Source organism: Malania oleifera, chromosome 4 (assembly GCF_029873635.1).
Source record: "Malania oleifera isolate guangnan ecotype guangnan chromosome 4, ASM2987363v1, whole genome shotgun sequence".
Classification (NCBI taxonomy): Eukaryota; Viridiplantae; Streptophyta; class Magnoliopsida; order Santalales; family Ximeniaceae; genus Malania; species Malania oleifera.
In genome coordinates, this window is record NC_080420.1 from 83,518,951 (window position 1) to 83,663,129 (window position 144,179).

The following is a 144,179-nucleotide window of genomic DNA, read 5'->3' on the forward strand; positions in this document are numbered from 1 at the left end:
ACTAGAAAAAATATTGCATATTCTACAATGTATATAAACTTCATTGTGTGTGAATTATATTGCTAAATTCTAATTGATGCATTATCTTAGGGGGAGTCTTGTTAGGTGTGACCCATTTTTTGCTCGTGTATTTGTCATCATAAAAAAAAAAAAAAAAGGAGAATATTGACTCTTTGAGTCCAATCCTGTTTTGATAATGACAAATCACTTGGTATTTGACCTGTGCAATTGAGTTTTTGAACAGGATCATGATTTAGAATGCACGAATGGTAAGCATGATATGAAAGTCATGAGGAACCTAAAGTACATATCACTTGGCTCAATCCATGGAACTAGAAAAGTAAAAGGATGAAGAAGCAAACTTCAAGTTCAAGATCTTCAATTGGAATAAGTATTTAAAATTGAATGTATTTACATATGTCATATAATATTGTTTGAAGCTCAAATATACCCAGGACTGACCTTAGGACTCATGCATTTTATGAAAGATTCATTTACATTAGTTCTAGGTTTAATGAATTTTTTTTAGAGGCAAATTTTAGAGGCCTCGTTGACGAACTCATAAGGTCGCTCGGCGACAAATGAAGTGTTCTCATCGACGAGAAAATACCGAGAGCCGAAAAATTTTAGACAGGTCTCTCGTCGATGAACTTAGGTTCTCGTCAACGAACGAGTGTTGTACACTTATTGATGAATGCGTGCTCTCGTCGATGAATGTCACGACATAGAACAGTGTCATAGCGCAGACACGGATGAAATTCTTTAATTCTAAATGATCCAACGGCCATAATTTGATCAACTACCGAGAATACATATAAACCTAATCTCTAAACCCTAAAGCATAACTTTTTGCCCACATTCTGAGAGCTTTGAACATATTACACACTTCTTGCTTGCGTTCCAAAGCATTCACATCCAATTTGGACATTTGTTACGTTGATCAAAAGGCATTCACACATATATTTTTCAATCGTCGTTGGTATTGAGGTTTGAGTATTTTGACCATTCAAATCCTTTTTTTTTTTTTCCTATATTCATTATATTTAATATTTTTCTTGGTAGCAAAAATCATTGTTGTGTATTTTATATTCATTGATTGAATAAAATACTTGAGAAAAGTTTTCTAAAGCTAAAATATTTGAGATATTCAAAGTTACATTTTTTATTCAAAAAGAGTTATTTGATTGGTGCAAAAGGTTCTTGAAAAATATTGTTTAAATCTTTGCAATATTCAAAGTCATATATTTATTCAAAGATTTAATTTTACAAATTATTTGATAGCAAGAACATAGATCTGCACATTATTCAAAATTATTTTTAAAAAAATCTTATTTTCTATTCTTGCATAAAGTGATTTGACATCAAACCCTAAGATCTCCAAAGCATTTATTTTTAAGAAATTATTTTGGGAAAATTTGATTAAAGGATAAATTTGTGAAACATCTCATTATTCATATAACGATCTTATCATTACATATGGATTGAGCTTCATATTTTATCATATGATTATGTACTAGGAATTTTATTGTACTCACTAGCTTTGTTAGAAGCATTTTGAGTTTTGCAAAAATTGTTATCTTTATATTGTATTCACGGTTTGGGTTGTGAACTAGAGTTAAGGAGGAAGCTATACCTCTTGTAAGCAATAGACAATAAGGGAAGCTTCGTCCCAGTTAAAGGAGCAGGTTTTTTAGCGGAATCCTTAAGTGGGCTGCTCAAGGCGAGGACATAGGCTAGGGTAGGCCGAACCTCGTAAAAATCAAAATTGCATCTCTATTACCCTTAAATCTATTTGATTTCCACATAAACTTATTGATATGAATATTGTGAATGTTTTAAATACATAGTAGGCCTACAAAGTATTTGGGTAAAATTGATTGATTGACAAAAACACACATTAACTTGATTAATTGTAAAACGTTGAGCTAGTTGTAAAGTAGATTGCAAGTTTGTAATTGAAAGTTTTCAAAATTAGAACTTGAATGACATAATTTTTTAAAATACCCAATTCACCCCCCCCCCTCTCGTGATAACACCGGAATTAACAACAAGAGCACCTATTATTTACGGATTGTATGTTTGATTAAAAATTCAGAATTGCAAAAGTTTTTGAATCTTTGAATAAAAATGTTGCAGTAAAAGAGCCAATATTTATTCATACTACTGTAGTATATATGCTAAGATAAACCAACTTCCATTACTGAATTTGTTTTTGAAAATATAATTGATTCTAGCTGAAATTCAGATTCTGAAATATTGATGAACTGAATTCATTAAAGATTGGTTTTGTATCGTAAGTTCAGATTTTATATTGATCTTTATATCTAGGACTCTCGATTGGTATTGTACGGTCGTTGCATAGAAACATTGTTCGTGTAATTGTTAAAGATTAAAATAATCAAGGGTTAAAGTAATAGGAATTCTGTAAATAAATTTTCAGTAATCCAATTCACCCCCTCTTGGGAATACATCCTAATTTCATTTTATAACACTTTGAAATCACAATTTCATGACCCTTCTCATGGTACATTGGAACATCCACCTTTTTGTGCTAAAGCAACCCTATCCCCATCATTTAGAATTTGTTAAAGGTTGCCAAACCACCATAGCTCATTCCTTTGCTCATTATCAAGGGTTAACATTCATCATCATTGCTATAAACACCTATAATACATGCCATCAAACCTCTTCAAATAATTATGGCCATTATCATCCTTCTCTGACCCACCATCACCACCATCATCATCATAATCATTCTCTTCCATCTCCATCACTATCATAATCTTTACCATCCATTAATGCCATGTTCCTCACTGACTATCATCACCACCACCATAATTATCCTTCTTTGATCCATCATTACCACCATATTGTAAGACCATCGTCATCATTGACACTATCATATCCATTTTTTATCATCATCATCATCGCCCCACCACCATTATCATCACAATCCAATCATGATCATCATCATCATCTCCTCCTCCTCCTCCTCCATATTTTTCTTCTATATTGTTCTGGTCCTTGATTAGGATGTCAATTTGACCAATTAGTGTACTTTGAGATGGAAATCCGAAGGGGGGAGGGAGAGAATTAAGTTTGTAGGTGTTGTTTGATGAACTAGCCAAATTCCCAATGAGTTTAGGTGGTGTTTAGTGATAGCCAACGGGACTACAGTGGGGTAGGTTGTAGTAGAAAGCAATAGCTTGTTGAATTTTTTTTTTTTTTATTCTTTGCATGAGGGCTTTAAAGAGGGGAAGAATGCAAGTGGGGCTTTTTTTTTTTTTTTTTTGGAAAGAGCCAGAAGCCACCCACATAGAGGCTCTATCCCAAATTTATTAATAACCCTCACTTATGATGGAGGAATAACATGGAAACAAAAGGACACTTAGGGCTTACATAATAACCAATAAAACACCTCATGCATACCAAACAAAAGAAGAAAACAAACCTATACCAATACCAAAAGGAAACCAACTAAACATACTTCATATAAGTCGTACCCATCTTATCCAATCCATACAAATCTTTGATAACTCTAGGAAGTTGACTACTATTTGTAAATAAACTATTCTTCCCCATGACACCTTATCGAGCCAAAACATCTGCCACTTTATTCCCTTCTCTATACAAATGATTTATGGAAAAATCTACCATCTCCAATAAACCAATAAGCTGCTCCCAAAAATATCACAAATACCATAAAGAGTATTTATTGGGTCTTATCCAATTTACTGCAATATTTGAATCACATTCAATGTCAATAATGGTATGACCCAATTATTTGTAAAGCTTTATTCCTTCTATCACTGCTCTCAATTCAGCTTAATTATTAGAACAAGAACCAAAATATTTTGAAAAACCAAAAATAAAAGAACATGTACAGTCTCTAAGGATACCACCACCACTCGTTGGCCCTGGGTTCCCTAAGCTGCTCCCATCCAAATTTAGTTTCAACCTCCTTTGCCTTGGTTTTAGCCATCTCACACCTTGCTTAACTTTATTCTTTTTATTTGCAATCTGCACTTCTAGATTCTACAATATCCGAATATCAGCATCATTTAAATGAGCCATAACTATCATGTTCTTACTCAAAACCCTCACCTAATTCTTAATGAACAGTCACACATCTGTATTACTCTCTAATTTTCCTTCCATTCTAACTACATATCTCTTTCTTCACAACCTCCAAACTACTAAATAAAGAATCAAACCCATCAATGTTCCCAATTAAGAGTATCGGGAAGCCTTATTAAACCACTTTTGGACTCTTTCTTTCCATCTTTGGTACCTAAGGAAAGGTACACCTACCTCTACCAAAACCTTCCTCCATACATCTGCAGCAAGATCTCTCTTATTCAAAACAATCTCCACATCTTCTGATTGCCTCATCTCACAACAATCACATGCCAAAACAAGTGAAACCCCCACCGTTCTCACCTTTTCATCAACGCTTAAGCACTCAAAAGCAGCCTTCCATATACATATAGAAATTTTCTTCGGTAACCATTTGTTCCAAACCTACTTTGCCCAATCAAACTTTGGAGCTCTAACTCTGATAGCATCCCATGTCGACTTTGTATTAAAGCAACCATTCTTTTTCGGGAGTCATAGTAGGATGTCTGAAGAGTTTCTAAGTTTTCCAACTCTTTTCGTCACTTCTTCCACTTTATTAAAACCCAAAATACTTTGCAAATTTTCCACATCCCACACATTATTAATAACCAAATCTTTTAATCTGATATGTGAATGTGCACAATCTAGAAATTCTGTAAAAAAAAAAAAAAAAAAAAAAAAAAAAAGGTACCGAATCCAGAAACTTATCATACCACAATTTTACATCTCCTTCTCTAACCTTCCACTTAGATTTACTTAATAGCTCAGACATACACTGTAGAATTTTCCTCCAAAAAGAAGAATCTGATCCATATGGCCTGCAAAGAGCAATATGTCCTCCTTTAACATATTTAGATTTAAAAAATCTAGCCCATAAAGAATTTTGTGTTAATAACTGCCAACCTAACTTCATAAACAACGACTATTGCACTTCTGAAATGTCTCTTACTCCTATGCCCCTCTCCTCCACAGGAATACACAATTTCTTCCAAACCCTCTATTTCATTTTTTCTTTCCTATCCTTAAATCTATATAAAAAAAAAAAAAGAAAGGCAAACATACCTTGAATGTTTTTTATCACCAGCTTCAGGGCATTTAGAATAGCTAACAGATGCAATGACATGCTCGAAAGCACATGTCTCAAAAAAACTAGACGACCTCCTTGAGACAACTGTTATGACCTAAAAAATAAAACTATTAAAATAATTAGGAAGTATAATAAATGAAATGAATTAACGGATAATAAGAAAAAAGGAAAGATTTTAGAGGAAGGAATAGTAGGCCTCATCGACGAATGTCCTGTCTTCGCCGACGAGTGTCCTTCTAGAGATCGTGGACGAACTCCTGTTCCTCGTCGACGAAGGAATCCCGAGAGAGTAATTTCAAACTCTGAATTTCATCGACGAATGTATCTTCTCGTTAAGGAAGTCTCTTCTGTAGTTCGTTGACGAACCCACGTGTCTCGTCGACGAAGCCCTGTCTATAAATAGAGTTTCTTTCATTTTTAGCGAGAAACTTCAGGATTTCTCTCTCTCTCTCTCTCTAAAAAACGGATCTCCAATCTTCTCTCTTCGATTTTGGGTTAGATTTGACCCAGTTTGACAATCTGAAACCACCACAAGGTTCGTAGGATCATTCTCTACAAGGCTACAAGAGCTGATTGTTGGTTTGAGAGGTTTGGGAAACATCCCAAAATCAAAGTAAGCAAGTTATTTTGAGAATTTTCTTAACAAATATTGTTAGTTGGAGCCTAGGAAGTATTAAATAAGTATTTTTCTTAAGATTTGTGTCAGTTGGGGTTTATTCAATTAAACTAGGGTTTTTGATTTAGGGTCCAAGTGAATGCCGTGGGTATTGGTTCGGGGATCCTGCCGGCATAGTTCAGAAGTCAAGTAAAGGGAAATTGTGTAACACCTCGAACCCATAAACCCGGGGCCGGTGCATTATACCTAATAATAACCTGATAAATCATAAATCCTTACATACATTGGCAACGGAAAACATAACCATAATCTCTATAAATTATATACCATTATACCAACATTCCATAATACCAGAGTTTGCTATATCCTAACTAGAATCCATAAAATTTATCCATCAACTGCATTTTCCATAGATATATACATCTCCAAAACATTAAATATTTTCACAACCATTCCATTCTCAATAAACTTAAAACGTAAAAACATAAAACATGAACATTTTCATTCCCAAAATATTATTAACATATATCATGTTTCTATAGTCCTCAAAAACGCTAATAATACCCTCGAGCTCCTTAAGCCCGATCTCGAGGATGTTCTGAAAAAGAAACATTCATATTCAGGTGAGACACATTTTAGTAAGGGAAGAAACATACAAATTAAAACAGTGTGTGGCCAATATAAGGTAAATAGATATCATTTTAATTACATTTTCAAATCATTAACATAACTCCGAAATCATTTTCTGAATCTAAATAATCACATGCAAAGGTTTAACTCACGAGATTACTCAAGAATAGGGGTGATTACCCGCCCAACAAGTAGCACCCCTCTGCTCTGATACATAGGTAACCCTAAGGTCACAACTAAAGCATACGAGGGCACTTACCTTACTCAGTAAGCTCTCAAGTGTTGGATTAATCTCGTACTCACGCATTCAACAATAGTTTATCGGCAAAGGCTCCAAGGATAGGGAAATTTATCCGCCCATATAAATAGGTTCCTTCTGCCCTAGTACGTTATGCAACTACTACCACATCTGAAGCTACTAGTGCACTCGCCTTCCTAAGCAAGCCCTTAGGCAAGGAGTACGCCTTGCCCAATCGTAACATGTTCTACATACATACATACTTCTAATATCGTAATACATGATTTTTTTCTGTCATTATACATTCATACACATTCATTCATATTCATAACTTGGCTTTGCATTTCATTTTAAGTGACTCTTTCCCATTCGTATCGTTCACATTTCACATTTCATTTCATTGCATTGTCATTTCATTGCATACCATTTCATTTTATTACTTCGTAGTACAGCTGGTCTTTAGTCATCATCAGTTAGTTTCCACATAGAAATGCGCTAGAATATACTACAGTTAGTCCACATAGAAATGCGCTAGAATCTGCTAACATGGTTGTCTTTCAGTTGTCTTACATTTACATGGTTGCATTTAACATACACAAGCAACATTGTCCATATCATATTTTATTCATAAGCTTTATTTACTTAACCTGCATCTCATATATCTAACATATATTTGCACCAAATCTCATGCCACACAGTTTTAACAGTAAATTTTCATATACATTTCTTACAAAATAAGCCAACCCATAATTAACATTGATATACTGAAAATACATTTCATTCCTTACTTACTTCCTTAGAAAAATACCTTTTTCACTTTCATTCATTTATTTTCACATATACATAACTATATAAATAATCCTAGACTCAGAAAACATAAATTTCATGGCTGGCATTTTAAACCCACATATAAACATATATACATAAATAACACACAATCCATTTTAATTCATGAAAAATCTAATTTAATATATAAATTTCCCCCTAACTTGACTTCCAAACTACACTGGCAAGATCCCTAAACCGATACCCGCAGCGTTCACTTGGACCCTGAATCCAAAAATCCTAACTTAATTAACATAAATTCTAATTAACTTAAATCTTAAGAAAAATACTTATGTACTACTTCCTAGGCTCCATACAACAATATTTCTTAAGAAAATTCTAAAATAACTAACTTACCCTGATTTTGGAATGCTTCCCAAACCTCACAACCCAACGATCAGCTGCTACAGCCTTGAAGAGAATGATCCCACAAACCTTATGGCGGTTCCGGATCGTCAAACCAGGTCAAATCCGGCCCGAAATCGAAGAGAGAAAGCTGGGATATCATTTTTAGAGAGAGAGAGAGAGAGAGAGAGAGAGAGGGAGAGAGAGGAGAATTTACCGAGTTTTCACTCTGAAAAATGAAAGAATTTCAATTTATAGGTAGGGCTTCATCGACGAGACATGTCGATTCGTCGACAAGGTGCTATAGAAACTTCGTTGACAAGAAGATACCTTCGTCGACGAAATTTAGTGTTTCAAATATACTCTCCTGGGATTCCTTCGTCGACGAGAAGAAGACATCATTGACGAGCTTAGAAGGATACTCGTCGACGAATACAGGACATTCGTTGACGAGGCTTGTTATTTTCTTCTAATTTCTTTCCTTTTTCCTTCATTATCCATTAATCAATTTCATTTATCATATTTTCTAATTATTTAAATTCCCTGGTCATTACAAATTGTATATTAAATCAAGTTTTCATGAATTAAAATGAATTATGTTTTATTTAAGTATATATGTTTCCATGTGGGTATAGAATTTCAACTATGTAAATTATGTTTTCTAAGCTTTGGATTGCTTATCTAGCTATGTATATGTGAAAATGGACTGATGAAAGTAAAAGGTATTTTCTGGGAAATTATGTAAGAAATGGTAAATATATTTTCAATATTTAAATGCTAAATGTGGGTCGGCTTATTTTACAAGAAATATGTATGAATTTTATTACTAAATTGTGTGGCATGAGTAAATGTAAGTTATGTGCAAATATACGTTATATGTATGAGATGTAGGCTACGTAAGTAATGCATTGAGAATAAAATATTAAATGAACTATGCTGCTTGTGTATGTTAATGCAGCCATGTAAATGTATTACAGCTGAAATCTGTGTTAGAAGATTTTAGCGCATTTCTATGTGGACTAACTAATGACAACAAAAAGGAGTTGTGTTAGTAGATTCTAGTGCATTTCTATGTGAACTAACTGATGACGGCTAAAGAGCGGCTGTTGTACGAATGAATGAAATGAAAGTGGAATGAAATAGGAATGAAATGACAATGGAATGAAATATGAAATGTGAACGATGTAAATGGGAAAGAGTCACTTAAAGTGAAATGCATTGAAATGTTTAAGCTAAGAACATGAACTGATGTGAATGGTTGAATAAAGACAGAAATAATAATGTATTATGATATTAGAAATATTTATGCTAATAGAACAAGTTACGATTGGGCGAGGCGTACTCTTCACACGAGGGCTTGCTGAGAAAGGTGAGTGCGCTAGTAACTTCAGATGTGGCAGTAGCTACTTAACGTACTAGGACAGAGGGAACCTACTTGTATGAGCGGGTAGATTTCCTTATCCTTAGGGCCTACACTGGTAAACCTCTATTTGAACTTTGTAAATACGAGATCAATTTAATACTTAAGGGTTTACTGAGTAAGGTGAGTGCCCTGGTATGCTTCAGTAGCAACCCTTGGGTTGTCAAATGTATCAAAGCAAAGGGGTGCTACTTGTATGGGCGGGTAATCACCCCTATCCTTAGGTAATCTTATGGGGTTAAATATTTTGCATGTGTTTAATTAGGCTCAAAGAATTATTTCAATGTTTATGATAACATTTTACAAATGTTATTAAAATGATATTTATAATCTCATGTTAGTCACGCGCTGTTTTTAATATATTGTTCCTTCCCTTACTGAGATATGTCTCACCCAAATATAACTATTTCTTTTTCAAGACATCCTCGAGGTCAGGCTTAGAGAGCTCAAGGGTTTATAGAATTTTTTAGGATTATAAAGAGAAAGGGTATATTTTTTATAATACTACTGGGTTGTATAAAACTTATGTTTTATGCTATTATGTTTTAAGTTTACTGAGAAAGGAATGATTGTGAATACTGAAATGTTTTGTGAGATATGTGTGTATATGGAAATATAGGTGGATGAATGGATAATATGGATTATGGATAGAACTAGGAAACTCTTTTATTATTTGTATGATGGAGGATCATAGTTATATTTTTTTGCTATGTATATATTGATTTATAGATTATTAGGGTTTTATTAGGTATAACGCACCAGACCTGGGTTTAAGGGTTTGGGGCATTACACAACAGTCTACTTTTTTAGCTCTCAATTTTTCTTACTCATTTTTTGAATTAAAGGGTCAAAATGAAAGCCCTTCAATTTTCCATCTACGATCGGCACTCCCAAATACGTAAAAGGAAATTTACCTTCAATAAAACTAGTTTCTTGTAGAATTTTTCCCTTCCTCTGAGCACCCAACTTCTTTGAAAAAAAAAATAGCTGATTTTTCTTTATTCACCCTTTGGCTAATCCAGCCTTGATCACCTCCATTTAACTGTCTAACAGATTTTTTACTAGCATTAGCAAATATAACAACATCATCCGCGTACATTAAATGCGATATAATAGATGCACCACTCAAATGCACAAACGGTAAAATATGCTTCTCAGACATCTTTTTTAAAATTAATCTAGAAAGAACTTCTTCCATGATGATGAAAATATATGGGGACAACGGATCCCTCTACCTTAAACCCCTTTTTAACTTGAAGAAACCACTATAAGTGTTATGCATCATAACAGAAAGTCATGAAGTAGAAATACAATTCTGAATCAACTTAAAAAAATAATCTAGAAAACCAAGAGCATGGAAAATCTGATCTACCACCTGTCGCTCCACTAGATCATACGCTTTGCTCATATCAAGTTTTAGTATCATATTACCTCCTCTCACCCGCCTATGTACTAATTTTTTCACTTGAGCAAGCGTTATATTTTCAAAACTACTCCTCCCTTTCATAAAAGCACATTGCTCAAGAGATATTAAATCACCCATCACCGATGATAGCTAGCGAACAAGGATTTTGGAGAAAATTTTATAGATTACGTAACAATGACTTATCGGGCAAAATTTATTAAAAGACTGTGGATCCTTTACTTTTGTAATAAAAACTATATAAAAGGAACAAAAATACTGAGGCAACATATCACCTTTGAAGAATGTCCTTACCGCTTTCATCACATCATTTTTAATAATCTTCCAGCAGGAAAAATAGAAAGAAGACCCAAAACCATCCAGTCTCGGGCTATTGTCCTCAGAAATAGAAGAAATAACTGTATATACCTCCTCCTCAGTCTGTTCTTCCTTTAGTTGTCTTATAGAATTCTCAGAAACCACTGATTGGATAACACTATCTAGATTTAGCCTTTGCATTGAACTTTTCTACCCTAAGAATTGCTCAAAATAATTCACAACCTCATCATGAACCATCTGCATATTTTCCAACATCGAATCATCAGGAAGCACCATTGAATTCACACAAGAGTTACACCTTCCTTGCACAATCAACGCATGGAAAAACTTTGAATTTTGGTTACCATCCGTTAACCATTTCTTCTTTGCTTGCTGCGCCAGCCTTGTCTCTTCCCTTCTATACCATACCTTCAATTCAGCCTTAGAAACAAGGAACTCTTCTTCAACTGACTCTGAGTACTCTATCTACAGTAAATTCTCATGTATTTCCACCCTCTCCTCCAACTCTTGTATGATACCACCAACATGACCAAAGGTATGTTTATTCCACACCCTAAGCCTTTGTTTTAGCCTTTTCAATTTACTTGCCAATTTACAAAACCCTAAATCCACCACTATATGTTCTCTCCAAGATGTTTCAACCATTTTCAAAAAATCTCCATGCGATGTCCACATGTTCTAAAATCTAAAAGGCGTCGGCCCATACCTCTCCATACTCACACCCAGCTGTAATATGATAGGAAAATGATCTGAAGTATTTCTTTTCAACAATGATGTCTTAGCTTCACCGTATTTTACAGAAAAAGCATTATTAATCAGCACCCTGTCAAGCTTCACCCAACTTCTCGTCAATCCTTGATGACCATTACACCAGGAAAATTAACTTCCTTCGAATCTAAGATCCAATAATCCACATCTATTAATACAACCATTGAATTTAACCATAGACGAACCCAAGCGAGGTCGATCTCCCACCCTTTCCTCATATGACCGAATTACATTAAAATCTCTCATAACAACCCAAGCCAAATCAAAACTCGAAATCCCCTGAAGCTGTTCCCATAATTATCTTCTCTCAATATGATAACATTTAGCATATACAAAGGTAAAAAGCAGAGAGCCTCTATCCTCTATTAACAAAACTATCAAACATTGATTTGAAGCACCCACCCAATCAACCTAAACATCATCTTTCCAAAATAGTCAAATCTTCCCACCTTCCTCTACATTAGAACAAAAATTAGTAAATTAAAAATACACCACCCACCTTCATATCTTTTCCACATCTTGAAAAGGTTTAGAAACAACCAAAATTGAAACTTTATGATCTTTCCCAATTTTTTTTAATCTTCTCTTTGATGTGTTCAACCCTCTTATATTCCTAAACATAACTTTGTCAATCATAAGTTCAATTTTTGAGGCACTACCTTAGCCCTCTTAGACTTTCTCACTTGCACATCTTCTTAATTTCTTCCTTTCGATACACCCACTGGCACATTACCTGGATCAGAGCAATATTCTTTTTGAGTATCAATGCAAACCTTCATATCTCCCTTAGATAACACATCATAATTATCCATACACACCACACCCTCTTCTTCCCCCTCTCTCCCATCCACCTCCTCCACAAGAAACTCCTCCCTATCCTTATCATTTTCAACTTCTCTCCCCCCCCCCCCTTCATTAAAAACTCTAATTTCCTGGGCAGTCCTAGAACAACCACCTAGTTCTACTTGCACCCCTAACACCGCTGACTTATGATCTTGAAAAAATTTGGCTTTCTCTCCACTATTCTTCTCTACCAAGTTCACTTCATCCACTTTATGTGTACCCACATTACTAACCTCATTCAAAACTTCTTTATTTTTCTCATTCACATTCAAAGGAGCACTTACCTCTTCACTCTTTTTCTCCTCCACCCTCTGATCCTGAATCCGTAAAATAGGGCCTTCCTCTTCTACCATCACATTTTCTTTTCTACCAACTTCTTTCCAAACCATATCATCTCACTCCTTCCTCATACCTACATTCCTTTTATCCTTAGGCTTTACGCCAAACCGGCAAACCACATCAGTGTGACCTTGCCTACAACATTTATTATAATAGAAAACCCTCTTCTCATATATTACCCTTTTTCCAACTCTGCTTTTGTCCTACCACCAATGAAAAACCGTCCACATGATCCTTCTGCAAATCCTCTTCAATACACAATCTTGCTCAAGTGGATTGTGTTCTATATAATGGGGTATTATTCGTACCTAAAAATCTACCAAATCTAGTGGCAAAACTCTGTAAATAGTCCAGTCTATATAAATGTAAAGGAAAACCTAGTAAGAAAATCCATTGTGGTGCGATCAATTGCTCCTTGTTGATGTCAAAATTCACGGGCCGCTAAACAGCAGAAATTGGCACCCTGCCACCCATCTTCCTTCTCCTGCCCATGCATGAATGTAGTCCTTTTCATGTACCAAATGCAACAAAACATGATAGTTGTCCATAAAACTTATCATTGGAACTTTATAAAGACCACAAGATTGGATAATATGCCTCTGAAAAACATCGATAGACAGCCTTAGAGAAATAAATTTAAGCACTAACGCAAAATTCAGATCCTCAATAGCCCTTTCCATCTCCACATCCGAGAAAACAAAACCTGATTCTCCATTAATCAGTTTCGGCTTCCTCAAAGGGATTTTGAATTTTGACGATGGAATCGGCCTCTTAAATGCTTCCGCAAACGATTTTCCACCAGCACAAACTTCCTCCTTTCCAACCATATCATCCCCCGAACCACTCCCTGCAACCCGTGAACCACCGTCGGCACCTCCCCTCAACCCTCCGGTAATAGCTATTGGAGGCAGCGCGACCATGGCTAGCAGCTACCTTTTTTCCATATTGACAACCTAAAAATAAAAAAAAACCAACCTTTTGTGGAGATATTTTGGCGTGCAGTATCCCCCAAGATTCTAATCTCTTCCCAGCGGTTCATAGTAACGAAGTCGTCGTCGCAGCTACTAAGGTGCTTCGTCATTGAAGCGCTTCGTACGTTGTCGCCATCACTGTGAAACTACGTCGTCATCGCAGGTTCTCCATCACAGCTTCATCATCGTCGTCACCCTTTGTACGTTGTCACCATCACCGTGAAACTACGTCGCTGTTGTAGGTTTTTCGTTGTCGTCGTCGCAAGTCTACGACGCCGGCGGAAAGGGCTTCACAACAGCAGATTCTTGAAGAGCTTCAAAGCAACAAGGGAGCAAGGTCTCGCGCAATAGGATTTTTGGGCTTCTTGGATTCATGGTGGTAGATTCAGCTCACAAACAACAGGGCGCAAGGCTTCACAACAACAAATTGGGGCTTCTGCACAATGGGTTTTCTCTGGGGCATTTTTGTTTTCTTGTTTTTCTTTAAGGTGATGCAACATTTTTTAACAAGGGTGGTTGCAAGTGCAATGGCGATGGCCCACTGTACGCGCAGATGGGCAACAGTGTTACTATAATCAACTAGGGTCACAAGGAACCCTTGTTGGGTGTATGGAAGATGAAGATTTTTTTTTTTGGGGGGGGGGGGGGTGGGGTAAAAAGTTTCGTATGCTTCGATCATGGCATTTAAATTAGCTTAACTAAGTTGAACTATCTAAGTTGATGACCCCACTTAGCCTAGTTGACTCGACATGGTTCAACTTTTTCCCCCTTTTTTTTTTAGTTTATCTATTTAATTATTATAAATTAATTAACAACAATTCAAAAAATCTATTTTTTTAATAAAAAAATTTGGGAAATATTTCTTAATTTGGGCTATTTATTGTCTATTTTTGTTATTGTTATTAGATTTACATAAACATAAAAAAAAATGAAAAAAATAGAAATTGTTTTTTTATATCTTATTTAAAGGTCTATGTAGTAAATATTTTAATAGGTTTATTTATTTTTTATTATTTTCAATTTTATAAAAACCAAAATAAGAACTTTTTTAAAACAATATAAGAATGTATTGATAATTAGGACCCCTTTTTCTATGCATTTAACTCATGTTCCCTCTATTTACACGCTTATTGTGATTATATGCCTTTTGTTTATTTCCTATTTCATATGTGTGTTCTTATTTTTTATTTATCTTGCTTTGTTTCTATCTAACTTGCTTTTGATTTTATTTTATTTTTCCCTTAGCAAGTAAATAAAATCAATTTGAAGACGAACCTCAAGGCTATGTTTGTGCACGTTTTTAAGAATTTTAGGGTAAGGATTATTTCTACCTTGTGTAAGGTCACTTAGTATTTAATGGTGGAGTAATTTTAAATTCAAAATGTAAACACCTAAATAAAATTAGTCTTGAGAGTTGTGTTTGTGCATACCCTTATAAATCATGATTGAGGACAATTTCTGTAAAACATGTGACAAATAAATAGTATGAAAGAGCTAAAGTCTTTATTGATTAAACAAGTTAATCAAGTATCATTATGCATAAGAGGTGTTAGTGCTTTCCTCTTCCATAATCGTGCTCTGAACCCGTTGTAGTATGCAGACCGTCATTATTGGTTCCTTGACCCTAGGTATAGCTAGTAGGCTAATTACTTTATATTAATTATTAGATGGATTAACCACACATAGGACCAAGTAAGTTAGTGGTGACTCCATTAATTTATACTTTGATCCATGTGCCACCTCATAGAACTTATTGTCTTTGTTAAAAATATATGCCAGACTATGCTAGTCAAATAAAGAGATCTTGATATTCTTGAAAAGACAACTACAACCTGTAGTAATCGGAAAAAAAATATATTATTAATCAATTTATTAATTAAATATTATTAAATTAATAAATTAAATAAATAAATAAAAATGAATAGTATGAAAGAAAAAAATTGGAATAAAGATATATATATATATATATATATATATATATTAGTAAAGTTTCTTCAGTAAGCTTTCAATTCTTCATAACTGCAGCACCTCTCTTCAGCTTCCCTCTATGTCTCGTTGTCTCTCTCCATCCTCCTCCTCTCTATCCTCATTTCCTCGGCAGATATTCGGTTGATCGAAAAATGGGAGATACTGCTGGGTTCCTATCTCTGCCACCGACATTCTTATCGGAGTGGATTTGTCATAAAAACGATGTGGGCACCACTCTTAGGGAAAAGTATACTCCCCATCTTTCCTTAATTTCTCTTTAGGTCCTCAGCTAAATCAACAATCGAGCTCCACCATGGGGTCCTAGTCTCGATCATCGTTATTTTGGCTAGAGCAAATTTCCAATTTGGGGGTCTTAGGCACCACTCTAAAGCAAGAGTGTGATTTAGGGAATTAAGAAAATTGGTTATTTTTGGTAGTTTAATTATTTATTTAGAATTTATGGGCCTAGGAAATGTTAAAATAGTATTTTATTTAGGGTCGATTTGATTAAATTAGAGTTATTGATTCAGGGTTTAGGTGAGCGCCGCAGGCATCGTTTTGGGTCCCTACTGGCGTAGTTTTAGGAAATCACGTTAGGGGAATAGATTAAACCAGCATTTTTGTGAATTTTTCCAGTTAAAATGGAAAACATATATGTATATGAATATCATTATCATGCAAATTTTGAAAAAGCCAATCGTTTGAACTATGATGTTTTTGAACCTAGGGTTGTGATATTAACTATTATTTGGGAAAAATGAACAATGAAAGTAATGGATTTTCTGGATAATTGTGGAGATAACTAAATTGTATTTTTAGTAAGTGAATGATGAATGTGGGTTGACTTATTTTTAGTAAATGTATTAATATGTGTATTATTCTAATTCGTGTGGCGTGAGTAAAATAAATATATTGTGTCGAATTATGATATATTTATGAGATGCAGGAAATACAGGAAATGCATTGAGAATTAAAATGTGATATGACTATATACAGCATGTGATTGAGAATGTTAAATTACAATGTAGGGTTTGAGAACTCCAGTGGATTGTGATTTTTGTGATATGCATAGTACTGTTGCGTGTGTTTGGCAAAGCTAGTGCACCCACTCGTCTCATGGAGAGTGTGGAGACAAGATGGTTGATTATGCTGAGTAGGGTAGAGTTCCCCCTAGAGTTTGGACTAGTGTGGGAAAGTCAATCTAACTAATAGACTGTAGAATATGGTGTTGATTTAGCTCTAGTAGATCGACTAGGGTTAAATCCAGCTTTCGGGCTGCACAACTCGTTGTGGGGGGGAAACATGAAAGTGATTATCCATCTAACAGTAAGTTCTAAATGCATAATTGTTTAATTTAACCAAATGTATAACATAAGAACAGTGAATGGGAAATGAATTTATGTGATGTGTAACATTGAGAAAGGTATCCGGGGACGGCGATATGTAACACCCCGATGATGATGATGATGATGTGTACGTTTAGATTGGGAGACATCGATACGTAACGCCTCAATCTCAGCAAATGTGAACTTGAAAAGATGAATTTTACAGAGATAACAGATTTAGAGTAAAGTATAAATGTATTATGTATTGTAGTATTAAATTTATTTGGGGCGAAGTATACACCCCGCTTGAGGGCTTGTTGAGATAGGCAAGTGCCCTGATTAATATCAGATGTAGTCACACTAGGCTGCATAACTTATTAGGACAAAGGGAAGCTACTTGTATGGGCGGGTAATCTTCCCTATTCTTGGAGGCTTCTTCTAGTAAACATTTGTGTGAATGTGTGTGTGAGTATGAGATAAACTAACCACCTGAGGGTTTACTGAGTGTGGTAAGTGCCCTGATATGCTTTAGTTGTAGTCGTAGGTTGCATAAGGTATCAAAGCAGAGGGGTGCTACTTGTATGGGCAAGTAATCACCCAATCCTTGGGAACTCTTGTTAGTAAAATATTTTGCACATATGTGAGTAAGGATAGAGAATGTTTTATAATTGTGATAAATTTTATAAATGATGATTATATATTTGTACACAAACCTCATGATAGCCACACATGGGTGCTAATTTATTCCAACTTACTGAGATGTGTCTCACTCGATATGGAATTTTATCTTTTTAAGGACCTTCGTGTGATCGAGCTGAATGAGCTTAGGGCTGGTGTAGCATTTTTGAGAGAGAGAGAGAGGATAGACTGTTGATCATATATATATTGGGTTTGTTTATGTTTTCAGAGATGTATATATAAATGTTTGTGAATACTAGATGTTGGAAATTAACTTTTGAGATTATATAGATATAGAAACTCTGGTTTCTTACTGAGGAATTGTTATTATTTCCATTGTGTAATTGATGTTAGAATATCAGCTCCAGATAAATGGAACACGTGGAACCTAGGCCCCACTTGGTGAGTTTGAGGCATCACAAGGTGGTATCAGAGATATAATTTAAATAACACTCTCGACCTTAGTTTCGGGTTCAGGGCATTACAATTTTGGTATCAGAGCATTAGATTTTAGGTTCTGCAAACTTAGGGATGATTAATACCAGAGTATAGGAACAGATGAGAATGAGGATAGGAAATGGGTAGGTTAGGTGTTGAGAGTTATAGGATTTTGCCTTGTAGCCTGGAGGTGGAAGTACGTCAACGACTTCCTGTGATTTTTTGAAGCAGTCGACGGTTTTAGAAAAACCACGACAAACCTTAGATGATTTTGTTTCTAAGCTGTGGGACTTGTCCTTAACTTAGAGATTTGGACGTATATTGGATTTTAGTTTAACGATTATGTTGAGTAGGTTATGATAATGGAATTCTTAACTCCTTTCTATCCTATTTTTAGGATGAATCCTAGAGGGAAGAATGTAGAGGCTAAAGGAGGTTATGATTTGGAGGCTTCTAGTGAGGAGGACTTTGACACCTCCACGATGCTACGGGGTATAGCCCGTCAGTCAGGGTAGAAATGAGGAAGGATCCTAGAGAGCATAACTGCCCATCTGTAGACTAGGGCTATAGCATCAAGGCGTTCATGAGGTTGAACCCTCAAATTTTGAGGGGGGACCTAATCCAGTGACTGCAGAGAACTGGATTTAGGAAATTGAGGAGATAATGGAAGTACTCGGCTACACGGACGAGCAGAAGGTCTGTTATACCGCATTTAAGATGATTGGAGATGTGAAACGTTGGTGGCTTTCTAAGAAGCTGCTAGAAGGACAGAGGTTAGTGAAAGTGGCACTAACCTGGGAACGATTCAAGGAGCTATTCTTTGATATGTACTTTCCCTCGTCCACTAGAGCAGAAAAGATTGAGGAGTTCACCAACCTAACACTGGGGAGTATGACTGTCCAGGAATATGAGGCTAAGTTCGTTGAACTGTCGCATTTTGCTCCGTTCCTGATTTCAAATGAGGTGAGGAAGGTCAGTAAGTTTGAAAAATGTCTGAAACGAAAGATCTATGAACTTGTGGTGGGGTTTCAGGTTCATAACTTCTCGAACTTGGTGGATAAGGGCTCGGCACTAGCGAAGAGCTTGCAAGATAGTACAGAGCCGTCAGAGCAGAGAAAGAGGCCTACACCTCCCAGTTTTCAAGCTGAGGCTAGTCAAGGTTCAGGGAAAAGAGAGAGGAATGTGGGTCCAAGACAGGATACAAGAGATCAGGGTTATCCTGGCTATTAAGATGATCCGTCTTACCCTGTATGCCAGAGATGTAACAAGAGGCATGGGGGTGACTGTCGAATTGGGACTATTGGCTGCTACTGGTGTGGTAAGTCGAGACACATTGCTAAGAACTGTCGTACACCGTTGCCTATTGCATATACACTGAATCAAATCCAGGAAAACCAGCAAGTACTCCGAGGTCGAGGTGGTCCAGCACGTGTGTACACCAGGATCCCGATCGAGGCAAATATGCCAAGGGCGTAGGTACGAGTTTATATTTGAGATAAATAATGATTTTATTTAATTGTAGATAACGTAAAAGCTTATATGGTGATATATACTGGATTGTGTGAAATATAGTTAGTTAATAAATTTTGGAAATGTGAAAAATGAAAGGGTAGCGAATTTTGAGGACGAAATTCTTTTTAAGGAGGGGAGAATGTAGTAATCGGAAAAAACAATTATTATTAATCAATTTATTAATTAAACATTATTAAATTAATTAATTAAATAAACAATTAGAAAGGAATAGTATGAAAGAAAAAAAAAATTGAATAAAGATATATATATATATATATATATATTCTTTAGGAAGCATTCAATTCTTCAGAACTACAGTGCCTCTCTTCAGCCTCCCTCTGCATCTCGTTGTCTCTCTCTGTCTCCTCCTCTCTCTCCTTATTTTCTCGGCAAATATTCGGTCGATCAAAAAATAGGAGATACCGCTGGGTTCCTATCTCTGCCACTGACATTCCTACTAAAGTGGATTTGTCGTAGGAGCGACGTAGGCACCACTCTTGGGGAAAGGTATACTCCCTCCCTTCCCTTAATTTATCCTTAAATCTTTAGCTAAATCGACAATTGGGCACCACCATGGGGTCCTAGCCTCGATCGTCATTATTTTGGTCGGAGTAAATTTTCAATTTGGGGGTCTTAGGCACCACTCCAAAGCAAGAGTGAAATTTAGAGAATTAAGAAAATTGGTTATTTTTTGTAGTTTAATTATTTATTTGAAATTTATGACTTTAGGAAATGTTAAAATAGTATTTTATTTAGGGTCGATTTGATTAAATTAGAATTATTGATTTAGGATTCGGGTGAGCGCCGCATGCATCGTTTTGGGGTCCCTACTGGCGTAGTTTCAGGAAACCAGGTAAGGGGAATAAATTAAGCCGGTATTTTTGTGAATTTTACCAGTTAAAATGGAAAACATATATGTATATGAATATAATTATCATGTGAATTTTGAAAAAGCCAACCATTTGAACTGTGATGTTTTTGAACTTAGGATTGTGATATTAGCCATTATTTGTGAAAATGGAATGATGAAAGTAATAGATTTTTTGGATAATTATGGAGATAACTAAATTGTATTTTCAGTAAGTGAATGATGAATGTGGGTTAGCTTATTTTTAGGAAATGTATAAATATGTGTATTATTCTAAATTGTGTGACATGAGTAAAATAAATATACTGTGTTGAATTATGATATATTTATGAGATGAAAGAAATACTAGAAATGTGTTGAGAATTAAAATGTGATATGATTATATACTGCATGTGATTGAGAATGTTAAATTACTATGTATGATTTGAGAACTCTAGTGGATTTTGATTTTTGTGATATGCACAATACTGTTGCTTGTGTTTCTGGCAAAGCTAGTGCACCCACACGTCTTGTGGAGAGTGCTCTAGTAGGCCGACTAGGATTAAGTCGAGCCTTCGAATCGCACAACCAGTCATAGGGGAAAGCGTGACATTAATTATCCATCTAGCAGTGAGTTCTAAATGCATAATTGTTTAGTTTAACCAAATGTATAATATTATAACAGAGAATAGGAAAGGAATTTATGTGATGTGTAATATTGAGAAAGGTCTTGGGGGATGGCAATACGTAACACTCTGATGACGATGATGTGTATGATTGGATTAGGGGACAACAATACGTAATGCCTTAATCTCAGCAAATGTGAACTTGAAAAGATGACTTTTACAGAGATAACATATTTAGAGTAAAGTATAAATGTATTATATATTGTAGTATTAAATTTATTTGGGGCGAAGTATACACTTTGCTCAAGGGCTTATTGAGAAGGGGAGTTCCTGATTAATATCAGATGTAGCCATACTGGGCTGTATAATGTATTAGGACAGAAGAAAACTACTTGTATGGGCGGGTAATCTTCCCTATTCTTGGGAACTTCAGCTAGTAAACATTTGTGTGAATGTGTGTGTGAGTACGAGATAAACTAACCACCTGAAGGCTTATTGAGTAAGGTAAATACCTTGATATGCTTCAATGTTAGCCATAGGTTGCATAAGATATCAGAGCAGAGGGGTGTTACTTGTGTGGGCGGGGTAATCACCCCAATCCTTGGGAACTCTCGTTGGTATTTTGCATGTATATAAGTAAGGACAGAGAATGTTTTATATATGTGATTAATTTTTATAAATGATGATTATATATTTGTACAAAAACCTCATGATAGCCACATACTGGTTCTAATCCATTCCGACTTACTGAGATGTGTCTCACCCGATATGAAATTTTATCTTTTTCAAGACCTTCGCATGATCGACCTTAGTGAGCTCGGGGCTGGTGTAGCAATTTTGAGAGAGAGAGAGAGAGAGAGAGAGAGAGAGAGAGAGAGAGAGAGAGAGGGTCTAGATTGTTGAACACACACACACACAAATATATATATATTGGCTTTGTTTATGTTTTGAGAGATGTATATATAAATGTTTGTGAATACTGGCTGTTGGAAATTACTTTTTGAGATTATATAGATGTAGAAACTCTTATATATTACTGAGGAATTGTTATTATTTTCGTTGCGTAATTGATGTTAGAATATCAACTGCAGATAAATGGAACACATGACACCCAGGCCCCATTTGGCGGGTTTGGGGAGTCACAAGGTGGTATCAGAGATATATTTTAAATAACACTCTGGATCCTAGTTTTGGGTTCGGGGCGTTACACAACCTAAGTATGCTGGTTTTCTTAAATGTTAAATTTAATAAGTTATTGTGTAACAATTTTTTTTAAATGTACATTATAAAAATGATTATTAAGTACATGAGACATCAATGTGTGCATCACAAAAAAAAAAACACGGTGATTGAGTGGAACCGTGGTTGTGGTTTACTCTCAACTACATTAACAATAACTTCAAATTTAGTGGGAATTCAACTAAATAGATTTTTACCCACACAAAATGTTAGTCATCTCATTTTCAATACAAATATATGAATTGAGTTTTACGTTACCTTTTTAAAATTGAGTTTTACGTTACCTTTTTTAAATTATTTTATTGATTTTCACAAGTATCGCAATTCTACATTTTTGTACGTGTCTAACTCATTTAGCATAGATATTACCTTCTAGCACAGTGCTTGCATAACTTGTGAAAGAAAGATTAATAATGATAACAATTGTGCAATTTGTCATGTGTAATAAAAGTAGCCAAGGTAAAATATTTTTATTATTTTTTAATAAAATTAAATTATATTAAATTCTTTTATATTTGAAATACATGTTTATAGGTTGATTTCAACGGTAAGAACAGGTGCATGGTTAAGGATACTTTGTAAGTCTAGTGGAAGGAAATGATTTATTGTGTTTGATAAAGTAGTAGAATTTATATTGAAATGCCTAGCATCAAACTCAATGAATTAGTTTCAAAAATATGTGTTAAAATTGGAGAAGAATAATTCTCTCTATTGATTCGCTCTGATGGCAAGGATTACAAGGGTATATATATACATGAGATAGTTGAAAAAATGAAAAGTTTATATTTGTCTAAGATGAAAACTATATTTCTCTAATACTTGATTACGCGCCGAAACTGCGTAATTGGACACTTAACCCGGGCTTTACCGTTTATATTTTTAATTAAATGTCCAAATTTATTCAATATTTTAATAAAGTGTCAAAATCATCATTCTTGAATTTTATTGCACTATTTATGAGAATTTGGTAATTTTTTGTCGCAGGAAAATTCCCGGGAATCAAAACCGACACCTGTTCGTATTGTGTACATAACTTTTCCATATGAGCTCCGATTGAGACAATTCAAATTTCTAGAGAAAAAGGAAAGGATTATCTACAACTTTTGTGTTTTGAGTTTTGTGAGATACGGGTTCCAGAAGAGCAGAATTTGCAATGAACAGGGAATGAAAAAAATGAAAAAATATAGCAATTCGGGTTTCCTATTCGGGTATAGGGCTTTCCCCCCTATCCTATTTAACCCTTCTCTTTCTCTTCCTGCAGAGGTAGCCCCCATGGCTCCCCATTCTACTCTTTTCCTTCTTCTTCTTCTTCTTCTTCTTCTTCTTCTTTAGTTTGTTTTTTTTGTTCTTTTCAATTCTGCTTCTCTCCCCTTGTCTCTCTTCCTTCCCTTTGTCTTTCCTCCCTCACTCTCCCCCTTTCCTCTGTTTCTCTTGGCCTCCTCTGCCCTCTTACAGTACGGCCAGCCTCCTCCACCATCTTCAGCAGTCCCCAAGCACAGCTGAACACTAGCCGACTCCATAGCCGGACCACCAAAGCGCAGCAGCAACTTCACGGCTCCGTGGATTTGTTTCTCTCTCTTTCTTTTCCTTTCTTTCTTTCTTTTATTTACTTTTCTTTGAATCTTGGAATATTGAAGAAATTTTAGTTTTTTTTTTTTAATGTTATTGGAGTTTTCTTTCTTTTTGTTTAAGTTGAGTAATGTTAAGTATTTCATTATTGTTAAATTAATCTCTTTGTTTATCTAATTGATAGTTATTTTAATTTAGCATTCTTAATTAAATTCAGATATTTTTTTTATCGAAACTTGTTTTAGTTTAGGGTCAAGTCATATTAAAGCTTCCATGTTTATTGTGTTCAGTCTAGTTTAGGTTGTTAGGGATAATTTCTGTCTGAGTTCTTGGTTCCCCTTGAAGTTTGGTTTTGATTCAATTTCTTAATTTTGTTAAAGGTTTGATTTTTATTGTTTGTGAGTGTGTTTTATTTTGATTGCATCTCTATTGCGTATGTAATTCCTTATTTGTAGTTTCCATTTTTAATTAGTGTGTGTGTCGATGTTTCCTTACGTAGATTAGAGTTTCTATTCTAGCGTGTTTTAATTCCTTATTTGTAGTTTCTATTTTTAATTAGTGCGTGTCCCAATGTTTCTTTAAGTAAACTAGGATTTCTATTCTTGTTTATTTTATTTAGTACATGTTAGTTTTAGGGTTTTTAAATTACGTGTCATCTAATTCGGCAAAAGTGAAATTGAACCATCTTGAAAAACCTGAATCTGAACTGAGTTCAGTGCATTTTTAATTTTGATTGGAAGAACGTAAAATCTGAGATTAAACGCATTCCCTGAGGAGACGATCTAGCCCTTGGGCTTAATATTACACGACAGAACTCCTATACTTGGGATAGCTTCCGAGCTGCTCATTTTTCGAGTGAGTCAAGTTTTTGGCGCCGTTGCCGGGGAATGTCGGTCTTATTCTCAAATTTGCGTTTTTCCCGTCATTTTTGTCAGTTTTATGAAAAATAAAAAAAATATAGAAAACAAAAACAGGAAAAAAAAAATTTTGAGTTTTGAAAAATGGCTGCACCTGCACCGCGCACGATAATGGATTTTTTGCAGCTTGAATATGCCACTGCATCCTCTTCCATTGTTTTGCCTTATGACGAGCTTAATTTCATGATGCAGCGCGGGCGGACGTCATTGTTACCCGAGTTTTACGGGATGGAATCTGAGTGCCCTTATCAGCACCTAGCAGAGTTTGAGTTAACCTGCAACATGTTTTTCTCTCATGCTAGAGCTAACGAATCTACTAGACTAAATTTATTTCTTGCTACTTTGCAGGATAGGGCACTGATTTGATTTCATTCTATGAGACCTTATTCTATCACTAATTGGACTGATATGGAGCGTGAATTTCTACATGCATTTTGTCCCTCACAGAAAACTCAATTTTTGTAGGAACAGATTCTTAATTTTGTGCAGCAGGATGACGAGACATTTAGAGCTTGTTGGGAGCGATTCAAGGATCTACTAAGTACTTGCCCACATCACAGGTTTGACTCATGGAGGTTAGCTGATTATTTTTATACTGCTCTTACCCCTGATTGCAAGTGTTTTGTCCAGACTATGTCTAATGGAGAGCCCGTCAGCGAGGATCCAGATCAAGTATTATCATTCTTTGATTACTTAGCTGACAATGTCTCACAGTACAACACACGATACACTCAGGCACCCATGACTGCACACCCTATCAGCACAATTAGTGGTGGTGATGCATATGAACCGCCAAACTGCCCGGGTATTCCTCCCCCTCAATATCAGCCACAACAGATCCCTCCGAGCTGTACGTCGTCAGACCTTTTTGAGGATAGCATAACACAGATGGCGAACATGCTCCAACAATTCATGCAAACTCAAGTCGATCATAATAATGAATTGCGGGACACCATTAATGCGATAGGCACGCAGTTGGATATCTTAAAAAACGAAGAATTGCTTGCAGAACCTCAGCCTAGTCCTCAAGAGTACCAGCAACCACAACAACAAATGCACGATGATCTCTTTGAGGCAACAGAGGTCGCCATCACTTTAAGAAGCGAAAAAGAATTTTCCCAACCTGAGATGCTCATCGTCAAACAACCAGTTGTCCCAGCACTAGAAGTCATGGCTAAACCAGAAGAGGTCAAAGAAAAATCAGAGAAAAAACGGGGCTAGAAGCGGAGCAGTTAGTTGATGAGGAGATTGATACTCATACGGAGTACCAACCTGTAGTACCTAATACTCCGAACTCAAAAATCATGAAACCGTCACTCCCACCTGAATTAGATGTTAAAGAGTCTAATGTGGAGGCAGACTCTTGTAGTGGTATGATGATATGTACACCCGATAAAGAGGGTGACCAGTCTGGTGAGCATATAATTTTCAAAGAACCAGGTAAAACCTTTAATGTTAATGCTTCTGAAGAACTGCAGGTAATTATTCCGATCACTTTCTCTCAACCGTTAGTTCGTAAAGAAGCACATTTCTTGGACACAATGTTGAATAAAGACCCATTCTTGTCAACACAAGAGGGTCGACCTGCACACAAATTGTTTGGTATTTTGATATGCATTAATTCATTTGAGGTTGATTTTCGTGCAGGTATGATGACTGATCGATTGTGGCGGCTTAAATTTGGAGAACCACCGGTGCACTTTATAGACCTGCGGCCACTAGACGAAATTCCTCCAGAGCCTCAGCCAAGACAATTGTGATGTTTTTCTTTCCCTTATTTTCCTTTTATTTTATCTTATTTTATTTTTAGTTAGTTTTCAGGTCTATTTTCTCGTAGTTCGATCTTTGTTTTCCATTATTTCACCACTCAGGTACGCCTTACTTTTCCCGTACACAGTATTTTCTATTTTCCCTATGCTTTCACATTGAGGACAATGTTCCACTTTTGTTGGGGGGGATGAGCATTCGCATGTGACATTGTGCACGTACACATACCGGATTTTTTTTTAAAAATAAAAAAATAAAAAAATAAAAAAAAATCAAAAAGAAAGAGAGAAAGAAAAGAGGAGTAATGAAGGATTACATTGCATTATGCCATGCTTAACACTGACTCATACCTTTCGCATACTTGCATATAACTTATGAATGACACACTTAAGTCAATCATGCATAGTTTTCTCTTTATATGATCTTATGACTCCATGAAGAATCGATTGGTAGTACATTTATGTTAATTTGACTATATAATTTCCTGTATTTATACGGCATCTCATGAGGCTGAATAAACACATTCACGTGATTCATTGCACTTAGGGTTTCCTGTGAGCATTGAGAGAGCACCCGTGGCGACTATGACACCTTTGTGAGATATTCTTGAGCTATTTATCGTCCTTTTGAGCGTTAATATCAAATCAGAGTTCATAGAACTCAATTCTCTTTTTCTGGATGATTCCTTGTACACTAGTCTTTATTTTTGATTTGCTAGCCTAGAGGTGACACCTAGTGGGGAGATAGAAACCTAGGTCTTGTAGCCTACTCAAAATGTGAAGGCTGAGCCACCCCTAGAGATAAACTTAATTCATGGACCCCTATTCGAGCTCAATTCCCATTGATGGTATGAAGATTACAAAAGAAGTGTTATAATGTCCTTATTGATCAAGAAAAGATAGAAAATGAAGAATGAGCAGAAAAAAAAGAATAAGCAACACATATGTGCGTGAAATGAAATGTCAATGCCGGCCCAAATACATATCACAAAAAGTCAAGGACGACACATATTTTCCACGTATGAAGATTCTTCAACCGGTTAATGCCTCAGATGTATTCACGACAAATTTGTGAATGAGTTGATCTAGGGTGGTCTCAGTTGGATATGACGAGTAGGTGAGAAGATGCTAGGGTGAAGGACCCGACACCTCATAGATAGGCTAGATCCTTTTAAGATTAGTTCACTCCATATACCTAGCGTTTGTTTCTTTTTAATATGTGGGATGTTTGATCGCGACATTCTTCCTCACATATGATAAGTGAACCCATTTTCTTTGAGTGTTCTTGAGTGTATACCAGTTAGGCTGAGTCAAAGTGACCGTTCTGTAGGTGTCCACTGGCATCCTAGGTGTACTCAGTCACACATATCACACACACCTCGAGAGTTTACCTGTTTATACTCGAACTTATATGATTACATTAACTCTGAATGTGCCACTGATTAACTTCATGTGAGTATACTGCTCTCAAATCACATATAAACGATGAAACTTGCATGGGTGACGTGTTTTGGAGTCGTGTGCATTGAATATGAACGAGCTTGTGTGAAATTCAGTTACGTTCTTGTATGTGAAGTGGTATAGTTATGTTACATATGCATTGATTTCATGATCACCGGAGTTTATAGTTGTAGATACCACCCTGGGATTCATTCACGTCATTTGCTAGAAACTAGCAAAACGTTAGTTGGGGGGTGTGATTACGCGCCGAAACTGCGTAATTGGATGCTTAACCCGGGCTTTACCGTTTATATTTTTAATTAAATGTTCAAATTTATTTAATATTTTAATAAAGTGTCAAAATCATCATTCTTGAATTTTATTGCACTATTTATGAGAATTTGGTAATTTTTTGTCGCAGGAAAATTCTTGGGAATCAAAACCGACACCTGTTCATATTGTGTACATAACTTTTCCATCCGAGCTCCGATTGAGACAATTCAAATTTCTAAAGAAAAAGGAAAGGATTATCTACAACTTTTGTGTTTTGAGTTTTGTGAGATACGGGCTCCAGAAGAGCAGAATTTGCAATGAACAGAGAATGAAAAAAATGAAAAAATATAGCAATTCGGGTTTCCTATTCGGGTCTAGGGCTTTCCCCCCTATCCTATTTAACCTTTCTCTTTCTCTTCCTGCAGAGGTAGCTCCCATGGCTCCCCATTCTACTTTTTTCCTTCTTCTTCTTCTTCTTCTTCTTCTTCTTCTTTAGTTTGTTTTTTTTGTTCTTTTCAATTCTGCTTCTCTCCCCTTGTCTCTTTTCCTTCCCTTTATCTTTCCTCCCTCACTCTCCCCCTTTCCTCTGTTTCTCTTGGCCTCCTCTGCCCTCTTACAGTACGGCCAGCCTCCTCCACCATCTTCAGCAGTCCCCAAGCACAGCTGAACACTAGCCGACTCCATAGCCGGACCACCAAAGCACAGCAGCAACTTCACGGCTCCGTGGATTTGTTTCTCTCTCTCTCTTTTCCTTTCTTTCTTTCTTTTATTTACTTTTCTTTGAATCTTGGAATATTGAAGAAATTTTAGTTTTTTTTTTTCAATGTTATTGGAGTTTTCTTTCTCTTTGTTTAAGTTGAGTAATGTTGAGTATTTCATTATTGTTAAATTAATCTCTTTGTTTATCTAATTGATAGTTATTTTAATTTAACATTCTTAATTAAATTCAGATATTTTTTTTGTCGAAACTTGTTTTAGTTTAGGGTCAAGTCATATTAAAGCTTCCATCTTTATTGTGTTCAGTCTAGTTTAGGTTGTTAGGGATAATTTCTGTCTGAGTTCTTGATTCCCCTTGAAGTTTGGTTTTGATTCAATTTCTTAATTTTGTTAAAGGTTTGATTTCTACTGTTTGTGAGTGTGTTTTATTTTGATTGCATCTCTATTGCGTATGTAATTCCTTATTTGTAGTTTCCATTTTTAATTAGTGTGTGTGTCGATGTTTCCTTAGGTGGATTAGAGTTTCTATTCTAGCGTGTTTTAATTCCTTATTTGTAGTTTCTATTTTTAATTAGTGCGTGTCCCAATGTTTCTTTAAGTAAACTAGAATTTCTATTCTTGTTTATTTTATTTAGTACATGTTAGTTTTAGGGTTTTTAAATTACGTGTCATCTAATTCGGCAAAAGTGAAATTGAACCATCTTGAAAAACCTGAATCTGAACTGAGTTCAGTGCATTTTTAATTTTGATTGGAAGAACGTAAAATCTGAGATTAAACGCATTCCCTAAGGAGACGATCTAGCCCTTGGGCTTAATATTACACGACAGAACTCCTATACTTGGGATAGCTTCCGAGCTGCTCATTTTTCGAGTGAGTCAATACTCCCCCTCAAGTTAGAGCATGAAGATCCATAATGCCCAACTTGTGTGATAAGATTTGGAAATGTTCACGACCCAAAGATTTGGTGAATATATCGGCAAGTTAACTGTGGGTAGGAATATGCTTAGTGAAGAAGAGGTCAGCCCGTAACTTCTCATGAACAATATGATAATCAATTTCTTTATGTTTTGTACATTCGTAGAAAACTGGATTCTGGGCAATGTGAAGAGTCGGTTGGTTGTCACAATATAAGAGCATAGGCTGGGAATGCGGTACTCCAAGATCATGTAAAAGAGTTTTGAGTCATGTAAGTTCGCACGTAGTGGAAGCAAGTGCACAATACTTAACTTTTGCGGAGAAGCGAGACACGGTAGTTTGTTTCTTAGTGCGCCATGAAATTGAACTAGTGCCCAACTGAATGAAAAAACCAGTGGTGGATTGTCTTAATGTATCGAAGACCACGTACAACATGTCAGTACGAGTGATGGTGAGATATATCAAACGTCCAAATAGTCACCAAAACGAGCTTGGATCAAAGAGAAGGTCACCATCAGTATTGAGCTTGAGATTTTGTTCCATGGGAAAGTGGGCAAGATGAGCACCAAGATGACCGCTATCAGTGAGGATGTCAAAAGCATATTTACTTTGATTAAGAAATATGCTAGTGGGAGAGCGAACAACTTCGAGGCCAAGGAAATATTTCAATTTGCCAAGATCCTTTAGGTTGAATTTCTGAGCAAGCATGACTTTGAAAGTGCTAATATTAGAGAGATCATTACCTTCCATGAGAATGTCATCAACATAAACAAGTATGAGAGTAAACGACTGACCCTAAGAATGGGTAAAAAGAGAATGGTCGGCCTGAGATTGGGTGAAACCCGCAGCAAGTAAAACAGAAGATAATTTAGAGAACCAATTATGAGAGCCTTGCTTAAGACCATAAAGGGATTTCTGAAGATGACAAACACGAGTCTCCCCCTGTTTATAATAACCCGGTGGAGGGAGCATATAGACCTCATCATTGAGGTCACCATAGAGAAAAGCATTGTTGACGTCCAATTGAAGGAGATGTCAATTTCAAGTTGTAGCCACTACAAGAACACACCTAACAATAACAAGTTTAGAAGTAGGAACAAAAGTTTCATGATAATCCAAACCTTCTACCTAAGTGTAGCCCGTGGCCACCAAGCAAGCTTTGTGTCGCTCTATGGATCCATCGGACCGAAGTTTTGTTTTGAACACCCATTTACAGCTAATTGGTTTTTTGGTTGGAGGAATGTGTTGAAGAATCCAAGTATTATTGGTTTCTAAGGCTTGGATTTTAGAAGTCATGGCATCACGCCAATGTGGGTATAGCACAACCTGAGAATATAAGGTAGGTTTGGGATGTTGGGACATGACAAAAAGAAAAGTCAAATGTGGGTTAGGGAAACGATGATAAGATAAAAAAGAGAAGAGACAATGAACCGCACCTGAGGAACATTTTAAAACTTGTGAAGTCATGGAGGACTTTGGTAAAGTAGGGCAGATATAATCAGCCAAGTAACAGGGATGTGTGACAGCCCATTTGGGCGATGAAGAGGTGGGTGGAGGGAGTGGTGGAGGGGGTGAGGGTGGAGGTGTCGGGGAGGAGACCAAGGGAGAAGGAGGGAAAGATGGGGGGTTAGGATTAGGTGTGGATGGTGGAGAAGCTAAAGTGTAGGAATGATGTATATTAGGAATATGAAGAGAAGGGACTAGAGAAGATGTAGGAGTGGGAGAGATGAGAGGATAGGGAAAAATATTTTCTTCAAAAGTGACATCATGAGAGATGAAATTTTTTTTGTTTTCAAGATCGTAGACACGATAAGCCTTATGATGCGCAGGATAACCTAAGAAAACACATAGAAGAGATGAGCAGGATAACCTAAGAAAACACATCGAAGAGCATAGGGAGAGAATTTATTGCGGTGTTGACGAGCAGTTTGGGTATAGCACAAGCACCCAAACACTCGCAAGTGTGTATAGATCAGTGGTTTCTGAAAAAGAAGTTTATAAGGGGACGTATGATTGACGCTGAGTGAAGGAGTGCAGTTAATTAAATAAGTGGCTGTGAGAATGCATTCACCCCAAAAAGAGATGGGAAAATTAGCTTGAAAATGTAAACATTGAGCCACATTAAGAAGATAGCGATGTTTACGCTCAGTAAGACCATTCTGTTAAGGTGTATCCACACATGTGCGCTTATGAAAAATACCTTGATCATGGAAAAAAGTTTGGAGGGAAGTGGATAGAAATTATCTACCATTATCAGTGTGCACGCGCTTAAAAGTGCAATTGAATTGATTTTTAATCATGGCGCGAAAATTCGTAAGGCAAGAGAAAGTATCAGATTTCATGCGCATAAGATAGACCTATGTAGCATGTGAGTAGTCATCCACGATTGTTAAACAAAAATGTCCAGAAAGTGAAACTGTAAGATAACTACTCCATATATCATAATAAAGCCAATTAAAACAAAATGTGGTCTTAGTTGTTGTTAAAGAAAAAGGTAAACGAGTGTGCTTTGCTCTAGCACAAACATCACAAGGCAGATGAGAAGAAGAAATATTTAAGGCTTTTAGAATACATAAGATAGAAGGGTGACCAAGACATTGATGCCAAAGAGTAGTTTCAGAAACACGTTAAGAGTGGAAAACTGAGGCGGAGGGAGGTTTATAGTGGTAAAGTTCATCCCGTACTTCACACGTTCCAATCAGCCTCCTCGTTGATAGGTCCTGAATGACACAAAAGGTGGGCAAAAATATAGCAACACAATTAAGATCCTTGGTAAGTTTGCAGACGGATAATATATTAAATTTAAATTAAGGCACATAAAGAACATTAGAAAGAAACAAAGTAGGAGAAAGCCGCATAGTGCCGGTATGAGTTACAGAAACAATGTCACCATTTGGAAGCTTAATAGGGCATGACTAATAAAGAAATTGAATATTATCAAGAGAAGACAAATTGGAAGTCATGTGATCGAAGGCACTTGAATCAACAATCCATTCAGTATTAGAAAAAGAAGCAAATTGACAAGAGGGGAGGTTACCAGAAAAATTGGCAGAGTTGGTGTTTAAGGACAATAAAAGATCCAAAAGTTGACAGTATTGTTCACTGGTAAGACCAGGGATAGCAACCTCGAAAGAGGCTAAAGAACCTGTGAAAGTATTTGCAGCCATTAAAGAACCATATGCTTCCATAATGGCAGATCAGTTCAGATGAATCAAACCACCGAAGCAGGTCAAATATGATATTTGCGATAACCAAAAGATAAACCTTCAATTTGAAAAACTCGCTATAAGAACTTGTAACTGAAACATAAGTGAGAGCTAGAGGTCGGAGATCTGCTGCTTCACCAGACTGAGAGAGTCAACTGAGACGAGACTTCACCGGATTGAGATAATGCCGGAGATGATGACGCCAGAGAACTGAACTGATATGAGATCGTCGGAGAAGACGACTAGAGTAGCTGGTTGCAGAGGATGAAGACAGCGCCGGGAATTGAGAACAACCGAAAGACTGAGTGATGATGAACCAACGAATACCGGAGATGCTGTTAACTTAGAAGTCGAAGATGATTGGTTTAGCGTGTCTGAGAGACGGTAACACCGAACAAAATTAAATAGGAGACGACGTCTACTGCTTGCATGCGAGGTACCAGAAAAGATGGAGAGGCTGAGACAGCTGCTGCCAATAAATCAAGAAGGCCGCCGGAGAATCAACTGGAGATGTACTGGCCGAAAGCACTGAGCACGACATAGAGCTGCTGGAACACCAGAGAGTTGAGAGGGCAGAGATCGTCGGAGAGAGAGAAAAGGAACTAGAAGCCGGGACTGCAAGACGGCTGAAAAAAAAAAAAAAAAAAAAAACAAACCAGAGAGAGACAGTCGAAAAACAGAGATGCGGCCGAGGACTTCGTGTATGCGAGTGTGGAAGGTGGAGAACTGCTGGAATAAACTGAGAGCAGTCGGACAATCGCCGAAGATGCACCGGAGAAGAAGAACGCCACTAATGCCGGAATCGAGATAGCTGAAGACGACTAACGCAGGAGAGGATGAGCTGAGCGACGCCGGGGAATATGGAAAACTGAGTGGGAGAATGGCATCGAAGAGCTCGTCGGGGTTGGAAAGGGAGGACAGCTGTTGCTGCTCTTCGTTGGAGAAGACGACCAGAAGGCAAGAGCTCGCAGATCGGCTGCTGGCAATGGAGTTCCGGGTGGCGACAGTTGTCGCTGCAGTCTGCTGTTGCCGGAAACAGATAGACGGAGGGCTTGAGCGGCGGCGGCAGCAAAGAAAAGGAAAAATAGGTTAACGCTAAAATGGAGAAGAATAATTTTCTCTATTGATTGGCTCTAATGACAAGGATTACAGGGCTATATATATATATATATGAGATAGTTAAAAAAATGGAAAGTTTATATTTGTATAAGATGGAAACTATATTTCTCTAATAATGTGATTCTTTTAAAATTATTTATTACCCATGTTTATTATGTTATATTATAATAATATATATTTTTAAGAGACTAAATTATCTCATGAACATTTGATATCCTATGCAAAAATGAATTTATTTTCAGTATTGTTAATTTGATCAATACTACTAAGATCATACATTATTCAAGTAGATTGAGAAAAAAAAAATACTTAATTTGTTTAAGAAAATTATAAATAGAAAGGCAAGCGTCTAATAGCCGTATAATAGCACAAATATTAATTTTGAATAGTACACTTATCATAATACTAATTTTTTTTTAAATATTCTTTTATGAGTTAAAAATGTGCAGAAGTGTTGGAGCTTGCAATACTCCAAAAAAATATTTTCAATTTTAATATTATATACTTAGAACTGAATTTACTTTCATAACTCAAATATTTAGTTCATTTTAAAATTGAAGTGTCCAAATCAGACATGAGGTCAAAATTGAGTAGGATTAATTTTCAATTTCAATATTAAATACATAGAATCAAATTAAGTGGGATCAATTCCAAAATTTTTGTGAGGTTGAAAAAGCCAAGTTCCTAGTACCCAAAAACACCTTCTAGTTTCAACTAGAGACTTAGAAAGCCAAATTTATTTTCATATTTAAGACATTTAGTTCATTTAGAAACTTAAATATCCAAGCTAGACATATGAGGTCAAAATTGAGTAGAATCAATTCTGAACATCCATGGATTTGAAGTGAAATTGTTGGAGCTTGCAATATTCCAAAAATCTTTTCAATTTCAATGTTAGACACTTAAAACCCAATTTGTTTTCATAGTTCAATGCATAGTCCATTTTGGAACTCAAGTATCCAAATTGGACATATGCAGTCAAAATCGATTGAGATCAATTCCAAGACAAATGTGGGGTTGAAATGGAAGTGTTGGAGCTTGTAGTACACCAAATTTCTTGCACTGCTAAATTATTTGGACGCTTACACCAAAATTATTTTTATAGTTCATGTATTTAAATCATTTTGGAATTCAAGTGTCCAAATTGGGCATATAACATTTAAATCAAATGGTATCAACTCCCAAACATCCATGAGGTCAAAATGAAAGTGTCAAGGTTTCTGGTAACCCACAACTCTTTCCAATTTCAAAGTTGGATACTTAGAACTTAATTAGTACTTACTAATAGTTTCTTATATGTTGAATAGTTTTTCTTATATTGTTTTGAATTTTTTTTTTTATATTATTTGTTAAATTACATACTAAATTATTTTAAATTATTGTTTTGTAGAATCTTGGGGGTGTTCTTTTGATGATGATAAGATGATGGTGATTGTGCAAGGTTTTTTTTTTTTTTTTTTTTTTTCTTTTCCCCTTAGTTGGATTAGGTCATAATGATTGTGATCTTATATAATGTACGTTTAAAACATTTAAATATATTATTGTAAAATAACATTGACCAACTCGTTTTTAAGGATTTTTTAATTTTCTAAATGATAAAATGAATCAAGAATAATGACTTAAGGGTGTGTCATTAATAGTATTTATTTATAAGATTTTACGGGAATGCCAAATTCCTTAAAAAAAATATTCAATTTTTTAGATTTTTAATGATCCATCAAGAATTGTCACTATTATAGACTAACTAGTGATAATTTCATATTGATCACTATTACTTTTTTTACCATCTAAATTATTAGTGACTGCTCAACTTGTGTCACTAATATTCATGTATTAGTGATGAAAAACAACTGTCACCATTATTTGACTTTTAGTGATAGAGCACAAACTGTCACTAATAATTGATGATAAATCGTTGCTAATAATCCACTATTGGCAACGAATAACTTTTTAACAAATTATTCACTATTAGAGGCAGTATAATTTTTTTTAGTGATAAAGGAAAATCATAATTATTAACCAATAATAGTGGCTATGTCAAAATTTTGCGACTATAATTAGTTGAGACGATCAATACAGTGATCAATTTTGAATCGTTCAATATGATTAATACAATGATCAATTTTAAATCGTCAATTAATTGTCACGAGTAATTGATTGTTCATTATTAATAATGATTGGGTCAATCACAAATAGTTAGCTTTTTTGTAGTGTCAATATAATGACAGAATTTTTCTGAATTTTAAAAATTTTCATTTTGACAGTTGCAACTCAATTTCTCTATTTGTTTAGGTTTTGAATATTTTATAAAACTTTAACTAGTCATTGATGCTACGCTCTTACTTTACAATTAATTTATAATGTATAGTCAATTAAAATTAAATTTTTTTTAAACTTGTCTTTTGGACAATGATTACTAATGATTTTATGGTAGCTGAAGCTTTAGATCGAAGTAAAATATACGCTCGTAATTTGGCATACAAGATCAATTCATTTTTAAAATACCTAATTTAATTAAGAATGAATACATTTTGTTTTCTATACTCATCATTAAAATTAGCCATGGTCACATCATTAATATAATTAAGGCGATTACTTTGTCTCATATAATCTATTTTTGAGACTTTATAATTTCTAAATAATTGGATAATCTTTCTAACTACGATAATTTCTGACCTATTAGTTTATGCTCTGTGGCTTATAAAAATTTTTCCAAGATTCTTGTTTTTAGACTAACTAAGATTGTTGATAAGTTGGTCTCGCATGAACAATGCACTTTTATTCCTAGGCGAAGTATTTTTGAAAATATTACACTGACTCAAGAAATTATTCAATCTTTACACAAAAAAATAGCTGGCGGCAATGTAATGATAAAACTAGATATGGCTAAGGCTTACGACAAAGTGAATTGGAATTTTCTTCTGGAGGTACTTAAGGCTTTTGGTTTCTCTAAGAGGGTTTGTAAGCTCATAAAAAATTGTGTGTAGTCTCCATGGTTTTCTGTTTTGATGAAGGGAACCTTTAAGGGGTTTTTTCAATCTACGAGAGGCTTGCGGCAAGGGGATCCACTATCTCCTTATTTATTCATCATAATGGAGGAGGTTTTGATAAGGTTGCTTAGGAAAAGCTATGAGACTAGTCCGATAGGTAAATTTAATCATCCGATTGAGACCCCATTGGTTTCGCATTTGTTATATACAGATGATATTCTTATTTTTGCGAATGGTAGAAAGAGGTCTATGGGAAATTTAGTTTACGCTCTGGAAAGGTATGAGAAGTGATCGGGTCAAAAAATCAGCAAGACTAAGTTAGCGTTATTCCTCTCAAAATATATCACTCCTGCTAAGAAGCGTGGTTTATTGAGAATCACGGGTTTCATGGAAGATAAATTCCCTAATTCATATTTGGGTGCGCCTTTGGTGTCTGGAAAATTGTCTTCTAGGACATTGGAGCTTCTTGTGGAGAAGATTAGAAAGAAAATTGCAGGGTGAAAATCTAAATTGCTATCGCAAGGTGGAAGATTGATTTTATTAAGACATGTGTTGTCTAACATGCCTATTCATTTGATGTCTGTTATTAAGGCTTTGCAGGTCACATATTCTCGCATTAACTCTCTTATTTCTAATTTTTTATGGGGAGAGGTGAAAGATAAAAGGAAGATTCATTCGCGCTCTTAGGGGAAAATTTGTAAACCTACCTCAGAAGGGGGTCTATGTCTGAGAGATCTTAAGGAAGTTTAGAAATCTCTCCTCATGAAATTTGCCTTCAGATTACTCATTTCTAACAATCTGTGGGCAGGTTTTTTCAGAGCTAAATATTGTAGAAATGATCATTTATTAATAAGGAATGGGAGACCAAATGACTCGGTTTTGAAAATCAATTATGGTCACCATTTCAGAAGTTATAGATAATGTTAAAATTTTGGTGAGAGGTGGGAACTCTTCTTTTTGGTTCGACAGGTGGCTGTCATCAGGCCCGTTATCTGTGAGCACTGAAGATATTTTGAACAAGAAACTGTGTATTAAGGATTGCTGGTTAAATAATAATTTGAACTCTGATTTAGTACGGGAATTGGTTGGTGCTGATAAAACAAAGGAAATTTTGCATCAGGTGCCGGCAGGTAAAAGTGGGCAGGATATTTTTGTCTAGAAGCCTGCCCCGGAAGGTAATTTTTCTACAAAAACGGCTTGGGAGGCATGAGGAGCAGAAGTGTTAATTTTTTGTGGAATGACTGATTTTAACATTCTTTATTACCCAGAAGAATCTTAATGTGTTTATGGAGAACCTGGTTTAGATGCCTTTCTGTAGATGATAGAATTCAGACCAAAGGAATATCGATGGATTCGGCTTGTGATTGCTGCGTTCAGAGAAGTCGGGAAAACATTGATCATATTCTTTCTTTAGGAGAGGTGGCTTCAGAGGTTTGACGTCGGGCTAGTGTGGCTTTGGGGATTTCTTTCCAACGATCTCTTCCTTGAAAAAATAAAATGGCAAATTGGTTCCACTATGCTAAAAATCGTCTATTAAAGGTATTTTAATCGGGTTGATTCCATGTTTGACTACGTGGTGCCTCTGGAATCGAAGATGTAAAGCGAGAATGGAAGGAGTTTATCAAAGTGCAGATGTGAAGAAGTGTTCGATTCTGGGTTAGTTTTATTACTGAGAGCACCATTTCTTTTCAAAAATTGAAGAAGTCAGACATTAAGATTTTGAATGAGTTTCAAATTAAGCATCAAGGAGTTTGCGATAGGCCTGAAAAAATTATTTCATGGATTAAACCTCCAGTAGGGTGGATAAAACTTAATTGTGATGGGAGCACAATCAGGAAAGGAATTCGTTTGTGTAAATATTTGCATTATGTTAATGTGATTATTGAAAGTGACTCGCGAATTGTAGTTGATTGGCTTCGGAAAGGTAGATGTACTTTGTGGTATCTTTGGAAATTTTGGTAAGAGCTCGTGGCAGAGTTAGAAGGAGTGAATGTCATGGTGATGCATCAATATAGGGAAGGTAATAGTGCGACTAATTTTCTTGCTAAAGAAGGAAAAATAGGAAACAATGTAATTTACGAAGAACAACACCTTCTACCATGTTATCTGAAAGGTATCCTTCGGATGGATATGTGGGGTCTTGTTTCCGTTCGTCGTTAGTTCATCTTTAGAGTTTCGTTTGGTGTATTTCATTTTGCTTTTGATTATTTTTTTATTTTTATCTCCTTTGTTAGTTATGTTTAATTTTGCTTGTCCTAATTTAATTGGTTGGTTTTAACTTGTAACCACGGTATTCCTCCGCCAAAAGTGAGGGTTTATTAATAAATAAATGGAGGTGTCGCCGTCTTTTAGCCAAAAAAAAAAAAAACAAAAAGAAACATCTTTGGTAGTTTAAATTGAATTTAACACAATTAAATAATTTAAGCGAAAGTAATGGAAATGTCTTTACTCTCTTAACATCTTTTCCAATGCATAGCATGATTATTTGTGCGTGTGTGTGTATGTGTGCGCGCGTATTTTGTGGCTATTACTAAAGTAAAATGTAAAAATCTACATATCATATATATATATATATATATATATATATATATATGTATGTATGTATGTATTGATGATTCGGGAATTTCAGTCATCATCACGTCACTTTACAAATTATGGTGCGACACCAAATCCGAAGGAGGGGGGATAAAAGCCGCCCACCCATTGATGCATGCTTCACCAGGATAAACTCTTAAGGGGGAATCAAACACATGACCTTAGAATCACTAAAATTACAAGTCACCCTTATCATTTGAGAATATCATATGTTATGCTAGAAGCTAGAAGTATGGATTTCAGGAATGCATTTAAATGAAATTCAACACCATTTGTATTTTATTGAGCTCTAGTTTTGAATTACAAGCTTTCTACATATAGTTAAAGTTTTGCATACTTCTTTAACACTTCAGCAACGTTTTGTGCTTCCTTAGGCACACGCATGTTGGAAAGAAGCGTAACCCTAGATGATGATATCAAGGTTTGATGGTTTGAGTTTGAAACATCAATCTTCCAAAGTCGCACCTCCCATACCTATTCAGAATGCAACATTCACTTAGTAGTTAATCAACGTTCAATAATTAAGGTATTCGTAAATTTATAATGTCAAATAAAAGAAGCAAACAAAGTAAAGGGGAATTGTTGAATTTTACCTTATTCTTTATATGAAAGTATGTTAAATGTTAGTTCATATATGTAAATGCATATGAATGCATGTGAATAATATTATATAAAAATATTTTCTAAAATTTAATGAAGTTTATATAAATTTAAAATAGTATTAATATATTGGCATAATTTAGTTTGTAAATATAAAATTCAAAATTTTCATTTGAGGACCTCAGAATCCATTGAAGCAACATGTTGTTTCATGGATAGAAAGAATAGGTTACTTTATCAAAATGTTGCAACTGAATCCCGTATAAGATTTTACGAGACTCTAATCAAAGAAGTATGGTTAGAAAAATATTTTAAACTACCTTCTTATAGAATCAACTTCGAGTCAGATCCTATAGTAATAGACCTAAAGAGAGTTAAAGCAGGATTAGAAAATCGCCTGAAAGAGATTGAAGAACAGATAAGTCACTGTCAATCTAGAATTAGGCAGTGCGAGTGGTAGCTAAAAAAGCTCCATAGAACTTTAAGTAAAGAATTTGACGATCGAGATCTTATTTATCTATAAAGATAAGTGATATATAGTATGTCATAGACAAGATAAAAGAGATCGCAAAGAGTTATGATGGTAAAATAAGAAAACTTAGTAGGATAGAAGATCCACAAGCATCTCAAGTCCGTAGCAGCATATCAGGAAGGTATACTGCTAAAGACTATGAAAAGGTGTAGAGTGCCCTTAAAGACATAGACGAAAAAAAGATTTTATCAAGCATAACAGAGGATATTCAGAGATCTTAGAAAGAGCTGAATAAACTCTTATTAAAAGAAAATTGGACAGAAGATGATGTAGCCAAGATACAAAAGAAGATCAATGAAAGACTAAATGAGGTAGAACACCTTAATGCCAAAAAAATTGGCCTAAGCCGAAGCTATTATAGCAGAATCCAAAAGGAGATCTGCTCCAAGAGAATTCTTAGGTGCAGGACCCTTCAAACCAAGAAGGTTAGTAGATCTTCCAAAAATCTCTTCTTAGGATGCAAAGCCAGTGTGGCAGCCCCTAAGACTAGAGCCTAAACCATGGGAGCTAAAGAAGTTATCTTTCAAAGAAATGCTCCAAACGACAAGAAAACCAAAAACAGTTCTTGACTATCCAAGAAGAATTCAGGAAGAATTTAGACTTAAGAAAAGTATTCCAGAAGGAGTACCCTAGAACGGGACAATTTTAAGGCTTGATTACGATAAAAATCCAGAAATAGCCACTGATGATTGGACAATGGAGATTAGATTCAATATCTTGAGCCATGGCGTAGAAACTTGGTCGGTTGAGTGAGCTTATAAGTTCGTAGTTTCCACCTTAAGGAAGAATGCATGAAATTTTTGGAAAATATTGCAGAGAAACTCATATGTGAGTGCAATTATCCTAAACATGATTCTCACCCCAGATGAGGTCATAGCTATTATCGTAGATTTCCTAAAACAAGAGTTTGTGTTATGTGTTATTTCAAAGAATACCTTTGTGAGTTTCAACATTGGTATTATCAACTCGGACCTCAGGACCAAGCATATGCCAAAGAAGTTTTTGTATAGAAACTACCCGACAGTTGGCTTGGATTGGTAGTTTAGACTATAAAATAGAAATTTATCATAAGAAAATAGAAGAACAAATTCAAAACCCAGAGGTTAAATTTCAAATTGATTTATTTAAAAAAAACTTGAAAAAGAAGTTTGTTCAAATTTACCAAATGTCTTTTGGAATAGAAAGAAACATACTATTAAATTACCTTATATAAAAGATTTTACAGAAGACAAAATACCAACAAAAGTAAGGCCTATTCAAATGAACAAGAAATTACTTGAATATTGCAAAAAAGAAATACAAGAATTACTTAATAAAAAATTAATTCGAAAAAATAAATCCCCTTGGAGTTGTATAGCTTTCTATGTTCAAAATCAAGCTAAAATAGAAATAGGGAAACCAAGACTTGTCATTGACTACAAACCATTAAATAAAGCATTACAATGGATTAGATATCCAATACCTAATAAAAAAGATTTACTCAATAGATTAAATACAGCTTCAATATACTCAAAATTTGACATGAAATCAAGATTCTGGCAAATTCAAATTATAGAATAAGACAAGAGTAAGACAGCATTTACAGTGCCACTCGAACACTACGAATGGAATGGAATGCCCTTTGACTTAAAAAATGCACCTTCAGAATTCCAAAACATTATGAATGAAATTTTCAATGCCTATAGAAAATTCACTATTGTATACATTGATGACGTTCTTTTATACTCCGAATCAAAAAGTCAACACTTCAAACATCTCAATATTTTTTATAATATTGTCAAAAGAAATGGATTGGTTGTTTCTCAACCAAAAATCAAATTATTTCAAACTAATGTTAGATTTTTAGGTCATCAGATTTACCAAAATAAGATCACTCCAATACAAAGATCATTAGAAATTTGCAAACAAAATTCTTAATAAAATCAGAGACAAAAATCAATTGCAAAGGTTTTTAGGGTGTCTTAATTATGTTGTAGATTTCATCCCAAATATCAGGATTTTAATCAAACCTTTATTCAAAAGACTCAAGAAAAATCCTCCTACATGGTCAGACCAATGTACTCAAATTGTTATCAAGGTTAAGGCTTTAGTTAAAAGTCTTTCCTGTCTTAGTCTTCCAGATTGTTGACCTTATTGGTCACGCCCGGTTTTGATTATAACAAATACTCATTGTATCTAATGAGTAGTTGAGTTTTTGTGCAAGAATCAAGAATGATAAAATCAAAATGTGCACAAAGCAAGAAAGGCTTGAAGACAATTTCATAAACTCTTAATTATAATATTTTCCAGTGAAATTGTCTGTAATAGTAATTAGGGTTTTTCGGTTTGTAATAAGCTCACACACATCACATGAATGATTTACTTTGTAAGCTCAAACCGAACACCGGACTTTTTCGGTGTCTTCAAAATTGGACCCCAAGTGACCTTAGGACACTCAACTTTGCACTTGTATGTAATAGGCACTTGAATAGGGTTTGAATGTTGCACACTTGGTGCACTTTCGGTCGACCGGCCAACTCAGTTCAATTTGGCCCGGTCGACCGAAACCGGTCCGGGTCAACTGTTTGACCCAGGCCCGGTCGACCGAGCACTTATAGGTCATTTGACCTCGGTCGACCGAACCTCCTTGGGGTCAACAGTTTGACCTCCCGGTCGACCGACCATTTTTGTTCGTCAACAACTTGGTCGACCGAAGGGTCTCGGGAAAATTCCCAGCGGTCCGGTCGACCAAGCCATGTAGTTCAAAAAGTGTCCGGTTGACCGAACCTCGGAATATTGAAAAATCGCCCTGCCCGGTCGACCGACCCCTTAGTTCAAAATTCCCCCGGTCGACCGAGCTACTTGAGTCCCGGTCGACCGAACCACTTTTGGTCGACCGGACCTCTCGGGTTGTTCCCATTTTTACCGTGGTTAATATTTTTCTAAACAGGGTTAAAATGCATTACACTCCATTAAACTTTTCTAATAATACCCTATAGGTCCCCAACGGTCATATTTTCTCCCTTGCCTATATATATGCCTTCATTTGCAAAGATTAAGGGGTGATTAGCCACTTTGATTAGGGAAAATTCTTTGAAAATCCTAAACCCTATAATACTCATTCTTAAGCCTCCTACACTCATACTTACCTTCTCATACAAATTAAATCCTTTGTAAGTTGATTGAGTGCTAGTCTAAGTAGGTTTGCTCTCCCATTCATATTTGATTGTTTTATTATCCTTGAGAGCTAAACCTTGAGTATTCTTAGGGGACTTTATTAATAAGTCTATCCTAAGAAAACTTTGATAGATCTTCTAAGATTTGCACCTCCATTGCAACATCTTAAGAAGATAGTATTTGTATTTTGGTTGCAAAACATTTTCAAATATCTACTGTGTTATTAATCTTGAAAATATTTGATGAGATATTTGATAGTGTGATAAAATCTTTGTTGCAATACTCGTTAACTCATATATCTTTTGCTGAATACAAAGATTGAATATCCTTTTGCAAACCAAACTTATACGTTGCTAGATCTTCATATACATATGTGTATTGAGAAAACTTGTTGATTGAAATATATGAAGTCTGGATGATATCTTTGTTTGAGCACTTAGATTAAATATCTTGTGATACAAAGATCATTTAGGTTTGCACTCTCACGCACTCATTACAACGATAGTAAATCTATTTGAGAGTTGACATCTTAGATCACACTGAGCTTACAAATTATTTCATATTTGTGGTGTATATTATTGCGCGAATTTGGGTACATATCTACTTTACTTGAAAGCATAATCACTGTACCATTTCAGTATAATACACTTTGGTTGTATTTCCAGGCACGGGCCTGAAGAGGGAGACTAGCCCTGGAATAGTCCCGGATTGGCTTAGACCCGGTTAGGAAAGCTAGGTGCGTCGTCCTGTTAAGGCGTGTAGGTTGAGGTCAGCCCCGCTAATTGACCTGGTTAAGGTTGAGGTCAGCCCTGTGTTAATTTGACCTGGTTGTAAACGGTGCCGCTCCACCCTTAAGTGAGCTCTTAGTGGAAACCTCTAGCTTGCGAGCTTGAGGCGGGGACGTAGGCACGGTTGGCCGAACCCCGATAACATATCGTGTGTTCATTTATATTTCCGCACTTTATATTAGCCGCACATGTATGTTATGGGTGAATGATGCGTATGACTTAAATTTCACATTATACTTATCTACGCATTTGGAAATTAAATAGGCAGACCCTAGGTTGTTTATATACTGCTGTTTATCCGGCTTAACCTAGGTGATAAATTTTAAAATTCCAATTCACCCCCCCTCTTGGGAATACACCAATTCTAACACAGATCTTAAAGTTTTTATGATAGTTGAAACTAATGCCTCTGATGCTGGATTCAGGGGTATTCTTAAACAAAGAATTGATTCAAATGAAACTCAAGTAAGATTTCATTCAGGAGCATGGTCAAGACCTCAAGTCAATTATTCAACTATCAAGAAATAAATTTTATCCATAGTTTTATGCATTCAAAACTTTCAAGATGATTTATTCAATAAATAATTTTTTCTTAGAATTGATTGTGCAAATGCTAAGAGTATTATTGAAAAAGATGTTACAAATTTGATTTCAAAACAAATGTTTGCAAGATGGCAAGCAATTTTAACCGTATTTGATTTTAAAATTTAATTTATCAAAGGAACTTCAAATTCAATTCCAGACTTCCTTACAAGAGATTTCTTGACAGGACAACATGCCAAGAATTACAGCTAAAGACCTCTATTCAAAACTACAATCTTCAAAAGCCCAACAAGCCCAACCCTCAAAAGAAATTCCTATTCATAATAGGTTCAACCCCATTTTAAGGCCTCAAACTACTCAAGTTCCTTCTTTCAAAGAAGTTATGGAAAGTCAAGCTCAGACCGCTTTGGCCCAAGTTTAAAAGGTATTACAAAAGGATATTTTTCAAAATACTTTGAGGATCTCATTCCTATTGAATCCGAATGGGATGATTCCACTCCTTCCGAAGTTATCAAAAACTATTTTTTCACTGGATGCCATTTTGACACTCCAAACCCATTGACGAATAGAAAATTTTACGAGTTAATTCTTGTAGAAACCAACTTAGTCATAATCGATTATAATTACGATCTTCAGGATTCTACAAAAATTAACTTTTCAAAATTCAAGATTTTCAAAATTATTTCTCCCCCAGAATAGTTAACTCATCTAAGAAATTGAAAACAATTTAAAGGAGATTTTATTCCACAATCCTATGATTACAAAGATTACATTGACGCTTGATCAAATGTTCTCTTCCTACGTAATTATTCTCATTCTTGGTTTATGCATTTTGATCTAAAAATTTGCAAATCTTTCCCAGGCTGGTTTCTCAAATGGTTTAAAAGTTTTGGTCCTAAAAAAGAAATTTTCCCAGAAACAATTTAAGATGATCATGATTTGTTTCAAAAGAATTCTATCTTCCCTTAGGATCAATCTAACCCTTCTTTCAAGTTCCTGCAATTTTGTTCAAATTTTGGAATCACCTGGATTTTCTACTGGGATTACATCTTTGTTTCTCCAGAAGAGAGCACCTTGTGTTTTTCAAAAACAGTAAGAATAATTTTCAAAGTTCGTTGGTGGGAAAAATTTACCCTACCAAAAGGACAAGTTCGTTCATGGCTTATTCAGCAAATTAATCAACTTTCAAATTCTCAAGGTCCATTATTAAAATCAAAGGAGAGATTAAAGGTCTTTGATGATGATGACACTATTTCATTCTCTTCCTCAAGAAAATCAAAATCCTCAAAGTCAGGAAAAATGAAGGCTCAATTAGTCAAGATGATCAAACATTTGGAAAAATCGGATGACTCAGATTCTGTCGACAGTCAAGATTCAAACGAAACCGTTGATCTTGATCTCGGTTTAGACTTTTATCAATTACTCCAAGAAGATCCAAGAACCATCTCATCAAAGGGAAAGACAAAGAAAAAGAATTAAATTCTTTGCTCTCAAATCAAAAACTATGGCTACCATTTCAAAGGCTTCAGCCACCCTTCAAGACTTGTCAGGCCATCCTGACAATTATTCAAAAGTCCCTATCATTGCTTCAAGAATTTTATAGCTAGTTACCACTTGACCCAGCTTGTAAATTTATCGAGTGATTGTAAGTTGAGTGTTTTACACCTGTCCACCTTTCGGCCAGGGTTGTATTTTAAATTACTATTTTATTTAAAGGTGGTGGGTTCCCACACAAATGCAGCCGTCCATGTGCTGTCACCTTTAAGTAAAGTACTTTATTTTGTTGCGTCAGCTCGTTAGTCCTGTAAAATCCTGTGTTGAATTTTGTGGTCGATGGGACCCATTGTGTACCCGCTCTAATTCATCCCCAGATTCCAATTCATTTGAAGTCCGAGCCATTGAGTCTATAAATAAGAGTCTTTGTTTAAGTTTGAACTAGCACCAATTCAGGGGTTTCTCCTAGAGCAACCTAAGATGCCTTGAGCTCCACCTGAATTCTCTCTTCTCCCTCCTTTTTGTCTTAGGAATTATGTCAAATGTAACCAAGTAAGCTTTCAATAAAATTTATGTGTTGTTTAAAATTCTTTGTATGATTTAAGTATGCTCTGTACTTGCAGTCTATGACTGATCCTGTATATCAGAAATATGTTTTGATTGTTTGATACTTATTCATTAAAAGATAACTTTACAACGGACCTACAAAAGTTATTCAAGACAAAAGTGGAAATGTTAAGATCAATTTTCAATCATTATTAACAAGAAGCAGAAGCATCGGTCAATCTTCAAAACAATCAATTGACTTAGGAAGAAAGAGTATCTCAAGTCTTTGTACATATACGGAACCAAACAGAAATCTCAAATTAAAAGCAATTGATTTTGGTCCCGAAATACCCCAAGGATATTATCAAGAAACATCTGAATCAACCTCCTTAACAGAATCTCAAATCTTGACAGAAGATCAAAGAGAAATTCTAAAAGAAGAATATCAAAGGAAGAATATTATGACTATAAATAAAACTTTTGAAACAAATAAGGAAATACTTAGAACAGATTACAAACATAAGCTTAATGAAAATAATAGAGATAAATTTTTTGAAAAATACAATAAAGAAGAAAGAGAAAAAATAAAAGTTGAAGGGTTTGAAGAAATGCAAAAGGTCAAAAGAAATATTCCATTTTTCAAATTTTTCAAGGAAAGACAATCAATTAATATTATTCATAATTGCAAGAAAAACTGGAAATTAATTGACAATAATTTAGTCATATCAAATCATCCTCAGAAAACTCTTTTAAATTTAATTATAAAGAAACAGAAATAATTGCTTCACCATACAAAGAAGTAAAAAAGGGAAACACAAAAGCCGATCAAATAATTAGTCAAAATAATTATACGAATCAAATGCTTCAAACGATGGCTAATCAATCTACAAGAATTGAAAATCATTTGAAACATCTTTTAGAAATCAAGCTTAATAGTATTTATGAAAAAGGAGAATCTAGTAAAACAAAACCTAAATTAGAAGAACCAATACCAATCAATACTTTAGATTAAAGATTAAAGGACTTTAAGTTCGAAAAGAAAAACGAATTACTTACTCAAAAAATTGATGAACTTATCAATAAAACCATGAATCTAAAGATTAATATGTTATCAAAAGAAGAAGCTATAAATACCTTAGAATCAAACTTTAAAAATGAATAAGACTGAAATTAATAAAATAAAAAATTGGAGAAGTCAAAGCCAAAGAACTTATTACAAAAAACCAACACCTCCAAGTCTTTTATTTGAAGAAACAAATGAAATGTTACCTCAAAAGATTTTTCAAGGCAATGAAATTCATGAATGGAGAATTGATGGTTTAACAAAACAAAAAATACATGCTTTACTTCATCAAATGTCTGTTGCGGCAACAGCTTTTAAGCTTCATTCACCAATAGTAAGTGAAGGGCAAACTGTTGCTCTTCTTACACATGGATTTGTAGGAACACTTAAAGAATGGTGGGATCATTATCTTACCTCTCAAAGGCTAGGTTACAGGTATTCGTTGTAAAGTTATCTTTTAACAAATAAGTATCAAACAATCAAAACATATTTCTGATGTACATGATCAGTCATAGACTACAAGTACAGAGCATACTTAAATCATACAAAAAATTTTAAACAACACATAAATTTTAGTGAAAGCTTACTTGGTTACATTTGACAGAATTCCTAAGACAGAAAGGAGGGAGAAGAGAGAATTCAAGTGGAGCTCAAGGTGTCTTAGGTTGCTCTAGGAGAAACCCCTAAATTGGTGCGAGTTCAAACTTAAACAAAGACTCTTATTTATAGACACAATGACTCGGACTTCAAATGAATTGGAATTTGGGGATGAATAAGTGCAGGTACACAATGGACCCCATCGAATACTAAACTCAACATAGGATTTTACAGGACTAATGAGCCGACGCAACAAGACAAAGTATTTTACTTAAAGGTGACAGTACATGAACAACTGCATTTGTGTGGGAACCCACCACCTTTAAATAAAATAGTAATTTAAAATAAAACTCTGACCGAAAGGTGGATATGTGTAAAACACTCAACTTACAATCACTTGATAAAATTACAAGCTGGGCCAAGTGGTAACCAGCTACAAAATTCTTGGAAGTAATGATAGGGACTTTTGAATAATTGTCAGGATGGCCTAGCAAGTCTTGAAGGGTGGCCGAAGCCTTTGAAGCGGTAACCGCAGTTTTTGACTTGAGAGCAAATAATTTATTTCGTTTTCTTTGTCTTTCCCTTTGATGAGATGGTTCTTGGATCTTCTTGGAGTAATTGATAAAATTCTGAATCGAGATCAAGATCAACGTTTCTATTTGAATCTTGACTATTGACAGAATCTAAGTCATCTGATTCTTCCAACTGTTCAATCATCTTGACTAATTGAACCTTAAGGATTTTGATTTTCTTAAGGAAGAGATTGAAATAGAGTCATCATCATCAAGGACCTTTAATCTCTCCTTTGATTTTAATAATGAACCTTGAGAATTTGAAAACTGATTAATTTGCTGAATAAGCCATGAACGAACTTGTCCTTCTGGTAGGGTAAATTTCTCCCACAAATGAACTTTGAAAATTCTTCTTACTATTTTTGAAAAACACAAGGTGCTTTCTTCTGGAGAAACAAAGATGTAATCCCAGCAGAAAATCCAGGTGATTCTAAAATTTGAACAAAATTGTAGGAGCTTGAAAGAAGGGTCAGGAGCTTGAAACAAATCATGATCATCTTGAATTGTTTCTAGGAAAATATCTTTTTCAGGACCAAAATTTTTAAACCATTTGTTGACCTTATAGGTCGCACCCGATTTTGATAATGACAAATACTTGATATTTAATGATTGTCAAGTGCTTGTGTAAGTTCAAATTAATATCCCAAGGAATGACACTTGAAGAAATAAGAAGAAGACTGTTAAGACTTGTAATTTGTAATTGTAATTCATATCGGTCTGTAATAATTTATATGGGTATGTAATAGTAACTTAGGTTGTGGTTATATGTTTATCACCTACACATCATGCATGCAGGATATAGCGTAAGCTCAATTAGACTATAGCAAGACCCTAGGCTCCAACACTCACACACACAACATAAAATATATGAGGGTGTTATAATTGTGCTCAAAAATTGAACAAAACTAAACAAGTTAAGAGAGCTCTGGCGACCGAACCCCTGGAGTTCAAAACTCCTCGAGCGCCCAAACTGTTGATAAGTCAATAGTTGACTTAGGCTCTCGAGCGTCCAAACCTTTTTGTGCATACCTTCCCCCGGCGCCCGAACCCTTTAAAGGGAACTTTTCACCAACCCAGGCGACTGATGTTTTTTTGTTCAAAAAGACCCCTAGGCAACCGAACTCATGTGTTTGGGCCACCGTATATTGGACCAGGCACCCAAAAGTACATAGCTTGGCTACTAACTTTGATTTGGGCTACTGAAACTCTATTCGGGCGAATGAACGTATTTAAAAAACTTTCTTGGATGTGTCTTGTCGGGCGACCGAACCTAGGTTCAGCCAACCAAACCCCAACCGGTTAAAATTAAATTAACCACGGTAAAACTAGGTTAAATGGGGCTAATTGGATTTTAATCATTTGAGACTTTTTTAATAATACACATTCTGTCTCGAACGGTTATAATTTTTCACTTGCCTATATATATGGTTTCATTTGCATAATTAGAGAGAGATTAGCAAAAAGTGATTAAGCCAAAAATTCTCTCTACTGAAAAATCACAATTTGCCCAAATACTTTCAAGTTTACATCCACTTGATAAAATCTAAGTTTGTAAGAGCTTCTCTTGTGTTTATGTGATTATTGTTCCTTGCTAATACTCCCATTTGTGTGTATGTTTGAGATTATTTCTTTGGGAGCTTAGCTTAGGTTTATCTCACGGATTTCTTTATTATAAATCTAGTGTGGGATTAAACCAAGAAAGCTTAGGATATTTGCATTCCATTGGAAGTGTCTAATAGCTTTGTTTTGGTGTGCTAAGAATCTTTCAAACAAGTAAGAAATTTTTCGAACTAGTATTGGGCTTATTTGATTGAGGAAAATCATTTTGGAACTAGTTTGATTATTTGTTTAGTATATTTGGAATATTGATGTGTTACTGAAATATCCTGTTTAGATTCTAAGACTTTGCTTGTCTTGAATATGATTGTGTATCATATTGATTATACTGTGTAGAGGATTAATTGAACAAATCTTGCATCACTGAGCTTACACTATATTCATGCTATTGATGTGCATGTGATTGTGCGAAATTGGGTACAAATTTGTTTTACGTGAAAGCACTGCTTCTGTACCATTTGATAGTAAAATTTGAGTGTTTCCAGGCGTAGCCTGAGAGGGCGGTAATCCAACCCGGTAAGGATTGTTGTAAAGGTTGAGAGCAGCCTTGTGCCAATTGACCTGGTTTGTATAGGTGTCACTCCACTTGTTTAAGTGAGCAAATGATAGTGGTAATTCTTGTGCTTGTTAGCCAAGGTGAGAACGTAGGCAATTGGCCGAACCTTGATAACATCTCTGTGTGTCAACTTTACTTTACTGCTTTTTGGTGCATATGTGTTTGATTAAGTTGGTTTATTAACTTTCTTGTATACATTTACATTCTTGCACTAGATTGACCCCAGGGTTGTGAATATACTAGTGTTAGGAGATTAACCTAGGGCTTAAACTTTAAAAATACCAATTCACCCCCCTCTTGAGATCATGGTAAAGGCAACACCATTTGAGAAACCAAGGTGCGAAAAATTTGCAAATTTTTGGATCAAAATGCACAAACCAAGAATGAGAATAATTACGTAGGAAGAAAACATTTAACCAAGCGTCAATGTAATCTTTGTAATTATAGGATTGTGGAATAAAATCTCCTTTAAATTGTCTTGAATCTCTTGGATGAGTTCCCCATTCTAAGGGAGAAATAATTTTGAAAATCTTGAATTTTGTAAAGTTAATTTTTGTAGAATCCTGAGATCGTAATTATGATCGATTACGACCGAGTTGGTTTCTACAAGAATTAACTCGTAAAATTTTCTATTCTTCAATGGGTTTGGAGTGTCAAAATGGCATCCAGTGAAGAAATAGTTTTTGATAACTTTGAAAGGAGTGGAATCATCCCATTCGGGTTCAATAGGAATGAGATTCTCGAAGTATTTTGAAAAATATCCTTTTTGTAACAGGTACCTTTTGAGCTTGGGCCAAAACGATCTGAGCTTGACTTTCCATAACTTCTTTGAAAGAAGGAACTTGAGTAGTTTGAGGCCTTAAAGGGGGTTGAACCTATTATGAATAGGAATTTCTTTTAAGGATTGGGCTTGTTGGGCTTTTGAAGATTATGGTTTTAAATAGACGTATTTAGCTGTAATTCTTAGGATGTTGTCCTATCAGGAAATCTCTTGTAAGAAAGTTTGGAATTGAATTTGAAGTTGCTTTGATAAATTCAATTTTAAAATCAAATACAGATAAAATTGCTTGCCATCCTACAAATATTTGTTTTGAAACCAAAATTTTAACATCATTTTCAATAATACTCTTAGCACTTGCACAATCAATTCTAAAAAAAAATTATTGAACAAATCATCTTGAAATTTTTGAATGCATAAAACTATGGATAAAATTTCTTTCTTGATAATTGAATAATTGACTTGAGACTGACCATGCTCCTAAATGAAATCTTATTAGAGTTTCATTTGACTCAATTATTTGTTTAAGAATACCCCTGAATCCAACATCAGAGGCATCAATTTCCACTATCATAAAAGCTTTAGGATCTAAAAGACTAAGACAGGGAAAGGTTTTAACTAAAGCCTTAACTTTGATAACAATTTGAGTACATTCGTCTGACCATGTAGGAAGATTTTTCTTGAGTCTTTTGAATAAATGTTTTATTAAAATCCTGATATTTGAAATGAAATCTGCAACATAATTAAGACACCCTAAAAACCTTTGTAATTGATTTTTGTCTCTAATTTCATTAGAAAATTTGTCTGCAAATTCTAATGATTTTTGTATTGGAGTGATCTTATTTTGGTAAATCTGATGACCTAAATCTAACATTAGTTTGAAATAATTTAATTTTTGGTTGAGAAACATCCAATCCATTTCTTTTGACAATATTATAAAAAATATTGAGATGTTTGAAGTGTTGACTTATTGATTCGGAGTATAAAAGAACGTCATCAATGTATACAATAGTAAATTTTCTATAAGCATTGAAAATTTCATTCATAATGTTTTGGAATTATGAAGGTGCATTTTTTAAGCCAAAGGGCATTACGTTCTATTCGTAGTGTCCGAATGGCACTGTAAATGTTGTCTTATACTTGTCTTCTTCTATAATTTGAATTTGCCAGAATCCTGATTTCATGTCAAATTTTGAGTATATTGTAGTCATATTTAATCTATTGAGTAAATCTTTTTTGTTTGGTATTGGATACCTAATCCATTATAATGATTTATTTAATGGTTTGTAGTTAATGACAAGTCTTGGTGTCACTCTTTCTATTTCAACTTGATTTTGAACACAAAAATCTGCATAATTCCAAGGGGATTTACTTTTTTGAATTAATTTTTTATTAAGTAATTCTTGTATTTCTTTTTTGCAATATTCAAGTAATTCCTAGTTCATTTGAATAGGCCTTACTTTTGTGGGTATTTTGTCTTCTGTAAAATCTTTTGTATAAGGTAATTTAACAGTATGATTCTTTCTATTTCAAAAAGCATTTGGTAAATTTGAACAAACTTCTTTTTCAAGTTTTTCTTTAAATAAATCAATTTGAGATTTAACCTCTGGGTTTTGAATTTGTTCTTCTATTTTCTTATGATAAATTTCTCTTGACAAAGATTTTATGTGCTTTCTTTTATTTTGAATACGATGAATTCTACTTATAGCCAGATTTTTTTAATGTGTTGACTTCTTTTTCTTGCATTTTATCTGTGAATTCAAATGAAATATTTTGACCACCGATTAAAGTATGGATTTTAACTTCATCTACCTTGAATGGGTAGATCATTGTGAAGAATGGCATTCCAGGAATGATTTCTTGTTGCATATTTTTGACAAGTACAAATGTTGTTTTGAGGCAGATTTCTTGATTACAAATATGAATATCTGAAATTTTATGTTGAATTTTTAAGGTTGAATTTGTTGCACTATATAATTGCATTTTTGTCTTTTCATAATAATGGGTAGGTATAAGTCCTTCTTGAATGCAGTTCATATCGGCTCCGAGAAATATTTCTTTTTCTTGATTAACTTGGTATTGAAAATCTTCTTCGTCATCTGAATTAATAATTTCTTCAACTTTTGATTTTCCTTTTGTATCTATCTTATCTATTCTTAGTTGCAGTTGGATTATATTTTGCTTAAATTTTTCGTTTTGTTCTTTGATTATTTTAACTTCTTCTTTAGTCTGATTTATTTCTTTTTGTAAATCTTGAATACTTAGTTCTTTTCTTGATTTGGATTCTTTATTTTTGTATCTATCAATGATTTCGTTAATATCATATCCTTTGTTGATTTTTGGAGTTCTATCCATTTCCAAATTTCTTTTTAATTGAAGTAAATATTTATTTTTTATTTCAGGATCATTAATATATTCGATCATTTCAAAAATAACTTCATTTTATTTTGAAATTACATTAATTGTTTTTGAGCATTTATCACACATGCAGAGTTCAATGTCTTCTTGACATGATTTTTCAGAAAACACATCACTTTTTGAAGTTTTGGAGCTTGTTTGAATTTCATTAATAAACTCGTTTTCTGATTCTAAAAATGAAGTAGATTCAGAGACGTCTGATCCATTATTGATGATTAGATTTAGCATTTGTCTCTTGAATTCTTTTTAAGTATTCATTTCTTTGATTTCTTGTTTTACCCTACAAAATCTTGCATAATGACCCTTTTTCCCACATTTGAAACAAGTTTTCTGATTTTTGTCTTTAGTTGGAGGTCTTGAAGTTTTTGCATAATTTTTCTTTTTCTTTCTATAATAATTTTTATCATACTTTTTATAATAATCTTTCGATGGTTTATGTCTTTTGTATAGCTGTTTTTTCTTATGTTTTTTAGAAGGTGCTTTGATTCTTTCGTACCCATATTGAGCACAGAAATTACCTAGTTCTCCTTTATTTTTTTTGAACTCATTTTTCATTTGAAATTGGTTTTTTAACTCGTTACAAAGTTTTAATCCCTCATGATTTATTACATAAACAATTTGACCATAAGTAATTGATTCGTAATTTAATCATAAAGTTTCTTTAACTCGATATCTAACTCTTTGAGCAAATAATTTTGGTAATCCACTTATAAATTTTTCTTTCCAGAATCCAAATCTCCCATATGATCTGCTCATTATTTTTGCAGTAAAGATATTTCTCTACCATTGAAAATCTGATAATTTTGGACATGTAAGATTTAAAAGTATAATACTAGTTTTTTCATGTTGACTACTTGCATCTCCAATAAATTGCCTAAAAATTGCCCAAATAAGTGTTGCGACAACATCACTTTCTTGAGTTTGTACTCCATTTTCTTATTTAATTTTTTTAGCTTTCATGATTCGATCCTTTTCATGAGAGGTAAGATAATGATCCCACCATTCTTTAAGTGTTCCTACAAATCCATGTGTAAGAAGAGCAACAGTTTGTCCTTCACTTACTGTTGTGAATGAAGCTTAAAGGTTGTTGCCACAACGAACATTTGATGAAGTAAAGCATGTATTTGGTGTTCTGTTAAACCATCAATTCTCCATTCATGAATTTCATTACCTTGAAAAATCTTGTGAGGTAACATTTCATTTGTTTCTTCAAATAAACGACTTGGAGGTCTTGGTTTTTTGTAATAAGTTCTTTGGCTTTGACTTCTCCAATTTTTGATTTTATTAATTTCAAAGTCTTCTTCATTTCTAAAGTTTGATTCTAAGGTATTTATAACTTCTTTTGATAACATATTAATCTTTAGATTTGTGGTTTTATTGATAAGTTCATCAATTTTTTGAGTAAGTAATTCGTTTTGCTTTTCGAACTTAAAGTCCTTTAATCTTTTATCTAAAGTATTGATTGGTATTGGTTCTTCTAATTTAGGTTTTGTTATACTAGATTCTCCTTTTTCGTAAATACTATTAAGCTTGATTTCTGAAAAGATGTTCTAAATGATTTTCAATTCTTGTAGATTGATCAGCCATCATTTGAAGTATTTGATTCGTATAGTTATTTTGACTAATTATTTGATCGACTTCTGTGTTTCCCTTTTTTACTTCTTTGTATGTTGATGCAATTATTTATGTTTCTTTATAATTAAATTTAAAAGAGTTTTCTGGAGGATGATTTGATATGACTAAATTATTGTTAATTAATTTCCATTTTTTCTTGCAATTATGAATAACATTAATTGATTGTCTTTCCTTGACAAATTTGAAAAATGGAATATTTCTTTTGACCTTTTGCATTTCTTCAAACCATTTGGCTTTTATTTTTTTCTCTTTCTTCTTTATTGTATTTTTCAAAAAAATTATCTCTATTATTTTCATTAAGCTTATGTTTGTAATCTCTTCTAAGTATTTCCATATTTGGTTCAAAAGTTTTACTTATAGTCATAATATTCTTCCTTTGATGTTCTTCTTTAAGAATTTTTCTTTGATCTTCTGTCAAGATTTGAGATTCTGTTGAGGAGGTTGATTCAGATATTTCTTGATAATATCCTTGGGGTATTTCGGGACCAAAATCAATTCCTTTAAATTTGAGATTTCTGTTTGGTTCCGTATATGTATAAAGACTTGAGATATTCTTTCTTCCTAAGTCAGTTGATTGTTTTGAAGATTGACCGATGCTTCTGCTTCTTGTTAATAATGATTGAACATTGATCTTAACATTTCCACTTTCGTCTTGAATAACTTTTGTAGCAATTGTCTTTTGAATGTTTGGAATTGTTTCATGATCGGTTTCATTAAGATTATTAAATTCTCAATCTCCCCCAGCTTAAATCTCATGTCATAGAAATTTCTTGGGGTGAGATACAAGTGATTGTCTATTATAATTTGCTTGAAGCATGATTGTTTCACCTTTTTCACTAGTTTGAAGAGAGTTTGGAAGAATTGTTGAAGTTGTGGCTTTGTAATAAACTCGATAAATCATTTCAAGATTTGAACTTCTTGAATCCATGTCATAACCTTTAGTTTGAATATCAAGAGTTAAAAGCTTGTATAATGATTTATCTTGAAGATTTGCTCTTATATTTGGATAACATTCAAAGTATATTGGTCCTTCAGTTATATTTGATTCTAACATTCCTAAGAAGGACTCATTGAATTCATGATGTTTGACATCACGAAGAATAACACAGACTGGTTTGTTTAATCCTACTCTAGTGAGAGGGAATAGTCCTACTTGAACCATCCTGATATGAATTATGTCATATTTAGCCCTAAGGGACTCTAGATCTTTTAAATCTAAAAGTCTCTTTTGCTATCTTGCTTCATTTGTAACTAAAGAAATTGATTTGTTAATGACTTTAATGAAATACTCTTCATTGCTTTCTATTGATCCTTTTTGTTTGATAATTTGACTTTTTGTTTTGGACATTTTCCAAATTTTATTTGAATCTTGATTTCGGTATATCTTTACCATTCCAATTTGCTAGTCTTTTTTCAATTTTTCCTAGAGAAATTTGTAATTCTTTCTTATCTGATCTTTTACTTGAATTTGATGTTTCATCTTGTCTAGCCTTTACTTCTTTTAATAACTTTCTTGTATGCATAATACCTCGAATCAATTTATCCATCTTCTTTCTAAATTTTTCTAGTCTTGCAAATTTTAACTATCCGGGACCACCCTAAACACTCTCTTGTTTGGCGGGCTGACCATCAGATTTTCACTGGTTTACCAACGTCTAGTGAAAATATGCAATTTTCAAAATTTTTTTGAAAGATCAATGAATAAAACTTGTCTTGTCCCAAGAAAAGTGGGATTACAGAAAGATATGGATGTGATCAGAGATCAATGAAAAACTTAGAATTTATGGAGTGCAGCTATTAAGGAGGTCAATGCCACCAAAAGAAACTAAGAAAGAAGTGTGATACTCTTTGGAAGAAAGGCTTAAAAAGGATTGATGTTACTACTCATATCAACAAGGTGCACTTTTCTTTTCGGGAGTCCTCCTATAAAAACTCCACAGTTAAGCATGCTTGACTTAGAGTAATTTTGGGATGCGTGACCTTTTGGGAAATTTTCTTAGGAAGTGTGTGAGTGAGGACAAAACACACTGAAAAAGACACGTGTTGGTCTATGAGACCAGTCATTAGTCCGATAAGGCCTGCCCCCTGTTATCTGATCTAGGTGGAGGAGAAGAGACACAGTGCTCCCTGGCAAAGCCAGGTTGGGGCATTACAAAATAGTATCAGAGTAATTACCCAACCGGAAGTGTGATGAGATTCACATCGCCTGGGTTTGGAAATGTGGGTTCGCAATGAGGACGTTGCGTTATGTTAGTGGGGGAGAATGTGATATCCCGTGGAAGAAAGACTTAAAAATGCTTGATGTTACTACTCATATCAACAAGGTGCACCTTACTTTTCAAGAGTCCTCCCATAAGAACTTCACGGTTAAGCGTACTTGGCTTGGAGTAATCTTGAGATGGGTGACCTTCTGGAAAATTTTCTTAGGAAGTGTGTGAGTGAGGAAAAAATATACTGAAAAGGTCACGTGTTGCTCTGTAGGGTCAGTCATTAGTCCAATAAAGGTTTGTCCGCTGTTGTTTAGCCCAAGTAGAGGAGGAAAGATGCAGTGCTCCCAGATAGACCCAGGTTGGAGCATTACAAGAAGTCTAGGAAAAGATTTGGTAAGAGGAGTAGTTCAAGAAAGGAACCCAAAGCTCTAGAAAAGAAATATCTTAGACCTAATAGGGTTAGGAAAGATGTTAGGGAATCTTTAAAGAAGAGATATGAAAGATATCATAAGTGCTCGGCCACAAGGAAAATCTCTTTCAGAATATAATTGTTGTTGGTTTTATGGTAAGAAAGGTCACAAGGCTAATGATTGCCTAGATGCAGAGAAGAGAAAGGGTAGCCTCAAGAGCATCTTAATGGAGAACTCTTCAGAGCTTCTTTATGAACCTATTTGGGGAGAAGAAATAGATTCAGACGATGATAGTGTCTATTCTATTTTTTTTTTTTTTTCAGAATACTCAGATACAAAAAGAGAAGATTCAGAGGAAGAAATCCTAGAATCTCCTTTCCATCTTAAGCTAAGCCAGTTGAGAATAGCAATGAAGCTAGCAAAAAATGTGCCCGATCTAGTTCCATTAGCAGAATTGGGAGAAGATCTAGTACATTCTACAGAAATGGAAATCCCTTCAGGAGGAAGAGATTCCCAAGAATGGAGAATGCCTTGAGCCAACTGGACTGAAGCATACCATACCTTATGGATACCTTACAAAGAAATTGTAAAGGTTATCGAAAAAGAGGTAACTGTAGAAGTATCCAGTACGAATGCAGAGACATTTGTAGTTTCATTGCTATCTACACAAGAAGTCCAAAAGGCCATGGCTAAAAGGGCAAGATATGACCATTATGGAATTATCCAAGTTGGGATATATCCATTGGTCAGAAAATGGCAAGATCTACCCATCATTGTAGCAATCATGGATGGAAGTATTGATAATTTTGGTAGGTTCTTACTAGGAGAAGCAAGGGCTAGTTTGCATTCAGGCGCAACCTGGATCAAAGTAATACCATATTTACATGTAGGTCTTCAAGACAAAAATGTGGCAAAAATTCTGTAAATAAAAGTAAATACAAGAGAATGATAGAATATGTTAAGATGCAGTCCAGACAAGAGATGCATTAGATTAATTGCAAGACTGTATTTAAAGTTAACACAGGGAAACCAGCCCTTAGAAGAGGAGTTAGTAGATTTACTTAACTCTTCGAGACAAATCAATCTAACTCAGTTAGAGGGTTACAACCATAGGTTGTAAACCCAAGAGCATTGAGTTGGCCATAGATTTGGGTAACCCCAAGACTAGAAGAAATGTTAAAAAATCTTTTGCCAAAGTCAGTAAGACAAAAGGAAAATAGAATAATTATAACCAAACCCCTAAGTGATAAAACTCCTAGTAGAGCGAGTATATCGAGAGAAGAAGATATTAATTCGAAAATAAGGTTAGAAGGATCTGGACCTTCCGAACTAGGACCATCAGGGAGTAGAAGGATATTTATTTTAAAAAATTAGTTTTAATTTTTTTTGCATTACCCCTTAAGGTGGAAACTGCGAACTTATAGGCTCGCTCAACCGACCAAGTTCTTATGTCATGGCTCAGGATATTGAATCTAATATCCATTGCCCAATCATTAATGGCTATAGCTTGATTCTTCTGGCAATCAAGCCTTAAAATTGTCCCGTTCTAGGGTACTCCTTCTGGAATACTTTTCTTGTGTCTAAATTTTTCTTGAATTCTTCCCAAATAGTCAAGAACCGTTTCTGGTTGGCTTGTCGTTTGGAGCATTTCCTCGAAATATAATTTCTTTCGATGCCATGGTTTAGGCTCTAGTCTTAGGGGCTGCCACACTGACTTTGCATCCCAAGAAGAGATTTTTAGAAGATCTACCGACCTTCTTGATTTGGAGGGTCCTACTCTTGAGGATTCTCTTGGAGCATATCTCCTTTTGGATTCTGCTATAATAGCTTCTGCTTGGGCCAATTTTTTGGCATTAAGGTGTTCTACCTCATCTAGCCTTTTATTAACCTTCTCTTGTATCTTGGCTACATCATCTTCTCTCCAACTTTCTTTTAATAAGAGTTTATCCAGCTCTTTTTGAGATCTCTGAATATTCTCAATTATGCTTGATAAAACCTTTGTTTCGTCTATGTTTCTTAGGGCACTATGCACCTCTTTATAGTCTTTAATAGTATTCCTTCATAAGAATATTCTAATTAAAATTGTGGAGAACATAATTAAATTTTAATAATTATGTATTTACCAAAAGTTTAATAAGTATGCACATACTTAATATTTTTTATTTTATAAAAATTTCAATATATGACTCATTCTAATGAAATATTAACAAATTTATTACAATTTCTAAATTATGATTTTTTTTGCCTAAAATCTTCATAATTATTATTATTTGCTCACTTAATAATCAATTAGTGAGTTCTTCAAATTTCAAATAGAATTTAAAATTTAATATTTGGTGTACTTCTAGATCTATAACTTTATTTCTAAAATTTATCTTTTGGAAGTTATATTATTATTTATCTAAACAATGTCAGAAACTTCATAACAATTTTTGAAGATGCTAGAAGAATTTAACTTTTGGGACATACATTTTTTTTTTAGTTTTACACAATTATACTTATTATATCTTTTATTTAAATAATTTTTTAGGTTCAAATCTTTACCTATTTAAAAATATAATTTCATTTAGTTTTTCTTAACTTAATTTTTCAGAAAATGCTAGTCTAACTTCAAAGGACAATAATATTTTTTACATTATCATATTTTGATTTATGATGTGTGTATATATAGTGATGGTTTATTTTGATTTTCAGCCAAATGAAGTTTGTATTTTAGGTTAAAACATTTTACTTAGGCAAAATAGATTTTCTAAATATAACATTTTCTAAATTTGGTTAACTTTAATTTTTTTTAGGAATATAGTCTTAATTTTAAATATAGTGATATTTTCCCATTCCATGATAATAGTTTGTTTTATTTTTTAACAATATGAATTTTTTTTTAAAAATTATTAATAAAATAACTTACGCTATCCATACTTCTACAAATAATATAGAAATTTATAAATCGATTTAGTGTTATCTTGTAGTTTTTCTTTTAAAAATAAATATATTTTTGTTCATAAAATCATTTACACTATTTGTCCTTTTATATATAATATAAATATATGTAAATATATGGTTGCATCAAAATCTAGTTGTGTAAATGGCGCAGAGCATATGATTTCTATATCCTTAGTTACGAACCATAAAATAAATTTTTGTTTTATTTGGGAGCATGAATTTTCGAAATTTAGAAATTTGCATGGATTTAAATGCATAAATTGAGATTCCCTACATAATAATATATTATAATATAACTTATGTTATTATATTCATAAAACATGATCATTACAAAAGAAGAAACATATAACTTCGAATTAAAGAAAAATTAATCTATACAATTTTACAAAATTAGAAAGAATGAAGATTATGGACAGTGGGAGGGAAGTTACCTGGATGGTTTTGCCGACGTTGACGGGCGTGGCTACCACGCGCACGAGGTCGCCAAGCTCAGCGCGTTTCAGATGATTGATGCTAAGGTGTATCCCCGCCACTCTCTGGAAACCGGAGGCTACGTGGGCCCCTAAGCTTGCCAATGCTTCCGCTATCAGTGCCGACACCCCACCGTGTAATACCTTGAATGGCTGAAAAATTATTTTTACTATTATTTTACGTAATGATCGCAGTTCATAACGGCACCGTGATTTTTCTTCATGATTTCTAATATTATCTTACATAAAATTTATAAAATTTAAAAATATAGTTTTTTATGATTATTTTAAAATTTTAAAATAAAAAATTAGGTTGCATATTTAAAAAACATTTTATTTTTCAATTTTGAATATAAATCTTTTTAAAAAAATACAAAAAAATTTATTATTTTTTGAAAAAAACAAAAAATAAAAAATTCCACTAAAGTGATGAAGTGAACATTTATTTTGAGATTATTATTTGTCAAAGCTTAAAATGGAGAAAGTCTAAAGGTGAGGTTGGTGAGGTGTGACCCAAAAGAAAAGAACTTATGAACCGTTGGTTTGGGATCTCTTAGAAATGTCACGTATAGGGGTATTTGTGTAATTTCAAAAGTTGGGGCCATGTACCATGGTGTGACAGGAAGGGGTATTCGTGTAATTTCAGTGACACAGAAAACGCAGTTCGTCAGTTAGATATAATAAACAAATTAAAAGTAAACCAGAGGTAAACCGCTCGTGATAATTCCACCTACCGGCGGAGAGATTTGATGAATCAAAACTAGCCGGAAACGCGATCCTTTATGGTTCACGGTTTACGCAGATAGTTCTGTGTGTGTAATGAAGAACAGAAGTAGCTAAGTGATGAGGGGTAAAGAGTGGCGGACCTGACAGCATTTAAGGGTGACTAACAGCCGGCCGGTGACCTTCTCCGGCGATACCTCTTCAATCTCGAAGCCAATTGCGTTGAGAGGAGCATCCAGCTCCGCGGTCTTCGTGGCTTTTGAACCCTTTCCCTCCGCCATCTCCCCTCTCTCGCTCACTCTCTTTCTCGCGCTTGCGTCTGTCAGGGAACGAAGCCATCTAAAACGCTATCTTTGTGCGGCAATTTTACAGAATTGTCCCAAGTGGCATGAGCAAGGGCAGTGAGAGAGACCCCGTATGGGGGGGAAGGGTATTATAGTCAATTAGAGCGGCATGGTGGGGCCGTGCGTACCATTTCAATCATTCAATTGCAAGATTCCGAAATGGTCTGTTCCTCTGTTTAGACAGTTAGGTGGGAAGCATAAGAGATCCACAAGAACAAAAACTGGAAAATTGGTTGAATACCAAATTCCAAATATTACTTTAATATATATATATACTATGATTAAAAATAGCATGAAACAAACAACATGGAAACATATGTTCATGCGACCCTTGCTCAAATATAAAAATTTGGACAGGTGTCTCCTGCTTTAGAAATTTTTTTTATCTCCTAGAGGATCGTTATAGTTTCCATGGTCAAATAAGCATATGATTATGTGCCTTTAGGTTTTGGCAAATTTTTATTTGTGCACATAGCTTTCCAAAAAAACATTATTAGGTCAGATATTAATTGTTTGATGAGGTCCTATAGAGGATATATATTTAAAAATGTCAAAAATACACGTGTTTAATAAGAAGAATAACAAAAATTAAGATCAAGTTCATTATCAAACAATGAATGTATGTACTTGCCCCCACGGGCATGGCGCGGTGGAAAGACATCAGTACGTAAGAAGGAGTATCAGGAGTTCAATTCCACATAGATACACTCATGGAGCCAACAGTACCTGTAGATTGTGAGAATTTATTGTATAAACCAGTGGAGACCGTGGATGGTGAGAGTTCGCTCTGTGAGCCAATGAGGATAAAAAAAAAAATGAATCTACATACTTTTGTAGACATAACATCAATATTAATTTTTTTACCAATAGTGTGTATAATGTTTCCCAAGTAATGTTAAGGTTAGAATACAAGATATACAAAATAGGTAAGATAAGAGTCAATAGATGAGATACCACGGTATTCCTCCATCAAAAGTGAGGGTTTATTAATAATAATTGGAGATGCCGCCCTCTTTTAGCAAGAAAGACAAAAAGAAAAGATGAGATACCAAACATACTTAAAATTTACTAATTTCACTAGAAACAAAGATTTTAGTAGATTTAAAGAATTATAACCCTTAAATTAGCTTAGTTAAAAATTCAGGTGCTACATAAAGATGGGAAAAGAACTCACAATGAAGCCCAGATCATAGATTGAAAAAAAGAAAGAAGAAATATACCAAGATTTCAAAGCAAATAAAAGAAATTATAGAATATTGAAGATCTAAACATAAGGAAGGTAATTATATCAAAGAAAAGGATAAGTATGTGTTGACGCCCATTTTTTTCTAAACTAACTTCTCGCCTTGATTTTTAAATTTTAAGGATCTGACGTATTTTTGTGAGAGTTTTAGACCCAAATTAGGCTAATTTTGGGTTTGTCAATGTCGAATTTTGTCTGAAATGTCGATGAAAAGGGAACGACAGTCCCCAAATGAGAAGAGATTTGAAGAAAAAATGATAAAATGGTTAAAATCACGTGACACGAAATCACTACTTTATTTTTAAAAAACATAAAAAAATAAATAATAGTTCTAAAAAAGGTATGCAAAAACTAGATTTAAAGTTTAGGAGTACATTTATGTATAAGAAAGATGATTAGCTAATTATTTTAGTGATGATCAACCTTTCAGCACCCCTAACGACACTTGTTTGCAGAGCAGTTATCATAATTACAAATGTGTTGCTTTTGAAAAGAAAAAAAAATATAAAATAAAAGAGAAAAGATTTCTTTCAATCCTCTAGTCATAAGATCGACCACTTTTGTTTATTTACATGATCATGGGCAATTTCCTCTTACAAATATAGGGCTATTAAATACTTACATATATATATATATAGAAAACTAAAAATTAACATTCAATGAAGTTTTTTGTTTTTTGTTTTATAAACATATTCAATGAAGCTTTTATATTTAAGCACTCATTGACCAAGGCAAATTTTGAATCTAACTAGTTCAAAGTGGCAAGCAAATTGCCAGTGATAATAGAAATCATAGACACCATCTACAACAACAATTTTTGATCCCCATAGAAGAAGCAACTAATAGATGATGCTTGGCCCAAAAAAATCAAGCACTGCATAATTTACTAATTTCACTAGAAGCAAAGAGTTTAGTAGATTTAGAGAATTGTTGCCCTCAAATTAGCTTAGCTGGATACAATGAAAAAATAGAACTCACGATGACGTCTAAATCATAGATTGAATATATATATACCAAGATTTCAAAGCAAATGAAGAAATTATAAAATATTGAAGATCTAAACATAAGGAAGACAATGATATCAAAGAAAAAGATAAGTATGTGCTCACACCCATTGTTGTCTAAACTAAATCTAAACATAAGGAAGATAATGATATCAAAGAAAAAGATAAGTATGTGCTCACACCCATTTTTGTCTAAACTAAAATTTTAAATTTTAAGGATCTGACATAATTTTGTGAGTCTTTTAGACCCAAATTATGCTAATTTTGGGTTTGTCAATGTCGGATTTTGTTTGAAATGTCAATGAAAGGGGAATGACAGTCCCTAAACGAGAAGAGATTCGAAAAAAAAAAAAGATAAAATGGTTAAAATCACTTGACACAAAGTCACCACTTTATTTTTTGAAAACATAGAAAAATAAAGAATAACCTTGAAAAAGGCATGCGAAAACTAAATTTAAAGTTTGGGAGTACATTTTTGTATAAAAAAGATGATTAGCTAATTATTTTAGTAATGGCCAACCTTTCAGCACCCCTAACGACTTCTGTTCACAGAGCAATTATCGTAACCACATGTGTTGCCTTCAAAAAGAAAAGAAATATAAAATAAAAGAGGAAAAACAATTCATTTTGGTCCTCTAGTGAGAGTATCACTGTCTAAGCACTCCAACATGGCTTCTAGAGTCTAAAGTATAAAAAATTGGTTGATTTCAGAACCCTATGTTTGATGAAAACATGATGGTGATGGATGAAAAATTGTTGGTTTGAAAATGGGGGCTTGTATTACCGACCTAAAAAAAGTCAAAGTTTGAGAAAATGGCTCTGGACTTGTATTACCGATATTTGGAGAAAGTGAAAAATGGCGAGTTTTGAAAAAGACTTTGAAAGTGATGAAATGTATGAGTTTTTTAAAAAAATTAGGACTTCATCATCGGCCTTTTAGAGTCAAGAAAAATGATGAAACACAATATTTTTGAAATTTTTGAATGTATTTTTCATAAAAGAAAACCTTGATGCTAAACAAAGAAAAATGGTTCGTTTGGTCTAATTTTTTTGATAGAAACCATAATCTTTTTCAAATCATACAATTCTCGAAGGTTGAAAACTCTTGCCACGCCTAGGATTAAAAGGAAGAAAACACTATACATAAGAATTGTAACGACCCAAAAATCTCTACCATTTTTTTTTTTTTAAATCTCTGATACCATGATAATAATAATAATAATAATAATAATAATAATAATAATAATAAAGTCAACCTGGACCCAAGGTGGAGTACCGGGGATACTCCTGTTCATATTCACATTCTATCTATGCAACGAAAAACATAACACACCCAACTTTATATACAATACCAGAGTGCTAGAGTCTCCAAAATATACATACATACTTCCCAAAAATCCATCTGAAATCCCCAGCATTAAACAAACATAACCCCAGTCCCCAACAAAAACACATACCCTATAATCTTGAAGCTGCAACTCAACTATCTCGGAGCTCACTCCGCTTGGCCACCTGGATACCTGAAATGTTTAAGATTCTTGGGGTGAGATATCTCTCAGTAAGACGGAATAAGTTAACACCAGTGTATGGAAAATGAGTTTTACACAAATAACATAACTGTTAATTTAAATTGTTAGCAGTTACATGCAAATACATATCATAACTCACACTTATACCATTTAGAATACACATTTTCTATTTGAACGTACTTCTAGTTGTAATTCATAGTTTCTATTTCTGTAAATCTACATATATGTATATAACTATGAAAATTTCCCTGAATGGATAACTATGATCAAGAATTAACCCTGCATGATCAGGTTGTGCGGCTCGTTGGCTAAACTTAACTATGGCTGGCCTACCAGGTTAAGTCAAACTATAACTCGTCTGTAGTACGATTGGCTTGCTTAACTTGGTCTGAACTGCCAGGGAGCTCCTCTACTCTTCACTGAGGCACAATCGACAGCCATTACCACACGCTATCTGAGATGTATGATTGCACTATCTATACTGTATTAGTTACGGTACCGTGCTCTGTGTTTTGTTCTGGTCCATCAGGGTTCTAATATTGTATAATAGTATTTCTATATATTACAACTTTACCATGATTCTGTAATAACTGTAATACCATGATTCTGTAATAACTGAAATGTCATGGTTCTATAATATTTGTAATATCATGGTTCTGTAAAAGCTTTAATATCATGGTTCTATAAAAGTTATATAAAATTCTGTATCAAATTTCTATACTAAAACTAGTATTTCTCATGCCACACAATTTGAGTAATGCTTATAATACTATAGTCTATATGGGAAAACTGTGTTTTACTATTGTATGGGAAAATTATATTTTCTGCTGTATGAAAATAATATATCATCTATAGGGATTTTCATGCAACCCAGATTTCTGAATTTTCTAAATGTGCATATCATTTGAAAAAAAATCATAATTTCATATCCTTTAATATCCAAAAAATCATATACTGATATTTCATAATCTTATATTATACTATAACTGGAAAAATTTCTAAAACCAACTGGTATAACTTATTCCCCTTACACATTTACTAAAAGCATGCCTGCAAGTATCCTAAACTGATGCCTGCAGCGATCGCACAACCCCTGTATTCAAAAACCCTGCCTTAATCAGTTCAATCCCAGAATAATAATCATTTAAACATCCCAGACCCATACACTCCATTTAATCAATTAAATTCTAAATAGATAACACAGTTATCATCCTTACTTCAACTTTGGAGTGGTTCTTGGAAACCCCAAAACACAAAAATGCTCCGATTAACTTGCTAAGGGTCGCTCCTAGGACCCCGTGGTGGTGTCTGATTGTCGAATCAAATAGAAATCGGAGAGAAATCGAAGAGAGAAGGGAGAGGGTTTTCCTAGGTTTTAGAGAGAGAGAGAGAGATTTATTTTTGTTTAAACTAAAACAAAGCTGCAGGATTTCCTTTTATTCATCACTGCTAGACGAAACCATCGATGTTTTCCAAACCGTTGACGATTTGGGATTTTAACCCTTCCATTTTCACTGTTTTTGTAACGCCCCAACCTGGGTGGGTTTGCCAGGGAGCACTGCATTTCTCCTCCTCCACCTGGACCAGACAACAGGGGGCGGGCTTATCAGACTAATGACTAGCCCCATTTTCAGTGTGTTTTGTCCTCACTCACCCACTTCCTAAGAAAACTTCCCAGGTGGTCACCCATCCCAAGATTTCTCCAAACCAAGCATGCTTAACTATGGAGTTCTTATGGGAAAGCTCCCAAAAAGAAAGGTGCACCTTGTTGATATGGGTAGTAACATCTAATTTTTTAAGCTTTTTCATCTATGGTGTATCAAATTCTCCCTCTCTTATAGAACGCAAAGTCCTCGTTGTGAACCCACATTTCCAAACCCAGGTGATGTGAATCTCATCACACTTCCAGCTGGGTGTTGGCTCTAATTATATTTGTAACGCCCCAACCTAGGTCTTCCAGGGAGCACTGCATCTCTCCTCCTCTACTTGGACCAAAGAACAGGGGGTGGACCTTATCAGACTAATGACTAGCCCCATAAACCAACACGTGTCATTTTCATTGTGTTTTGTCCTCACTCACACATTTCCTGAGAAAACTTTTCAGGTGGTCACCCATCCCAAGATTGCTTCACGCCAAGCACGCTTAACTATGGAGTTCTTATAGGAAAGCTCCTGAAAAGAAAGGTGCACCTTGTTGATATGAGTAGTAACATCTAATCTTTTAAGTCTTTTCATCCATAGGGTGTCACAGTTTTACCATTACTAGGCCGCGGTTACACAAAATCGTCGATGGTTTTCTGGCCTCCCACGAAACCATCGACGATTTGGTCCTCACCAAGCCATTTTCCATCTTTTCTTTATTTTTCTTATTATTTAAATTTTTCGGGTCTCTACATTCTCCCCTCCTTATAAAAATTTCATCCTTGAAATTTTCTATCTATCACTGGTACTAGCCTTAAGAAAAAAATACCATAATTTTATTAATTACCTTCAATTATGACAAAGGAATACCATGGTTACAAATGAGGGTTCTGGGAGATTACAATCATTCACATAAAAAGAAAACTCTCCAAAAACCGTTCATAACCAAAACCAAAAACACTAACTATTCTACACTGTACAAATCAATAAACATACATTGTCATTTACTTTTACTCTTACTAGTTCAGCTCTGAGCACCACTACACAGGTATGGATATTTTTGACGCATCTTATCCTCCAACTCCCATGAAGCCTCTTCTACTTTGTGGTTGGGTTAGAGCATTTTCACTAGTGGGACCCTTTTAGTGTGTAGCTCCTATTCCTTTCAATCTAGAATCTGCGTTGGCACTTCTTCATATGACAGAGTATCTTTAAACTCCAGTACTTCATAATTGATCACATGTGAGGGATTTGGGACGTACTTCCTCAACAAAAATACATGAAATACGTCATGAATCTTAGATAGCACCGAGGGTAATGCTAACTTGTACGCAACTAGACCCACTCTTTCTAATATCTCAAATGGTCTAATAAACCTAGGGCTCAGCTTACCCTTTTCCCCAAATCTCATTACTCCTTTCATCGATGCAATTTTCAAAAACACATAGTCCCCCACACCAAACTCCAACTCTCGTTAACGGGTGTTAATGTAACTTTTCTATCGACTTTGAGCTATTCAGATTCTATCACAGATGAGCCTAATCTTTTCTGACATCTACTGAACAATCTCTGGCCCCAATATCTGTCTTTCACCAATTTCATCCTAATATAGTGGAGACCAGCACCTCCGACCATACAATGCATCATATGGTGTCATCCCAATACTGGCCTGATAGCTATTGTTATAAGCAAATTCAACCAGTGGTAAATACTGGATCCAATTACCCCCAAAGTCCAGTATGCAGGCCTACAACATATCCTTCAGTATCTGTATGATCCTCTTTGTCTGTCCATCAGTCTGAGGATGAAATGCGGTGCTAAACATTAGCTAAGAACCCATGGCCCTTTACAAACTCTTCCAAAATTGAGATGAGAACCATGGGTCTCGTTCGGATACAATGGACACTAGCACACCATGCAGTCTAACTATCTTTTGTATGTACAACTCTACCAATCTACTCATGGAGTAGTTAACTCAAATGGGAAGAAAGTGGGCAGTCTTTGTCAATCGTCAACGACTACCCAGATGTCGTCTTGTCCATGTAATGTCGACGGTAATCTTGTGACAAAGTACATAAAATTGTGTTCCAACTTCCACTCGGGGATGTGAAGTGGCTGCAACATTTCCACCAATCTCTGATGCTCAACTTTCACCTGATGGCATGTCAAACACAGCTTCACATATTCAATGATTTCTTTCTTCAAATTACTCCACCAAAAAGACTCCCATAGATCCCTGTACATTTTAGTGCTTCTTGGGTGCACTGTATAAAGGGATCGATGTGCTTCCTTCAGGATAATTCTTTTAATCTCAACATCAGCAGACATAAAAAGTCTAGTATGGAACCTTAAAGCTCCATCATCCGAGATATTAAATTCTGCTCCCTGACCATTCTTAACTTTATCCATAATTTTTAATAATTATGCATCTTTCATCTAGGCATCTTTAATTCTTTCCTGTAAGGTGGGCTGAAGTACCAAATTAGCAATGAGGGTCTGGAAATTTCCCTCTACCAACTCTACTCCCAAGCTTTCTAAATCCATCTGGATTAGATGTAGAGTCGCCATTGCTGATACTGATGAACCCACTGATTTCCTACTCAAAGCATCAACTACCATATTAGCTTTTCTTGGATGTTAACTATTGGTGTAATCATAATCTTTAATTTGCTTTAGCCACCTTCTCAATCTCATGTTTAATTCTTTCTGTGTGAAGAAATACTTCAAACTCTTGTGGTCTATGAAAATCTCACACCTACCCCCATATAAATAATGTCTCCAAATTTTTAAGGCATAAACCACTGCTGCTAACTCCAGATCATGGGTAGGGTAATTTTTTTCATATTATTTGAGCTACCATGAAGCATAATCTACAACTCTCCCCCACTGCATCAGAACACACCCGAGCCCTTTATGTGACGCATGACTGTAGATTACAAAACCCTCTTCTCCCAAAGGAATCGTCAGAATCGGTGCAGTGATGAATCACTGCTTTAATTCATGGAAACTCTAATCACATTCACCTGTCTATTCAAACTTCACACCCTTCCTAGTCAATTTTGTTATAGGGCCAGACAATTTAGAGAATCTTTCTACAAATTGGCGGTAGTATCCTGCCAACCTCAAGAAACTCATGACTTCTTGCACATTTTTTTGGTCTTTCCCAATCCACTACCGCCTCAATCTTACTTGGATCCACAGAGATGCCACCCCTAGATACCACATGTCCAAGGAAAGTGACTTGGTTCAACTAGAATTCGCACTTCTTGAATTTTGCATATAACTTTCTTTCTCTTAGTATCTATAGAACTGCCCTCAGATGATCCTCGTGCTCTTTGAATATACCAGAATGTTATCAATAAAGACTACAACAAACTAATCAAGGTACTGATGGAACACCCTATTCATCATATTCATAAATACGGTAGGAGCATTTGTTAGTCCGAATGGCATAACTAGGAACCCATAATGGCCATACTGAGTCCGGAACGCCGTCATTGAAATATCCTCCGCCTTGACCTTTACTTGATGGTACCCAAATAGTAGATCAACCTTTAAGAATATTTGTGTCCCTTGTAGCTGGTCAAACAAATCATCAGTGCGGGGAAGCGAGTATTTATTCTTAATGGTCATTTTATTGATTTCTTTATAGTCGATGCACATTCTCATCGACCCATCCTTCTTTTTCACAAACAATATCGATACTCCCCAGGGTGACACGCTGGGCCTGATGAACCCTTTGTCCAGAAGTTCTTGTATTTGTTCTTTCAACTTTTTCAATTTCGCTAGAGCCATTCTGTACGGTGCTTTAGAAATCAGCATTGTTCCCGGAGAAGTGTCAATATTAAACTCTACCTCACGATCAGGAGGCAGTCCCAACAAATCCTCTAGAAACACATCAGGAAAATATTTCACTATTGGAATATCTTCCAACCTAAATTCCCCTTCCGGCGCTTCTTTTACATAGGCCAGGTACCCCTGGCATTGGTAAAAAAACAATCTCCTTGCCTGAATAGCTAACAAAATCTGTGGTGGGGAATGCACACATGTCCCCACAAATTGGCATTCTTGGAGGTTTGAACACCACTTCTCTCTTATGGCAATCAATACTAGCATAGTTGGTAGCTAGTCAGTCCATTCCCAAAATTACCTCGAAACCATGCATATCTAGAACTACCAAATTAGCTGGCAAAGACCTCCCCTGAATACTGAGGGGACAATCTTTGAGTACCTTTCTACACAACACTATGTTCCCAGTTGGTGTAGCCACTGATAAACTAACATCTAATGATTGAGTTTCTATACCACATAACTTGATAAAATTTTGGGCTACCAAAGAGTGAGTCGCCCCTGAATCAAATAAAAAAATAGCTTTATATGAAAAAATAGGGATAATACCTGTCATGACATCACCTACCGCCTTAGCGTCTCCTAGTGTCAGAGCATTGACCCGTGCCAAGGCGGTGTTCCTCTACTGATTTCCTCGGGGTGCTTGATTGTTTCCCTAGAATTGTCTAGGAGTAGGTTGATTAACTAGCTACACTTAGCAGTCTCTCGCAATATGTCCGAGTCTCCCATTACGAAAGCAAATATCCTCTCCCACGCGGCATTCCCTCACGTGCCTCCTATTACATCTAGGACAAATCGGGTAGGTCTGAATCCCTGATACACCCGCCTTCTTATCTCCTATTTCTGTCCCCTACTATTCCTCCTCCTCAGACCCTTGACCTAGGGGATTAATTTTTTAAATTACCAATTCACCCCCCTCTTGGGATTGCACCAAAGTCAACAATTGGTATCAGAGCCTCGTCACTTAGACTTAAACATTATTTAGTAAAAGATCATGATGACTCTTGTTAGTGCATCCCATTCATGTGAGGAAAGGTTAGTTATGAACCCTCCAATATTTTGTGGTGAAAATTATGCTATTTGGAAATTTAGAATGACTATATTTATGAAAACTGTAAATTGGAGGTATTGGAAAGTCATTAGTCAGGGTGACATTGTGCCTATAAAAACCATTGATTGTGTTAATGTTCCTAAATCTGAATATGAGTTGGATGATAATGATAGGAACTTAGTGCAAGTCAATTTTGATGCTATGAATATCTTGCTGCATGCTTTAGATTCTGATATTCTCTGTGAGGTTATGACATGTAATAGTGCTAAAGAAATCTAGGATGAACTTGAGAGGAGATATGGAGCATCTAAGCATGAAAAGTCTATAGCTCCATTGTAACGACCTAATTTTTCATGCCGTATATATATAATGTAAAATTTCACTACTCTAATACCTTCTAATATAAACCAAACCATCATCACGGACTAGATAGGGACCGTGGAATTTGGAACTCAATAAACTACCTATGCAGCGAAAAGCAGAATACATATAACCACGTCAAAATATACAATACCAGAGTGTCAGAATTTTCTAGAATATGCATACATAACTATTCCCAAAATGCCCTCACCTGGACCTAGGGACTACTCCAATAAGTGACTTCCCAAAAATACTCACCCTATAGATAGGGCAGTGCTGTAGTCCCCTCTATCTACGAGCCTGATCTGCTCACCTAGTTGGATCACCTGAAAAATCATTAGGATGAAACAACGCTCAGTAATACGAAATATGCTATTGTTAGTGTGTGGTAGATGAGTTTATATAACTAAAAATATAAATTAGAAGTACTGTAAATAACTGAGTTAGAAAAAACACATATAAATAATACACAGTATAGCTCATACCTATGTTGCTTAACATAAATTGTTTTTCTGAATATTCTATTCATAATACTTCTAATATTTATAGGTATGTCTACGGTTTCTGTACATATGGATATATTATAATAACTATGAAAACTTCTCTGGATGGATAACTAAAAGTCATGATTTAACCCCTCATGACAGGGTTGTGTGGCCCGTAGGCAGGACTTATCACTGGCTGGCCAACTAGGATAAGTCAATTGAATTTCGAAAGTCAGATTGGCCTCCTCAACCCTAACTGACGGGGAGCCTGTCCACAAAATAGGCACGATCAACTACTGAAAATCCATATACTATATGAGTTATGTGGTTGCACTCTGAACTGAAAATAGCTACGATACCGTGCTCTGAAACTGATACTGACTGAATAATTCATCAGGGTTTGATACTATATAATACTAATATTCATTATTATCTTACTGTTTTGCCATGATTTTGAAATAATCATAACACTGTAAAATTGATATGAATAATCTAAAAATATGAATAACTGACTGAATAACTAAATATCTGTATATCTTAATATCTATCTAAATATATGTATATCTGAGTGTTATGGTTCTGAAATCATGGTATTCTGAAAATGTTATAAATCATGATTCTAAATATTCTATGAAATGTCTATATGAACGTATATTGAAAATGTTGTATTATTTATTTTTTTGAATATATTCCATAAATTGTCATTCTGCAAAATCTGAAAATATCTATCCATCTGTAGATATTTTTACATATATATATATATATATATATATATATATATATATCGTACATCATGATATTCTGAAATTCATATAAATTTTGTATAATAATATTTTCTACTAATATACCATAAATCATGATATCTAAAAACTATAAAAATACTATATTGATTTGATACTATCTCATGCCACACAACTAAACAAAGAGCTTCTGTACTAAAATCTATACTTTCCCGAATCACCTAAACCTACTGATAATATTACTAATTTAACTGACATAGCATATTTCCCTTACCTGACTATCTGAGCACTAAATGCTATTTACAATCTCATGCATGCGGCGTTCATAATTTCAACATCCTGAGATAACACACGTATAATTTTCCAATCAAACAAATGAATTCGCTTAGATAATCACATACATATTCTCCCCAAATCCATATATGCACAATTTCTAGACTATAAACCATTTATCATTTTACTTGGGTTCCTAAAATATCACCCACTGGGATCCTCAACTTATGCCTGTAGGGTCCCAAAATACCCTATTCCTGAAAATATAAAACCCTGATTTTACTTACAAAATTTCAGTATATTCTCATATAATACAAAATCTAGGCTCAAATAAACCTGGTAACACTAAAAATACCCAAATAATATGCTTACCATGATTTTGGGATGGTTCCCAAACTTCTCAAATCAACATTTTGCTCCGGTTATGTTGTAGAGAATCTCTCCAGGATCTTCGTGGTAACTTCTGATCGTCGAACTGGGGAGAAACTGATCCAAAACCATAGAGAGAAGGCAGAGAAAACGTATTTTAGAGAGAGAGAGAGAGAGAGAGAGAAAAAAAAAATTCTGCCTGAAATTTTTGTAGAAAAAATGATTTTTGGTCTTATATAGAAAGCTTGTCCACGTGGCCTCGTCGATGAGCCATGTCACCTCATCGACGCGTCCATGAAGGAGGTTCGTTGATGAGCACTTAATCCTTGTCAACGTGTTTCAGACCCTGGAAATAGCCTCTTAGTAAGTTCTCGTTGATGAGACATATGTCCATGTTGATGAGCCCAAGAAGGATGCTTGTCGACGAGCGCCCTACGTTCGTCAACGAGACCCTGTAAGTCCCCTTTTAAAATTTGCTATTTCTGTCTTTTCTTTTATTATTTAATTACCATAATTCTGCGGGTCTTTGCATTCTTCCCTCCTTATAAAATTTCGTCCTTGAAATTTTCTATTTGTATTGAACACCATCCTTTGAGGAAAAAAATGCTACTTATTTTATTATTTACCCTCACTTATGGTTGAGGAATACTGTGGTTACATAAGCAGTTCTAGGAGATTACGAATATACTCATAAAATAAAATTCTCCCAAAACCAAAAACACTACCTATCCTATATTCTAAATTACAACTATACATTTGTCACTCTGTACTGAATAAAATAAAACTGTCATTATTTGAACAATTCAATTCATTACTGTACCCCCCTAAACAGGTGTGGGTATTTCTGTCTGATTTCCTCCTCAAGCTCCTATGAAACTTCTTCCATGGCATGATTTCTCCACATAACTTTTACTAACTAAATTTTCTTACTACGCATTTCCTGTTCTTTCCGGTCTAAGATCTGTACTGGAATTTCCTCATAAGCTAGAGCATCACTAAGTTCCAATTCTGCATAACTGATGACATGAGAGATATCTGAGATGTATTTCCTTAACATAGAAACATGAAATACGTCATGTATTCTGAACAAAACTGGTTGTAAAACTAGCCGATAGGCAACTGACCCAACCTTTTCAAGTATCTCGAATGGGCCAATAAACCTAGGTCTTAACTTACTCTTCCTCCCAAATGTCATGACTCCCTTCAATTGTGCTATTTTTAAAAACACATGGTCACCCACTTTAAATTCTAATTCCCGACGGCGAGTATCTAGGTAGCTTTTCTACTGACTTTGAGCTACCCTGATTCTATCTCGAATAAGTCGGACTTTATCGTACGCTTGTTGTACTATTTGTTGGCTTTGGTGTATTCCCAAGAGGGGGGTGAATTGGAATTTTAAAATTTATTGCCTAGGTTCAGTTAATCTAACAGTAGTACATTTGAAACCTAGGGTCGATCTATATAATTCCAAACGCGCAGATATATAAGATATGCAGAAATTTAAATCATGCGCATCATTCATACTATAACATACATGTGCAGTAAATATGAAATGCGGAAATGTAAATAAACACATGATATGTTATCGGGGTTCGGCCAACTATGCCTACGTCCCCGCCTCTAGCTCGCAAGCCCGAGGATTCTACTAAAGGCTCACTTAAAGGGTGGAGCGGCACCGATTACAATGATGCCAATTACCACAGGACTAACCTCAACCTTAACCAGGTCAATTAAGGGTCTGACCTCAACCAACATGCCTTACTAGGATGGCGCACCTAGCTTTCCTAACCGGGTCAAAGCCAATATGGGACTATTTCAAAGGGTTAGTCTCCCTCTTCAAGCGCATGCCTAGAAATACAACAGTATATGAAATACAATCAAATGGTACAATGATTATGCTTTCATGTAAAGTAGATGTGTACCCCAATACGCGTAGTATACTTAATAAATCACATACGCATTAACAATGTAGGTAAATGTAAGCTCAGTGATGTGTATTTTTGTGCAAACCACACTCAACAAGATATGATCTCTAATATACTCAAAAGTGTTCTAAACAAGCAATTCCTTCGAATTTAAGCAAAGCACAAATCAATATTCCAAAGATATGAATTAGATAGTCAAACTAGTTCAAAAAGATTTTCCTCAATGAAATACGCATAATACTAGTTTGAAAATGTTTTGCTTGTTTGAAAAATATTTGCACAACAAAAACCAAGCTATTGGACATTTGTAACAAAGATGCAAATATCCTAAGCTTACTAGGTTATCCCAACACAAGATTTATAGTATGAAAATCTATGGGATAAACCTAAACCAAACTCCCTAAAAACAATATTTCAATCACACAAGCACATTGGGAGTATTAGCAATACTAGCACAACCAATATACTCTCACAATACTAGAATGTATAAAGGGAATAGAAATTTGAGAGTATTTGGGCAAGAATAGGATTTTGAAGTAGAGAGGATTTGGTGAATGATTTTCTACTAATCTCTTACTAATCCTCACAAATGAACCCATATTTATAGATAAGGTTAAAATTTAACCGTTTGGGACCTATTGGGTATTCTTAGAAAAATTTCAAATAGTTTAAACACAATTAACCCAACATAGCCCAAATTTACCAAGGTTAAAATATTTTTAACCCGCCGAGGTTCGGTCGCCCGAACAGACACAATGAATAAAGATCTTTAAATAGGTTCGGCAACCCAAGTTCAGGTTCCGTGGTCCGAATCAAAGACAGAGAGTTTTGCTTCGGACTTTCGGGTGACCAGTCATAGGTTCGGTAGCCCGAACTCATGTGTTTGGTCACTCAAGGCTTGATTTGAACTAAAAAGGTCAATCGCCCGAGTTGGTGGAATGTCCCTTTCAAAGGGTTTGGGTGCCCGAGGGCGATGTGTACAAAATAGGTTCGGTCGCCCGAAGCTGGGTCAAACTGTTGACTTCTCAACAGTTAGGGCGTCTGAGGTGATTTGTTCACTAGGGTTTCGGTTGCTTGAGCTCTCTCAAATTCCTTATAATATTCAATTTCAGCACAGATTCAACACTCCTATATATTATATGATATGTGTGCGAGTGTTGGGACCTAAGGTCATACTAGGGTCTTTACCTAGGCCGTTTTGAGATAGTCCCAAAAATTTGGCGTTGATCGACCTTTAGTCGACCGAAGGGTGTCCTAAAGCCATTCGGTCCCTATGGTCATTCTACGGTCATTTTGAGCTTACACAAACCTACATACATGACATGCAAAGATTATTACAGACCGATATAAATTATTATAGATCCAAATAATATAAATTACAACACAAGGTAAATCTTCTGAGTCTTTAGGCCTTACTTCATGTGCCATCAATTGATATGCTAATATAACCCTACACATAAACTAGATAGCCATCAAATACCAAGAGTATTTGTCATTATCAAAACTGGGTGTGACCTATAAGGTCAACAATATTTCTGGTCCCAAAACTCACCTTTCACCTAACTCATCCCAGTATAGAGGAGAATGACACCTCCTACCATAAAGTGCCTCGTAAGGTACCATGCCGATGTTGTCCTGATAGCTGTTATTGTATGCAAACTCAACCAGTGGCATAAAATGGGTCCAACTATCACCAAAATCCAGTGCGCATACTCAAAGCATATCCTCTAATATCTGAATCTTCCTCTCAGTTTGGCCATTCGTCTGAGGATGAAACACTATGTTGAATGATAACTGAGACCCCAGAGCCTCCTGCGAGCTCCTCCAAAATCGTGACGTGAAACGTGGGTCTCGGTCTGATACTATAAACACTGGCACACCATGTGATCGTACAATCTCCTGAGGGGGCGGTAATCCAACCCGGAAGGATTGGTTGTAAAAGGTTGAGGTCAGCCTTGTGTTAATTTGACCTAGTTATAAAGGTTGAGGTTAGCCCTATGCTAATTGACCTGGTTGAATTTAGGTTCTGCTCCACCTATTAAGTGAGCCCATAGTGTAATCCTTATGCTAGTGAGCCAAGGAGGGGACATAGGCAGTTTGCCGAACCTCGATAACATTTCTAGTATCGTATCTATTTTTTTTTTTTATTGTGCATGCTTAATTAAATCACATGTGTAGTTTAATTTTCACTGAATATATATACTAATGTATCTTATACGCACCAGATTGACCTTAGGCTTGTGTAATACTTCCAATAGTGGTTTGACCTAGGGGATTAATTTTTTAAATTACCAATACAACCCCTTATTGGGATTGCACCAAATTCGACACCACATACTGTGCCATACGCAGTAGCTCTATGTGGGCCACGTATTGTGACATACGTAGTTGCCCTATGTGGGCCATGTATTGTGCATATGCAGTAGCCCTATGTGGGCTGCATACTGTGCCATACACAGTAGCTCTATATGGGCCACATACTGTGCCATACACTATAGCTCTATATGGGCCATGTACTGTGTCATACGTAGTAGTCCTATGTGGGACACGTATTGGGTAGTACGCAGTAGTCCTATGTGGGCCACGTATTGTGTAGTATGTAGTAGTCCTATGTGTGCCACATACTGAGATCAATGGAATGTATTATTTTCCTGTGTGGATGAACTATGGTGTATATGTTTGTAGACTATGTGAGATGATTGATGTAAATATGTGTGAATACTAGTATAAGAATATTTATGGCAATGAAAATCTCTTTCCCCGGGGGCTTACTGTGAAAGGTGAGTGCCCTGATTTGTATCAATTGCAGATACACCCAAATAAAAGGGTACGGTTACAAATGGTATCAGAGCGGAGGGAAGGTACATGTATGGGCGTGTAATATTCCCTATCCTCAAGAACTTTCACCAATAAATATTTATGTTTGTGTGCTTGGATATGTATGTGTATGCTCTATTGTGGTGGATTAAGAAATTACTATATTTTATATATATTAAAACTCTTCTGCCACACACTACTATAGTTTATTTCTTCTTTACTAAGAGGTGTCTCACCCCAGCGAATTATTATCTTTTCAAGGCTTTTAGGTGATCGAGCTTAGAAAGCTCCAAGGATAGGTTTTAGTTTTTTTGATTGCGAGTGGATGTAGATATGGGAATTTTTAAGTTGATGTCTTTATAATTTATGGTTATGTAATATATGTATATGGATACTTCTTTTTGGGGTTGTATATAGTACTCTAGTATTTTATTTGAGATTTTTTTTATTATTTTCCACTACGTGAATGGTATCAGAGACAGTCAATGGTCTCATCACACCCCGGGCCCCACCTGGTGGGTTTGGGGCACGACATTAAGTGGATTTCTTTTGGATAAAGGCTTTTCTAGAGGTAAAGTAGACAATACATTGTTTAATAAGTCTAACAATAAAGATATGCTTATCATTCAAATCTTTGTAGATGATATCATCTTTGGTGCTACAAACGAAGAACTATATAAGGACTTTGCACAGTGTATGCAAGATGAATTTGAAATGAGTATGATGGGAGAATTGACTTACTTCCTAAGACTTCAAATTAAGCAAGCTAAAAATGGAACCTTCATTAATCATTCAAAATATATAAAGGATATGCTTAATAAGTTTGATATGGAAAGTAGCAAACCAATAGGAACCCCAATGAGTACATTTTACAAGTCTTGATAAAGATGAAAAAGGAAAACAGGTAGATATGAAGTGCTACCGGTAGATATGCAGGTAGCTATTGTGCACAAACTCTTTACATGAAACAACAGTTAAAGGATTACTAATTGGAATATTTGGCTATACCTATAAAGTGTGACCATACCAGCGCCATTAATATTTCTAAAAATCCAATATCACACTAAAGAACAAAGCATATAGACATAAGACATAATTTATTAAGAGATCATGTGCAAAAAGAAGACATTATTTTGGAATTTGTAAATACAAGTGACCAATGGGCAGATATTTTAACTAAACCTCTTTCAGAAGATAGATTTATATCCATTAGAAGAGAACTAGGATTGTTACACTGCGAAGAAGTTGTTTAAAGAAGATAGTGAATAAGTGATAAAGTTGAAATTGAAAGACAAGAAAGGTAAGTCGACTGACTTCTAAGCCACAATCGACAAACCCTTTCTAACTTGATTAAAATTTCAGGTGTAGTAATGTCAGGCACCAAACCCTTTGAGCCTTAGTCGACTAACATGCTACTGTCTACAAAATTTTAAAAAGCACTAAAATGTCAGTTTACTAACCCCGATATCTGTTGACTGACTGACGGCGTTTTAAGTACTTAACGTGCTCAAAACCCTAACTTTTCAACTTCGTAGGTGCCTGACTTCGTGTTTTCTCCTCTCCTACACTCATTCTCCTTCAAACCCAAGTGCTTCTATACCTAAAGCCCTTGCGAGGCTGAGACTCTCCAGTTCATTTTTCGAGTTGAACCAAACCGGTCTCACTTACGGACCTGAGACTCCCTAGTTCAATTCTGGGCTAAACCCAACCGATACAATTAAAAATATTTTGTACAAGATAATGCTTCTAAAAATACAAGCATGGATGTACACATTAAGCTCATAAAAATACACACTCCAATGATATGAAATAATGCTCAGGGAGTAAAGGTGTTTTTAAAAATATTTTTGCAATCTTTGAACATAATATGTATGATGAAGACTTCAAATATTTAAACCCTAATAAAATATTTTCTCCAAACAATATTTTTCAAGAACAAACCGGAGAACCTAGGGTTTTGGTTTCAAATGATTTTGCACTACAAAAATGCCTATACAAAATACTCTCTTGTAAAAAATATTTGCAACTAAATGAATAAGAGTTTTGGAGAGTAAAAGATTTGCCCCAAGAAAAGAGTTTTGCAATAAAAGTGTGTTTTGGGGGAACTTTGATTAGGATAAAATAGGAGAGAAAAGTTGGCTAATAAAAGTTACTAATCTAAGAAAATGAGGGGGTATTCATAGTTTTTCAGCAAAATATGACCGCTGGGGACCTATTTGGAATTTTGGTAATATTTTAATTGAGTTTTAACCTTAATTACCGTGGTAAAAAATTGGCAACCCGAGAGTTTCAGTCGACCGAGCTATAGGTTTGGTCGCCAGAACAGATACAAAAGAAAAAGAAATTTTGAACTTCGGGTGCCTGAAAAATAGTTCGGTTGGTTGAACTAGGCGATTTTCCAATTGTTCGAGGTTCAGTCGCCCATTCGTATGTTTGGTAGCCCAAACTTGCCAATTTGGTCGCCCGAGGGTATTTTGAATGAAAGAGTTCGGGCGCCGGAGTTGTTGAACCAAGTCTTAGCATATGTTCGGTTGACCGAAGGCACTATGGCTAATTCGGTTAGGTCGCTCGAACTCAAGTCAACTTATTGACTTAGTCCAATATTCAGTCGACCAAGACAAAATGTACTACCAAGTTCGGTCACCCAAATCCCCTTCAATTTTCAACCTAGGTTCTATTTTACCCCTATTATTTTCCTTAAGTGAAGTGCAGACTCTTAGGGTCTCTCTAAGGTCTAGGCATTTTAATTTACCCTAAAAAACCTGGCGTCGGTCAACCGAAGTCAGCCTTAAGGTCCGTTTATAGTTCTGTCTGAGCACTAAGACATATCATGCTTGATGTATGCAATTATTACACTCCAAAATATAAAAATTAAAATGAATATACAAATAAAACATGTCTTCTTCTTCTTTTGCTTTTCCATCTTCATGGAATATGCCAAATAATGTGTTCTTTGAGCTCCATCTGACTTCCATCTCAAACCACTTATATGTGTGTTAAATTATAATCTATTCAACCACTAAAAAAACACATAAGTAACTTACGGTTTGTCATTGTCAAAACTAGGGATCAGACTCAAAAGACCAATAAATAGGAAGTATAAGCTCAGTGACGATATGTGAATCTACTCTCAATATTGTTTATGCAATCAAAGTGTGAAAGTGTGTTAGCAAAGTTTCTTTGAAATAATCCATATAAATATATCAACCACAAATAATGTTTCAAAGATTTCAAGTGTATAATCAAATATCTCAAAATAATTTCTAGAAACTCAAGCACAAGAGATATTTAGAAAAGGAAGCTTGTCCAAAAATATTTTCTTCAAAAACATAAAACAAGTTCAAGAGGCTTGCAATAAAAATGCAAAGAATCACAAATTTAAAAAGTCTTCCCCAAAAAGATTATATTGATTAAATCATTGGGGAAAAACTTTGGGCTTAACTCTCTCTAAAATCAACAATCAATATGAGAGTATAAGCTAGTGGAAACAATGTAGGATCTCTCAAAACACTCTCACCAAATTTGTTTTAGCAAAGGAATAGGAATGGGTGGAGTATATAAGCTTGTTTGGGAATGAAAAGCTAAAGGAGATTCAAAGAAATTTTGTTAATTAAGGCACTAATATCCTCTTGCCTTTTCCAAATGAAGGTATATATAGATATCCCGTTAGGATATAAAGGGAATTATTAAAATTGTTTAATAAACCTTTAATCCAATTTACCTTTAACTAATCACAGTTACCACGGTTAAAAAATATGGCAACCCGAGAGTTTCGGTCGACCGTATTCATGGTTCAGTCGACCTGATTGCAACGTTCAGTTGACCGTGAAGATTTTGAATTATGAATATGGTTGACCGTATTCAAGGCAATTTTGAAAACATTCGAGGTTCGATCAACTATATTTGAAATTTAGTATGCTATTTATATGGTTCGGTTGACTCAATCACAAATGAACTAAAAGTTCGGTCGACTAAGTTGTTGGGGTCAGACATGTGCTAGTTCGGTCGACTGTGGAAGATACGTTCAAAAAATGAACAGTCAACCGAGCGAAGTCAACAAATTGATTTCTAGTTATTTCGGTCGACCGAGGCGTTTTTAACACGCTGAGTTCGGTCGGCTGAAGCCCTTTCAAACTTAAACCTAGGTCCTATTTTTGGGCATAAGTTACCTCTGTTTGCATACTTATGATTTATAAGATAGACAAGATTTTTCCAAGTGACGTGCAGGGACTTAGGGTCTTTTTAAGGTTTAGGCTTTTTAATTTAGCCTAAAAAACCAGACGTCGGTCGGCCGAAATCTTTTTTATGGTCATTGATTTCCCTATGGTCATTTGAGCTTATAGTCCTACCATGCATGTAGTGCATTAATTATTATAGATTTTTGATTATTATAGACCCAAAATGAAAATATAAAGCACTACAATACAACTTGAAACAAACAAAAAACTTCATGCTTTGCTCCTCTACAAATTCATGGAATGCGCCGAATGGTGTGCACATTTAAGTGTTTTTCGGCTTCCATTGCTCATCTTTCATCCGCGCTTTGAAAAATAAACCTGCTCAAACACTTAGCATATAGATGAGATATTATAGTTTGTCATAATCAAAATAGGGATCAGACTCAAAAAGTCAACATTTTAAGTATTTATGCTTGTACTTGGGTTGGTAAAAATATGAATACTCATTTCTATATGTGTGGTGTGGGTGTGTGTGTTTGGGAGGGGGAACTAGTCCCACTTCCCCTAAAGCTCTCCCCACTCGATCACTCGAGTCCACTCCCACTATCAGAGGAACCCCATTGCCCTCCTCTTCTTCCATGCACCTCCTCCTTCTCTATCTTCTTCTTTTTCTTCCTAAACAATCTTGAGGAGGAAGTGTTTCACCATCAGGCAATGCCACCTTAATTAGGCTAAAATACATGTTGAAAGCACTATGAGATAACTGATTAAGAGCCAAATATTGCATAATTAGATGTTTAAATATTGGTTATTGCAAATTAGATTAAATGCCCAAGTTATGCACATTATTTTAATTGGAGCTCAATTTATAACATTAGAATTTTTATTCTATTTTTACCCATAAATTTACGAGCACTTATATTTAATTATTGCAGGACTTGTCATGCATGCGAAGGCCATGCACGTGAAAGCCTTGCATGTGAGGGTCGTGCGGCTAAGAGCAGGCAAAGGTCTCATGGGCAGCACGTGAGAGTTGCATGTCCCATGCAAAATGGTGGACCACTTGGCAGCCGTGAGGAGAAAAGAATGAGGGCTGGGCCGCACGTCATTGCATGCCCCACGCAATGAACAGGGGGGACCTTTAGGTTAATAAAATTGGGAGAATATGGCTTTGTTGAGAAGAATAGGACAACCGTGAGGTGGCTGTGAGGGCACATGAGCAAAATGAAATTGGAGAGGCTAGAGGGCAGAATTTGGAGAGAGGCCGCGAGCACGCGAAGCCCAAAAAGGTTGCATGTCCCATGCAAATTAAAGAGGCCACGCGGCTGGGAGAGTTGGAGAGGCAAGATTGGAAATTAAAACATAAAGCAATAGAGCAGTGGGTGGGCTCTGTGTGTGCAGCACATGCAGGCCATTCGGCCATTAGGGTATTGAGGGAAAAAATGGTAACATAACACAGGCATGCGGCTGGAGAGTAGTGGGGTGTGCATAATACAAAGGGGCCAGCCGTAGGGTTTTGGAGGGGGGATTTTTTGGAGGCCGTAGGAAGCAAGGGACGGCAGCAGCGGCTGTGCGCAGAGAATGAAAGAGGAGGCAGCCGGGTAGTTTAGTGTGTGCTGTGCGCAGAAGGGAAAATACACAGCAGCCACTCTTCTCTCTCCTTCCTGCTTCCTCTCTTTCCTCTCCCCTCTTATTTCTTTAGTGTCCATTTTAGTTTATTGTTTTGAATAGTTTATTATGAGATTAATTAATTCTTTGTCTTTTACTTTATTATTTGAATAGTTCATTATGGGATTAACTAGTTCTTTATCTTTTACTCTATTGTTTGAATAGTTTATTATGGGATTAATTAGTTTCTTTGTCTTTACTTTATTGTTTTGAATGACTTATCATTAGATTAATTTGTTTCTTTATGATAAATTGTCCATTTATTTTAGTATCTTGAATGAGTCATTGTTGGTTAAATTTGTTACATTTGTTTTTGGATAATTTGCTTATTTAATTTGTCTTTATGGGCTATTTTACAACTCAAGGAGTTTAGAACCTAATTTAATTTCAAGGTGCACACAAGATGTTTGAAAAAATGCCCCTTAGAGCATAAGCATTATACCTTACCATTTATCATTGGAAATAGGAGGATTAGATGATATTGATGATTATGGTTTAGCTCCTTTAGTAAGGAAAACCATAATTCATTCAACACACGTTCTCAAATTCTTCTAATTTAGGGGCACGAGTAATGTTAGTGCCAAGGGCATCAGAGCATAAATCCTAAACTTGTTATGTAGTTGTATTCTGCTTCTCACTTGGATTTATAAATACGCTGCATTTAAAATTCCTTTAGTTCATTGAGTACACATTTTAGCAATCTCATACAAAAGAAGAATGAACCATCTTTGGGTTATGCCTCAAAACCTCCGTTTCACTATAAATAACATTTTAATTAGTCGTAGTGTTTAATTCTCCTTCATTTTTCATAGTAGTTAAATTTGGAATTCAAACATATTGTTCCCTATGGAAATGACTTAGGGACTTCCCTAATACTACTTGGTGACACTCTAATACTTGGGAGTTATTCTCTAAGGTTTTTAGAGTGAGTCAATAACCTTGCATTGCCCTTACATGAAGCAACTTTTTCAAGAACTCCAATTTTTAGAACTTTTTAAAGTTTGGATATAGGGACATCCGTGCATCCCTTAGAAGATTAGCAAATGGTTTACTGAGTTTATTTAACTGATTATGATCGCAAGCTATGCTACCTAGTGAAGAAGATTCAGCGCCAGTACGCGACACATTGACATCCTCTGTGTCCATTGGATCCCCCCTTTACAAGTCACATAACATTTTGATTAATTCTTCTGAAAGTGTATCACCATCTACTACATTTGTACCCTCATCTTCATCATCATCATCATCGCTCAGAAGTGTGTAATCTTCACCGTAAAACACCTATGTTGTCACTACAAGAAAATTGGTTTTTAGTGACAGAGGTATTAGTGACGGATTGAAATTCGTCACTAAAAGTGCATTATTAGTAACAGTTTTTTTAAAACCGTCACTAATAGTTTATGTATTAGTGGCGATTATCAAAATCGTCACTAATACTGCATTTTTAGTGACGAATTTCAAACCGTCACTAATACCTTCATCACTAAAAATCAATTTTCCCGCTCAAACCATCACGGGAAATCACTTTTCGCGTGAAAACTATCCTGAGAAAATATTAGTGATGATTATTGGGGTATTAGTGATGATTTCATTGCATCATTACAATAAATTTATTAGTGATGACTTATTAACCATCACTAATAGCATTGTACTAGTAGAAAAAGTAAACTATATTAGTGACGATTGGGAAATTCGTCGCTACTAGTTGATTATTAGTGATAGTTCCTAAAAACCATCACTAATAGTGTTTTCTTTAAAAAAATAAAGAAATAATTTATTTAACAATTATTAGTAATGGTTGGGAAATTCGTCTCTATTAGTCGATTATTTGTGACAGTTTGTGAAAATCGTCACTAATAGTGTTTTATTTAAAAAGATGAAGAAATAATTTATTAAACTATATTAGTGACAGTTTAGAAATTCGTGGCTACTAGTCTGTTATTAGTGACGGTTCCTTAAATCGTCACTAATAGTGTTTTATTTATAAAATAAAGAAATAATTAATTTAACTATTATTAGTGACGGTTGAAATATTCGTCGCTACTATTCGACTATTAGTGACGGTTTGTGAAAATCGTCACTTATATTTTTTTATTTAAAAAATAAAGAAATAATTTATTTAACTATTATTAGGGACGGTTTGTGAGAATCGTCACTAATAGTGGTTTTATTAGAAAAATAAAGAAACCTCCTTGAGTCCTTTCCCCGCTCTGGTACCAATTTTAAGTTAAGGAGTTATCCCAAGAGAGGGGGGTGAATTGGATTATTAAAATTTCTTTTAATTCCTTTTATGAATTCTTTGACCTCTTGTTAAATTATAAAACACACAACAAAGAACTTAGTTTCTTAATCAATCCACAATCCAACACTTCAACACAACACAACACAACAAAACTTAAACAAACATCCAACTAATCAATCAACTTTAAAGTAATCAACCACTCAATATAATATTAAGCTTTTTGGCAATTCTTAGCTTTTGTATGTAGTCCTGTGCATATGTTTGATTCAGGCCCTGTATTGATGAAATTGATTTCTTAATATGAAATTCGATATGAAATCCAATACTCTTTCCAAGAATTTAGACTTTAAATAAACTTTAAGTTAATAAGTGTTAACCAATCAACGTACTCCCTTAGGGTTTCCGCAATTTATATTGATCAAGCAACGTACTTCCTTTCGGTTTTCGGAAATCCCAAAATCAAATTAATCTTTAGTCTATTTAATATCCAATCCACGTAGTGTTTATGATCAAAAATTAAAACACAACCACGCAGTTAATATTTACTGGAATTTAAAGAGAGTGACACCACGTTTTTTACGAGGTTTGGTGTATCCTCAGCCTACGTCCTCGCCTTTGGCCAATACCACCAAAGGATTCCACTATACTACTCCTTTCCGGGTGGAGCAAACCTTTTACAAGCGATACCCCATGCTTAAACACTCCTTAAGTAGGCTAGAGCAGCGCCTCTCTACGTGATACCTCACACTCGGTCACTCCTTCAATAGGCTAGAACTGCGCCTCTCCAAGTGATACCCCACACTTGGTACAACGATCCAACAACTTGGAATCGTCAAAGAAACTAAAAGAAACAATAGGTAACCTCTGCGTACAATGACACTCTCACATAGAGCAGGTTAGTACAGCAATCAGCACAATATACTTCAATGTAAATTCAATATAAAGAAATTGAAGCTCAATTTAAACCTTTCATCAATATAATATTTCTTTAATTGAAAAATTCAAACTTTAAAGCACAATTTCATGTGAGATGATTAGCAAGAACTCAGTTGAGGTACCAGCAATATATGAGCAAGAAAGCTTTTGAGAATTGAGAGTACTTGAGAGTTTAGAGATTGCTAAAAATATTTATTTGTAATTAAAATCATGGTCTTGGGGGCCATTTATAGAGTTTAAAAAGTTAATTCCTTAGTTCCCATATTTACTTGGAGTGTTGGTCAAGTTTACAAAAAAAATGGAGTCCAAGAAACCAATTTAAAAAATTTTCCCGTTGGCAATTTTAAAAATTCTCTCAAGTGGCAGTCGCCTGGCATGACTAGTCAGGCACCTATCTCAGTTAAATTTTAAAGTCAGAACAATGACAATCGCCTCAAGTTACAAGGCAGGTGCTTGTTAGGCTACCGTCAGGCGCTTGACACCTTTCTATCGGTTAGTTCTTAAAAAACACAAATATAGTCAATTGCCTGGGAGTTTTGGGCAGGCACCTAAGCTTTCATAAACATTTTTTTTTTGTAAGATTTGACTTTGAAAACTCTTTTCATTTGAGACCTTCAGTATTTATAACTTTGGAAATCATATTTCGAGGTCTTTAAAAATGGTTTCTTAAGATTTTAATTTGTCCTTAAAGAGCTTCAATACTTTTTATATTGAGTTTTACTTGAAGTACTTATATAAGACTTCCTTAAGACTTTTGACATTCTAAGCAGATAAATCTTCATGCTTTGTTCTTTTGTTGGCTCCATCTTGTCTTCAAGCTTTTAGCAAGTTCTCTTTCATGCTCTCATGATCTTGAAACTTTATTAGACTTTAGCGAGTTCTCATTCATGCTCTCATGATCTTCAAGCTTTAATAGATCATCTTTGAATCCATGCCTTTTAAGCTTCACTTGATCATCTTTCTTTAGAGTATAATCTTTCATTGATCCTTGTGAGCTTTTGACCTTGTAGTCATATATTTGAGTCCTAAAATATCATCACTTAACCAAATATGTTAAGTTCCTATTGTTTGCTATCATCAAAATAAGATTTTAAGCCTTGTAAAGCCACCAATCTCCCCTTTTTTTATGATGACAAATAAGGAGTAAAAAATTGAGTAAGTCTTAAAAAGACTCTCCCTTACTATAAGCATCAAGTTAACAATGTTTGCAATATCAAGATCAATTTCAATAATAATTTCAATATCATGCTCATATATCATGATCACATAATTCAAGATATCATGCTCAATTTTTGCCCAAAATTTCTCCCCCTTTTGATATCAATAAGAAAAAGTACGATATCAAGAAAAACGTAAAAATACTAAGGCAATAAATTGTATATCATAATTTTCAATGATTTTCATAAATCATGATATCATTATCTATCCAGTCTAACTCCCCTTGAAGGGAATGTATTTTATATTTAATAGGTTTAGACTATGAAGTTTCCAGTTGTACTTTTAAATTTATCATGTCATGCATCAAATATTATTTTATTTCATGTTCGTGCTAATGGGTACCAATATCAAGAAAAATACCAATATCATAACAATATCTTCAATATCATAACATGCTTATGACTATAAATATGCTGTCACGCTCAAGTATCAATTAACATACTCATGGATACCAATATATTTCATAGATACTAATAGTAATATCATATCATGAGCTGCTTATGGATATCAATTTATGTTCATAGATACCAATTTTTTTTAATTCAACTCTCTTTCTCCCTTTTTGACATTAATAAAGAAGGTTATCAATCATCATTTGTATTCTAATGCAAACACAAGATAAATAAGCCTTGGACAATTCATCCATTGATTGTGGCCAATAATATTATTTTGTTTCAATATGATAACTATCAATAAGCTCGGAAACTCATCCTTATTCTTTATTTCAATATGTCTAATATCCTTGTATTATGAAATGATTTTCCATAGATTTGATCAAGGAGAGTTCTTTTATTTTTTATTTTATTTTGAGTCAGCAATATGCTATGAGCATAAAACAAGTTCATTTCACCTTGAATACTTTAATCAACTATATATCATATTTTTCACTCATGAGCTTTGTTAGTGTTTGATTTTCCAAATCTCAATTATGTGTAAATAATATCATATGTTGTGCTCTTAAAAAATATTTTAATCCTTAAGTAATTATAATTGCTCATGTAAGGTTATGCTTTTTCATTCCTTTAGCTATAACTGAAACATTCACCATGATATGCATAGTTAATATTGACTTTTAGATTATGCATCAAATCTTTAAGGTAGACAAATCTATTTTTATCTTTTATGAGTTAAGCATGTCTATTATCATAACACATTTATAATTATCACTTTATTTCTTTTAGGATTGGTTAACTTAAATTCTATGGTCTGTTGAGCCATTACTAATCCATTTTATTTCAGCATAATAGCTTACTTATCTCCTAATAAGAAAATACTTATACTTAAACTTTGTTGTTTGTGAACTAATCTTTCATCTTGGTACCCATACTTTCTTGGGTTCAAATGGTTTAACAAGAGACGTTTCTTTTATTTTTCAAACTTGTTTAATTTTCACATCTTTCCTTTTCAATGGACATTCGAACTTAATATGCCTCTTTTTCTTACATAGAAAACATGTGGTGTGAGTGTACGTATTAGAGGAGGTGCTAGAATAATCTTTGGAGGCTTTTGTAAAGTACCCCATATAGAGGTTCTTTTTCTTTGTATTTTCAACTCCATTGTACCCTATGCCTTCTTTATTCAAGGACATTCTTTGTGCACCAATCATACTATCAAAGTTTTCTTTTCCTCTAGTAAAATTGTAGATTATTTTAGCTTGATCTTCAATTTGTCTCTTAAGATCATAGATTTTTGAATTTTGTATATTTTTCCCTTTTTCTTGCACCTTTACTTGATCTTGAGACCTCTTAGTAATTTTATTTTCTAGTTCAGAAATATGTAAGTCTTTTTCATTATCCATGGAAGTTTTCGACTTTAGAACTTCTAGTTATTTTATTTCCTTTTCATTCTTGCTTTCTTATTTTTACCCTTTTTCACTTTCAGCAAGTGTTAATGATTCTAGATCTTTCATTACTCCTTCATTCTTGTTTTTCAATGATGTGTATCATTTAGTTACATTAACTAAAATCTTATGCACCTTGAATAGTTCATTTTGAAGTTCTTTATAAGATGGTATACTTTCATCACTGGATTCATTAGATGAATCATCACAAGAATTATTAATAGATTTGGATGAAGAACTTTCCTCATCGTCCCATACCATATAGCAAGCAACCTCTTGGTCACTTGATTCATTATCGGAACTACTTGTACTCATATTGTCCAAAGTAGTGGCTTTAATTGCCTTTTTCTTTTTCTTTTTGGAATACTTCTTAAGTTTTGGACAATCCGATTTTAGGTGTCCTACTTTCTTGCAATTATAGCATGTAAGTGGTTTTTTCTTTGTTTCTTTCTTATTAGTTTCTTCATCATCTCATTTTGAGTTCTAGATTTTTATTTTGAGTTTATTCTTCCTTCTTAGTATTCTTGCAAGTTTCTTGGATATGAAGGCTATTTCATCTATATCCATCTCTTCTCCATCTTCATCACTAGAGTTTTTTTTTTTTTTTTTATGCTTTAAAAGCAATTAATTCTTGAACTTGAGTTTTTCCACTTCTTTCTTTCATAGACGTCTCATATGTGAGAAGGGATCCTATGAGTTCATCTAGGGATGTATTTTGGAGATTTCCTCCTCCTGTAATTGCTATAGCTTTAGGTTCCCATATAGGAGGAAGTCTTCTAAGGATTTTCCGGATCATTTCATAAGTTGAATAATTTTTCCCTTAAGCATTTAAAGAATTTATTATGTGTTTGAACCTAGTGTACATATTAGTGATGGTTTCATCCGGGTTCATCTTGAAAGCCTCATACTCGCTTGTGAGCATGTCAATTCTACCATATCTAACCTCTATAGTTCCTTCATAGGTTACTTCTAGTTTATCCCATATTTCTTTGGCTAATTTACATGTCATGACCCTATTGAATTCATTTATATCAAGAGCACAATATAATGCATTCATAACACTTGAGTTTACTTGTAACATTTTATGATCATTGTCAGTCATGTCTTTTTCTTCTCTGGGTACTTCTTTTCCTTCTACAAGTTTTGCAGGAATTAAGTCACCATGTGGGACAACCTTCCATGATTTCCAATCCATGGTTTGAATATAAATTCTCATACATTGTTTCCAAAATGTGTAGTTAAGTCAACAAAAGATGGGTGGTCTAGTTAAGGATTGACCCTCTCCAAAGGCAGCTACTCCTATATGTGCCATCTAGACCTTTATATAGCTCCTGATTAAAATTTGCTATAACCCCGCTCTGATGCAAATTTTAACTTAAGGAGTTGTCCCAAGAGGTGGGGTGAATTGGATGATTAAAATATCTTTTAATTCTTTTTGTGAATTCTTTGAACACTTGTTGAGTTATCAAATGCACAACAAAGAACTTCGGTTCTTAATCAATCCACAATCCAACACTTCAACACAACACAACACAACAAAACTTAAACAAACATCCAACCAATCAATCAACTTTGAAGTAATCAACCACTCAATATAATATTAGGCTTTTTTCAATTCTCAGCTTTTGTATGTAGCCCTGTGTATATGTTTGACTCATGCCCTATATTGATGAATTTGATTTCTTAATATGAAACTCAATATGAAATATAACACTCTTTCCAAGAATTTGGACTTTGAATAAACTTTAAGTTTAAGTCTTGGGTGTTAACCAATCTACGTACTCCTCTACGGTTTCCGCAATTTATATTGATCAACCAACGCACTTCCTTTCAATTTATGCAAATCCCAAAATAAAATTAATCTTTAGTTTATTTAATATCCGATCCACGTAGTGTATATGATAAAAAATTAAAACACAACCATGCAATTAATATTTGCTGGAATTTAAAGAGAGTAAGGAAAGTGAGTGACACCATGTTTTTTACGAGGTTCGGCTTATCCCGAGCCTACGTCCTCGCTTTTGGCCAATACCACCAAAGGATTCCACTATACCACTCCTTTTCGGGCGAAGCAACTCTTTTACAAGCAATATCCCACGCTTAAACACTCCTTAAGTAGGTTAGAGCAACGCCTCTCCAAGTGATACCCCACACTCGGTCACTCCTTCAATAGCCTAGAGGTGCGCCTCTCCAAGTGATACCTCACACTTGGTCCAAGGATCCAACAACCTGGAATCATTAACGAAACTACAAGAAACAATAGGTAACCTCTGCATACAATGACACTCTCACATAGAGCAGATTAGTACAACAATCAGCACAAATATACTTCAATGTAAACTCAATATAAAGAAATTGAAGCTCAATTTAAACCTTTCGCTGATATAATATTTCTTTGATTGAAAGATTCAGACTTTAAAGCACAGTTTCGAGTGAGATGATCAGCAAGAACTCAGTCGAGATAACAGCAAGATGTGAGAAAGAAAGCTTTTGAGAATTGAGAGTACTTGAGAGTTTAGAGATTGCTAAAAATATTTCTTTGTAATTAAAATCCTTGTCTTGGGGGCTATTTATAGAGTTTAAAAAGTTAATTTCTTACTCCCCAAGTTTACTTGGAGTATTGGTCAAGTTTACAAAAAGATTGGAGCCCAAGAAAAAAATTTTAAAAATTTTGCCGTTCACAATTTTTAAAATTTCCTCGAGTGGTAATTGCCTTGCACGACTAATCAGGCGCCTGTATCAGTTAAATTCAAATGTCAGAACACTGGCGATTGCCTCAGTTTACAAGGTAGGTGTCTATCAGGCTACCATAAGGCGCCTGGCACCTTTCTGTCTGCCAGTTCTTAAAAAATATATATATATATATATAGTCAGTCACCTGGGAGTTTTGGGCATGCGCTTGAGCTTTCATAAACATTTGTTTTTTTAAGATTTGACTTTGAAAACTCTTTTCATTTGAGGCCTTCATTATTTATAACTTTTGAAATCGTTTTCAAGGTCTTTAAAAATGGTTTCTTAAGATTTTAATTTGTCATAAAAGAGCTTCAATACTTTTTATATTGAGTTTTACTTGAAGTACTTACATAAGACTTCCTTAAGACTTTTGACATTCTAAGCACTTAAGTCTTCATGCTTTGTTCTTTCTTTGGCTCCATCTTAACTTCAAGCTTTTAGCAAGTTCTCTTTCATGCTCTTATGATCTTCAAGCTTTATTAAACTTTAGCAAGTTCTCATTGATGCTTTCATGATCTTCAAGCTTTAATAGATCATCTTTGAATCCATGCCTTTTAAACTTCATTTGATCATCTTTCTTTGGAATGAAGCTTTCATTGATCCTTATGAGCTTTTGACCTTGTAGTCATATATTTGAGTCCTGAAATATCATCACTTAACCAAATATCTTAAGTTCCTCTTTGTTTTTTATCATCAAAATAAGATTTTAATCCTTGTAAGGTCAACAATCTCCCCATTTTTTATAATGACAAATAAGGAGTAAAAAATTAAGTAAGTCTTAAAAAGACTCCCTCTTACTATAAGCATCAACTTAACAATGTTTGCAATATCAAGATCAATTTCAATAATAATTTCAATATCACGCTCATATATCATGATCACATAATTCAAGATATCATGCTCAATTTTTACCCAAAATGTCTCTCCTTTTTGACCTCAATCAAAAAGTGTACGATATCAAGAAAAAACGTATAAATACTAAGGCAATAAATTGTATATCATAATTTCAATGATTTCCATAAATCATGATATTATTATCTATCAAGTCTAACTCCCCCTAAATGAAATGTATTTTATATTCAATAGGTTTAGACTATGAAGTTACCAATTGTGCTTTTAAATTTATCATGCCATGCATCAAATATTATTTTATTTCATGTAAGTGCTCATGGATATCTATATCACGAACAATACCAATATCATAACAATATCATCAATATCATAACATGCTTATTATAAATATGTTGTCACGCTCAAGTATCAATTAACATACTCATGGATACCAATATATTTCATAGATACTAGTAGTAATATCATATCATGAGCTGTTTATGGATATCAATTTATGTTCATAGATACCAATTTTTTAATTCAACTCTCTTTCCCCCTTTTTGACATTAATAAAGAAAGTTATCAATAAGCATTTGTATTCTAATGAAAGCACAAGATAAATAAGGCTTGGACAATTCATCCATTGATTGTGGCCAATAATATTATTTTGTTTCAATATGATAACTATCAATAGGCTCAAAAACTCATCCTTATCCTCTATTTCAATATGTCTAATATCCTTGCATTATGAAATGATTTTCCATAGATTTGATCAAGGAGATTTTTTTTTTTTTTTTGAGTCAGTTATATGCTATGAGCATAAAACAAGTTCATTTCACCTTCAATACTTTAATCAGCTGTATTTCATATTTTTCACTCATGAGCTTCATTAGTGTTTGATTTTCTAAATCTCAAGTATGTGTAAATAATATCATATGTTGTGCTCTAAAAAAAAATTGTAATCCTTAAGTAATTATAATTGTTCATCTAAGGTTATGCTTTTTCATTCCTTTAGCTATAACTGAAACATTCACCATGATATGCATAGTTAATATAGACTTTCAGATTATGCAACAAATCTTTAAGGTAGACAAATCTATTTTTATCTTTTAAGAGTTAATCGTGTCTATTTTCAGAGCATATTTATAATTATCACTTTATTTCTTTTAGGATTGGTTATCTTAAATTCTATGGTTTGTTGAGTCATTACTAATCCATTTCATTTTAGCATAATAGCTTACTTATCTCATAATAAGAAAATAATTATTCTTAAACTTTATGGTCTATTAACTAATCTTTCATCTTGATACCCATACTTTCTTTGGTCCGGATGGTTTAACAAGAGATGTTTCTTTTACCTTCCAAGCTTATTTAATTTTCACATCTTTCCTTTTCAATGGACATTCGAACTTAATATGCCACTTTTTCTTACATAGAAAACATGTGGTGTGAGTGTAAGCATTAGAGAAGGTGCTAGCATAATCTTTGGAGGCTTTTGTAAAGTACCTCATATAGAGGTTCTTTTTCTTTGTATTTTCAACTCCATTGTACCCTATGCCTTCTTTATTCAAGGACATTCTTTGTGCACCAATCATTCTATCAAAGTTTTCTTTTCCTCTAGTAAAATTGTAGGTTATTTTTGCTTGATCTTCAATTTGTCTCTTAAGATCATAGATTTTTGAATTTTGTATATTTTTGCATTTTTCTTGCACCTTTACTTGACCTCTTAGTAATTTTATTTTCTAGTTCAGAAATATATAAGTCTTTTTCATTATCCATGGAAGTTTTCGACCATAGAACTTCTAGTTATTTTATTTCCTTTTCATTCTTGCTTTCTTATCTATGGATTTTTTTTTTTTTTACCTTTTTTCACTTTCAGCAAGTGTTAACGATTCTAGATCTTTCATTACCCCTTCATTCTTGTTTTTCAATGATGTGTATCGTTTAGTTACATTAACTAAAATCTTATGCACCTTGAATAGTTCATTTTGAAGTTCTTCATAAGATGGTATACTTTCATCATCGGATTCATTAGATGAATCATCACAAGAATTATTAATAGATTTGGATAAAGAACTTTCCTCATCGTCCCATACCATATAGCAAGCAACCTCTTGGTCACTTGATTCATTATCGGAACTACTTGTACTCATATTGTCCAAAGTAGTGGCTTTCATTGCCTTTTTCTTTTTCTTTTTCGAATCTTTCTAAAGTTTTGGACAATCCGATTTTAGGTGTCCTACTTTCTTGCAATTATAGCATGTAGGTGGTTTTTTCTTTGTTTCTTTCTTATTAGTTTCTTCATCATCTCATTTTGAGTTCTAGATTTTTATTTTGAATTTATTCTTCCTTCTTCGTATTCTTGAAAGTTTCTTGGATATGAAGGCTATTTCATCTATATCCGTCTCTTCTCCATCTTCATCACTAGAGTTTTCTTTTGATGCTTTAAAAGCAATTAATTCTTGAACTTTAGTTTTTCTACTTCTTTCTTTCATAGACATCTCATATGTGAGAAGGGATCCTATGCGTTCATCTAGGGATGTATTTTTGAGATTTCTTCCTTCCGTAATTGCTGTAGCTTTAGGTTCCCATATAGGAGGAAGTCTTCTAAGGATTTTCCGGATCATTTCATAAGTTGAATAATTTTTCCCTTAAGCATTTAAAGAATTTATTATGTGTTTGAACCTAGTGTACATATTAGTGATGGTTTCATCCGCGTTCATCTTGAAAGCCTCATACTCGCTTGTGAGCATGTCAATTCTACCATCTCTAACATCTATAGTTCCTTCATAGGTTACTTCTAGTTTATTCCATATTTCTTTGGCTGATTTACATGTCATGACCCTATTGAATTCATTTATATCAAGAGCACAATATAATGCATTCATAACACTTGAGTTTACTTGTAACATTTTATGATCATTGTCAGTCATGTCTTTTTCTTCTTTGGGTACTTCTTTTCCTTCTACAAGTTTTGCAGGAATTAAGTCACCATGTGGGACAACCGTCCAAGATTTCCAATCCATGGTTTGAATATAAATTCTTATACGTTATTTCCAAAATGTGTAGTTAAGTCCACAAAAGATGGGTGGTCTAGTTGATGATTGGCCCTCTCCAAAGGCAGCTACTCCTATATGTGCCATCTAGACCTTTATATAGCTCCTGATTAAAATTTTCTATAACCCCGCTCTGATGCAAATTTTAACTTAAGGAGTTGTCCCAAGAGGTGGGGTGAATTGGATGATTAAAATATCTTTTAATTCTTTTTGTGAATTCTTTGAACACTTGTTGAGTTATCAAATGCACAACAAAGAACTTCGGTTCTTAATCAATCCACAATCCAACACTTCAACACAACACAACACAACAAAACTTAAACAAACATCCAACCAATCAATCAACTTTGAAGTAATCAACCACTCAATATAATATTAGGCTTTTTTCAATTCTCAGCTTTTGTATGTAGCCCTGTGTATATGTTTGACTCATGCCCTATATTGATGAATTTGATTTCTTAATATGAAACTCAATATGAAATATAACACTCTTTCCAAGAATTTAGACTTTAAATAAACTTTAAGTTAATAAGTCTTGGGTGTTAACCAATCTACGTACTCCTCTACGGTTTCCGCAATTTATATTGATCAACCAACGCACTTCCTTTCGATTTCTTCAAATCATAAAATAAAATTAATCTTTAGTTTATTTAATATCCGATCCACGTAGTGTATATGATAAAAAATTAAAACACAACCATGCAATTAATATTTGCTGGAATTTAAAGAGAGTAAGGAAAGTGAGTGACACCATGTTTTTTACGAGGTTCGGCTTATCCCCAGCCTACATCCTCGCTTTTGGCCAATACCACCAAAGGATTCCACTATACCACTCCTTTCCGAGCGAAGCAACCCTTTTACAAGCGATATCCCACGCTTAAACACTCCTTAAGTAGGTTAGAGCAACGCCTCTCCAAGTGATACCCTACACTCGGTCACTCCTTCAATAGGTTAGAGGTGCGCCTCTCCAAGTGATACCTCACACTTGGTCCAAGGATCCAACAACCTGGAATCGTCAAAGAAACTGCAAGAAACAATAGGTAACCTCTGCATACAATGACACTCTCACATAGAGCAGATTAGTACAACAATCAGTACAAATATACTTCAATGTAAACTCAATATAAAGAAATTGAAGCTCAATTTAAACCTTTTGCCGATATAATATTTCTTTGATTGAAAGATTAAGACTTTAAAGCACAATTTCGCGTGAAATAGAAACGGTACTGTGCTCTGCTAACTGAGCAGAACTTGATTCATCAAGGTCTGATACTGTATATACTATTTCTATAGATATCTTATTGTTTTCATCATGATTCCAAAATAACCATAACACTATAAATCTGATATGAAAATACTATAATATCTTACTGTAATATCTAACTGTTACATCTGACTGAATAATCTGAAATTTCTCCGTGTTATGGTTTTAGAAAGCATGACATTCTATTATTTCTGTAAAATACTGGTCTGTATAATATTTATAAAATATCTGTCTGGTAAATATATATCTGTTTATATATATATACTATAAATTATGATATTCTAAAAAACTATACAAATTCTGTACTAATCAAATATCTACTCAGGCCACAGAATTAATAAAACTTATGTTCTGAAATTTGTAAAACTATATAATTTATACCCCATATATTAATAAAAAAATACCATAACTTACTAATAATATTTTTAAATTTCCTAACAGAGCATATTTCCTTTACTTAACTAGCTGGGAGGCTCATCTCCAACTTAATCCTCACGCTCACAGTGTATTATCTCCAAAATCTTGAAATAATACACACATGCATATTTCCAATAAATCAACTATATTTCCCCGAACCTACATACTCGTAAATTTTCTGAATTATAATTTACCTAAGCTCCTGAAAATATTCACTGGGGTCCCCAACCCACGTTTGCAGGGTTCGAAAAACATCATATTCCTAAAAAATATAATATCTTAATTTATTTCACAAAACTCCAGTATATTCTTATATTACTCAAAATTTAAACTCAAAAAAGCCTAATAAAACTGAAAATACCCAAATAATTTACTTACCCTGATTCTAGGATGGTGCCCAAGTTGGCCAAACCAACAATCTATTTCGGTAGACTTGTAGAGAGTCTCCCCAGGATCAACGTGGCGGCTTCTGATCTTTGAAACGGGGAGAAGTGGGGCGAGAATCATAGAGAGAACGAGAGAGAACCAAGTTAGAGAGAGAAAAAAAAGAGAGATGATTTTATCTCGCTGAAACCCGATTTTCTACTATTTATAGACCTTTTGTCACATAGCCTCATCAATGAATTCAAGAAGAAAGTTCGTCGAAGAGCACCTTACCCTCGTCAACGAGTTTCAGGCCCCGAAAATAGCCCCTCGGTAAACTCTCGTGGACGAGACACGCGTCCATGTCGATGAACCCAAGAATACTTTTGCATTCCCCTTTAAAATTCTTTTTCCCTTTCTTTTCTTTATTATTTAATTCTAATAATTATCCGGGTTATTACATTCTCCCTTCCTTATAAAATTTCATCCTCGAAATTTACTATATGTACTGAACACCATCCATTAAGGAAAATAGACTACTTATTTTATTACTTACCCTCACTTATGGCAGAGGAATACTGTGGTTACATTCAGGGTTCTGGAAGATTACAAATATACTCATAAAAGAAAATTCTTCCAAAACCAAAACACTACGTACCCTATAATCTAAAATACAACTATACATTCATTACCTTGTACTAAACAAAATAAAACTATCATTATTTGAACTTTACCAATCACCACTGTACCCCACTAAATAGATGTTGGTATTTCTGTCTGATTTCCTCTTCTAGCTCCCAATAGGCTTCTTCCACCGCGTGGTTCCTCCACAAGACTTTTACTAGTTATATTTTCTTACTGCGAAATTCCTATTCTTTTTAATCTAAGATCTGTACTGGAGCTTCCTCACAAGCTAGAGCATCATTGAATTTAAATTTGTATAATAGATGACATGGGAAGGATCTGGGACGTATTTCATTAACATAGAAACATGAAATACGTCATGTATTCTGAACAAAACTGGGGGTAAAGCTAGCCAATAAGCAACTGACCCAATCTTCTCAAGTATCTCAAATGGGCCAATAAACCTAGGGCTCAACTTACCTTTCTTGCCAAACCTCATAACTCCCTTTAGTGGTGCTATTTTCAGAAACACTTGGTCACCCACTTTAAATTCCAATTCTCGACGGGGAGTATCTGTGTAGCTTTTCTACCGACTCTGTGCTGCACTGATTCTATCTTGAATAAGTCAGACTTTATCGTACGCCTGCTGCACTATTTCTAGCCCCAAAACTTGATTCTCACCTAGCTCATCCCAGTATAAAGGAGAACGACACCTCCTACCATAAAGAACCTTGTAAGGTGCCATGCTGATGCTGGTTTGATAGCTATTATTGTAGGAAAATTCAACCAACGACAAATATTGGGTCCAGCTACCCCCAAAGTCCAATACACACGCTCGCAGCATATCCTTAAGTACCTGAATCATTCTCTTTGTCTTACCAATTGTATGAGGATGGAAAGTTGTGCTGAATTCTAACTGAGACCCCAAAGCCTCTTTCAAGCTCTTCCAAAACCGTGATGTAAAGCGTGGATCACGGTTCAAGACTATAGACACTAGCACTCCATAGGGTTGAACAATCTCCTAAATGTAAATCTCTGCCAATTTGTTCATAGGGTAGCTAACCTTAATAAGTAGAAAATGAGCTGTCTTCGTTAGCTGATCAAAAACTACTTAGATGGTATTCTGACCATGCGGTGCTGGCGGTAGCCCAGTGACGAAGTTCATGGATATGTGCTCCAACTTCCACTCAGGGATGAAAAGTGGTTGTAACTGCCCTACTGGCCTTTGGTGCTCAGCCTTAACCTGTTGGCACATCAAGCACTACTGCACAAATTTGGAAATCTCCCTCTTTATGCCACTCCACCAGAAATACTCTCGCAAATCCATATACATTTTAGCACTAATAGGATGAACTGTATATAAAGATCTGTGAGCCTCCTCTAGAATCATTCTACTAATATCATCATCTGCAGGCACACATAATCTGGTGCGAAACATCAGAGCTCCATCATCAGAGATACTAAACTCCTCTCCCTGACGATCGTGTACTCTGACTATTTCCTCTGCTAATTCTATGCCATCTCCTTGAGCGACTTTAATCTTTTCATATAGCGTAGGCTGCAAAACCAGGCTGGCAATAAATGCCTAAAGATTACTCTCTACCGAATTTAGACCATTTTATTTATAATATAAATTACTCTAATACCCCTACAATACCTGCTATAACATCTCAGGCCCTAGATGGGCACCGAGGTATCCCTATACACAAATTGACACACCTATGCAGTGGAAAACATAAAGTCATACACCCATATTTACAATACTAGAATTCAGTGTTTCCAAATCATACATACATATTTACACATCACCCCAGTATCATCTGCTCAAAAATATAATCCCCTAAATACACTTACCCTATAAACAGGGCAAAATAAAAGATCTCTCTATTTACAAGCCTGATCTGTTCGCCTAATTGGATCACCTGAAAAATGTTAAACCACTGGGATAAGACAATGCTGGGTAAGAGGAAATATACTATTACTAGTGTGTGGTGACTGAGGTTTCGTAAATATTATATTGACAATATCTGACACTGTAGAAGCTGGTAAATCAATATACAATATAAATTGCATTTGTCATAGTTTAAAGTATAACAGTAATATATGAGTTTTCTACTTTTCATACTTCTAGTATTATACTATATTTGTTGATATTCTGTAAATATGTATACATACACATAATTGAGATGTTTACCTTAAAAAATTGTACGTCATGATTTAACCCCTCATGACAGGGTTGTGCGGCCCGTAGGCGGGACTTAATCCTAGATGGCCTACTAGGTAAGTCAACCGTACTCCATCAATCCTCAGTCTCGCCAAACTACAACCTCTCCTAGGCTCGGAACTGGTAACTACCTCGTCAAACCGGCCTCCTCAACCCAGAATACTAGGGAGATTGCAATCTCTCTATAGACACGGTTGACGAAATCCACACACTATCTGAGATATGTGGTTGCACTCTGATATGGAAATAGCAATGGTACCATGGTCTCCTAACTTAACATAACTTGATTCATCAGGGTCTGATATTGTATATACTATTTCTATAGATATCTTATTGTTTTCATCATGATTCCAAAATAATCATAACACTATAAATCTGATATGAAAATACTATAATATCTGACTGTAATATCTAAGTGTTATATCTGACTAAATAATCTGAAATGTTTGAGTGTTATGGTTTTGGAAAGCATGACATTTTGTAATTACTGTAAAATACTAGTCTGTATAATATCTATAAAATATTTGTCTGGTAAATATATGTCTAGTAAATATATCTGTCTACATATATACACTGTAAATCATGATATTCTGAAAAACTATACAAATTCTGTGCTAATCAAATATCTACTCAGGCCACAGAATTAATAAAACTCATGTTTTGAAATCTGTAAAATTGTAAAATTTATACCCCATATATTAATAAACAAATACCATAACTTATTAATAATATTTCTGAATTTCCTAACATAGCATATTTCCCTTACCTAACTGGTTAGGAGGCTCATCTCCAACTTAATCCTCACGCTCACGACGTACTATCCCCAAAATCTTGAAATAATAGACGTATGCATATTTCCAATAAATTAATTATATTTCCCCGAACCTGCATACTCGTAAATTTTTTGAATTATATTTTCCCTGGGTTCCTGAAAATATTCACTGGGGTCCCCAACCCATGTCTGCAGGGTCCCAAAAACATCATATTCCTGAAAAATACAATGTAGACACCCAAATTTTACCCTAGGCCATTTTGAGAAGACCTGGCATGCTAAAAGGTTGACCATATATTTCTGGCAATGGAAGGATTCAATTGAGATTTAGTTATTTTCAAAATAAGGTCTTTTATTTTTAAAAGGTGTCCCAATTATTTTAAACTGAGTCTTGGTATTTTAAAATTGAGTCCTTTTGATTTTTGAAATGAGTCCCGGTTATTTTTATATAAATTTTTTAAAAATTAAGTCTTTAATTTTTAAAATTTGAGTCTTTTACATTTTAAAATTGAGTTCTTTCAATTAAGTATTTTATTGAGTCCCTAAAAATCGAGTCCTTTTTTATTTTTTGAGTCATTTTTATTTTAACTTGAGTTCGAGTCCTCTTTTCCGAGAATTTAAGTTCACATTTCTATCGGGCTTTTCCTTTATTTTTGAAGGATGAAACTGATATATATATATATATATATATATATATATATATTTTGGCCATGTAGCCCATGTAAGTTAAATACAAGGGCTGCCGCATACCCACGTGGGATTTTTCATCCCACGTGGGTATGCGCTATCAGTTTGATGAAGTCAATTGAATGGTGGTTTTTCATCCGATCGAATTGAAATTTTACCAGGTTGTTCCTAGCTCACTAATTTTAATTTTCACTGATTGGATTTTTATTTAGAGCTTTGAAGTTTTGATTTTTATTTCTTAGACATCCAACTTACCGCAGTAGCAGCAGGTTCGCCGGTGCTACGTGGTCGACTTAATAAAGCCAATCGAGCAGTGGTTTCTCATCCGATCGAATTGAAATTTTACCAGCAAGTTCACCAACGCTATACGGTCGACTTGATGAAGCCAATTGAACAATGATCCCTTACCCGATTGAGCTAAAATTTTACCAGGTTGTTTCAAACCCTTTTTTATTAATTTTTACTTGTCGAATTAACTTTTTTAGCTTTACAACTTTATTAGCATTTCTTGGACAGCTGACTTACAGTAGTAGCGGCAGGTTCATCAGCGCCTGCGCAGTCCGCGTGATGTAGATGATCGGATGGCAGTTACTCGTCCGATGAAACTGAAATTTTTGCTGGTATTATTTTCACATGTCTTTTATCAGGTATGTGTTGTTTGGACAAGTGAGTGCTTGGGTGTGTATTGTATTTTTCTTGTTCCTTTTTGTATTTCATAGTTATTGTAGTTGTATTATTTAAAGTTTTAGAGTTATTGTTGTATTATTTAGGTTGCATTTGTATTATTTAGTCATTTAGTCTCTATTTAGTTTTTTTTAATATATTGTTCTTGTATTATTATCGTTGTGATATTGTACATACTTAGGGTCTTGATTATTTAATGCTTATATTTAATATGGTTTAATTATTTCACTTTATTATGGTTTAGGTATTTTCAGGGTTTGGATTATGTCATGTTCACATTTATTAGGGTTTTGATCACTTCATAGTATTTTTTTTGTACTTGTAGGGTTTAAATTGCTTCCATATAGATTATGTATTATATATAGGGTTTTTAGTTGATTTCCATGTTTAGGATTCAATTACTTACATATAACTTGTGTACTAATTTTAGGGATTCCATATCATTGTATAGTGATCTTAAGAGTTTCCATATGATGTATATTAATTTTTAGGCTTCTATATTATTTAATATTGCTAGGTATAATTAAATTTATTTCCATATTTAGTTTTAAGGCTCCCATCTTATGGCATATTGGTTTCTCTTGAGATTGTGTATATTTCATATTAGATTCATGACTTTAATTATGTCCATAATTTCTTTTTTCTTTTTTATTTTCATGTTTATATATTGTATATAATTTCTTGGGTTTAATTATTTTCATACTAGAGTATATCATTAGGGTTAGATGGATTGTTAATACCTGGGCTTTATCATTGAGATTTTGACTATTATGATATATAATATTTACGGGTTATGATTTATAGTATTAGTATTATATTATTTTTTTTACTAGCTATTTGAAATTTCGGTAAACTACAGAAAAATCATAAAAAATAGAAAATTAGGATAAAATTCCAAAAATATTTTTGACTTGATTTTTACTATTTTCTTTAATTATCTTTTTTTTTTAATTTCAAAATTCATAAAAATGTGGAAAATATTTAAAAAAAATTCAGAAAAATAGAAAAAAAATATTTTTTTTGAGACTTGTATATCTTTTTTTTGACACCATTTGAGTTTCAAAAACCTCCCAAACTAGTATTTTTCATACTTAGAAAAATCCTATAAGATTTCCAAAATTTGGGAGTGTATTTTCTAAAGTATTTTCTCGATTTTCTTCCCTATGAATTCAAAAAGGGGTACGAGCTTTCAGGCTTCATGTACCTTTAGTTCTAAGGGAATATATATTATGTATATTTTTGTGATTAATTTCTTTGCTCGTATATTTTGTAAATTCACAAAAGGAGTAACATAAAAGGTTTTTCAAATTTACTTTGGGATAATTTCATAATTAATTAGGTACCGTTCATAAGAACAGGCGCGTAGGGGGTGCTTGTACCTTCACCTCTCATAATCGAACTTCCGATCCCAGCTTTGGTAACGCAAATTGATTCTACCCTTAATTGGGTAGTAATCAAGTGTTCTAACCACACTAAAAGGTTAGTGGCGACTCCAATATTCCGATTTTTTCTAGAAAATATAAAATAATTTTTATTTCGTCGACCCTGGGGCATACGCGCTCCGGGATGTCACGACAGCTTGGCAACTCCACTGGGTAAATTAGAGAGTCGAGCCAGTAATTAATTAGAAATTATCCCGAGTTCAAATTTAATAAATCTTTTAGTTGCTCCTTATTTTGTGAATATTAATTGTAAATATTTTATTTCCAATTTTTTTTATAAGCATAGTAATTGTAAATATTTTATTTCCAAATTTTTTAGATAAGCATATTAATTGCAAATATTTTCTTTCCAAATTTTTTTCTTTTAGATAAGCATAGTAATTGCAAATATTTTATTCCCAAATTTTTTAGATGAGCAAATTTTAATTGCAAATATTTTGTTTCCAATTGCAAATATTTTGTTTCCAAATTTTATTAATTGCAAATATTTTGTTTCCAAATTTTTTTTAAATAAAACATTTTATTTGTACATATTTTGTTTCCAAATTTTAACTGCAAATATTTTGTTTCCAAATTTTTAGAATAAATGTGTTAATTGTAAATATCTTGTTTTCATATTTTGAATAAGCATGTGATTGATTGTAAACACTTTATTTCCCTTGTGGTTTGAATAAACATGTGATTAATTGTGAATATTTTGTTTCATTTGTTATTGAATAAGCATGTAATAAAGGTGGGGGTAGCAGGATTAGGCTAAACTAGGATTCACACGCTCCCACGTACTCTATACCTGGGCTTTCCCTGCTAGGATTAGATAAGAGTGTAATAGCGTTAGTCCCTTCGTGGCAGAGTTTGATGGGACTCGCGAACCACTCTGCTCAGTTTGAACTTTGTCCAAACCCTTTTTGGGTGATGATGGAGGTTAGATTGGGAATATTTTTGTCAATAGGGTTTAGAGTTTGCCCACACATACTTGTCGATAGTTTTCCCTAACTAGGATAGAGCCATGAAGAAACCCTATAAAATAGGTGTATCTACCTTGGGTTGGAATAGGATCCTCATCCTTCTCCATGTGACTTAATTCGTGTCTATTGTATATATGTTTTGTGTAATGTTATGCGTCTTGCAGCCATTTTAGACATGCATATTACTTAGCCATCATTCTGTGAAAGCCCAATAATGAGACCATGACCCATCCTTTAAAAAAAATAAAACACTTGGTCTAAGAATTTTAAAAGATGGGTCGGTCCAATCCTTTTCAAATAACTCGGACCCAACTCTTTTTAAAACAAATCTAGGCTCGACCTTTTTCTAAACAAAAAACCCGGCCCAAGCCTGATTTTCAAAAATGGTTAAACCCATATTTCAAAAAGGGGCTTTGGCCCTATTACTTAAAAATCTAGGTCAACATTTTTAAAGCAATCCAAGCCCAACTCTCTTTAAACTCGGGCCTCGACCCATTAGAAAATAGATTGAAGCCCATATTTTGAAACACCCGAGGTCTAAGTGCACATCAGAGTCTACAAGCCCACAATGAACTAACCTAATGGGTTGACTCGCCCGAGTTAACCCCAAACCCAGATCATAACCCGATCTTTCGTAGGATCTAAGGTACATGGACCATCATCAAGGAAAGCAATGGTTGAGGGAGGAATTTAATTGAAATTGTGGTCCATCAATGGTCATCTTAATCTTGAAATCTTTCATTAGTTGAATTTTTTCTAAAATTCTCGCAAAGTGATTATCTAGGTAGCATTGCATTCATGCACTTCATGCATAATTTCACGCATAGCTATGCACGATAGGCTGCATGCATGTTCATATCTCTGTTTGTATGTATGTTTGCATTAGTTACACCCATACATAAACACCCATTGCACAACATAATCATGCATCCCATGCTTAATTTCATAACCATGCATGCATAGTCATCTCCAATAAGTCAGTAATCACATCCCAATTTTCTGTAAAACTGGTGTGTCGAGGTGGAAAAGTTAAAGATTCGGGGTTCCATCATTGAGAAGAACAAAAACAATCTCTCTATTCTAGGCGATAGGTTAAAATCATGGGAACTCGTTGCTTGATCATAGTTGAAATGTCAAAAATGCCATCGGGTTAAAGGATTGATTGGTATTTAACTTTAGAAGCAAGCTCATGTGATACAAAAATGATGTGCTTGATCACCTAAGGGTAATAAAAAAAGGAATGCATCCATGTTTTTCATTTAAATCATTTTGAAATTGAATGATATAAGAATGTCTTTCAGTCTCATCTCATCCTATCCTCCTTAGATCATCACCCTATGCCAAATTTTGCCTATTTTTGCTTGCATTTTGTGTAAAGTGACATAGGAAATAGTTTTGTCAGTACAAAGGACTTGGAGCCAATAGTTGGTTTTTAGAGTCTATTCAATGGGGTAAAAAAAAAAATGAAGGAAAAGCCTCTAAGTCAGAGTTTAGCAAGGGCCCCACTTCAAGATGTTGTCAAGGAGTCTTATTGGGTGAGTATTTCAAAATGATGAAGAGTTGTAGGAGAAGTAGACAGAAACGGCTTATCAAGCCTTATCATGCATATGTTGGATGAAATTGACAAACAAAGTCTCATGTCTTTGTCTTCTAAATTAGGATTGGTGTCTTAAGAGTATAATGATTATATTTTAATCAAATGAGGCATGACTATCTTTGGCCGACCAGTTTTCCCATGAAGAACCAAACAATGATTTACCATTTGTTAACCAAGTTGAGCCTGAATGTTAAACCAGCTTTTTCTTAAAAGTCAATTCACTAGAAATTTAACCTGGGTTCGGGTTCCCTAGCATTTGGAAAGTCATTTGAGACAATAATCATTACCAAAAGGATGGCAGGTCATTTTTCTGCTACCCAAAAGAAAGTCAAAGAAGAAATCCCTTGCAAGCCCTTTTGAGCCTGAAAAATTCAATTCTTGGTTAACCCATCAAAGGATCACACCCCACACTGGGGCATTTTTAAAAAGATCAATCCCAAATGAGGTCCAAATAAAATTCTAAAAAGTCCTTCATGAAAGGAAAAGTAAAGAGTACAGTAAAAGAAGAAGATGCAAAAAAAAAAGAAAAATAAAAAAAGGAAAGAAAGAAATAAGGGACATACTACATATGTGATCTTTGACTTAATTACCCTTGATAAAATCGATGATTTTGAGCTTTATTTAACTCTTTTCTTCTTTAACCCATACCCTTAGCCTATATTACGATACAAATGAAAGTCATGATCAGACTGGTATACATTGTTGTATCAAATGATTTGTCAGAGTCAATGTTGAGTTTGAACTATGTAATGACCTGATCCAGCAAAGGTATGTAGGCAACTTGTTCAAATGACAAGTTCGATCAATACTTTGTGAATACTACACCACAAACTGGGGCAGAAATTTTTAATAGGGGATGAGATTTTTGAGCCTTAGTTTCCTTGTTCTTGGTGAAACCTAAATCCTAAGCCTACATTTTGTCTCGTGTCTTAAAGTCCACCTTGAGATTGGAATATTGATCAGACTACTTAATGAGACACTAGTTATAATTAAAGACAAGGAGTTTGAAATAAGCTTGAAATAAGTAAGAAAGAATCTCTAAGTGGTGATACAGTGGACGAGTTATGGTTATGAGGCTAAACAAAAGAAAAACAAAAAAGAAGGTTTGCCCATTGATATGGTTCTCTAAGCTAGCAAAGTTACATTAATGTCAAGGTACTGGTAAAATTTGTCTCGTATTTAACAAACACAGAAAATCAAGCAAAGACAAGCAAGTTTGTGCATTCCATCCATATTCCTATTGAGATTAAGTTATCTAATTGCATGTTTATTTATTTAAATTTTAAAGAGATTTTAAAACATTAAGGATGCAATCCAAAGAATGTCCTTGTGGAGAAAATGTAAGATAGACATGATAAGCTACAAATGCATCTACTGGGGCAGGTGTCATGCCAAGTTTCAGAGGAGCACATTCAGGGACATCTATGTCAGATGGGAATTCGAAAATATGGCCAATATCAGAATTTGGTTTGTTACGAGCTCGTTGGGAAATTGGCGCTTCATCATGTATTATATCAAAAAAAAAAAAAAACCTTTTTCTTTTCCAAGTTTGAAAAGAGGACGGATAGTAGAAGGGTTTCAAAATCACTTGTGGAGAAAGAGCAATCTAACTGAAGCAAATGTCACATCAGGTTTCAGAGATCTGCTTATTCAAGAAGAATCTAACAATAGGGTCAAGATCAGTGGTAGATAAATTCAACTGGGGCAAATTCCGAGTTGAGTTTCAATGGGACCCATTCAAGCACCTTAATTCTTATCAGATTGGAATATGAAAACAGGGTCAAAATCAGTTATAGATCCATTCAAGTGGAGCAGATTTTGTGATTGAGTTTCATTTGAGCCAAGCTAATCACCTCTATGACTGGATGAATCAAGAAAATTGAGCCAAGATTAGTTACAGATCCATTCAAATGCGGCAAGTTTCATACATAAATTCAAAAACATGGCTAAGGTAAAAGATAAGGTTATTGATCACAGGCGCACTGAGAGAAAAGATTCATGCATTGCCATGTATTTCATGCATTACCACACATTTCATGCATTACCATATATTTCATGCATTGCATAGAAAAATGAATACATACATATAACAACATATCCCTGCACTCTAGCATAATAAGTTAGCAATATATAGCAACATATCCCTGCATTCTAACATCGCAAGTTAGCAATATGCATACATATAGCAACATATCACTACATTCTAGCATCATAAGTTAGCAATATGCGTACATATAGTAACATATCACTGCATTCTAGTATCACAAGTAGCAATAGAGCACCCTTCACACTTGTCTTGTTGAATAAGCTTTTGAATGGTCATTTGGCACCCTTGACTGAGCAATTCCTGTTGTTCTAATATTTGAAACTAGGGCATTCGACCCCAGGCATGCATTGATTTACTTCGAAATTGGGGTAGCTGACCCTAGACACACATTGATTTATTTTTGAACCGGGGCAGCAGATCCCAGGGACAAGTGGATTCGTTCATTGAAATCAAGACCCTACACCCAAGTGCATTTCCCTAATAGAGTAACCATTTTCCAAACTTTGGTTTCACACCTTATTACTGCTTGAAGTGGCTTGGATCATTGTATTCGCTACGGCTCGGATTCTTACATTCGCAGTAAGCCATTGTTGTGTCGTGTGGCTCGGATCATTGTATCCGCTACAGCTTAGATTCTTACATTTGAAGCAAGCCACCGTTGTTTCGTGTGGCTCGGATCACCGTATCTGCTATGACTCAAATTCTTACATTGCAGCAAGCCATCATTGTGTCATATGGCTCGAATCATTGTATCCACTACGGCTTAGATTCTTACATTCGAAGCAAGCCACCATTGTGTCGCGTGGCTTAGATCATCGTATCCTCTATAACTTGGATTCTTAGATTCAAAGCAACCCACCATTGTGTCATGGCTCAAATCATCGTATCCGCTACGGCTCGGATTCTTACATTCGAAGCAAGCCACCATTATGTCGTATGGCTCAAATCATCGTATCCGCTACGGCTCGAATTCTTACATTCGCAACAAGCCATCATTGTGTCTTATGGCTCGAATCATTGTATCCGCTACGGCTTGGATTCTTACATTCAAAGCAAGTCATCATTGTGTCTTGTGGCTCGGATCATCGTATCCGCTATGGCTTGGATTCTTACATTCACAGCAAGCCATCATTGTGTCTTGTGACTCGGATCATTGTATCTGCTATGACTCAGATTCTTTCATTCGAAGCAAGCCACCATTGTGTGTTATAGATCATCGTATCCTTTACGACTTGGGTTCTTACTTTCGAAGCAAGCCATCATTGTGTCTTATGGCTCGGATCATCGTATCCGCTACAGCTCAGATTCTTACATTTGCAGCAAGCCATCATTATGTCCTGTGGCTCGGATCATCGTATCTGCTACAACTTGGATTCTTACATTTGAAGCAAGCCACCATTGTGTCGTATAACTTAGATCATCATATTTGCTATGACTCGGATTCTTACATTCGAAGCAAGCCATTATTGTGTCTCATGATTCGGATCATCGTGTCCGATACGGTTCAAATTCTTACATTCGAAGCAAGCCATCATTGTGTCTTGTAGCTCGGATCATCCTATCCGCTATGGCTCGGATTCTTACATTCGCAGTAAGCCATCATTGTGTCCTGTGGCTCGGATCATCATATCCGTTACGACTCTGGTTCTTAGATTCGAAGCAAGCCACCATTGTGTCATATGGCTCGGATCATCGTATCCATTACATCTTGGATTTTTACATTTGTAGCAAGTCATCATTGTGTCGTATGGCTCAGATCGTCATAGCTACTACGACTCAGATTCTTACATTCGAAGCAAGCCATCATTGTGTCTTGTGGCTCGGATCCTCGTATCCACCTGGGTCTGGATTCTTACAAGTCAATGCTGCGTACCCCCACCTGGTTTCTTACATTTAGTGCAAATCATCCTTGGTAGGAAGAAACAAACAACACTTGATTAACCTGAAAGCCATAGGTAGTGTATGGCCTGGCTAAAATAGGTGTCTTTTATCTTTGCAGGCTTGTTGCTACAAAAACATAGGAGAGTTTCTGTCATTACATTGAAGCAACAAAGCCTACAAAAAGGGGTAGTTGTAGACACCCCAATTTTACCCTAGGCCATTTTGAGAAGACCCGCCATGCTAAAAGGTTGACCATGTATTACCGGGAATGGAAGGATCAGATTGAGTATCGATTATTTTCAAAATTAAGGTCTTTTATTTTTAAAAGGTGTCCCAGTTATTTTAAACTGAGTCTTGGTATTTTTAAATTGTGTCCTTTTCATTTTTAAAATGAGTCCCAGTTATTTTTATATAATTTTTTTTAAAATTAAGTTTTTAATTTTTAAAATTTGAGTCTTTTACATTTTAAAATTGAGTTCTTTCAATTAAGTATTTTATTGAGTCCCTAAAAATAGAGTCCTTTTCTATTTTTGAATTTTTTTTATTTTAACTTGAGTTTGGGTCCTCTTTTCTGAGAATTTAAGTTCACATTTTTACCGGGCTTTTCCTATATTTTTGAAGGAATAAACTAATAAAAAGATATATTTTTTTGCATGGGCCGTGCAGCCCATGTAAGTTAAATACAAGGGTTGCCGCATACCCACGTGGGATTAGAGTTTCTCTTAGGATTTTTGGATATTTGTGGCTTATAAAAAAAAAAAAAAGCAAAAGGAAGCAAAGAGAGAAGGTGGGAATTCGGAGGCTGGACACAACAAGGAGACACGGTCATAGGAAAAGGAAGAAGAAGAAGAAGAAGAAGAAGAAGAAGAAGAAGAAGAAGAAGAAGAAGAAGAAGAACAAGAAGAAGAGCAGCAGCAATACAACATCATTGGAACCTGCGCAATTAGTTTGATGAAGCCAATCAAATAGTAGTTTCTCATCCGATCGAATTGAAATTTTACTAGGTTGTTCCTAACTCACTAATTTTAATTTTCACCGATTGGGTTTTCATTTAGAGCTTTGAAGCTTTGATTTTTATTTCTTGGATAGCCAACTTATTGCAGTAGCAGCAGGTTTGTCAGTGCTGCGTGGTCGACTTAATGAAACCAATCAAACATTGGTTTCTTATCCGATCAAATTGAAATTTTACCAACAGGTTCGCCAATGCTATACGGTTGATTTGATGAAGCCAATTGAACGCCGATTCCTTATCCAATTGAGCTAAAATTTTTTCAGGTTGTTTCTAACCCTTTTTTATTTATTTTTACCACTCGGATTAACTTTTTGAGCTTTACAACTTTATTTGCATTTCTTGGACAGCAACTCACCACAGCAGCGGCAGGTTCATCAGCACTTGTGCAGTCTGTGTGATGTAGATTATCGGATGGCAATGACTCGTCCGATGAAACTGAAATTTTTGCAGGTATTATGTTCACATGTCTTTTATCAGGTATGCGTTGTCTGGGCAGGTGAGTGCTTGGGTGTATATTGTATTTTGCTTGTTCCTTTTTATATTTCATGTTTATTGTAGTTGTATTCACTACAAAAAAATTGGTTTTTAGTGACGAAAGCATTAATGAAGAATTCAATTTTGTCACTAAAAGTTGGTATTAGTGACGGTTTTTAAGAACCGTCACTAATAGTTTAAGCATTAGTGATAGTTTTAGCAGTCGTCACTAATACGACACTATTAGTGATGGTTTTAAAACTGTCAGTAATACTTTCATCACTAAAAACAACGTGGCAAACAATTTTCGTGCAAAATTTTTCCTAACAAATATTAGCGACGATTCTAGGGTATTAGTGACGGATTAAATTCGTTACTAAAAGTCACTTATTAGTGACGATTAACTAATCATCACTACTAATATTTATGAATAAATTAAAAAAAATTAGTTAAGGGTATTAGTGACGGTTTGGGAGAACCATCACTAATAATAGGGTATTAGTGACGGTTTTGAAACCGTGACTACTAGTGTTTTATTTAAAAAATATATAAAAAAAATTAGTTAAGAGTATTAGTGACGGTTTGGGAGAACCGTCACTAATAATAGGGTATTAGTGACGGTTTCGAAACCATCACTACTAGTGTTTTTATTTAAAAAATAAATAAAAAAATTAGTTAAGGGTATTAGTGATGGTTTAGGAGAACCGTCACTAATAATAGGGTATTAGTGACGGTTTCAAAACCATCACTACTAGTGTTTTTATTTAAAAAGAATAAAAAAAAATTAGTTAAGGGTATAAGTGATGGTTTGGGAGAACCGTCACTAATAATAGGGTATTAGTGACGGTTTTGAAACCGTCACTAATACTTAATCTAAATTCGTTTCCACGCACACCTCTCCCTCCTTTCCCAATCTTCATTTCCTTCCAGTTCCACTCGTGACTTGTCTAGGACATCGATTCCTTCCATACCTAAATCTTGCAAGCGCTCTATGCGAAGCCCTAGATGCCCGCACTCTTCATCTCCTCTAATTTTGAGAATCAAAGCTTTTTCCAAAAGACAGCACGTAGAGGATGGCTCCACGGAACAACTCTTGTGGAAGAACTGCATCACTGATTTCATGAGATTCAAACAAGGGAATGATAGAGGCAATGGCAATTTGTAGACTGCCGTTGTTACTTACAAAAAGAAGTTCCCCTGGTCTCTTCTCCAACTCTTTCTTCAGGTTTGGCTTAAAATTTAATTTCTTAAATTGGGTGTTTTTTTTTCCCTATCAAAAGAACCGTTGGGAGCTGGTGAGATTTTTTGCTTTGATTGATTGTGTAGGTTGATTTGGTTTCAACAATACATATTGCAGACAAGGAGTATGTTTGCTTCTTCAAAATTTTCATTGGTTTTTCTTTTCTAGTGTTTTCCCTACCTTTTGGGTTTACATGGATATTAGGGGGCATCTGAGCTTTAACATGTCCAGAATTGGCTCATTTTATAAGTGAGATTCAAAATCAAGCCCAAGCTAGGTTCATCAACTGAGTGAATCAAGCCCAAGCTTGTTCGTGTTCAACTCCTTTATGAAACAAGTATAATCTTGTTCAAATTTTCATGGGTTTATTAATGAGGTTTAAAACTAAAGCTGACATAGCCCATTAATGAAAGTAAACAAAATTTGGTTAGTTTTCAACCGTAGGTGTTACAAACCGGAGCTTGTTTAAGGCGTTATGCTTGCCTATGACTGCTTGTCTTGTGTACATGGCATGAGTAACTATCATATAAATAGTAGTGTAAGTCTTATCTTTGAGTAAGAAAATGCTTTAGTTTAAGATGGAAGTATGACTCATTGAAGGTGTTAATAATAAATTTGCGTTGCTCGTTTTGTGAATGCGCCATTTGTAATTGCTGATGCAACAACTTTAACACAGGAAATTCTTGTCCAGACCTCAACTGATAGTATTTTCCTTCTGGAAAAATGATTTTTGGAAGGCAAAGATTTCTTCCAAAGTTAAGGCTTTGATTGGTGCATGGTTCTTAATCAGATAAATACCAATAGTTGTTTTGCTATTGAAGAGGCCTAATAAGGCTTTTGCCTGACAATGTGTTTAGTGTGAGTGAAATGGAAAGACTAACACTTATCTTTTTGTGCATTGTCCTTATGCTAGGAGGTTGTGGAATCTTCTTTTTAACATTGTAGAGGAGTGTGGGTTGTGCTTGTATTTTGTGGACTTGTTTCTCTTGAAATTTTGGGTCTCGGACATAGGAAGGAATGTAGGATTTTATGGGATTGAGCTTTGGTTGCATGGTGTGATGCATTTAGTTGGAAAAGAGTTCAAGGATATTTAAGGATAACTTTCGTCCTCTTCATTTGCTTTGGATAGAGTGGTTACCTTGTCTTCAGTCTTCAATGCTTTTGTAGGAGTTTCTTTGAATCATATTCAGTGGGACTGGAGAACCTTGATTTGAGTTTTATTTTGGTGTCTGCATCTTTTTTTTTTCTTTTTGGGTCGATCTCTTGTCCTCCATCTTGTGTATTATTTCTTTCTCTCTTAAAAAATATTTCTTTTCTTATCAAAAAATAGTTTTAATTATAAAACTTATTTGCAGAATAATCCTATAAGATCGGGAGAGTACTTTCTATTTGTTGTCATTCAGATGTTCCATATTGCATAATACATAGACTATTATTTTTCAAGCTTCTTTCTTTCTTTGGGTAGAGTTTTGGTACATAGTGTGCAAGATTGAATTGGCTGACCTTTATCCTAGTTTGCTGTCATTGTGGAATGATTTGGGTTAATTATCCTCACAAGTTTTGTGATGGTTAACCCTTTTTTTGTTTACCTACAGAAAACTACAATTATGTCTTGATTGAAAAGGAAACTTAGAAAGTGCTATAAGAGAAGCATCCACTCTCACTTTTGATCTCTAATATTTACATATAAATTATACAACGATTGATTTTTTTTTTATTTCCATAGTTTTGACTTTGCCTTTATAACTTGCCATGGCTATTGTCTTTTTTTGGAACACAAACACACGTTTTTGTTCATCTACGCTGTTGTTTATAAGAGAAATTTTATTTGTGCAGGCTGGTTATGTTGGAGAAGATGTGGAGTCAATATTGTATAAGCTTCTTATGGTATGTTTATATACATGATGATTTCACGTATGTCGCACATGATTGCAAATGTATAATCTTGACTCCTATATTTAGGTAATTGTTCATACAATTTAAATATGTGAAAAAAATTGATATTACGTTGTCATAATTAAGTTCATAAATTAAAGCAATATTATTTGAAATTATTGAAACTATAAAATAAAGACGCAAACATAGAATTCACCACATATTAAACATTAATGTTTACGTAACTCTGCATAAAAAAAACTTAATAAATATGCATCTCCTTTTTTATTTTATAGAAAAAGAAGAGATATTTCATTATTTCTTTTGTAGAAAAAAAAAAGAGATATTTCATTATAGAGGGAAGATTGTACAAAGAGGAGAATAAGACATCCTCCTAAGGAGTAGATGCAGGTTTTGAGCCTAAAAACACTAGGAACAAACATAAGTTCTTTGATAAATGGGTGGTTGGTAGGAGCCTTAACTCAACTCAACTCAACTCAGCTTTTGTCACACTGGTGCCTAGAAGAGACTGTGCTACTTTAGGCCAATTAGTTTGGTGGCAAGTGTTTTTTAAGATTTTAACTTAAGTTTTATCTAAGATTAGAAAGAGTCTTGGTGGATACCATTTCCCACAATCAGAGTGCTTTTGTTGGTAATAAATAGATTTTAGATGCTGCATTGGTAGTAAATGAGGTGGTTGAGGATGCATCAAGTAGGAAGAAGAAGGGTTTGGTTTTGAAAATTTTTGCATCAAAAAACCCAACTATGTTTCCCTTAGGTATAATCCTTGCCAAAGCCAACTAAAGTGGCTTATCTTCCTAGCATTATTAGTGTTCTTCTGACCCCATTTCTATTCTCGAGGTTAACATCATCTGCAGAATTTTCCTAATATTGAATTGCAGCCAAAACGCCATTATGATCACCTGTTGAAGAATACTTATGCATCCTAGTTGATGCGAACACTTGCTGATCCTTCCTTTCCTTGATCTGAGAATAATTAAATAATAAAAATCATTTCATTTCATTTCATTATCATTAAATAATGAAACGTGTTTAACTTAGAGAAAACCTCAAAAAATGGTTTGTGATCCACAATAAACATCAACTAACTAGTCTCCCCCCCCCCCCCATTTTTTTTTTCTGCACAGTTTTGTCACTTGTGAAGATGGCTCCCCAATCAGCATCCAATGCAACAAAAACAAAACAAAAAAACAAAACAAAAAAACAAAAAAACAAAAAAAACAAAAAACCAAAACAAACAAACAAACAAACAAAATTTCTTGTGGTGGGAGGTTACTGTTGGATGAGATTCTCCTATTAAGAAGGAGGTTGGGTGCATCAATGTGGAAAGGAAAGAAAAGGAGGTTAAGAAATGGGGAGATATATTGGATCAGAAAGTGATGATTTGAGTTTTGACTGAGGTGGAGGTTTATTGTTGGATGAGATTTAGAAACAATATAGGAATAATTGGGAGTTGTATCATAAATCTTGAAAGTAATATGAACTTTGCAATTTTATAACTTTCTCTTGGCTTGATTTACTTAATGAATTTAAGTTAGTATTTTGAATGACTAAAAAATAGTTTAAAAAGTATATTTATTTTTTACATTGCATTTATAATTATGTAGTTTTTTCCTTAGATTTTTCCGTCATTGAGAAGGATTTGTTATATAATTTTAGGTTTACTTTTGATAACTTCTATTTTTGATAGTGGGCATATCATTTGCAGTGTATATACAATGAATGGAGGGGCTTTATCTAGTTTATTCGGAATTTCTTTTCAAAATTGATTTGAAATGCGATAAGCCTGCCCATGTAGACAAAATGAATTTTAGCCTTTCATCTAATAGGTTGTCTCTTATAGTTAAGGTATGATTTAAATATTAATTTATTTATCTTGAATCTTGATGCCTTTCTTGCGGTTATTGCATCCACAAGAAGGGCATCAAGATTCAAGAGAAATAAAATTAATATTTAAATCATACCTTAACTATAAAAGACAGCCTATCAGATGAAAGGCTAAAATTCATTTTGTCTATATGGGCAGGCTTATCGCATTTCAAATCAATTGTGAAAAGAAACTCTAGGTAAACTAGATAAAGAATTGTTGATGCAGCCGCCACCATCCACGACCTCGTCATCCTTCTCTGTCATCCACGATCTCATTGCAGCTAGAGATGGGTATATATCTAACTTTAGTTTAATAGATGATTTAACTTCTAAACTGCATGATTGGTTTGATATATCTTGTGAACTGCATGCTGGTAGTGGACATTAGGACTGCATGCTTGATTGGAACACCACCTGCATGGCTGATGCAGTGATGTGTGCTGGTAAATACTTTTAGGTTGTTGCATGTCTTAATCTAAATGACATCTGTATGATGCAAAAGTATTGTGAATTGCATGCTTTTGTGACTTGCAGGTTTGGAAAATATTCTATTTATAGACAGCATGTTGCCAAAAATTTGTTGAAAATTTTAAGGAAAGGAAAGAAAAATTCAAAAGAGACCAATTTTAGACTATGTGATATAATTTTTCTTTGATTTCTTGCTTGCTTGGTGGTTATGCCAATTTTGGTTGGAGTCTGTTATTTATGTTTGAAGGTTTAAGTTTAATTTATGTGCAACCAAAAATTAATTGTTAATTGCCAAAAAAGGAGATTAAAAGTAATATAGGGTCCATCAAAATCGATGGAACATTAGAGGAAGTGGCATTGTTTCCCATGCAAGTCTATAGAAATTTGTTTCCCATTTTGTTTGTTTGTTCCTTCCTCCCACTGTAGCTAATGATAATAGGGTTTGATTTTGGGAGGATACTTGGCCTGGTTACAGTTGTTGGAGTAGATGATGCTTCATCTTCTTAAGATTTCCACTCTTCACAATGCACGTATCATTTTTTTCTTTTCTTTGGAGAGGAGCTCTCTTTCTTGGGATTTTCATTTTATAGTCAATCTCATACCAACTGTGTCTACTCTATGAAATATGTTGTTTATGGGGATAATCCACTATATTCTGATATATGTGTTTTATGGGATGCATGAACATGTTACATTATTTAATGCTTATTATATGAAGCTCCTATGCACTCACAAAATTCATTACTAGTTGGATTATTGTGAACTGTTTATTGTAAATACCTAGGTTTGAAGCATATCTCTATGGAAAATGTCATATTTACAGGAGAAATGCTGCCAAAATTTTTCGAAAGCGTATACTAATTTTTTTAACTTTATTAATTTGTAGGGTTTGCAACTATGATAACGTCAAGACGATGTCATGCACTACGGATGCAGCTTTTCACTTTTTTTGTTATCTGAACAGATGAAATGTATTTAAATTTGAATTTGTATAATGTATTTGTATTTAAATTTGAATTTGTATAATATATTTGTATTTGAATTTGAATTTGTATATATATATATATATATATATATTTGTATTTAAATTTGAATTAGAATTTTGAATAATTTATGAATTTTATTGCAATTATGATTTAATTTATGTATAAGAAAATGTAATTTAATTACAGATTTTTACAGAAATTAATAATTGAAAAAAAATTAATTTCACTACTAATTGTCCAATTTAAGTATTAGTGACGATTTCAAAATCGTCACTAATAGCCTTTTTTAGTTATAATGAAGGTTCTCAAACCGTCACTAATAATATAGCTTTAGTGACGGTTCTGCAGAGCAATAGTGACGATTCTAAAACCGTCACTAATAATAGAGCAATAGTCACAATTTTAAAACTGTCACTAATAATAGAGTATTAGTGACGGTTTTAAAACCGTCACTAATATTATGGCTTTAGTGATGATTTTTGGTTGATCCGGTGTAGAATTTATAGTGACGAGCTTAGGTTTTTAGTGACGGTTTTAATCCATCACTAATACTCTATTATTAGTGACGGTATGAAAAATTCGTCATTAATAAGTATTAGTAACGATAGGTATAGCGACTAATTGAAAACCGTCACTAATACTAGTAGCGACGGTTTTGTGAGTATTAGTGACGGTTTAAAACCATCACTAATAACCTTATTTTTTGTAGTGATTATCATTACAAAAAATCAGGGTATTAGTGAAGGATCAAATACTAGTAATGATGAATTTATGAGTATTAGTGATAGTTTTAAAATAGTTGTTATATTTACCGTTACTACTAACTTTTGGTGACGAATCCAAAATTTCGTCACTAATAATGGAGTATTAGTGATAGATTATAACCGCCACTAAAACCCTAATACCGTCACTATAAATTTTAGAATGACTCAACTAAAATTCGTTACTAATAGTAGGGTATTAGTGATGGTTTATAAATTCGTCACTAATAGTATAGTATTAGTGAAGGACTCAAATTCGTCACTAATACCTACTATTAGTGACGAATTTGAGTCCTTCACTAATAATTAGAAAAATTAAAACACTTTTAATACTAATTTTTTTAATCATCAATTCTATATAAAAATCTGTAATTATATTTTCGCAAACATAACTGAAACCATAATTACTAGAAAATTCATAAATCATTCAAAAATTCAATTTCAAATACAAATTCAATTAAAATAAAGAAATAACATTTACTCAGATAACAAAAAAAATTCAAAATATTAAAAATTCAAATACAAATACAAAAATTTCATTTGTTCAAATAACAATAAAAAATACAAAGAAATAATCAAAAGTTGCATCCGACGACCGTAGTGCATGCATGCATGACATCGTGTTGATGTTATGATAGCTGCGCACCCTACAAATTAAGAGTCATTAAAAATAAATAGTATACAAGTGGAGAGCTGGCGTTCAGTATAATTATGAAAAATAATTAGATGATATAACAAATTTACAAAGATTTCATAATCATGCATATTACACAATTTGTACGGTAGTAATATCAATAATGAGAAAAATAATGTCAGTATTTAAAACTGAACACTGAGTTCACATATTTCCATTGAGTTGCACACTTGAAAGGTAGCCTATAAAGTCGAAGGGATGAAAGGGTCTTTGAATAACTATACTTGCAACTACTTATATATATTATGTGTAATTACCTTTTAATTTTTTGAAAGGTAAAACCGAGTGATCATTGTAATGTATATTATAGAAGCTTGGTCAATGTTATGTACAAATGCCTAATATAGGGCAAGGGTCTCAGCCAGAATGGAATGAGAATTTTGTATTCACCACAACTGGTGAGGTCTCCGAACTCAGGATGTTGATCATGGACAACGATAGTGTTACTCAAGATGATTTTGTGGGAGAAGTAACGTGAGTTGCAATTTATTATCAATTGTTTCTCATTTTTTTTTCTTTTTCATTTTATTATTTGCTCAAAGTACTGACTTGGTTGCATCCTTCCTTTTTATGCATTATACCTGCTGCTTGGCTTTTCACTTGTAAATATGGGATTCGAACATTGTGAACCATAGGTGTTTGCACATTGCCCCTTGATCAGTGCACTACCTTAAATTTTTCATACCATCTGAAGTTTCAATACAGTTGCTAAGATTACTTTGACTAATGATGTTTAGAAAGGGGACTATTTAATGAAATCACATAATGACTGTTCTTTAGATTTTTCATTGTCATCAATTTCAAAAAACACAAACAGTATAGGGGAGAAATCACATTCTCCAAACCATAACTGTTCTTATTGTAAAATGCATTGTAGCCATTCAGTTTCAATGGGAGTTTTATATCTCCTGTGAGTATTATTTTGTATAGCCTCTATGATTCTTGACTAGTCATTGTAGGAACTATACAATAAATCAGCCTCTAACACTTGGCTTAAACATGTTAATTTGTCTTGATGTACAAGTGTGATAAGTTACTTGCAGTGTGATTTGCATCTTGTGAATTTATATACAACTTGAAAAAATTATATGGAATGGTTGTTCTTAATAATATTGATTCTTGAAAGCACTTCCAACAGTTATGAAATTTGATTTATGTTTTCAATGAATCATTCTTGGTTGCATAGCTTGCTTGATTTCAATTACTTTTCTTGGCTAGGAAAGATAATAATAAAAAAAATAAATTGGTAACACTACAAAAATTAAGGTTATTAGTGACGATTTTCAATTTGTCGCTATACCTGCCGTTACTAATACTTATTAGTGACGAATTTTCAAACCGTCACTAATAATAGAGTATTAGTGATGGATTAAAACCGTCACCAATAATAGAGTATTAGTGACGGATTAAAACCGTCACTAAAGAACTACGCTCGTCACTATAGATTCTACACTAGATCAACCAAAAATTGTCACTAAAACCATAGTATTAGTGACGGTTTCAAAATCGTCACTATTGCTCTATTATCAGTGACGGTATTAAAATTGTCACTAATTCTCCATTATTAGTGATGGTGTTAGATTCGTCACTATTGCTCTATTATTAGTGACGGTTCTAAAACTGTCACTATTACTCATTATTAGTGACGATTTTAAAACCGTCACTATTACTCATTATTAGTGACGATTTCAAAATCGTCACTATTGCTCTATTATTAGTGACGATTTTTAAAACCATCACTATTGATCTATTATTAGTGACGGTTTTAGAACCATCACTATTGCTCTACGGAATCGTCACTTATGGATTTAGTGACAATTTTAAACCGTCACTAAAGCCATAGTATTAGCGACGTTTTTGAAATCGTCACTAATACTTAAATTGCACAATTAATAGTAATGTTAATTTTTTTCAAATTATTAATTCCAGTAAAAATCTATAATTAAATTACATTTACATAACATTAAACCATAATTGCAATAAAATTCATAAATTATTCAAAATTCAAATTCAAATTTAAATACAAATATATTATACAAATTCAAATTCAAATACAAATGTATTATACAAATTCAAATTTAAATACAAATACATTATAAAAAATCAAATTTAAATACATTTCATTTGTTCAGATAAAAAAAAAAAAAGGTGGAAAGCTACATCCAAACTGCATGATATCGTCCTGACGTTGTCACAGTTGCAAACCCTACAAATTAAGAAAGTTAAAAAAATTAGTATATGATTTTTGAAAACAAATCACTACCTAACATATATACAGACATAAAAAATAAATCACATCATTGTAAGAGGAAACATCATATTGTAACAATAGTTTGCCAAAGAAAACAAATATAAATTTAATTAGAAATTTAAAGAAGAAAAATTATGCTAAAAAAAGATAATAATATGGCTGTAAAACATTTTCTGTACAATTGGTCATTATTTATATGCAATATATGCAAAGTAAAAGTAAATCACCACAGGTCCATTCGAATAGTGCAGAAACTATTAAGCCAGCTGACCGCACGTCAATCTCGCACCCTTTTTCTTAAACTTCTCTTGTTGGAAGAACCTATAGTTTTGAGTCATTTGGATAACAGCATCTGTAACTTGCCGGCATCCAAAAGAAGCTGGCTTAATTTTTAGTGCTTTTAGAATCAGAGAACTTCCCTTTAAAACAAAACGAGTCACTATGGCTAATGAATTTTTCATTAACTCCCCTAAAAAACAACAGGAGCTTCTAATTTTGATGCATTTTTCATTCTGCCCGCTCGTTACCATTTTCCCTTTCATATTAAAAATGTCTCAGTAGATTCATAATTTCTATTTGTGAAACGCTCATCATGTGTTTTTTCTTTTTTTACAGATACTTCCTCTTGGGGCCAAAACAGTATTCATAGCCACTTGAGACACCTGCTTCTCGCGAGCTTCCTTTCATCACTCTTTATCAAATAGAAGACTGACAAATGGTCACAGCATCCATCATTTAGCCTTTCAATTTTGATTGTAAAAAAGTGAGACCTCACCTGCTATAAGCATTCCAAGACAAAGTAGAAGGCCAATCTATGTAGCTAAAATTTTCTGGCCAATCTAACTCAAGAAACACACAACCAAAATGCAAAAATCACAACTAAAGAGAAAAAGGTGAGCCTTTTGTACAAATGCTTAAGCCTTGGCGTGTAATGTGTTAGTCTTTTAGAGAATTTAGTATTTTAGATTGAGTGTGTTTTAGGTATGTCTCATCATGAGGTGAGCCTTGATTGAGTCTTCTAAAACATTGTTTCTACTCCTTTGGCCCCTCTCTCTTTCATTTGGAAAGCCAAAACTCTTTCTAGGGCTACTGTCTTTTTGTGGATAGTGGTTTTTTCTATCACTTATGATTATTGCGTAGTATCATTTGCTTTTATTTTTATTTTCAAATACCTTATGATTATTTTCACTTAGCCAACAAATAAATATTAACTAAGTATAATAATGTGGAATTTTTTTTGCTCTTCCCAATGTAAAGCAGCTAAAATTTCATTTTGTCCAGCTTTCTTGACAATGTGCTAAAGGCCACACAATAAAGTGCCTGCTTGGGATAGCTTTAAATAAAAAATGATTTCATAGCACAAAATTATTTTTAGGTTAGCGTTTGACAACTTGGTTGATCAAGCACATTTATAAGGAGTTGAAAATTGAGTTGAACCTAAAACACTTTTGGAGGAAGCTCAATGAAGCTTTTACCCAAGCTAATTTTTAGATCAAGTATCACTTCCCAACCAATTTAGTGCATCTTACATTAAACACTTTCCTTCAAAAGCTACCTATATGGCTCAAAATTGTGAGCATCAACATGCATCTAAAGTACTTAGGACCAAGCATTACAAGCCCTTCCTCAACTTTGAAGCCTTGGAAAACCAACCAACAAACCAGTCACATATTTCATGGAAGGTAGAGTTGGCTTCGATACTAGGTACACAAGGAAATGTAACATTAGTGCATAAGACATAATAGTAATCTACATACATCTAAGGAACAAGCCAAATCTAGTAAACTGAATGGCTCAAAGTTTAGCAGTCTTATAGAAAAAGGACGACAAAGCAAGTCCAAGTGTGTGTGCATGCTGGGATTATTGGGATGGGGAGACCTACATATTGTGTTTGCCCTTCCATCTCCTTAATAATTACTGGATCTCTCCCCAAAGAGATGGGCCTTATTTATTTTATTTTAGGCAGCATCTGTACTATTTCTGATTAATAATACTAAATAAATAAAATTTTGAACAGCTAAACTGATTAATAATTACTGTTTGTTTTGCTCTGATCCTTTACTCAAATCACTTGTTTGCCTCAAATATGTATCCTTCTTCAGCTCATTGTAAACTAGATTATTATGTTTTAAGAAAAAAAATTCTAAATTGATTCTTTTAGAAATGCATAGAGGCAGGGCCTAGTACATGGATTTGTAAATAACATTTTTGTAGTTCTATTTTTAGTTTAAATCTTATGCTTGGAAAAATATACAAAGAAATAGGATTAACCAGATTCACAATTCTAAAAATAAAAATAAAAAGGCATTTTGTAGAAAAAGTGGTTGTTAGATTTGGTGAGAATCTATAAGCGTTTGGAAAGAAGTATTGTTATTGCCTTTTGTTTATAATTTTTCATTTAAATACGAACAATTGATTAAAATAAGAAAATATTAGATTCGCTTACACTTCTATTCATGCCAAGTAACCATATTGGATTTTTAAAATGGAATGAGTTCAATTCTATTACACTTTATTAGCAATAAGGGTGCCACACATGATCAGACCTTAAAAGACAGCTCGTCATAAAATATTTTCTGTTACAGCCAGAATCTTCCAGAATAATTTTCAGTTAAATACTGAAATATGTTACAAAATATTCCTTCTTGATGTATATAAATACCATGTCTGTATCAAAGATTACATATATGAGAATGATACAATTCCTCTCAATGTTATTTTATTTTCTCTGTTTTTGTCATGGTATCAAAGCTAGCTAGGACTCACGTCCATCGTTCCAGGTCTTTTAGTCCAAAGCTTATAAAACTTTTCTCCCATGGCTAAAATTCCTGAACAAAGAAAAATTCTTGAATAAATTATTCCCTCACCACAAACTCTGATGCCTCTCTTTCCTCCCTCGCAAACTTCATTGCTGTCAAATTAAACCATGAAAATTATCTTCTGTGGAAGGCACAAATCATGCCCTACCTCAGAGGACAGAACTTGTTCACCTATATGTTGATGAGACCATTAATCCATTTTGAAGTTTAAGAACCTTTAGGTTCAGTGTGGGGTCAAAACCAGAACCGAACCAAATATGCTATACTCACCTAGATACTCTCATGATAAGCATGAGATGTTTGCACAAGTAGACAAGAACTCAAGGTGGCATTCATTAAGAGTTGAATGAAAAGGTTTGAATCAAGCATTCAACTCATCCCCCCAAATGACTTTGCTGCGTCTTTAGCAATTGACAGCCCCAATTCAGAAAACTAGGGTTTTGTTGCAACATTTGAAACCTAGAAGCAACAGCAATCTGCTCACTTCAATAACTCCTCAGTTGATGGAAAAGGTATGATAAAGTCAATCCCTTACTCATGAACTACAGTTGAGACACAACTTGCATCTGTGCCCATGTCTTGTCGTGCCATGGTACTAGGATAGTTGGAATAAATAAATGAACTCAGATAAATGAGCCTGTCATATATTCATTTATTTATTTTGGTGGCAGTAGGCAAGGAGAAGGAGGCTGCCAGCCATCCATTTTATGCCAAGATTCGGGTTTGTTTTAAGACTCTAGCCAAAAGAATTACAAGTAAGCAAAAACTAGGACTTATAATTCATTTTAAACACTCTGAATACTTACAAAGCCCCCAATCCCAGTAACCAAATGCCTAAGATTGATGTTGTAAGACATGACTATATGTTTTAGATCACTTGTCATCCAGCACAACCTTCTTCATTTGGGAAAGCATGGGTTTGACACTGAAAAGACACTAACACAACACAAATAGGAGAATGCTAAACACCTTGACACAATAAGAGAATTCATATTTAAAGAGGTCATAGAAAGATGCATCAAGGAACTCAGATTAAGATTTGATGAGTTGCATTGTCATCTATTTTTTTTTTTTTACATTTTTCAACAACCTAGAGCCTATGGAATACGTCAGGGTGTTCAGTGTGCCAAGCTCATTGCAAACTTTTCTATTGACATCTTACAGAGGCTTTGGGACACATGAGGACACTAGCAGATTGAGGCTCTGTGTGGTCTATGCAGTGTTCTGAGCTAATGGAAGTCATCAAGAGTTTCATAGGCTTTCAATGAGGTGCAATCTTGCCGAAACCAATGCTCAATGGGTTAGTCACTATATGAATGGTCTCAAAATGACCATACAGACAAGTAAGCTTGCAGAGGCTTTATAAGGTGGTGATGTCTATCCTCTTGCACTAAAGTTTAACTCACAACTTACCCGCAACATGCCTAAGAAGTTTTTGATAGAACACAACAGTGGTGCACCAACTAGGACATCAACCCTTTTGTGTGCTAACCAACCAACCAACGATAATAGTGGTAAAACAGCCCCAAGTAAACCAGGGGAAAACAGGGTGAAATGCTATAGATGCTTCGGTATTGGCCACGAGTCCAATGAGTGTCCAAAGAAGGCTGAAGGCAGAGTTAGCCTTACTGAGGATCATGAGGCTGCTTGGGAAAAAAAAATTGCAATTCTTGAGGACAAAAAGCAGCAACTAGAAGCTGAAAATGATGTGCAGAGGAAGGGATTAAGGGTGATTTCCTTGGTGAGTCTTTAGTCATTTGAAGGTCATTACTTTCTCCTCTAGCCAGTACCGACTCGTGGCAACATAAAAATAACATTTGAACAAGAGGCACAACGGGTGGAAAGCTTTGCAACTTGATAATTGATAGTGGGAGCAGTGAGAACCTGGTTTGTCACAAGAAGGTAGACAAGCTGGGATTGAAAAAGAGAGACATCAACAGCCATACCACATTCTATGGTTCAACAAAGGAAATGAGGCAATCATCTCTTTGAGATGCCTTGTCAATTTCTCAATCAGTTCTTTCATGAAATCTGTTTATTGTGTTGTGGCTCCTATGGATGCATGTCATATTCTTCTTAAGTGGTCTTGGCAATATGATAGAGGCACAATTTTATGATGGTATCAAGAGCACTTATTCATTTTTTTATTAAGGATGGTGAGAAAAAGAAGCTAGTGTTTAAACTGATGAAGGATGATGATGTTTAGAGGCGAGAAAATGGATGTTCACCTGCTCCTAAATAAGAAGGGTTTTGCTAAAAAAATGAAAGTGGGTTGGGTTACATCCTTATTCAAAAGGAGTCTAAGATGCAATTTGTGTTCCCAAATGATGTCGAGGAGATTTTTGATGAGCTCAAAAATGTGATGCCGGATGTGTTACTTGATGGGCTTCCTCCCATGAGGGATATACAACATAAAATTGAACTTTTACCAGGTGCTACATTACCTAATTTGCCCCACTATTGAATGAGCCCAAAGGAGCATGAAGAGCTTCAAAAGCAGGTTAGGGAACTTCTTAGAAAGGGATTTATTCAATAAAGCCTAAGTCCTTGTGTTGTACCAACTTTACTCATTCCTAAGAAGGATGGAGTTTGGAGAATGTGTGTGGACAACAAGGCTATCAACAAAATCACCATTAAATACATGTTTCCTATTCCAAGAATGGATTATATGCTTGACATACTATCTAGATCTTAGTGTTATTTCAAGATTGACTTGAAGAGTGGTACAATTCTACAATTCAAGTCTTGATTTTAACTACCATGAATATGTAGTAAATGTTGAAGCAACATCATTCATTAACAACACATTCCGTGCAGGGGAATGTCAAAGTATGATATAAATGCTCTTAGGTAGAGGGTGAAACCATATCTTCCCCAGATTTGCGGAACCATTAAGTGGCACTTGAATAACAAGAGTGCTAAGGTGAGGCAGCAAGCTGCTGATCTTATTTCAGGGATTGCTGTTGTCATGAAACAGTGCTAAGAAGAATAACTGATGAACTGCATCTTGGGGTTGTCTTGTATGAATATCTGGGAGAAGAGTATCCGAAAGTTTTGGGATTAATACTGGGGGCTCTCAAAGCTATTGTCAATGTTATTGGTATGAGAAAAATGACTCCTTCGATAAAGGATTTGCTTCCTCGACTAACCCCAATCTTGAAGAATCGGCATGAGAAGGTGTAGGAAAATTGTATTGATCTTGTTGGTCGAATTGCTGATCGTGGGGCTGAATTTTTCCCAACAAGAGAATGGATGAGTATTTGTTTTGAGCTTCTTGAGATGCTTAAATCCCATAAAAAAGGTATCCGACGAGCAACTGTGAACACGTTTGGCTACATTGCAAAAGCCATTGGACCACAAGATGTCCTGGCAACATTATTGAACAATCTCAAAGTGCAGGAGCGTCAAAACCGCGTGTGTACTACTGTGACAATTGCAGTAGTTGCAGAAACATGTTCTCCTTTTACAGTACTACCAGCATTAATGAATGAGTATCGTGTACCAGAACTCAATGTGTAGAATGGTGTTTTAAAATCACTCTCTTTTCTTTTTGAGTGCATTGGTGAAATGGGTAAAGAATATATTTATGCAGTCACTCCACTACTTGTGGATGCTCTCATGGATAGAGATTTGGTACATAGGCAAACTGCTACATTTGCTGTTAAGCACATGGCTTTGGGAGTGGTTGGTTTAGGTTGTGAGGATGCTTTAGTACACTTGCTAAATTATGTATGGCCAAACATATTTGAGACTTCTCCACACGTTATTAATGCTGTCATGGAAGCCATAGAAGGGATGAGGGTTGCCTTGGGTGCGGCTGCAGTCCTGAACTATTGTCTACAGGGGATCTTCCATCCTACAAGAAAGGTTAGGGAAGTTTACTGGAAGATTTATAACTCACTGTATATTGGAGCTCAAGATGCACTGGTGGCTGCTTATCTTGTGCTGGAGGATGAGGCGAGCAACATATACAGTAGGCTTGAGTTGGTGATGTTTATATGAGGTTTAGTTTGTTCTTAATGCTTCAGGTGAATCTACAAGAGGCTCTTGGACAAGCTAGGACCTATCCTGGGGTTCTTTCCGTGGCTGCTGCAGTTTGTTTGGATGTGCATGCTTATTACGTTGGATTGATGAACTGATTGCTATTTGTTAACTTCTTCAGTAGTTTGCTAATTCAGGAACATTGTTATGAAATGAATACTTTACTGTTGTGAATTTGATAGTTTTCATGTTCTTCCTCTCTGACTTAATTTTCTATCCTTGTATTAATTTTGTATTACTTCCATCCTCTCTTGAATTCCATAAATATACTTTTGGATCCTGCCTGTTAACTTAAAATTGTGGGTATTCAGTATTATAGGAGTATTCCTATGATAATAATATTCTTATGGTTTGCATGGTTTGAGGGAATAGTTATTCCTTCAAATAAGATGGAAAATAGTTAAATTTTGGAAATTAAAGGAATAGTTATTCCTGGTATAATTTTTTAATTATTTTATTTAACATTTAATAAGAAAGAAATAGATATTCTCAAATTTTAGGAATAATAGCTTTTACATAGGACATCTTGTACATAAGGGGGTTGAAGATGCCAAATTCATACCTACCATTCTTCATTAATTCTCCACCTCTTTTAGAAGGTTAGAAAGCCTAATTTAATAATTTATTTTGACCCAATGAGAGGCCAAGGATTGTCTCATTTGGCATAGATGCAGAGGACCATTCTCTACATATCCATTTGATCTATCCACCATATCATAGTTCTATATTGAATGTGTACTTGAGAGTTCGGTTCACGCTACAATTATGTGAGATACCTTTTATAGGAAAAAATTGTGATATTGGGGACTAAAATTGATAATAACTCATCAAAATATGGCTTGAGACTATTACATTTGGTAACAAAACTACCCTAGAGATGCTATCATATGTGGATCATGCACAAAAGTGAAAGTCACTCTAATGAGGTCATTGATTAGACAGGCAGACCATAACATTATACCAATAATTATTAAATATCTATTGATGTATTTTGAAAGTAAAAAAAAAAGATAAAGATATATTTTTCTAATTGAAATCCTCATGCATTTTCTATTTCAATTAATTGTCACTAGCTTTTACATACCTTTTAATAAGAGGAGTCACCCGCATCATCTGGACGGGATTGGCGCATCATTTGTTCGATCTGCACTTTCCAATTCTTCATGGCTTGCATATTCGCTTCCGAGTTCGACATCTTTTCTTTCAATTTTTGGTTCTCTGCTTCCACCATTTGCATCTGGATAACCATCACCTCCTCTCGAGCCTCGGCGGCTCGACGCTCTTGGTCAATCTCAGCACGAGACGCCGCACTGAAAGAAGATGATGATGTTGGGGCGACGTATCTACTCACAAGACCATTCAACCAGCCACCTGATCGTTGCCCAAGCACCTGAGTGCAGATCTCGTAATCCGTCATCGGCTAACTGCCCTCTGCAACGGGTGCTTCCCGCAGCTCAAGCATCCTTGCCTATTTTCAGTCATGAAAATGAAGAAATATGAATACAACTGACATTTTGAATAAGATAATGAACTAAATAATTTGCTTGACTTACATGTTTCATCTGCGCATCCTGGTACCACTCTCTCGATGTCTATCAGACTATAGTTCTATGAAAAACTAAAATGTGACGTTGATAATGGTTTACATGGCTTCTTTAGGACTCAAAAACAACTATAATAATCAAATAATACAAATGAGTCCATTATTGATAGAATTTTCACTTAACATATGCAAAAGTAAATTTAGAGATGAAGTTTAAAATTCATTTGAACTTCACTCATCCTTTCAAAAATGTTTTAAAATGTTTTAACATTTAGCACACTATAATCATTCTCACAAATATGGTATATGGCTTTGAAACATTATGATCTATTTAAATTTATCCAACCAGTAATGACTGCATCTTATAAGTGGTACAAAAAAAAGTAAGCTTTGAAACACTATGTTCTATTTAAATTTATATATGCGCACATACATACATACATACATACATATATACATACATACATAAAGATCTTTATTTTGACTATATTTTTTGCATGCTTTTGATCTTTGTTTCCCTAATTGGGTCTTAAGTTGGGAGTTTAATGTTGTTAGGTCTTCAGTTAAGGAGTTGGGAGGCTCCTATATTGTTGCAAGGAGGAGCCACCATCTGTAAATTAGACATTTTTCCATAAAACTTGTACCTGAAACCTAGTTATTTACATAAAATATATCATTTCAATGGGTGGCGCGGTAGAACATGTCAGGGGCAACTGGACACCCTCAAGAGTCACCTTTGGTGCTCTCGTCTCATCCAAAATCCATTCATGCTCACTTAGGGCCACTCGACTCCTGGAAGAAGACTCTCCCCTTAATGGGTCCTAGACACTCTGTTGCTTGGCAGCGCATCGTGGCAAGTGGCCGTGCTTTGAGGCAGCCAAAGGCTTCGTTTGAGGAGGCATTGGCCAGGAAAGACGAAATCCTAAGATTTATGTTGAAAACAAAATTTTTTTTTAGAGGGGCATACTGAAGAATAACATTACGAGAACATATTCACCTCTGCTTATTTAAAAAGTTCAACATAAATTTAATTTTAAAACTCATTTATTAAATAAGTAAAGTATGTTAAAAGTTAACTCGATTTGGACCGACTTGATTGTAATCTTACCTTACAATAACATTACGAGAAAATATTCAATTAATAGGCAGACGTATATAACTCACCCCTTTCATAACATTGGAGACACGTGTGGATATGGTCAAGTGATCAACTATGGCCAGCTCAAACATAGACATGCTATTTGTGGTTCCAAGAACATCACTCATCTTATTTAGTGCTTATATAGTTATATACTTCAACATCTATTATCTCATATTTTGGAAAAGTTTTTAACAAAAATTCGGCAACATGTCGACTGTAAAGTGAACATTTTCAAAAAAATTTTACCTAAAAAAGAGTTTATATATAAGAGCATGCGAGAACGTAGATTCACTACGAGCATGCAATACAAAAATCTGCATCAGCCACGCAGAAGGCATATTCACAACCAATATGGCAACTCAATCTAGTATTTCACAAGAGATGTAATATAATTTCAATAAGAGCAGAAAGTCTTAACATAACACTTATATGGTAAACAATACACTAATAAGAAAGGAATATACATTCAAACAATCAAATATATCAAGCCAACAATATTCACATTTTTCTTGAAATATGACAAAAAGTATATGTAATGGGCATATGGAGTTATTAAGTATGTTAAATTGAGTGATTAGAACCTAAATATGTACAAGATTGCAAGTATATGATGACTATTGGATTTGGATACATCCAACTAAAATTTCTGTCTATAGCTAGTTTATTCTTACCCAAGTGTGTTCTGTTTTTCCAACCACCAGCCAGCAACTCTAATAATTATTATAAACACACAAACTTGCACATGGACCTCTAAATGCATTCCAGCACACACACACACACACACACACACACAGAAAAATCATAATGATCCCTTAATAGAAAATCATGTTCATTTTCATATGTTATTCTTTAATTGTGTTACAGTTTTAATAGCAATAATTGTAGGCAAAATCATCGACTAAAAAGAAAAGCATATATGAAGAGAAAAAAAGATTGTACGGACTTCTACCAAAAAAATTAAGGAGAAAAAAATCCTAACTCCTCTAGAAGGGCTCTACTCTTATTGGCATCAACACAAAAAACGCAATTCATATCGTGTAAATCCATCCATTTAGTAATCCAAAGAATCAATGCAAATCTATGGATATGATTTTTAACCAAACAATTTTGTGCCACCATAGAGTAGGAGCCTTCTCTCTAATAACCTCCCATGCTGCAGATAAAGGAATTTGCTCGAATTTTTTACTAGAAAAAGTGTTAAAGTCTGCTTGTAATTGGATGAAAAGAGATAGATTCTATGATTTCCTTTATAACCTGAGTAGTTCTCCTAGACTATCACCAAGCATTATTTTTTATTATTTCAGATACACTAGCCTTATGAGGGAGAAAAAATTCTTTTTGAATGGATAGTTTGTATTTGAGGAAAAGGGAACCATATGGATGCCAATTATCCAATAATGGTGAGGTGTTTCTACCATCTCCAACATTGGAGTTAAATAAATAGGCCATTTTATATCGGACTTTAAGAACCGTACACCAAGCTGGAGTATCACACTACAAAAAATTAGGGTATTAGTGACGGATCAAATCTGTCACTAATAGTCATAAATTCGTCACTAATAGTATTAGTGACGAATTTATGATTATTAGTGACGATTTTAAAATATTTGCTATATGTGCCATTACTACTAACTTTTAGTGACGAATTTAACTTTTGTCACTAATAATGAAATATTAGTGAAGGAAATAATCTGTCACTAAAACCTTAACACCGTCACTATATAGTATAGAACGGTTCAACTCAAATTCGTCACTAATAGTAGGGGTATTAGTGACGAAATAGAAATTCGTCACTAATAGTAGGAGTATTAGTGACGAAATAGAAATTCGTCACTACTAGAAGAGTATTAGTGACGAATTAGAAATTCGTCACTACTAGTAGAGTGTTAGTGACGACTTAGAAATTCGTCACTACTAGTAGAGTATTAGTGACGACTTAGAAATTCGTAACTATTAGTAAAGTATTAGTGACGAATTTAAATCCTTCACTAATAAAAAAAATAATAAAAAAACCTTTTAATACCAATTTTTTTTAATCATATATTCTTATATAAAAATCTATAATTACATTTTTGAATACATAAACTGAAACCATTCAAAATTTCACACAAATTCAATTAAAATGAAGAAATAACATATGTTCAGATAACAAAAATTATTTAAAAATATTCAAAATTCAAATACAAATATTAGTACAAATTTAAATTAAAATACAAAAACTCCATTTGTTCAAATAACAATAAAAATTATAAGAGACAATGTTGTCTGATATATTCTAATGAGGCATTGAATAGTAACACAAGAAACAAAGTTTAGATAAACAAACAAATTCATCTAGAAATCTTTTGAGAGTCCAACTCCTAAAATGAGATATGAGATTGAGAAAAATGAAAATGATCTCTAGGCAACAAAACTTTAGGCAGCACCTGCTCCCTTTCCCTTCTTCCTCTAGATCTTCTTCATGTAGAATTCCAGCTCTTTCCCCTCCAAAATATATCTGCAAAACCATTTAACCAATGCATTTAGCCGAGATGCCCAACATAATAGAAAAATCAAAACAAATACAACAATATTCAATAGCATAAATTGATGTTTGACAAATTTTCCATGCAAAAGATACCCCCCTTACCGTTGAGTATCAGAAAATGTAACAACTAGTTTAGTATTGGAAAATAATTTTTGTTTTCTATTTTCAAAATATAATGAAATAAAAAATGTCAGCACATTTCCATGTTTTGAAGACATCTATATTAATTCAAAACAAGGTTATATTTTGGTCATTTTAAATCTAGAAATGAAAAATGAAAATTTGTTAGACAACTAAACAAGCCCAAGTACTTTCGCAAGCTGACCGCAAACAACTAACAAAAATAGGGTTCCTCACCACATGAGAACAATTGACATCAGATGATGAGTGGGATGCCTCATAAAAGTTCACCAGATACATTGAGGTTTTGTTGGTTCACTGAATAGCTATTCCTACGAATAGGATGGAATACAAGAAGATATCTAGGAATAGAGATAATAGTCATTTCATATTTATTCATCATTCTTCCACTCAACATGGAATATGGAAGGTATATCTATGATGAAATTATAGCCATTCCTTGTCTGCTCTTTACTATGATTGATAAGAAATTATAAATTTTCACTTGTGCATTATAATACATTTTTAATACAAACTATCAAGTTCTTCTATTACAACTATCTCTATTCCTAGGAATAAGCATTCTGCAAACCAAAGATAGTCCAAGGGATTTATAGTGTTCATTCAACAGCTGAAAAGCCACTAGACCATGGCAATATATTTTTTTGCTTGGACATGGCAAATGTTTTTACTCATCCTTTCAAAAATATTTTAACATTAAGCTAAGTCTATCTTTTATTTTTGTTCGGGAAAATTTTAACGCAATTTCGGTAGCATGTCGTCTGTAACTTGATGCTTTCCCATAAAACCTACACCTGATAGGTTCAAATAGATCATTTATAAGAAGTTGAAGGCACACGAGAACCTATATCCACTACCAACATGCAATGCACATCAACTGCATTCGTCATGCAGGAGACATTCTAGACTAGCATGCAATCATGTAGCATATTCACGACAGTAATACATGTAACCATAACTTAAATTCAGAATATAAATGGCAGAGAACAGTGGATAGTATTGAGTTCAGTGTAGTATTGTTATTCATCCAAACATTTGGACATGAATGTTATGAGATGATGAGACCATTTAATTTAAATAATTATGAAACTGATGCTCCCTGTGAGTTACGCATATATTCAACGTATGCCTTTTTCAAATATGCAAATCCTCAGCCAAGTGTATATAATATTTTCAATGATTTCGGCACGACAATGAATACTTTAAGCTTATCGGACCAAATACATATAAATGAATGTCCGTTCTAAATGAACTAAGTTTACATTGCCTCATTTATTATGCTTCCTAAGTTTCACTCATCCTTTCAAAAATATTTTAACATTAAACTAAGTCTATCTTTTCTTTTTGTTTGGAAAAATTTTAACGCAATTTCGGCAGTATGCCATCTGTAAGTTGGACGTTTTCCTATAAAACCTACACCTGATAGGTTCAAATAGATCATTTATAAGAAGTTGAAGGCACACGAGAACCTATATTCATTACCAGCATGCAATACACATCAACTGCATCCGCCATGTAGGAGGCATTTTAGATTAGCATGCAATCGTGTAGCATATTCACGACAGTAATACATGTAACCATAGCTTAAATTCAGAATATAAATGGCAGAGAACAGTGGATAGTATTGGGTTCAGTGTAGTATTGTTATTCATCCAGGCATTTGGACATGAATGTTATGAGATGATGAGACCATTTTGTTGACCTTATAAGTCGCACCCAGTTTTGATAATGACAAATATTGATATTTGGTATTTGTCAAGTGCTTGTGCAGGTTCAAATTAATCTTCCAAAGAAGGATACTTGAGGAAACAAGAAGACTATAAAGCTTTGTAATTTATATTGCAATATAGTAGTCATTTTTGTAATAAGGTTTGTAATAGTAATCTAGGATATGGCTTGTAGGCTTATCACCTGCACATCATGCACACAAGATATAGTGTGAGCTTAACTTGACCATAGTAAGACCCTAGGCTCCCACACACACATGCACATTGCATAAAATATGAGTGTGAAATAATTGTGCTTATATTGAATATATCTAAGCAAACTATGAAGGGTCGGGTGACCGAACCTTAGAGTACAAAACTCCTCGGGCACCCGAACCTTGAAGGTCAACAAGTTGACCTGTCCTTGGGTGACCAAACCAAAATGTGCATGTCTTTCCCGGGCGTCCGAACGCCTTGAAAGGGACCACTCACCAACTCGGTAGACCGATAAATTCAGTTCAAAACAGCCCCAGGCGACCGAACACAGGAGTTCGGGAACCCGAACCCAGGACCAGGCACCCGAAGTTACGTAACTTTGCTACTGACTTTGATTCGGGCTGCCGAACCCTTATATGGGCGACTGAACCTCATTTAAAATATTTTATTGCTGTGTCTTCTCGGGTGATCGAACCTAGGCTCAACCACCCGAACCTCACTCGGTTAAAATTAATTTAACCATGGTAAAATTGGGTTAAGACGGGCTAATTGAGTTTTAATTGTTTGGTACTTTTTTAATAATACCCAGCATATCCCGAACGGTTATAATTTTTCACCTAACTATAAATATGTTTTCATTTGCATGATTAGCCAAGAATTAGCAAAGCAATTGGCAAAAATTCTCTCTCTCTCTTGAAAATCCTTTCTTTGCCCTAATACTCTCAAACTCGCATCCTGTTTGTCGCGACATCCCGGGAGCGCGTGTGCCCCGAGTGGCGAAATTAAAAATGTGTTTTAATTTTTAAGAAAAATATGGAATGTTAGAGTCGCCACTAACCTTTTAATGTGGTTAGAACACATGATTACTACCCCGTTAGGGGTAGACTGGGTCTACGTTACCAGAACTGGGGTTGGGAGTTCGGTTACGCGAGGGGAAGGTACGAGCACCCCCTACGCTCCCGTTCTTACAAACGGTACCTAATTAATTTAGAATGATCCCTAAGTTAATTTAAAAAGTCTTTAAATTACTCCTTTTATGAATTTATAAATACACATGGAAAATAAATAAATAACTAAATAAATATAATATATACATATATATTCCCTCAGAGCTTAAAGGTAGGTGAAGCCCGAAGGCTAATACCCTAGCATTAAAATCATAGGGATAAAAAAATCAAGAAAATACTTTACAAAAATAGCTCCCAGATTTATTTTCAAAAGTTATAGATTTTTCATAAATAATTTAATATATTTTTCAAAATTCTCTAGGAGGTTTCAATATATGATAATAGGATAATAGATTAACATATTAAGCTAACATGTAATAAGCATTAAAATACCATATGCTATACATATTAAGATACTAAAGTTACTAAAGCAAATAATGCCATATAATAATAATAATGTATAATGTAGAATAAAATACTAAAAATAACATAATACTGAAACACACTAATATATAAACGTATAATCTAAGAATACTAAATATACCAACATACTTAATATGGCAGTATACTCATTTAAATCATATAATAATATAACAATATAAATACATATGTACAATAATGGTAATAATAATTTACTTCTAATAGTGATAATGATGATAAGGATATGACGTATAACATAATAATTACCTTAATATTAACAAGCAATTAAAGATATGCACACTACACATATAGGTAAATCGCTAACTAAGGAAGCAAATCAAACATAGGGTTAACAATATGGAAACCAATGAGAAGCCAAGGAAGTAATGAAATTATGGAAAAGATTTATTTCTAAAAATAGTATACACCTATTCAGTATGGTTACCATAATACACAACCCTAAATATACAAATATTAACATAAAATGAGTGCTATAATAACCAAAAAAAAAAAAAAAAACCTAAATACACACAACAATGAATATGAATAAAGACACAACCAAAACCCTAAATATTAATACTGCCTAAATAGGGTCCTAAAAAAAACTTAAACACTAAACATATAACATTAATATGGCACACTTAAAAATATTCAACAATAAAAACTTATTACATTTAACTATCAAACAATAGAACTCGTACCTCCGCAATAAAACAAAATCCTACAATAATGAGAACGAACCGATTAGTATTTAAAATAATTATCACAAAAAATCTAAACAAATATCACAGCTATAAAATGAAATTGTAAACACAATATTACAATTTTAACTTATATACAATAAAAAGCTTACATGCGAATATTAACTACATATCACGACAAATAATGTATTAATATACATACCTATACAATGAAACCTTAAGCTTTAAATATTAAAACGAATCTAAATAAGAAAAGAAACAGAAAAATAAATAAATAAATGAATAAAAATAAAAAGTAAAAAATGAAAAAAATAAAACACACGTGCACGTGTGTATTGTGCATGCGTAGTGAGAGCGGGTGCGGCAAAGAAGGAGAAAAGAAAAGAAAAAAATAGGTTAAGATATAAAGCTTTGATGAAACCCTTCAACAATGGAAACAAATCAATTAATATTTACAATAAAAAAAAATGAAACAAGGTGATAATAATGATATAAAACTAAATAAATAAACGAGTAAATAAACAAACAAACAAAAAAAAGACATCTTTACATATATGTGCTGGTGTGTGTTTCGGTGTGTATGTGTGAGTGTGAGTGTAAGTGTGTGCATGTGGCCGGCATGCAAAGAAGTTCATCGGAGGGGCGGGAGACTTACAGAGATGGGAGTAGCACCGGAGTTGGGTGCCGGTGTAGCGATGGCTGGCAGGGAGTTGTGAGGATCTGCTGGAGGTTCTGCTACAGGCTGGAGGATGGTGGCCGTGGAGTTGTGACGGTGGCAGTAGGGGGCCATGAGTTCTGCTCTGCTGGAGTGGCCGTGGAGTGGTCTGTTGGGGGTTCTGCTGCAGGCTGGAGGACCTGCTGGGCGCTGCTAGTACTCGGGCTGGCTAGTGGTCTGTCGATGTTGCAGAGGGAGGCCTCGGGTGTTGCTGGAATGATGACGTGAGGGTTGCTGGCCGGAGTGCCTGGTGTAGTGTGGCTCGGTTGTGGGTGTGAGAGAGTGATGGCCGGAGCTGTTGCGGAAGAGGGAAGAAGATGGAGGCTGTGTGCTGTGTGGATTCAGAAACAAAGGGAGAGATTGAGAAGAGAGGGAACGATATGAGGAGCAGAGGGTATCAAAGATAGAATTTTTTTGTGCGCTACTGGCTCCGTCTCTCATTCTACTGTGCACCCTCATGCTTATATAAAAAAAATTTGGAAACCCTAAACCCTTCTTTGATTTTATTTCCTTTTTCCTTTTTTTTTTTTAAATTCTTTTTATACTTCTTATGGTAATAACAGATCTAGTAATAATAATAA

General features: G+C 34.5%; 1 protein-coding gene and 1 pseudogene across 2 annotated transcripts; one reads left to right on the forward strand and one right to left on the reverse strand.

The window, feature by feature from the left end:
* Positions 1 to 6,108: 6,108 nt before the first annotated feature.
* LOC131152866 (1,4-dihydroxy-2-naphthoyl-CoA thioesterase 1) lies at positions 6,109 to 64,136 on the reverse strand. Of its 2 annotated transcripts, none has more exons than XM_058104803.1 (3): positions 63,875 to 64,093; positions 62,970 to 63,161; positions 6,109 to 6,417 (listed from the first exon to the last, which is right to left on the reverse strand). In XM_058104803.1, the coding sequence occupies exons 1-3, from the start codon at positions 64,010 to 64,012 to the stop codon at positions 6,289 to 6,291; spliced, it is 459 nt and encodes a 152-aa protein (XP_057960786.1). In that variant the 5' UTR covers positions 64,013 to 64,093; the 3' UTR covers positions 6,109 to 6,288. The 2 variants fall into 2 exon arrangements, with proteins under 2 accessions (XP_057960786.1, XP_057960785.1); XM_058104802.1 differs by lacking the exon at positions 6,109 to 6,417 and adding an exon at positions 40,331 to 40,554 and having other exon boundaries at positions 63,875 to 64,136.
* A 68,475-nt stretch (positions 64,137 to 132,611) lies between these two features.
* On the forward strand, positions 132,612 to 133,502 carry LOC131152867 (uncharacterized; annotated as a pseudogene).
* Positions 133,503 to 144,179: the final 10,677 nt, after the last annotated feature.

Bases quoted from the DNA above. Each gene is read 5' to 3' on its own strand.
- LOC131152866 (XM_058104802.1), bottom strand. From the start codon at position 64,012: ATGGCGGAGGGAAAGGGTTCAAAAGCCACGAAGACCGCGGAGCTGGAT. The intron at 63,162-63,874 runs GTCCGCCACTCT...ATAATTTTTCAG, and splicing joins TCACCCTTAAATGCTGTCAG to CCATTCAAGGTATTACACGG. The intron at 40,555-62,969 runs GTAACTTCCCTC...CATTCTGAATAG, and splicing joins ACGTCGGCAAAACCATCCAG to GTATGGGAGGTGCGACTTTG.